At 48.1% G+C, this 131,621-nt stretch overlaps 2 protein-coding genes across 6 annotated transcripts in view; both read right to left on the reverse strand.

Annotated features, from left to right (window-relative positions):
- The window catches only part of FERMT2 (FERM domain containing kindlin 2), a 36,440-nt gene extending 13,942 nt beyond the window's left edge, over window positions 1-22,498 (reverse strand). For 3 of the 4 annotated variants that reach the window (XM_042890343.1, XM_042890255.1, XM_042890171.1), the window contains exons 1-3: window positions 22,304-22,472; window positions 12,234-12,467; window positions 1,250-1,384 (exon numbers count right to left, since the gene is read on the reverse strand). In XM_042890343.1, coding sequence (XP_042746277.1) covers window positions 1,250-1,384; window positions 12,234-12,467; window positions 22,304-22,460 — 526 coding nt within the window. In that variant the 5' untranslated portion in view covers window positions 22,461-22,472. Of the gene's footprint in view, window positions 1-1,249; window positions 1,385-12,233; window positions 12,468-22,303 lie in introns of all 4 variants that reach the window. The other variant, XM_042890421.1, reaches the window with a different exon arrangement.
- Window positions 22,499-36,021: 13,523 nt separating this feature from the next.
- DDHD1 (DDHD domain containing 1) lies at window positions 36,022-98,528 on the reverse strand. 2 transcript variants are annotated; one of them, XM_042863006.1, is made up of 13 exons: window positions 97,877-98,528; window positions 83,072-83,245; window positions 76,160-76,261; window positions 70,403-70,531; window positions 68,465-68,612; window positions 58,608-58,714; window positions 58,361-58,467; window positions 47,940-48,202; window positions 45,883-45,958; window positions 42,257-42,406; window positions 41,288-41,540; window positions 39,796-39,966; window positions 36,022-37,032 (listed from the first exon to the last, which is right to left on the reverse strand). In XM_042863006.1, exons 1-13 carry the CDS (start codon window positions 98,526-98,528, stop codon window positions 36,851-36,853), a joined length of 2,514 nt encoding a protein of 837 aa, XP_042718940.1. In that variant the 3' UTR covers window positions 36,022-36,850. The 2 variants fall into 2 exon arrangements, with proteins under 2 accessions (XP_042718940.1, XP_042718950.1); XM_042863016.1 differs by lacking the exon at window positions 76,160-76,261.
- Between the last annotated feature and the right edge of the window lie 33,093 nt (window positions 98,529-131,621).

The following is a 131,621-nucleotide window of genomic DNA, read 5'->3' on the forward strand; positions in this document are numbered from 1 at the left end:
TCTGCATACGTTTCCCACAAGTAGGGCCAAGGGCTTGGAATTAATCTAACAGAGATGCTCCCTGCAAACACTGCCTGTCGGAAAGGCTGCTGAGTGCCTCTACTGATGGAAGTGCCAAATGACAACGAGCATTGGCTGGAGCCTTGAAAGACACAGGGAGATCTCCTCCAGATGGGAGAGGAAACGTCCAGAAGGATTGTTCAGTGATTTAGAAAAGAATGAGTGACAAAGGAGGGGAAAAAAAAGGAGTATTTCTCCTTGGATACAAAGCCAGTCCATGCTGCCTGTCCCCAGGTGGAGATGCCAATCCTGCTTGCAGAGGTGAGCACTGCCAGCATTGACCACGCTGCTGCGACCTTCGCTCTCACCTCGCTTAATTCAAAGGCAATTAATACCAATCGACTGAACCCCGAGGCACTGGGTTCTCACAGCCTGCTGCCCTGCATCCCTCTCGTATAGGACTTCAAACCCACAGCGCTGGCTGCCAGCCACGTCTCGCCTGCCTGCAGGCATGCAGCACCACGGCTGCCTCTGTGAATCCACCAGGGTTAAGTGCTCCCACTTGCAGCCTCCCTCATCCCAGCCCCGTGGAGCAGAGCCAGAACAACCCTCTGCTGGCAAACACCCCGTATCCATGTGCTGCTTGTGGCAAGCGGTGCTGCTCCGTTAGCGGTGCTGCTTTGTTAGCGATGCTCTGTGAGACAGGCTGGCAAAATCCCACAGCAGCAAGAACCCCCCCCGCCACGAGAGCTTTGTACCATCCCAATCCATAACTACACCCTTTGCAGGAGGGAGCTCTAATGCAATTAATAACAAGGCTGCTTCTGCTGGGCCATAAATAAGGTTTAGAGCAGTGGCACTGCCTGAAACACACCTGGAATGTGAAATTAGGAATGATTTTCCATTTAGCTTCTTTTTTACTAGGGTAAGAAAACATCTCAGTAACACAATCTGTGTGTTGATGTGGTCACACTTGGTTGCTTTTTTATTTTATAAAGCCTGGCCTTGTTCTGCCTCCCTACACACCTCTGCCCCAGGCACTGATCTGTGCCAGCGTGACCGCTCACCAGTGTAGGGAGCTCATGGAAATCATGTGGGGCCCATTTCTTGCACAGACCGTAAGGACTTAGGTCAGATCAATGCCACTACACATTTTTCCCTCTATATGCTCCCATTTCATTGTCTAGCTGCCTCTTCGTCCCTGCTCCCCATACGTGCAGCCCTGCAAAGTGCGCACGCTCAGGCTCACCCGACCCTGGTGTGATCAGTGGGCCCTCCAGCTCGAAGGCTTCGTCGTCACATTGATCATCCAGTTTCTTCTTTTTTTTCTTCGATGGATCTCTGGGTTTCCTCAGAAGAGAGAGCTCCTCTGGATGCCTGATGTCTGGGGAGAAATTTGTACAATCATTAAGGCTGGAAAAGACCTCCGAGATCCCCAAGCCCAACCCCAGCCCATCCCACTGTGCCCAGTGCTCACATCCCTCAGTGCCACATCTCCACTGAACACCTCCAGGGATGGTGGCCCACCACTGCTGGGCAATAATGGACCATTTTAACAAAGGCAAGATGAAAAAAAAATGGGGAAAAAAGAGAAAATCCTTCCTTAAGGAACCACATCCAGTAACTCGAAATACCTGGGCTGATTCTCCTGTTTTGCAGCGGCTAAAAATGAAGTCGAGATCAAGCCTGTCTGGAACAAACACCTTTCTTATGGTTGGAGAGCTCACACAGCACTGGGGCCAAACACTGCACTTCCCATGCACAATGCAAACAGGAGGGGACTGCTGATGAGTGGTGTCCCCTGGGGGGTTTCATACTGGGACCAGTATTAATGACACGGATAGTGGGACCAGGTGCACCCACAGCGGATGACACCAAGCTGAGTGGTGCAGCTGACATGACAGAAGGAAGGGATGCCATCCAGAGGGACGTGGACAGGACTGGGAAGTTCAACAAGGCTTAGAGCAATGCTTGGGGCCATCCCAAGCACAAATACAGGCTGGGCAATGAGCAGACAGAGAGCAGCCCTGAGGACAAAGACCTGGGAACATTTAAAAACTAAAATGTAGGTTCAGATTGGATCTAAGGAAGACGTTCTTCATGATTAGAGTGGCGAGGCCCTGGCACTGCTGTCATGCAGTCTGCCCCAGCCCCTGTGTGGTTGCTATGTCCACATTTGCCAGGGGATGGCTGCCATCATAAACAGCACGTTCCAAAAATGACTTTATTTTGTAGCCTTATTACAGCATGGCTTGTCTGGCAGGCTGTGTCCTGCTCTGAGACTTTGCTGCCCTGCTTGCAGACATGGTGAGCGCTGTGGGGCCACAATGCTATCTGTACAACCTCTGCTTCCACCCACACCCGGGCTGTGGTTGTCCTTGGTGACATCCAGACCCAGCACCCCTTAACCCAGCACCTCCACGTTACCCATAGAATCATAGAACGGTTGGGTTGGAAGGGACCTCGAAGATCATCCAGTTCCAACCCCAATGCCACAGGCTGCTTGCTGACAAGCTCCATTCAATCTGGCCTTTGAGCACCTCCAGGGATGGGCATCCACAACTTCTCTGAGCAGAATCTTCCATACTATGGCCAGAATCTCCCGCTCTATGGGTGTCCCACCCCCAAACCATCCACTGACACAGCTCTAATTAATTAAAGTGCACCCTGATTCATTATTACGACACAAACACCACCCATGGCACTGAGCTCCCTCCCTGCACCCACTCAGGTTTCACCATCACTCAGTGCTTCAACCATTCCTCCCAGCAAACGCCCGATGCGGGAATACAGACAGCTCTTCCGATTCGCTCCTCTCGCCTCCAGCTTATCTCATTAAGAAAAAATCTGCTGGGATAACTGGGGTCACGAGCACAGGATGACTTGCAGCAGTGCCTAAAATGAGGAGTTCCCCTGGTATTTTGCTAGCAAGGTTTATACTCGGCTGTTTATTTATGGTGCATTAGCAACTGATGCTGCCGCTCAGCTGAAACCATTCAAAGAGGCCAAGAGAAGGGCTGCAGGCCAAGCTCTGCTCCTGAAAGCAATCTGCTGGAGACGGCCCAACGCTTGACCATCTGATTTCAAAGCGACTTTTTATAGTTCCTCAGTTGTTCGTGACGCTCTCTTCGGATTACAAAGGATGCTGTGAGTTTTCAGCAGCTGCTTCAAAGCCGCGCAGCGCCACGAGGCACAGCGGAGCATCCTTGGCATGCAAGAGCCCCTTTGTGGCTGGGCACGTTTTCCAGAGATAAATCCCAAATTTCACCCCAACAGCCAGCTGCTGGACACGCCGTCATCACAACCCTCCCAAAGCCAACTGCAGGCATTTGGGCTGCAATGGGGAGAGCAAAAGTGAAGCTTGCTGTAAGTGTGCAGCATGCAGGCAGTGAGCGAGCACCGCCGTCCGCTTCTCCGACCCCAAAGCCAAATGAAAAGCAAAAAAACAAAAGCAACTTTGAGCACTTTGCTGGTTGTGCTTCTCAATCTTTCAGTAAACTACTGGCAGAAAAAAACGCTTGACACTGCCTGTGATTAATAAGTTTACAAAGGCTCCTCAAGCGTGTTTTGAATAGAGACAGGCTTGGCAAATGCGGTGTTTAGTTACTGTAGCTAAAGCCGAGACTGTCCAGGGTATAAGGGCTTGCAGATGGTGGTGCTCCAGTTAGTTGGAAAGCAGGACAGGGAGCTGCTGAGGGCGCCAGCCCATTTTCTGGCCATAAAGGCAAGAGATACGTCTTTAAAGCGGTGTGAAAAGCTGGAAATCCAATGGCAGGTCTGTGCTGTTGGATAGGTCACGCCGTGCCTGCAGAAAGCCATCCGCTGGAGATGTTCCTCTGGGGCAAAACATCTCCCCAGATGGGGACTGCAGCCTCAAAGCCAAGCAAACCCCATCCGCATCTCCCCCCATTTCAGCTCCTCCTGAGTGCAGGTCCTGCAGAGCTGCAGTGCTGACCTCGGAGCGGTGCAATGTTTGCTCTCCAATTTCTGCTTTTGTTACCATCTGCGGGGACTGTGTTTGCTTAAAGAGAGACTCCTTGTCTGTACACACAAGACAGATGGTGGTGGCGAAGTCTGCTTGAAATTACTGTAAATGATCACGATCCATTTAGCATTTCAATTTCTGCATGTTGTGCAAGCGTGTGAAATCTCAGCTATTCCCTCAGCAGCGCGGCTGGAAGCGGCCCATCCTGCTGGGTGCTGCCTATGGAGATCCCATCCGTGGCTGTGCTGTGCTGATGCAGACAAACTCTTGGCCTTTCATTCCCCTGGAATCTCTCCTTTCTGCTCCAGCCCAAACACAGCCCACCCGGCCCAGCTGTGCCCATTTATTTCCTGCCCAGAGATGAGCAGCAGAGCTGGGATGAAAAATCCTCCTTCTCTGCAGAACAGTGCACTGACTGCTCCTGGGAAACTGGCTTTGAAGGAAAACAGCCACTTTGATGGCGGTGAAATTCCAAATTCACACCATTTTTTGACCAAATCCATCAAGCAAACCACGCAGCCGCTGCATCCTTAACACCAAGGTGCATTGCAGCTGTGGGAAAGCAGAGGCAGGAACAAAACCCACGGGTTTTGGCATGGAAGAAGGATTTTACTCCTTTGTGTCCATCCAAGCTGGCATCACCCAATGGAAGCACTGTCTCAGGATACATCAGCTTTCCCCAAATCTAAAATTATGGGAAATCACATTACTTAGAATCACAGAATCATTAGGGTTGGAAAAGACCTCTGCTATCATCTAGTCCAGCCATCCACCAACCACCAGTGCTGTCCACTGCAACACATCCAGTATCCAGTTTTGACATGCCAAGAAATCAAACCCTCCAAAGAAGTTACTGTTCCCTTTTCCACCCCAATTCTGGCTGCCTAAAATCCATACAGCTTAAGGTTAACCTTACTCTTGAAACACTGGAAACTCCATCATTTTCCTTGCAGCACACACAACATTTAGGGGAAATCCTCGCTTTAACGCTCATCCAGTTGCCCTCAGCTAGGACATGTGTTTTGAAGTGGGATATTTCTGCACTGGATAACCAATGCCTCGAACCAATGACTCATAAAAATTACAGCCTTTGCACTCCGACACGACGATTCCTAGAGAAACGAGACCTCAAAACCCACTTCCCTCCCATTTCAGATTTCAAGCTACATTTTTTGGGAGGGAATCAGCAAATTCTGTCTGCCGCCGTGAGTCGACAGAACCAGGTATTATCCTTATCTTTAACTCATTCAAGATAAAGCTCTGCAAAACAAACCCAAGGCAATAAAAAAATAAAAAGCAGCGCATAGCATTGGGAACGCCTGCAGATAAGAGTGTGGCTGTGCTGTGGTGCTGCAGCATCTGACCATGGAGCAGCTCCTCACCCACAGCACATTCAGAACATTTTATTATGGGTTCTTCAGCTGCCTGGCTGTTTAAATATTTATCTGGGCCAAAGCCAAGCTCTGTGTTACAGTCATGGGCCAGCAGGTCGGTCAGGACATCCCGTGAGCCGCCTGATGTGCTGCAGAGCAAAACCAGGGCTCACCCTGGCATGGGCTCTGCCTTCCAAAATTCCACATGGAAAACCTGAGAGCTGGATGAACGATGCGCTGCTGGAGCAGAGAAGTGCAAAACCACCTAAAAATGGTGTGTCTGGGAGACCTGATCATGGGATCATAGAATCACTGACGCTGGAAAAGATCCCCCAAGCCCAACCCCAGCCCACCATGCCCGCTGCCCACATCCCTCAGTGCTGCACCTCCACGGCTCTGAAGCCCCTCCAGGGATGGGGACTCCAATACCCAAGTGCAGGACTCAGCTCTTTGTCTCATTGAACCTCATCCATTGGCCTCAGCACACTGACAGCCCTTCCAGATCCCTCTGTAGGGCCTTCCCACCCTCAGCCACATTGACACCTCCTAACAGCTTGCTGTCATCTGCCAAACTATTGACGCTGAGTGGTGCCCAGAGTCAAAACCAGGTTGCACTGGACTGGAGGTGCCCCTAAGGGAGAGGTGGAAGAGGAAGGAGACAGCACTGATGGAACCCAGCGTTAGTGTAAGGCGAATAAAAAAGGAGAGACAGGAGGAGCCAAACGCTGTATGTTTGGATGATTTTTCCATGAGTGGGATGAAATCCCCAGCCTCCCGTTATCCGGATGCCTTTTGGAGCCCAGACAGCACTTAGAGCCTTTCCCTGAAGTTGCTGAAGTCAAATTAAACTCATTCGATTAAGCGCCACAAACAAGAGAATAAATCCACTTAGAGCCTCTGCATCGGGCCATAAAGAGAGAACAGGCGTGGAGCTGGGCTGCCAGCAGCTCCTCATGGCTTTGGGATGGACGTCTATTTAAAGGGGCTCTGTCAACAGAAGAGTAAGGATGAAAAAATCCACTGACTCACACGGTGACATACAGCCTGACGCTGCTCCACAGCAGGATGGGGACAGGGATGGGGAGGAGAAAGGGGCGGGGGGGGAGAAGAGTTTGTTCCATTTTGGTCACTTTGGGACTACGTGTCGTTATTTTGGTCCTGGGGTGCATTCAGACTCTACGTGAACACAGCAGACGCATACAGGAGAGCAATAAAAAGAGTGAAAAAATGAAGAAGTTGGCAGCGGCACACTCGGCCTTTGCGATTTAAAAAGCTGAGTCCACTGCAATTTGGCAGGCTCTCTAAATGGTAAGATTTCCTTCCACACCCATCCCCTAGACATATTTAGAAATAGCTGTGCTACTGCCAAACCTCTGCTGGCGGTAGCAGAAGGCAGCAGCAAACCCTGCCCAGGGGCTGGGATGGGAGCGATGGCTCCGAGCATCCCCGCAGTGCTGCCCAGCATCCCAGCACTGTGCTGGGGGAGGGCTGCTTCCCCCAGCTGCTCGCGTGCAAAACCCTGAATTGGTCTCAATATTTTAGCAGAAATGCTGCTTTGTTTTCGAGCTGGGCATAAAGGAAGAAAAAATAGTTTAAATCCTAAAATCACGGCATGGGTTGGGTTGGAAGGGGATTCCACGATCATCCAGTCCACATGGGTGCCCCCCAGCTCATCCACCCCATCCGTGGCCTCAGGCACCTCAGTGCACCCCCAGCTATGGGCAGAGGGGTGGCTGTCCCACGTCCCCAGCTCTGCCCCGTGGCTTTCCCAAGGCAGCCAGCAGCACTCTATGTGCTAATGGGGCTGGGCAGAGCCCCGGGAGAACCAACAGGCTTCACTTTTGCAGAAATAGCAGCTTTTTATAGAAGTTTTTTTGGCATCCGAGGGCGTGGAAATATTACAAATACTTCAGAAGGCAGAGGACATTCTGTACTGGGGGAGAGACCAGTTTATAAAGAGAAGCAAAATAAATAAATAAATAAATAAGGTAGGGTCACATTCAGTGTCTAGACAGCCCAGGGTGACACCTCGCCCAGCTCACACCGTGCTGCTCCCAAATGCCACCAGCAGCACGGCTCGGGTTGCAGGCGAAGGCTGGGACAAGCAGGGCACATCAGCTGTCACTCATCACAGAATGGCCTGGGTTGCAAAGGAGCACAGTGCTCATCCAGCTCCAACCTTCTGCTGTGTGCAGGTTGCCAACCAGCAGCCCAGGCTGCTCAGAGCCACATCCAGCCTGGGATGATCTGATCATGATCTCCGTCTGGACACCAAGCCATTGACCACCACTCTCCGACGTACGAACTCACAACCAGTGAAGAATACGAGGAAGAACCTTATAAGGACAGCAGCTTTTACCCACCACAACAACTCTCCATTTCTGGGACACCCGCAGCGCTGCTGGGGCAGGAAATGCAGAGGCATGGGAAAAAAGCCTTCCTGCTTGCAGCTCTGTTTGCTTTTCCTCTCCCACGTGCCCAGCAGCAGCAGTGCATCCTGCCTGCAGCCCAGGATACAGGGAGAGAACCTACAGAACAGCACGAGGCACCCACAGGGAAACAGCTTAAGAAAAAAGCAGATGGAAAGCATCATCTCTAATCACACAGTGATGGCGTGATGGCAAAGAGCTTCTGTCTGTCTGCAGTTACATGGGATGATTGCTCAGCAGCGGCTGATTGGAGAAGACCTCCAAGATACCCAACCCCAACAAGCCCACCCTGCCCACTGCCCACATCCCTCAGTGCCACATCTGGAACACCTCCAGGGACGGTGACCCCACCACTGCTGGGCAGCTGTGCCACTGCAGCACTGCTTTTTCAGAGAAGGAATGCTTCCTAATATCCAACCTGACCCTCCCCTGGTACAATGTGAGGCCATCACCTCTCATCCTATCGCTGCCAAATGCGAGAAGAGGCCGATCCCCACCTCGCTACCACCTCCCTTCAGGCAGTTGTAGAGAGTTGTAGAACATTTCCATCACTGAGCTCTTGTTGCTCTGGAGGCTTGGGGATTCCTATCCAGGCAATGGTATTTTGGGGTGTCACAGGAACGAGAAGCCCAGGGGGACCATCACTGGACTGGAGAATGCTCTGCAGTCCCTTCTCCATGGGAGAAGCAGGGAATTCATCTGCTCTGAGCTCCATGTGATTGGTGGGTCAGAACTGGCCTGGGAAGCCGCTCAAGTGGGGGCAAAGCCATTTCACCGCAGTGATGGGAGCCTGCAAACAGATCTGGGAGCTCCAAGTACAGCTCAAAGCTGTACTTTGATTCTGGGTCATAGCTGAGCCTGGAAGGAAGAGCTTCAAAGCTGTCCCTGCTCAAGTCCCTCTCCTAACATCCAGCCTGAACCTTCCCTTGCAGTTTGCCCCATACCAACCAGCTGCTGATATGCAGCATGCTGAATTGCATTCACATACCTTCTAGGTTGTCTGCTGGGCAGGGAAAACCTCCCCAAGCAGGGCAGCGATGGGACAGGAACACATAGGGCACTCATAAGCAGCACCACATCCCCATCCCTCAGCAATTCCTGAACCGAAAAAGGGAACTTTTACTTTCTCTTTCTGTGGTTTCTGACTGCAGACCAAAGCCTGCCCTCACGGCAGGCACACAGCCAGGCCCAGCACCGGGCTGCTCTCTCCACCCTCCTCCCATCCCAGTGCCCTCCCCACCGGCTGCAGGAGGAACACAGGGGCTGTTCCACTGGGAATGAGATTGCATTTTCCGGCTTCACACGACCTCCACGGACACTGGGGGATGTGTGAGCAACTCTAGAATCCTCCCACATCCACCCCCAGGATCCCCAGAGGTGAGCTTTGCTCTCTGTGACCGTTTCCATCTGCAGATTAGGGGCTCTGAAAAGAAATCCCACTGGTGACATGCTGTATTCCAGGAGACAGCAGCAATAATGCTCTCATTTTAATTAAGAGAGATGCAGAACAGAAGCAACCTCACTGGCCAGTCCCAATGGGCCAGCTCTGCAATGGAGGCTGCTCTGCCTTGCCACGTCCCCTCCAAACCATTTCACATAGCTCAGACAGCATTCATCATCTGCTGTAACACCAATTCCCCTTTTGCAGCCTGTGACGGAAATGCAAATCTCAGGCACCATCCTGGAGCAAAGCCATTGCAAGGACCGAAGGACAGTGGCAGAAACACTCCGCAGATGTCAGCCTCCTTCCTTCCTTCCCCATCGCTCTCTGATTTGAGACCAATTGCAGAACAAAATCTAGGGCAGCATCCTTGCCCTGTGCTGTGGCACTGCATGGAATCACCAAGAACCACAGACTCATTTTCAGCCAGAGGGTGGTGAGGCACTGGCACAGGTTGCCCAAGGAGGCTGTGGATGCCCCATCCCTGCAGGCATTCAAGGCCAGGCTGGATGTGGCTCTGGGCAGCCTGGGCTGCTGGTTGGCGACCTGCACACAGCAGGGGGTTGGAGCTGGATGAGCACTGTGCTCCTTTGCAACCCAGGCTATTCTATCATGCTACGATTAAGGCTGGAAAAGACCACTAAGATCTTTGAGTCCAACTGTAAATACACCACATGTGCCACAGCTCTACAGCACAAACATCCCTCCTGCATCCTCCTTCCCAGGCTTTCTCTGCACAGCAGCAGCCTGTATCTGATGTCTGTTGTGAGCAGCCTCCATGGGCTGCCAAACACAGCACAGCAAACACGACTGCACAATTCGAGGAATTCCCAATCTTTTGGGTTGGATTCTCAATCTTTTGGGTCGTTAACTCTAAATCTTGGCATATCCTGTAATTTAGAGGCAAAATAAGCAAAAGCACAACCTAAATAACATATGCAAGCGTGATCCTGCTTGCTTATGGAGCATTGCAGAGATGCAACCAGCTAGAGTGCTGGCGACACGAGGAATTACTTCCAATTACTCCTTAATCATGCCATATGTTAAAATTAGTGAAGTATGTAATTGGATGCTCTGGGGGCAAAGACAGCAAACAGATCCAAGCTATGAGTGACTCACAAACACAATTTTCTCCGCTGAGCATTGGTTCAGGCAGGCCACAGCAGACGGTAATTTAAGAAATGAAGGGATTTTCAGAGAAAAGAGCTATGTTAGAGCAGGGATTACCTCCTTCCCTTTCTACCTTGAAATATGTGCTTGGTTTTCCTGAGGGAGGCAATTAGGAAACACTTCTCCTCTGAAAGAGTGGTGCTGCAGTGGCACAGCTGCCCATGGAGGGTCATTGTGCATGGAGGTGATCCAGAGCCATGGGGATGTGGCACTGAGGGATGCTGGCAGTGGGCATGGTGGGGTGGGCTGGAAATCTTGGAAGTCTTCTCCAAGCTATGATTCTACACATATACATATTAATCCTATAGATATCTATAATATATATATATATCTGTACATATAACCAGATAGAAAAGCATCCATAGATCTCCATGAAGAACCTCCAGTCCCATCTTCCCATTCCCAACACTGAGCACCGCTGAACATCTGGCTTCCAGTACACACCAGCAGAAGGGCTAAATAAGATGCAACCCCCACATTCAGCCTCACAGCTCCCATCTGCCATCAAACAGCTTGGGTTTAAGCCAAACTCTTCTTTTGTTCCTTCCCCACCATCAGGTACCCCAGCACCTGGCAGAAACACCCACGACAGATGTCAAAGCGCTTCCTGTGCTGCTCACTGCAGCTCTCTGAGCAGATTTGCCCTCTTTGCACATCTTTAAATATTAGTGTTATCCTTCTGCTTTACTCATAAATACACAGGGAGGCCTGGAGTTAAATCAAGAGCTGCTTCAGGCCCATGTAAGGTTCTGGCTGCTCTGTGCTCTCATTACATGATTAACTCCAGCAGAATTTCCCAACATGACTCACTGCTAGAATCAGCAGCAGCAAAGCAGACACTCATGGCCTCACTGTCTAGCAAGGTATTGGAAATGGCAATAGGAGATGCAATGGGAGATGGGGGTGGGATGCTAAATCTGCTTGGAAATAACGCTGCCTAAGCTTTTCCTGTTTTAAGGAGAATTTTCCCAATATTTATCAAAATGAAACTCAAAAAAAGACAATCCAAAACAGCCCCAAAACTCAACCAAACCCAAAACAGGAAAGAAACAGCACAGAGCCCTCTCAAGACTCACCACCAGCTATATATACACCGGCACAGCGGGTGTCGCAACAGCTCCCTTCCAGCTTCCTGCTCACACAACTGGGTCAGCCAAGAGTAACCAGAGCTGCTCTAGAAGAGCAGAAATAGATTTACTACAGCAGCGTGGGCATTGCTTGGTCCCTCTGAGCTGAGTGACCATGGCCCATGTTGGGGGGGTGGAATAAGAAACATGGGAAGATCAGTAAAAAGCAGTGCAAACATTGCACATCTGGTATAGCAAATGATCCACCCCTCCTGGGGCTTCTTACTGAAGGGAATCAGGGAGGAAGGAGGGAGAATCAGCTGCTTCCTTCCACCAGACAGTTTTATAGCAGAGCATCATCACTTAATCCCTAATACCATTTGCTCCTAGAAGAAGACCCAGGGATCTGGCAGATTTCCTATTGCAGGGTTTGTTCTTCATCTAGCGCCTATGTTTGCAAAAATACAGATAGAAATCACAACCCAGCACCAATAACTCTACCAGGGAGCAGGGTGCTGCTGCCCTGCCCAGTGCAGCACTGCGAGCAGCTCTGTTCTGAAAGCAGCACTCAGCATGGAAACCTCATCCCTCTGTGGGTTACATCTGCAGTGCTCTGCAGGTATCAACACACAGAACTGAAAGGCAAAACGAGCAGGCATTTGGGCTGCCTGATCCCCAGGTTGGCTGCTGAGTGCTCGAAGGTGGAAGTCAGCAGTGATTTAATGAGTTCTACTGCACAAGAGCACAAATGGAAGACAAGGTACTCACTGAAGGTTTTGCAGATGTCGGAAACCGCCTTGAAGACTCTGTCGGAGAAGTTGACCTTCACCTTCACGTACTTCATGTTGGGCAGCTGCAGGCGGAGCAGCTTGTGCTGCGGTGTGAACTGCAGCTTGGCGTCAGCCTGGATCCCATACTTGTCCAACGTCCAGTGTGTTTTGAGGAGCCACGTCTTCTTCTTTTCCCACCAGAGCGCGTGGTCTGACCAGTCCTTCTTGACATCTGCAACAAACACAGCATTCACCCATTAAAACCAAGACCAGAATTAACCTTCAAAAGTCAGAAATAATTGCTTGCACTCCATACTCGGAGGTGAGCTTTTTGCTCGGAGATGAGCTGTTTGCTATGGGATGTACCAACGGGTCTGAAGGATATCACTGCCTCCTCATCACAGAACCACAGAACAGCCCAGGTTGGAAGGGACCTCAAGGATCACGAAGCTCCAACCCCCCTGTGCCATGCAGGGCCACCAACCTCCACATTTCACAGCAGCCCAGGCTGCACAGGGCCCCATCCAACCTGGCCTTCAACACCTCCAGGGATGGACGGGGCATCACAGCCTCTCTGGGCAGCTGTTCCAGCACCTCACCACTCTCACAGCACACAACTTCCCCCTGACATCCAACCTCCATCTGCCCTCCCTCAACTTCAAACCATTTCCCCTTGTCCTGCTGCCATCTCCCCTTTCCAAGAGCTGACTCCCCTCCTGTCTGCAGGCTCCCTTTAGGTACTGCAGGCTGCAATGAGGTCACCCCACAGCCTTCTTTTCTCCATGCTGAACAAGCCCAGCTCCTTCACCCTATATTCATAGGCTGCCCTCTGCTCATCTTTGTGGCTCCTCTGGACCCTCTCCAACAGCTCCCCTCGGCTGTCATTTCCACCAATGCCAAAAAAAAAGGCTGTTCTCTGCACATCATGCAGCATTCAGGACATTCCAACCTTCCAACCCACACCATCCTACATTTCTACCACTGGCCCAGAAATGGGCTAGGCAGGAGGAAAAGCAGTGAGGAGAGTCACACTGGGTCCCTGTGGTCCCAGCTGAGGGGACACCAAGGGGCTCATGGCCAACTCCTCGCGTTCCCAGGAGGGATTTTCACTTTACTGTTTGGTATCAGCTGTTGGCTTGCCCTGTCTCCACAGCCATGCTACCCAAAGGTGAGCCCAGCCATGTCCACGTGCGCAGAAAATGGAATTAAACAAAATTAAGTGGAATTAAACAAGCTTCCTGCCAAGTCCTGCAGTCCCTGCAAATGAAATTGGAAAACTCCCAGATGTTACTCAAAGGAAAGAAGCGGACTCGATGATCCTCGTGGGTCCCTTCCAACTTGGGATATTCATGATCCAAAGTTGGAGCTGCATTTTGCAAAGCTCTCCTTGGGCTCAGAACCTCTGAAACCACCGGGGTGCATCAACAGCCATATGGGGAATTAAAGCCCTCCTCCCAGAGGGAAACCCAAACATTGCTGCAGGACATCACGTGGGGAGGTGGAGGAGAACCCCAAGAGGATGCAGGACACCACGGACACGCTTCTACCCTTGGAATGGGGTTAGCAGGAAGTTTTGAGCTTATGGATTTTGTAGGATTACTTTAATTTCCACAGTAAAAAAAGAGGTTTAAAGCCAAGGTACTTTCTGGGTCAAACCCTGGCATGGCACTAAGCTTTCTGCCCCAGACCCTCCTGTGACCTTGGACTCCCACATAGGAGCCACCAGCTGTCACCCACTGCCATTGCCACTCTGTGACCACCAGCCCACACCCAAAGCCCTGCAGCGTGGGACGACAAACGGGGTTTTTGATCCCTGTCTGTTTTTCCTTTTAATCTGTGACAAAACGGCATCATCACACAGCCAGAAAGTAGAAATGCTAAGCTGGACATTTCAGCAGCTTTGTACAATCAAATTAAACAAAACCAAATATAGAAAAGCATGCAAACTTGCACAAGCCTTGGCTACTCTCAGAAAAATCTGAGAAATCATTACAATGGACTTTGGTAAGGAGGTCCAACTTGTGCCCAGCTGGAAGCTCAACAGGTTGGCACTGAAGTTTAGGGGGTGGGGGAAGCAAAAAAAGGCATCTTGAATCAGTAACACTTATGTGTAACAGAGCACAGGAGGGGATTTGGGTTCTTGCTGCAGATTAACCTCTCAGGCATGGCAAGCGCAGCCTGAGAGCAATTAACACTTTGGGTTAATGGTGAGATGGCCGGGGAGCAGCTGCACATAAAGAAGCCTTGGAAATGGTTAGCAGCAAGCTGAGGGCTGAGCACTGAGCTGTGATTTCCTTGGGGCTGGGCTCAAAGGGGGGTTGGAACCAGATGAGCCTTAAGGTCCCCTTCCAACCCAAGCCGTTCTGCTATCCCAATGGGTGCCTTCCAATGCCACTGACACGTTTCCATTGCCAACAGCTCCCATCTGGGATTCACACAGCAGAAAATAACAAGGGATACTCCAAGCTCACCAGCACCTGCTTAAGGGAGGCCAGAACAGCCCGTGGGGATCTCCAGCCCTGCAGCAGCTCCTTGGCACTTGCACACCAGACTCTGGTGTCACATCAACACTGCCTGTGCCTCCTTGTTTTGGGGATATCCCCTGTCCTCAATGGGCCCTCCTGCTGCAGGACCAACAGCCAACAGCCAACAGCCAACCACACAGGGCTGAGATGTGGGTTGGGAACGATTGGGAGCTCCTGCACAAGCTCCAGGAATATGTTAGGCACTACATCTATCTACACATATGGTAGAGCTATCTGTACGTATAAGGACCCACACACATACATATGGACCCATATGCAGATAAGAATACAAAGATATAGCTTGGTATGTATGCAAGATATATAATATAGATATAAAATATATAAATACATACAAATATATCAATATTCCATATATAAAGTAATCATGTATCTAAAATACACATTATATATCATGCACACACACATCTATATGTATCATCTACATAGGACTATCTTCAAACACTGACCATTTCCACATATATCTCCACATGGGAAAGCACAGTGTGTGTGCATATGTACATATCTTCATGTTCACCCATACACAAACACACACATTTACCCACATAGTGGGCATGGTGGTGATGGGCTGATGGTTGGACTGGATGATCTTAGTGGCCTTCTCCAGTGCTAATGACTCTGATTCTCCATATACACACGCATATATATGTGTCTGTGCTCAAGTGGAAGGGCACAGGCTGTGATAGGGTTTCAGTCCTTTATGTCTGCACAGTTTATATATATATAACTGTGTGTATATGTGATATATATACCACACACCTGGATGTATTTATCACATGCATGCTATAGATACACACATACAGTGTATCTCCCTACACGTATGTTCATTCTCTCTTGGTAAATGCACACACATGTGTACAGCCCTGCATATACACACACGACCATGCACACATACACACGTCCATCTATTGATCCCGTTGGGCTGGGACCTGCCAGCACCACCTCCTGCTCCTGCTGACCTCCGTACACCCAGATTCCTTTGAACATGCCAAAGCCACTCCTTCTTGGACAATCATGGAAAAAAAATGCAGAAAATGAGCTGTTTTCATTTATCTGGGGTCAGGCTGAAGTTCCATTTATCTGGGGTCGGGTGGGTTCGGCTGGGTGATGGGGTCAGGAACGATCTGTTTGTTGGTGTGGTTTGGGGCACTTAGGAGCGTACATTGGGACTTTAAATGGAAAAGGATCAAAGATAAAATCCTTCTGCCCTTTGGTAATGAGACCTGAAAAATTATACTTTGCAGCACACAGAGACAAACAGCCTCTAAGAACCATTACCAGGCTGCTGCAGTGCGCTGCGATCAGCAACGTGATGCTCTCAGTACTCCTAAGATTTAATAAGGGGTTTTAATCTTGTGCCTGTATGAGGCCAGCTATGAGAAACCCATTGAACTGCTTGATCTTACAGGTCTTTTCCAACCTTCGTGGTTCTATGAATGGTTCTGTGAGTGGTTCATAGAACCTCAAAGGTCGGAAAAAACCTCTAAGATCATCAAGTCCAAGAGCTGACCCATCACCACCACATGCACTAACCGTGCTCCTAAATGCGATGTAGGATGTGACCCATCACCACCATCTGCACTGGCTATGCCCCTAAATGCAATGCAGGATGCAATGCGGGGCACAGCTGCCTGACACATCCTTGCTCAGGATGATCACTGACTGATGGTCACTCTGCAGAACCCAGGCAGCACCCCCAGCAAGGACAAAGCCTTGCAGGCATGCAAGTGGCTCCTGCTCTGCAGCAAGCTCTAGGAAGGAAGCTCTTTTCAGTATTAATAGGATTACTCAGCTAGCACTTGGCAATCTGATTCATTACGGTGCCACTTGCACTCTTGCACATATATCCCTCCTGCTCCAGCTGCAACCACTTCCCCAGTCCTGGCCCTATAAATGTTGTTGTGACCCCAACACCCCTATTTTCCTAAGGGAGAGAATGAAGGAAAGCAAAAGGTGGGGTTCTCTTTTTAACGAGGTTTTTGAGCAGGGTTCATGCCCTGCTGTAGCAGGGTGCTCCTTCCACACCCTCCATCCAGCAGCATAGCAGCAGAGCTGCGGCGGATGGGACCAGGAGCAATGCAAGGAAACTTGATTACGGAGGGGCTGGTGTGATTAAAGCACTGCCCAGATACACAGCAGAAGGATGGAAGGAAGGAAGGAAGGAAAAGCACTTCTGCAGGGAGCCTCCAGCTGCCATGACTGTGCATCCCTCCGTCCCCATGCACTGCAGCATTGGGTCACAGTGATGAGACAACAGGGAATGGCTTTAAACTAAAAGAAGGGAGATTAAGGTGAAGTGGAGGGGGAATTTTTTTGACAGTGAGTGTGGGGAGGAGATGGCACAGCTACCTGCAGAGCTGTGGGTGCTCCATCCCTAGAGGTGCAACCCTGGCTCATGCCCAGCGCCTGTGCAAGCTGTGCCAGGAGGCGCTGCAGATGATAGCAGCAGGAGGACGTTGTGCAGGATGCATGCAGCACGCAGATAACACGCAGCCCGCACCCCAGCACCTCATTCTGCTCAGCACCCATCCCTCTGGTAACAGCTGCACCCCTGCAAAGCCAGCTCTGCAACTGCTGCAGCATCCGGGCAGCCTTTCTATAAAACCCCACCACCCAATAACCCCCCCCAGTGCCCAAACTGTGGGCTCACAGCAGCTTTGCAATCGGTGATGTTGCAATGAGCCAAGCATGCAGTGCAAACACTCCCTGTGCTCTTTCCCAACTCAGCAAACACTCCCTGCATCAAGAACTCTACAGCAGTGCCACACACCCTTTGTCCCCCCACCCCAACCCCACCACAGAAACAGAAGAGTGAAGGTGAAAGCCCAACACCATCACAGGTTGCACCAGGAACTGCCCAAGGAGGCTGTGGATGCCCCATCCCTGCAGGCATTCAAGGCCAGGCTGGATGTGGCTCTGGGCAGCGTGGGCTGCTGGTTGGAGACCTGCACACAGCAGGGGGTTGGAACTGGATGAGCACTGTGCTCCTGTGCAACCCAGGCCATGCTGTGGTTCTATGAATCCCTACGTGCACGCTGGGAAGCTGATGGCCCAGCACTGCCTTAAGGCCATTCTGGAGCACAGATCCCTTCCCCAAAACCTGACCCACTCCCCACCTCAGCACCATCCCTCCATGCAGTAACCACGTCCTTCTGGCCCTGCTCGGCTTCTTCTTGCAATAAAGTTCCCCCATTCAGCAAACTGGGAGATTCCTGGTTTGCTTTTTGCAATGTTTCAGAGAGGGATCCCTCTGGAAATTCCCACCCGGAGGCAGTCAGCTCCTCATCCATCCCTTTAAATATTAAGGAGCAACTCACACACAGCCGACATCACATCAAACACAGTCAGACTCAATGCAGAACGCCGCGTTCAGAGCCCGATGGAGGAGGGTGGGGAAAAGGAAAGGCCGGCCGCCGCCAGGAACAAACACAGCACATGAAACCAAGGGAAGGGTGTGAGCCGTGCTCCCCCAGCCCCATCCCACACTTTGTGCCACAGCCGACCGCGCGCCCAGAGGAAGCCGCCGATCTCGGCTGGTCTGAGCAGCAAACCCAACAATTTCCTGTCTGTGGTCACCGACAATTCGGGCATTGCAAACCCCCCGGCATCCCCAGCCTGGGTCGGAAGGGAAACGCTCCCAGCACCGCCGCAGATGGGTTCTGCCTCCAGGTGTGGGACGGCCGCTTCCCCACCGCCTTCACGTGCCGCTGCACGGACAAAGAACAACCAGCCGACAGAGAGGAAGTTACGGCAGAAACAGATTGCTTCATTTCGATTTTAATTCTTTGGGGAGGCTTCCAAAGACTCATTGCTGCTTGGGATGGGAGCACGCATCACCGGGACCTGCCAGCATACGTACAGCACCCAGCTCCCCCCGCCCCCAGGTCCTGCTTGCTGGCTGCACTGACGCCAACAAAGAGGACTTTATGTCAGCTGCAGCCCCGCGATCCGCTGCGTGCCTATGCAGGAGCTTCCTGGAGCCAGGGGCTGATGTACAGCACGCAGCCTGCATGCGTCCTCCGATTACCGGCGACGTGCGTGTTCCACTTCAGTGCTGTTACAAATGCGTTGTTCCAGGGACAAGGACTCGGTGTGGAGATATCAACCACGTGCTGATAGCAAAACACGGAGCAACACGAAACCCCACTGAGAGCTGGGATGCTGCTGGCTACCCTAGGAGATGCTCCTGCCCCAGCACAGCCCAGCACTGCCTGCTGCACCGGCACCAGCACTGTGCCCACATCCCAGCTCAGCTGCTAACAAGCCTGGCGTGACATTCCCCAGGAAGATGTGGGTCACCGGGTGCTGAGAATCACAGCATGTCCTGGGTTGCAAAGGGCCACAGTTCCAACTCCCTGCTGTGTGCAGGTCGCCAACCAGCAGCCCAGGCTGCCCAGAGCCACATCCAGCCTGGCCTTGAATGCCTGCAGGGATGGGGCATCCACAGCCTCCTTGGGCAACCTGTGCCAGTGCCTCACCACCCTCTGGCTCAAAAACTTCCTCCTCACATCCAACCCAAACCTCCCCTGTCTCACTTTAAAACCATTCCCCCAGCACATCTGCAGGCTGAAACCACCAGAAGAAAGAGCTCTCCATGCGCTATGTCAACCAAAAACCCCAAATTTGTGTGGATCAGCCCTTGTGCCCAAGTGACATCCTGCCCTCCCACAGGGGACACACCATGAGGACACAACAGAAGAGCTGAGAGAGGATGGCAGACCTGGAATCTGCTGCCCAAATCCTTCCAAGAGCCCTGACTGACCACGACATGGGGCCTTTGAGCAGTTGGGGTCCCACCACGCCATTGGATGGCACCAGCGCCCTTCGGTCCCCCAGCCCCATTGGCACGCACAGCCAACACCCTGTCCCCGAGCTTCCTACCTCCCCAGGAACGTCCCACCAGCTCCTCCCAGGCACATTTCAAACAAATGAATAAATAAATGGAAGCAACATTTTGGTCGCATATGTTTAAAACAGCCTCGAGCCGACAACAACAATAACCTCTGCTCACTTCCTTCCTTCCTCCTCTCGCACTGACTTTGTAAGTCAGGCAATAGTGGCGGAATTCCTACAAGGCAGCAGCCCTGCTCGGGATTTTGGGCAAAGCCAAGCAGCTGCTGCCTACTTCCAATGCAATCAGCTGCCTTCTGCAAATGGGCCAAGCCTGGAGTGCAGCCCCCTGTTAACAAATTACATATAAATACACAGAGAGAGAAGAATTCATCCCAACTTGATGGGTGCCACACAGTACAACAGCACGGGTAGGATTCATTGCACAGCTCCTATGCTGTGACCAGGATTTTGCCCTGGACCTTTATAGGTTACTAAATAAATAGTGCTGCTCTTCCAACCTCAGCACTTTTTGCCCATTTTTCTGCCGACCACATGGCACAGCTCAATTAACACAGTGTCTTAATCTGCAGGGGTGATGAATAACAGGGGAGCACGCAGGTCGCTGCAATTCACTCAGTAACCAGAATCCCCGCTTGGGGGTTTTTCCAATCGCAATAGGTTTTAATTGCAAGCTGCCGGAGCTGCAGGGAGGGAATGCAGAGGGTTTATGTTCAAAGCCATCAACTGTTTTCACCAATGCGAGGGGTCCACCAAGAGGCAGCAGGGTCAGCCCGGCCCCAAATCCCCTGGGTTCAACCCGGCCCCACATTCCATGGAAGCTCCCCAATGGAGAGCCAATGGAAGAGCCCATGGAAGAGCCAAGCCTGGCCCACAGCAGCAGCCCCATCCATCAGCATCCCAGCCATCCACCACCAGGCATCCCAGCACTGCCAGAAACGTCAGCTTTGGGAAGTTTCCTTAAAACCCACAGCAAAAACAGAGAGAGAGAGAGAGGGAGATCCTTCAGGAAACAATCACACTGCTTGCTTTTTTAAACACAGATTGACGTTAAGAAAGCAAACCAGCCTCGAGATGGGGGAAAGCAGTGGGAATTGGACTCATGGAACCGAGCAGCCGTGGGCTGTGCCGACAGCTGAGCACAGAGCAGCAGAATCCCATTCCGTGCTGCTGGCATTCCTTCCCCTCAATACAATGCCTAATTTAACCAGCACGGCGCGGGGACGTCTGACGTCAGCCTCTAATTCGGGTCCCCTCGGCAGCCCCGAGCAGAGCCCTCCATCACCCAGGGGTCAGTTTTTACCATTTCTAGAAAGCCATTGAGGTGGGTTGTTGTTGTTTTTCTTCCCTATTATTTTGTTTTGGTGGGGGGTTTTTTGGTTTTTTTTTTTTTGCTTCCCCAAGCACTCGGCCTGGCTTCAGGCTGAGCTTTCTGCAGCTCCAGCAGAAAAATAACAGACACAAATGGGGTTTTGGAGCCAGGGCTGCCTCCAGCAGAAGACCCTGTGATCGAATGATTGCTTTAAGTCCATCTCCTCCTTCCTTGAACCCCAGACAATTCACAAATGACAACCAAAGCAGGACGCTGCTCTTACAGCCATGCAAACACGTTGCATTCAATCTATGATTCTATGATTTAAGCAGGACCCACGGGCACGGCTGACAGCTCTGCTACTCCCACAGCCCCAGGCATGCGCCTGCAGTGCAACATTCATGTTTTATCCCAGCAATGACAGCAGCCACCCCAGCACTACTGCTGGGTAAGCACACACAGACCATAGCCAGAGGCACGAAGAGCCACCTCCCCTAATGCTGACCATGTTCAGCAATGCTCTGAGCAAACTCTGCCAATTAGATCTTTTTGTTAATCACAGAACTTGCACCAAACAGCCCGAAGCAATGATATTTCTGAGCTCCGTGCAAACTGCAGCCAGCAGGACCCGGGGTGATGGGAGTGGGTGAAGGGTGGGTGCTGCTGGGGGTCTGGGTGGAGCTCAGAAGGGTGCAGGGGCACCCTGGGGCATGCAGAGAGATGCAATGGGGCACTGGGGCAGGATGCAGGGGGACAGGCAAGGAGCAGATGCTGGATATGGGCAGGGTGCTGGTCGAGGTGTATCACAGAATACCCTGAGCTGGATGGAACCCATAAGGATCATCGAGTCCAACTCCTGATGCCAGATGTGAGGTGCTGGGTGCTGCATACAGGCAGGGTGCTGGGTGCCAAAGCACAGCGCCGGGGCAGAGCTCTGGGGCTTCATGTCAACAGCTGAAGCACAGTATTGAGCAGAGCCCTGGCTGCGGGGTGCAGGCAAGGCGCTGGCTGCCAGGTGCTGGGTGCTAAAGCACAGAATTGGGGCAGTGCCCCGAGCGCAGGCTGGATGCTAAAGCAAAATCCTGCCGCGGGGTGTTGAGTGCTACAGCAAAGTATTGCAGCGGGGTGCTGGGTATTAAGGCACGGCATTAAGGCAGAGCTTCAGGGCCGGGTGCCGAGGCGGTGCAGGCAGGGCTTTGGGTCGTAAAGCAAAGCACTGGGGCAGGGTGCTGGGACTCAAAGCCGGCTGCCGGAGCAGGGCGTCGGACGTCGGGGCAGCGTCCCGCCGCTGGCCGCTAACGCAAAGCATCGGGGCAGAGCCCCGCGGCAGGATGCTGGGGCAGGACGGCCGCCGGCACTCACCGAGCTTCTCGACGAGGCGCAGCATGACTCCCCCGATGTGGATCTCCCCGGTGACTCTCAGGGTGACGTCGCGGCCCAGGTCGGTGACATGGACGCTCAGCTCCCACGTCCCGTCGGCGTAGCAGCCGTCCGGCATGCGGATCCCGTCCAGCGCCATGGCCCCGGCCTCCTGCGCGCAGAGAGCAGCGCTCAGCGCCGGCACGGCACGGCTCGGAGCGGGGCAGGCAGGCAGGCAGGGAGGGACGGACGGAGCCCGGGGGGTGCGGGGGGGGGACAGCGCGGCCGCCCCCGAACCGCTGCCTGCGGGGCCGCCGTTTGGGGGGCGGGGGGGAGAGAAGGGGCGGGCAGGGATGGGATGGGAGGAGGAGGAGGAGGAGGGACGAAGGAGGAGGAGGGGGATAATTAAAGGAAAAACGACCGCCGGGCCCCTGGCCTTTTATGGAAAAGAAGGACTGAGCGCCGCCGGGGCTGCTCCAACATCCGGGACTCGGAGCCGCACGGAACGGCTCGGAGCGGTTCCCGTCGGCGGCGCGGCCCCGTGCGGTGCCCTGGAGGCCCCGGAGAGCGGCTCCGCTGGGGCCGGTGGAGCTCGTGGGGCTTTTCTGAGCCGGCCCGCGCTTGCGGCCTGGCTGCTGGTGGCTTTGGGATGTGTTCGTCTTGTCCCGTTGGTAGAACGCAAAGACAAAAGCCTCACCTTGGCGTCGTGGTTCGTGGAGCCGAGGCCGGGCGATGCGCTGCCGCCCTCCATCCCGACCTCCCGAGAGCTTAGGAAATGGGAACTGGTTGAACCGAGAGCCTGAGCCGGCACAAATACTGAAAAAAAAACCCTATTATCCGCTTCCTGCAGCTCTCCACCCAATGATACATGCGTCCCGCCGAGGCAACCAGGCTTCCTGACCATCCGTCATGTGTGGAGGGAGCAGGACGGAGGGCAGGATGTGGCTGGCAGTGGCACCGTGTCCCATGAAAGCCATTCCATTGCCTTGGGGATGGCACTGTCCTCAGCTTCCTGCGTGCCCATCCTATATGGCTCCGGAGATGAATAATTGATAGGACAACAAAAACGTCATGGTGAGGATGATGGGGTCCCACCACTTCTTCCCTTTTGCTGTTATGATGGGATCCCCTCTCCTATAAGAGTTAAGGTTTAGCACACAAAGAGCGTGGAGAACTCACGCTAGCATGGCAGATGGTTGGACCGGGTGATCTCAGAGATCTTTTCCAACATTAATCCAACTCAATTCTTCCCTGGGCATCACTCCTGGCCAGCAGAACCCCATTTCTGCTTCCAAACCTGGGAGCTGGAGCCCAGCTTGCAGGGTGCCAGCAGGGGAACACCAGCCCTTAACAGCAGAGCTCTCAGATCCTATCTCAGTGCTGTTCCAGTGCCAAACAATAGGGCCATACACTGAAAGGGTTACTCTGTGCTCCAGCCTTTTGGCTGAGCTTCCCAGCTGATGCAATGCATCGCAGCCCTGCTGCGGCCGCCTTGTTTCACTACAGCTGACTGCTGCTGGTTTCTCCTGCCCTGAGCACCTCTTGCTGCTCCTTTTCCCTGCTCTCAGGCTGTCGGTGGCCGGCAGACGCCGTCCCCAGGGTCCCCATGCCATGCTGTGGGCGTGCGCGGAGGCGGGTGGCCACATCACCAATGTGCTGCCGAGATTTGGGGCAAGGTCAGAAAGGCACGGCGTGGGCTCATGCGTCAGAAGCAGCCAAGCATCCCCGGCTCTTCCCACTGTTTGCCAGAGCTCCGTGCTCCCTCCATGCAGCCATAGCCAAATAAGGTGCCGGAGCGCACGGCCACTTCCATCGGGACGGAGGTGATGCCCAGCAGCCCGCTGCTGATCTTCTGCCTTTCCCAAGAAACAAGTCAATGGATATCGGGATGAAGTTGCCTTTGTTAAACCCATTTTGCCTTTTTTTTTTTTTAGAATGTATTTTTCATTTTATTTCATTTTTAATGTTTAACTCTGTGCAGTCAGCTCGCTTTCCCACATCGCTGCAGCGGAGCCGGTCAGACTGGCTCCCTCCAGGATGACCGAAATCTAAACTCTGAGCTCCACCGGGTGATGGGAGCAGGAGGAGGAGAAAAGGAGAAGCATTTACTGGCGTTTCCTCCTTGCCCACCTGGGCAGTCTCCCCGTGCATCCCCATCTCCTTCAGCCTTTTGGATGTAGCCAAGGTTCTTTCCCACACGTGGCCATTTCCGAGCAGAGACAAGGTCACACTCCTGGCAAGGGAAGTGCGTTGGGTAGCTCTGCTTCCTGGTTTATTCCCAGCCACATTCATTCTTTCCTGGCTTTGCCATTTTGGAAATGTCCACGTGAAGCAGCTTTTTCATTTTTATGAATGTATATCGTAGTGATGGAGCTGTGTCACAGCTACATGTTGTACATAAGGAACCAACATGTGGTGTAGGCACTGAGTTTGTCAGCATCTCAGTGATAAAAGCGTGGAACATTTCTGCGTTGGAGAGAATGGATGAAACACTGGAGAAGTGGAAGCTCAGTCTTTTTAGAGTGAATCCTAGACTCATACAATGTGTTGGGTTGGAAGGAACCTCAAAGACCATCTGGTTCCACCCCTGCTGTGGGCTGGGTGCCCCCAGCTCAGGCTGCCCATGGCCCATCCATGGCCTCGAGCACCTCCTGGGATCGGGCACACGTCTGGGCAATGAGAGAATCGCTGTAGCAATTCCCTCTTGTGACCTTGCCAAGATGAATCAGCATCTCCATACCTCTCCTGCAGTCATACAACTTTATTTCCTTGAGGAGACAGCTCCATCCAGGTGGGACTTGTAGGTCTGCAGACTCATGTCCTCGTGTCTTCAGGATGGGCCATTCGTCCTTCCGAGGGAAATGTGTGATCCTGGTGCCAAGGCTTGTTTAGTAGAGGGCTGTTAGAGTTAGGGTAGGATGGTTGGGTTGTGGTTGGACTCGATGATCTTTAAGGTCTTTTCCAACCTGAGCAATTCTATGATTCTAAGTGATTATAAGATTATATTCTTGCTGAAACCAGGTGCTGGAAGAGCCTCCTGTCTTAGTGGGGACACATGGCCAGATCTGCCCTCCTGATGGCTGAAGATGCTGAGACAGTCATAGCCATCGGTGTGGTCCTTTGTGCCCAAATGCTACAAAACTCATCCCTGAGGCTAGAAATAGCTTGCATGAAATAGCTGCTCCCACAGAAGAGGCAGAGCGAGCACCTCCCTCAAGCCAAGCCAAGGGTTCATCACCCCAAACTGCTGAGCATCACCCGGCGCCCTGCTGCACCCCTGCTCAAACCACAACCTCGCTGCAGGGCTCTTCCTTCTCTCTTCCTTTCCAGGAGCTGCAGGCACTTCAGTTCCCAAAATCCCGGGTGGGGAGTTTTACTTCCCAGCCTCAATCCTCCGCACTCAGCAGTTTGCAGCAGTAACCCCGCTCTCTCCTTCCCGACCTGTGTCAGGCATGAGTTTCCTGTTGACATTAATCCCTCGACCGCCGTTTATCTTCTGAGCTTTTTCGATCCCGCTGTCACATCCTTCTGATGTTCCAGCTGCTCCTGCTGCCTGTCGCTTCCCTGGGCCCAGAAAGGAGGGAGTTTGCCCCGAATCGTCATCCAGATGACCCCAATGGTCATTATATGTAGATGTTCCTGGAGCAGGCTCTGACCTAAAGGTCAGATGAGCTGGAGGGGGCTGTTAGCAGAAAGCTTGGGTGCTTGGGATGGAAAATTGGGTGAAAGCTGGTAAATTCTGCCCTAATTAATTCACCCTATGGCTGAAAATGCCCCTTCCCTGCTGCCACAGAGTGCACCATGAAGGTCAGTGCAACTCATTTTGGCAAATGCTGTTTCCAGAAGGAGATCCCAGAATCCAAGCAGTTTGTAGAGCTTCTTGGCTAGAGGTGACTTTGCAAAGTGCTTTCCTGCTTTGCACTTGCCCAAGAGAAAGGGAGTAACTCCAGCCCAGATGTTCTCCCCTAATCCACATCCAACCACTTTCTATTGTCCCTCTGATTTTTGGAGCTTTTGTCACTCCCCTTCTGGCTTCTCTCCACCTCCAGAAGGCTCCCATTCATTTGGCACAAAGCATTGCCCTGAGGCTGAGTTCCTGCCGTGGGGCAGAGGCCCTGCTGGGCTCTGTTTGGGTTGGAGAACCCAAATGTGCCACAAATGCTCCATCAGCAGCCCCAGAGCTGGCGGCTGTGGGGTGCCATAAGGAACACCTGGCATTCAAGAAGAACAAATGAGGATCACAAATAATTCATCTGATGACCCCGTTATCTACAGAGCTGGCCAGAGAGTGCAGAGCATCCATTTGCATGGCTTTTGGATGCAGCAAGGGGGGAGGGACGGGGAATATTCCCTGAATCACACCATGAATGATTCTTAGCTGCTGTTTGGGCCCTTCCAGGGTGGTTATTAGGATGAGAAGTTGAGCTGCGGGAAAACCCACCCCGTACATCTCCATCTGTGTGCTTTCAAGCTGCAGCCCCATGCCCTGCCCTGCATTTCCCGTTATCTCTGCAGCCCCAGCTCTCCCCTCCCCAACGGCCCTATGAAACTGGCTTTGTGCCCACGGGTTTTTCCTCTGGGGTTGCAGGGAGCAGCCAGGCTGAGCTCACCCTGTGTGCTGTGTTTGGGGATCCACAGCTGGAGCATCCCTGCTCTGTGTCTGTATGGAGTGGTTGGGAATCGACTGGAGCAAATCAGCAGCAAAACCCAGGAGGAACAACGCCATGTCCTGCTCCATCTAATGTTTCACACAAGCAGATTGATAAAATCCCCTCATCTTGGAGGGTGAGTTTCCCAGGGCACCGCTTGACCCCACAGTGTTGCAAAAATCCCCAAAATCCAACCAGGATTGGAAACATAGCTGCGGGAACTGGCTGGATGATGGGGATGGGGGATCACTGAGATGGTTTTCGCATTGCAGAAATGCAGTCTGGGTATTGGAGTGCTCCACACTGGGCTGCAGCCCCAAAAAGATGTTCTGGAAATGGAGTTTTGCTTCACCTCCCATGGTCCCAGCTACAATAGCAGCAGCTCAGGGAAATCCATCCCCCTGAGGATGCTGAGAGCAAACATCCGTTGCTCAAAGAGGAATAAAGGACCTGGAGCCAGGCATGCCACAGCAGCACAGTGAGCAGGGAGTTGCTGAAAACCCCTACAGGTCAGGCAAGTAAAGCAGTAGGCCTGTAATTCCAGCTGGCCCTATAAATCACACCTTGCCCATAAATCCCATCCCCACCTGGGAAGCTCTGCGAAGCTGGCAAATGTGGGAGGGAGAGGAGGAAGAGGAGGAGGATGAAGGCACTGAGGATGGAGCTGATGGGGTTTGGCTGCCCTTGTTCACATGCTGCTGGAGAAGAAACAGCCTCGAGTGAGTGCTCTTATCACAGCACGTCGTCACAGAGCTGCAAAATCAGAGCTGATAACAGGCATGGGAGCGAAGATGCCAACACCACGTGGGCACCGAGGCACTCGTGCCACCCTGATGGAGCCCCGATGGTGCTGCTTCACCCTGCAGGAGTCACCCCAGTTTGCCCCTGAGTCCATGCTGTGGGTGCAGGGGGAGCAACCGGCATGTGAGAGCTCCAGCTGGGCATCCCTAAGTGTCCCCATGGCATCTGCATTGCTGCAGTGAGCAGCGGCCAAGCTCCGGAGGTGGATAATGCCAATGCTGGTGGTTCTGTGCTGGCTGGCATCAGTCCTCACTGGAGAGGTGAGCGCTGAGCAGGCAGTATTGCAGCTCATGCTGGAGAAACAGAGGCAGAGCTGATCTGGGTGGTGTAATGAGGCGGGTGTGATTGAATCAGATGGACTCTGCAGAGCAGCAGGAGGGCTGGAGCGTGTGGGGAGCTCAGTGGGAATGGGCACATGGGGACATCTGAGAGTTGTAGAGTCATAGGATGGAGTGGGTAGGAAGGGACATCACAGCCCCCCCAGTCCTATCTCTGCTGTGGGCTGCGTGCCCCCCAGCTCAGGCTGCCCAGGGCCCATCCATGGTCATGGGCACCTCCAGGGATGGGGCACCTGCAGCTTCTTTGGACGACCTGTGCCAGGGCCACACTGCCCCTGTAAAGTAAAAAATTTCCTCCCCAGAACATCCCCCAAAGCTCACCAAAACACAGAATTGGGAGCTCCTAGGAGGTATGTAATCCATGAGGGAGGCTTGGAGGAATTTGGGCTGTTTGCCCTAGAGAAAAAGAGCAGTGATAACATCTGCAGGCAGATAATAGAGGGTTTGCCCAAAGCAGGAGGGATAAAGGGGTGGAAAATGCTCAGTTCCACAACAGAGAAGCAAAAAGCGATGGGGAGATCTGCTAGAGAGGGATTCAGGTGAGCCCTCAGGGGAGGCTGGAGAAGGAATAACCCAACCAGCAGATCATTTGCTCTCCACACAGCTGTGGTGCCCCATCCTTGCAGGTGCCTGAGGCCATGGATGGGCCCTGGGCAGCCTGAGCTGGGGGGCACCCAGGCCATGGCAGAGATGGGGCTGGGGGAGCAGCGGGAGGCGAGCAGCTCTGCAGCGTGCCAGGATGCACAGCACAGAACGATCTTCCCAGGACCTCGCTTATTTTCCCATCCACACGGAAACATGGAAATGGAGAGGAGCTGAGACCTATTTTGGCTGCCCAATGTGCTTTTTCCTCCCTGGGGGTTTGTAAGCGAGATCCTGTGAAGCCATTGCTGTTTATCCTGGGCTTGCAGCCTCTAGCTCTTTATTTTGCTTGCTTTTAAATAACACCAACATCGGGCTCCATTGGGTTCTCTGAGAGATTCTTTTTCAAGGCAGAGCCCAGAAGATCTGGCTGTCACAGTGTTTTATCCAAGCACAAATGCCCCATCCCTCCTATTGGGACCACAGTGTTGCCATCATTCCCTTTGCTTCAGGCAGTGGAGCTGCTGCCAGATGAGCACATGGGTTACAGCAATATGTTCCTTGCAGGGAAAGCCTTTGCCTCCCCAGCGATGGCAGCATCCAGCCAGGAAAAATAGCAATAGGAAAGAACAAGGAAAAGAAAAATGACAGCAAGAAACCAAAGTTCATCAAATCCTATGGAAAGGAGATGGAAGAGTCACTGCCGGGTGTCCAAGGAGAGCTCACTGGTACCATGTGGAAAACCAAGAAGGGTTGGTCATTGGCAATGTGCCCTTCCCATAAGGGGTCTGGTATGGACATGGCATCCAAGAGCAAATGCCTTCCTTTCATAGAATCATTAAGGAGAAAGAAAAAGAAAAGCAAAAAGCAAAATTCTTCTTTGCAGAATAGCCGCTCCACAGAACGTGGGTGACATTTCCAGCAGGGCAAGGCATGCTCCACGGTCATGTCCCAGCTAATACAAGAGAGAGATGGGCTTGTTTCCAAGCACTCTGGCCTGGGGCCAGCTGCTTAACTCTTGGCATCTCAGTTCCTCAGCTGGAAGCAGGACGGCTGTTCTGCATGGCCTCTCCTGGGCTGTTCAGGCGTGGGGAGGTGAGGATGGGACACACTGCAGCTCCAGCACTGCAGGATGGTTGGAGTAGGGATCACAGGACGGGGCTGCAATGCAAGCAATGTGCAAAAACCCCCACAGGATGGCTGTCAGAACCCAGCTCCTGTGCTCATAGCTTGTTTTTCTGCAAGGTTGGGCTTATTGTTGGGTGGATACATGGTCTGCTTCATGGGGAACTGCTCCATCCTGGCACTCGGAGTTGCCCACTGCCCCCATCCTACTCCATGAATCTGTAGAATTCCATAGATTCCTGCTTATTCTGATTCCACGATCCTTTGATTCCACCATGCTATGACATGCAGCCCATGGGCAGCTCCAGCTCTGCTCCCCAGGACCCATCCGGGGGATTTTGGAGCTGGTGGAGACGATTCACAGAGAGCATCGCAAACTGCAAAACCGTATGTCAGGAAGGAGGCAGCAAGCATCCTAACCAGAAACATATTTGGGGAGTGAGTCAGTGGGGGGGGGAGCGGGGGAAGCAAAAAGAAAGTTGCGCCCTTTTGCTTGATGAAAAAAGCACATGGCAACAGCCAGCGATGTGAGCAACATTCCCCGCTCCGACAGCAGTGCCAGAAAGCAAAATCATGACTCAACCTTTGCGTTTCATCCAAATCTAAAGAGAAATCTCGCTCAGGAGGGGGCAGCCAGCGATGTAGTGTGTTAATTAACTAAATGGTTCAGGAGGACGAAGTCATTTTGCAGAAGTTCGTAGGCTCGTTTGGAAGCTCTGCTTCAAAACACTGCTTCGAGTGTGGAGAAACAAGTGGGATACACAAATCTGTGCACGCATGCTTTTCACAGAGCCCACAGACCAGACCTGCAAGGACCTCAATGCTTCGTGCAGCAACATCTTGCGTCCAGAAGTGCTTCACTCAGACCACGAACACATCAGTGTAACTCACGAATCCGACAGGGCTGAGAATGCCATTGTGATGATGAAATACAGCCGGCGATTGGCAAGGTGTTCACTGCAGCATCCCTGCACCCTGGACAGTGGCAAGCACCCAGCACTGATGTCCTGGGAGCTGTGACTGCAGATGTCAGAAATGCAATGTTGGGTCAGCGACCACGGGAAGCAAGCAGTAATTCCCCTGGTGAACAGATGTGGGCTGCAGCACGCAGGTTGCTTTCGTGACAGCACAGCACGCAGCTTTGGGAGGAATGGCTCTGCCCTCTTCCTTTTTTTTTCTGCAGCCTTCCCCACCCTCCCTTCCCCTGCTGATTTTTAATAATTCTGTTTATAGGAAAATGTTATAAAATAAGGCTTGCATGCAAGGGGCAGTCTGGTAAGCATACAGGAGAAACCCCAAGGAGTGCATCAAGAGGCAGAGCCGTCCCATCCCACTGCGACACGCTTTGTTAACAGAAAACATTTGGCTGTTGTTTCAGCATGAGCCCTTCTTGCAAAGTACAAACACACACCTGAACATGAGTGCTGTGAAGCAGCAACGAGACACGGCGCCGGTACCCCTTGGTGGGAGCAGCTGGAGCTGAGCAGTGCAGGTTTGGGGCTGAGCCATCCTCCTTAGCAAGGAAGTCTCACCATGTCTGTACTGAGAGAATCGTATCGTGGAATCACAGCGTGGTTGGGTTGAGTTGGGTCCCCCCAAACACCCCTGCTGTGGGCTGGGTGCCCCCACCAGGCTGCCCAAGGCTCCATCCATGGTCCTGGGCCACCCACAGCTGTTGGGAAGCATCCTGCCCAGCCTGGCTCCCAGCAATGAAGCCCTGCAAATCCCCATGTTGCACTGCAGCCCCATGGGCATCGCCGCCCTGTGCCCACTTCCACCAGCCCACCCAACCCATCCTCTTCAATCATTCACAGTTCTCTTTTCCACTGTGGAAATTCACTTCCGGAAGCACAAACGTGGAGAACGCATTGTGAAACATGTGGTCCATTGGCTTCATTGCCAAGAGTGTCAGAGGCTGCCCAGAGAGCTGTGGGTGCTCTCTAAGACCTCCAAGATCAGCCCTAACCCAGCCCCACCATGCCCACTGACCATATCCTCAGACCCACATCTCCACGGTTCTGGAACACTCCAGGGACGGTGACTCCACCACTCCCTGTGCTGTGCTGGCAAATCAGAGGGCAAAAGTCTGGATTCATAAGGAACTGGACAAGATGAAGTCATTTCTACTTCAAACAGCTATTACTAATTCAAAACCTATGCTGAAAGAGACTTCTTACAAACTACAGAAAGTAGTTAAAACCCCCAAACTAGATACTTTAGTGCAAACAAACTTGACATTTTGTTTTAAACTGGAGGCCAAGAATCTTCTTTATCAAACAGCACAGTGAAATGTCAAGACCCTTCAAGAGGCTGCTCTTCAACTGCAAAGTATGGCATTGCCCTGGGATGTGATACAGACTTTGAGAGAAACTGAAAGAGCCGTGAAAGCAAGAAGAACAAAGCAGGTGTGGGGTCTGCAGAGCTTGGGGCAGGGAGGTTTGGACATCACCTCTCCCACCTCCACACTTGGGATCAACGAGGCATGGAGAACCATGGCACCATGTTTGCTGTGCACTCAGCGACTTCTCACACCCAAAGAGAAAGGACGCAGCTGAGGGCTGCTGCAGGGAGATGGGGCATCTTCAGTGGAAGGGCTGAGAGTGGAATTTGTTTTCTAATGGGACCAGAGAGCACTGACCTCTAGGGTGATCTAGAAGCTCAACAGCCAGGCATATTGGGGCTTTTCCTATTCCTTGGAGACACTGAACGTGCACACTCAAATTGTCCATGTTGGATGGAGCTCTGGGCCTGATCTGGTGGGGGGCAGCCAGCCCATGGCAGAGGTGGGACTGGGGGGCTGGGAGGTCCCTTCCAACCCAACCCATTCCATAACTCCGTGGCAGGAGCTTGAAAATAGGCGGGCTTTGAGGTCCCTTCCAACCCAACCATTCTAGGATTTTATCATCCTGGAGGATGAATGCATCCATGTGGGCTGAGCTGACACTGAGCTCTAGGAGAAGTCTCCTGGATCACGACAGCAAAACGTCTCTTGGATTTCAAATGGGTTGCAGGGCTTCAACTTGTACGTCTGGAGAATGCACAGACTGTGCTGCAACAAGCAAGCTTCAATGCCAGCAAACTGAATTCAAAGCAGAAATTAGATCAGAAATCTTCAGAAGAGGTTTGAGATAATGGGCAGTAGGGAAGTGGTACTGAAACGTACCTGGGGAAGAGGGAGGGAAAAATAAACCTGGACAAAGTTTGCCTTTTTGGAAAATGCTTATTAAGTGCAGGCAAAATGCAGAGTTTAATACAAATGTCAGGCTGATAAACCAGAAAATGGGACTGTTGCATGGATGGCAATCTGGGGGACAGACTTTCTAGTGGGGTCTGTTGTGACAGGACAAGGAGAAATAGTTTCAAACTAAAGTAGGGGAGAGTTAGGTTGGATATAAGGAAGAAGTTTTTTATGCTACAGATGGTGAGCACAGCACAGGTTGACCAGAGAGGTGGTGATGCCCCATCTCTGGAGAAACCCAGGGTCAGGGGCTGGGCTGTGAGCACTGATGGAGCTGTAGGTGTCCCTGTGCACTGCAGGGAGTGGAGCCAGAGGGCTTTGAAGGGCCCCTTCCAACTCCAATCACTCTGTGATTCGATGAAAATCAGCGAAGACATCAGAGAGGGACTCTGAGGCAGAAACCTCAACTCCAAGCCAACAACAGAAAAATAGGAAAGGGAATGACATTTGAAATAAAGTCGTGGGGCAGAGGGCACACAAATGTACATTAACTATCTAACCGCAAACAGTTGACATAGTGATGAATGAAGTAAAAGAAATCAATTCCCAACCATTCAACTCGAGGCACAGGCAGCTCTGCATGAGTGGTGTGGGAAAGGAGCAGCAGGACAAACAGAATCGTGCAGGCAACCAGGTGGAATACAGACATGAGAATGGACACTTCTTTCTGATCAGCCTCAGACTGATAAGGAGCTGAAATAATTGCACGTGGCCAGCTGGGCTGTCACTGCAAAATCAAGCAGCAGCAGAATGCAAGCATGGAATCACAGAATCATTAGGGCTGGAAAAGACCTCCAAGATCCCCAAGGCCAACCCCAGCCCACCCCACCATCCCACTGCCCACGTCCCTCAGTGCCACATCTCCACTGAACACCTCCAGGGATGGTGACCCCACCACTGCTGGGCAGCTGTGCCACAGCACAGAAGAGGCTGTTCCTAATATCCAACCTGAACTTCACCTGGCACAACTTGAGGCCATCACCTCTCGCCCTGTTGCTGGTCACTCAGCAGCTATGACGGAAGAATTAGGAGCAAAGGGATGAAATTCAGTAAAATAATTTAAAAAATTGAAGGAGGTTATTTGCAAAACGACCTCGTATTAAAAAAGACAGCCAAGCAGTGAGCATCAAATTTGGACAAGGAAGGACGAGTGCAGGAAAACAGCTGAGGATCAGTCAGGAGATGACAGCAAGGCGGTTCATTGCCCTTATCTTGGGTTCTCAAGAAAAACCACCCGCCAACACAGCTTGTAAGGCTAAACATCACTCTGCGAATGAAAACAAGTCGGTCATTGGAAGCCAGCACATTCCAGCTCTATATTCTGCAGCAGGCCATCTGACCAGAAAGTTTTAAGCGTGAAATTTAGAATCCAGCGTGCAGTGATGGGGCTCTGCTCGAGGCTGTGCTGTGCTGCAGACATGGGGCAGCCCTTTTTTTGTCAAATGGCTTTAAATCAAAGAGCAAATCATCTTTGCAAGAGGGGGAGAGGTTTTTTGAGAATCAGAAAGATGAAAATCAGCCTATAACACGCATCATACGCTTGTACGCGCTTTAGAATAAACCTCAATTTAAACCTTTTAATTCCTCAGGCGCGTTGTCTTTGTCACAATGTTAGGAATGCTTCTCAAGTGCTGGACCAGAATCCGCTCCATGAGAGCAGGATGAAGGCAAGGCGATGCTCAGCTCCTGCCCCTCTCCCTGCTTGCCCCAGAGGTACACAGGAGGTACACCAGGATCCCAGCCCTTATATGGAGCGCGCTCCGCAGGCTCCAGCACGTCCCGGTGCGGGGAGAAGAGCCATCCCATAAATCTGAAACATGTTCTGGACAACGGCAGAGTTTACGCAGACCACAAGAATTGTAGGAATTAACCCCCTCTGCTCGCAGCGCTGAAAACAAGATCTCGTGGAGATGCAGAGCTGGAAGGGGACGGCGCAGCTGTGACACCATCCAACCCCGAGCACAAACAGGGCGCATTCGGAAATGTTCTGCATGTTCCAAATATAAAAGGGGATTCTCCTTTTATGTTCAAGTTCTCCTAATTAAGAAGGGTTGACTGAACAAGGAAAGCAGCCGCAAAAACAAAAGCCTGTTTTCTGGAGGTGTCAAACTGCCCTCTGCTTAAAGGGCAGACCTGAATTTTTAATGATTACTCATCAACCAAGGTGAACTTGCCAGGCATGTTACATTCACTGAGGCCAAAAGGATTTAATAGCCAGAGTTCCACAGACCCAATGTCTTGCTGCATTTATAGCAGCACCGTTCCCATCATCTTCTGCCCTTCCCCCCCACCCTCCCATTCCTCCCTTTACCCCCTCTGCACTGTTTATCCCTTTGTAATTGCTGCTAAATCCCTAACCACAACACACAGCCTCACACCCCGTTCCTCCCCCATTGCACCACAGCTCAGGCACAAACAAGAGCCCAAGCAGCAGCGCTGCTGCCCTCCCCCTCCCAAACTCCATGAGGGAAGGATGCTGGTTGGGGCTGCTGGTTCCACATCTGTTTACATTGAGAACGCGGTCCTTTGCAAAGGAAAGCTGAGATTCTGCAGCTTCTAAACATGCCATACAGACCACAGATACCCCAGCCAGAGGCAGTGCAGAGGCTGTGGATCTGGCACTTCTGCTCTAGAGCTGTGCATGGCTTCAGATCCCAGCAGTGACCCTGTAGTGTTTCATTGGGAGACATTTCCTTTCATCACAACACATCCCTGTTGGAGGCTCCTGAATTAGTTTCAGATGCAAATCCAACCTAAGTTCTGGTATCCTCAGGTCTCACCAAGTTTATATACTGCTGCTCTCCTTCCTCTTGACGGCTCCTTGCATGTCTATATACACAGACAAATATATGTTTCCATACATATATTCACTCTACTCATGGCAAAGGCACCCTCTACACACTGAGGTCAAAGCCTTCATACGTTTCAGAGACACGTGGGACCTGGCCAAGCAGTGACTCACCTTTGAGAAGAAGGTGATTAACATCATTTGTGTGAAACCACAAATATTTATTTTAATGAAAAAATACTTAAAGTGTGCCACAGTGTCCATATATTCATCTGAATAGTAGTACAAAGATATGCATTTCTGAGAAAAAGTCTTAACGCTGTAGAAAATAAACGTGGTTCTTAAATTATGTCAAAAGAAACCAGTAAAAAAGTAATGATTTATACACTGGGATAAAATGAAACGGAGATAATAAATTATAATTACAGTATTTCAGATCCTCGTGGTGCTTTTCAGCGTTGGTTTCTCCACGTGCCACGCAGAACACGGCCCAGCAGCCAGCCCTCAGAATGGTACTGTGGGTAACAGGATGTGGAGCTGAACAGATCCTAGAGAAACGACACCACCGTTCGTTACTGACTGACACACACGACATTGGAACATGGCAGTTTTAGGTCTGTAAGTAACACATACTTCGTTAATGGAAATTAATTTCGCTTTTTTTTTTTTTTTAATCAACTCCTCGTTTTATACTTCAATGAACTGAACAGCAATTATGGTCATCAACAAGAATGTCACCCGAGCACAATGCACGATGGTGCCTAAGTGGTGCTGCACGTTGCGTTGTCTTTTTATGCAAAGTCAACAGGAATTTGGAACAACCTCAGGTCTGATTAAGCACTGCAAAACGTTTGAAACTATAAAGTGCTTTTCCATACAAATCGTTTTTGCTCCTTAGAAACAGGAAAAAACCCAAACATGCACTTAAACCTGAAACCTCCATGCCATACATACTGCGGTTTAACATCTGTTTTGTGCCATTGGTTTTCAGATTTCCTTTCCCATCCCTCCCAACCCCCAGTCAAAAATTCAGATAGCGTCCAAATTGGATTTGTCAGTATCGTCCTGGTCGTGTTTGTACATGAAGGTGAGGAGGAAAAGAGCAATATCCAGAGATGACCAATAGGCAGTGTGCGACGTGACTGCAGACCAGTATCTGCTCTCCACCAGACCTTCCCTGAGCTCGAAATCAATCCTGTGCTCCAGTTCCACTAGAAATTGGAGAAGAAGGAGAAATGCTGTTAGAACTGTGTGTCAGTGGAAGGAAAAGAAATCCTTGCTTATTTGTCTGCCACCTTTACGTTCTGATTCTGCAGAAACCAAACCTAAAGCTTGAAAAGAGCTGGTGTATATATATATTTAGGTAACTGTATATAATCTTTGTATGCTGATTATAGAAATAAATCTATGCTCCTAACTGCACAGAAATACCCAGGAGATGCTGAGATCCCGTCAGCAAACTCTGTCAGGAGGGGGATGCTCAGAGCCTGCAGCAATGAAGGGATCTGTTGTACCTCTGGCAGCCGAATCCCCATTCAGACTACATGCAGCACGACGTGCTTTCAGAAAACCATAGCTCTTTTTGATTTCCAGATTATTCCAAATATGTTTCAGCAGTTATCTTTCCATTGTAATGGCTGCTTTGATTAATACCACATTCAGAGCAATTCTTACTGCGCGTTTCACTGGGATGGTTGACCTATTGCGAAGGCACTTCAGCGGTTAGAAAACCTCTGCAAGGAGCAACAGAATGAAAAGGACAAAACTAAAAGCCTGCTTAGCTACAAAAGCCAAAACCCCATATTGAGTAAAAAATGCAGCCATTTATCATAGGCAATTTCAAGGAATTTTAATTCTTGGCTGGGAGAGAGCATAAATGGAGCATCACAACAAGCGCTGCCTCCGCGGTCATGGCACAGCAGCACGGGGGAGTGACAGCCCTTCGTCTCTCACAGCGGCGTTTCGCTGCTTTCCAAACACAGCAAGGAAAGGGAGTCGGAGCCTCTGCATACCAGGAGACAACCACAGTCATTTCCACTGAGATGCATGCATTCAGAACCAGTCGCTCTGCAGCAAAAACACCCCGACCAACCCCGTCTCTGTTACAGAAGCTTGGGAGGAAGCCAAACCCCACTGCAAGCCGTGCGGCCACTCTCTCGGAAGCAGACACTCGGGCCATGGATTGCATCACTCTGCCTACAGATCCGTGGCCTCTGCTCCAAGTTCTCCTCCTATAGACGGGATTTCACAGAATCACAGAACGGCCCGGGTTGGAAGGGACCTCAAGGACCACGAAGCTCCAACCCCCCTGTGCCATGCAGGGCCACCAACCTCCCCATTTCACAGCAGCCCAGGCTGCCCAGGGCCCCATCCAACCTGGCCTTCAACACCTCCAGGGATGGACGGGGCATCACAGCCTCTCTGGGCAGCTGTTCCAGCACCTCACCACTCTCACAGCACACAACTTCCCCCTGACATCCAACCTCCATCTGCCCTCCCTCAACTTCCAGCCATTTCCCCATGTCCTGCTGTTATCTTCCCTTTCCAATAGTTGATTCCCGTCATCTGTAGGCTCCCTTTAGGTACTGCAGGCTGCCATGAGGTCACTGCAGCCTTCTTTTCTCCATGCTGAACAAGCCCAGCTCCCTCACCCTATCTTCATGGGGAGATGCTGCAGCCTCCTGCTCATCTTTGTGGCTCCTCTGGACCCTCTCCAACAGCTCTCTGTCTTTTTTGTACTGGGGGCTTCAGACCTGGACACAGCACTGCAGATGGGATTTCAGCAAAGAGGGATGTGGGAATTGCGCAGAGACCTCAACGTGCCACCATGCAAAGGGACCTCATCAAGAGCTCCACAGTGCTGGCTGTCACACCACTCCATTTCCCTGAAGTTTAAAACCAACTCTCTGTCCGCAGCAGTGACTCAGGCAGGTTATCTGCTGGAAGTGGCAGCAATCAACAGACTGCAATGCATCATGTGAATGCAATCACAAGATACAACAGTGCTAATGCTTGTGACTGCTTAGATTGCAAAAGCCCTGCCTTGAGATGAGAAGTTTAAAAATAAAGTATGAATGTCTGTAAAGGAAGTATATGTACTTTTAAGAAAATAACCCAGCTGCTAAAATTGCACTCTGTGCTCTGGGGGGTTTAGAGCAGGACAAGGACAGCCTCTGTTTCCAGCCATACCTGCATTTAAATAGGGATTGCTTCAGAACTGCAAATGCATGGGCAAATTTACATAAATCCATTTCATTACAGAGGCTGAAATTCTTGAAGCAATCATTTTGCTTTCCCTAGAGATAGTCTAGGAACTACTGATGGACAGGTCTCGTTAGCTAAAACTCACACACACATAGATGTGTGCGAGCATACGTGACAGGCACAAATACACAGATAAATGTTTTTTAAGAGGACAAAAAAAAAAAATAAATAACAGGGAGAACAAAGTCAGTAATTGTACAGCCTTCAAAGAATCACAGAATGGCTGAGGCTGGAAGGGACCTCTAGAGCTGACGTGGTCCACTGCCCTGCTCAAGCAGGGATAGCCAGAGCTGGAGCCCAGCACTGTGCATGGGTGGTTTTTGGAGGCCTCCACAGAGAGACCCTACAGCCTCTCTGGGCAGCTTGTTCAGTGCTCTGCCACCCGCACAGCACAGTGATGGCCAGAGGGAATGTCCGTGTTCCAGTTTGTGCCCACTGCCTCTCGTCCTGGCACTGGGCACCACTGCACAGAGCCTGGCTCTGTCCTCCCCACACCTCCCTTCAGGTATTAACGGACACTGATGGGATCTCTGAGTATCCTCAGCTCCAGGCTGAGCAGCCCCAGCTCTCGGCCCTCCTCACAGCAGAGCTGTTTCAGGCCCTGCAGCACCTCACTAGCCTTACGCTAGGCTCTCTCCACTCACTCCCACAAGACACACACGCAGGAGATGCTGCTCCCACAAGGGACGTAAGGTGTGCTAGTCACTAACACGTGGGTTCGAGGAAGCCCGAGCTGCTCTGTGAGAAAGGCGGCGTTCCCACAGCGCTCTTCTTGTCGTCCCCTTCCGCTCCATCTTTTCCTGGCTCTGCAGTCTGCGTACTTGAGCGACCGAATCTCGAAAACAGCATCCCTCCGAGGCCCTTCCCAATGCTCGCAGCTCCTGAGCTCAGCAAAAACAAACAAACAAAAGGAAAACAAGCACGAGGTCAGCCAATTCAAACTGCAAATTAAAGCCGCCGCTGCACCCGTCAATTAGAGCGGGGTGATGGAAAACACTATTCATGCTTTTCTAGGGTGGGAACAGCTTATCTGACTGAAGTGTACACTGTTCATCGCGATGCTAATCTAGTGGACAGGCAAAGGCTGTAATTTGGAACCTGTAGTTACGGGGAACAAAAAAATAGATGGGAATGCTTTTGCAGAAAGGAATCTGGAATTTTTAAGTCTGCGTTGTAATTCCTCCTTTATAGAAAGTTTAAGACAAATGTTTCATAACCGTGATGCTGCCTTCTGAACCTAAGAATCCCATGGGAATATTGAAGAGACTTCTTTTGTTTGTGGTCCTCAGGATGAAATAACCCCTACAGAGCTTTAGAAATGCTCTATTGTCCTTCAGTCCGACTCCTTCGGTTGCTCAGGAAGGTGTAAAAGCTACGAACAGATCTGAGATGTTTTCTCCTGACTTTGCTGCCACCGTATGGACGAGACACTGAAGTTGCTGTAGTAAAACAGCAAAAAGCAGTGTACTGTGAGAGAACGCTGCTTTGAAGTGCTGCACGCTTTCACTTAAGGACTGAACTGCTTTTATACACTCTATTTGCTGGGTTGGCAGGATTTCTTGCACTAGGTCACACTAACCTTCTTCCAGATCCCACACAGAGAGCTAAAGAAAGTCCTTGAGTCAACAAAAACTGCATGTGCATGCTCAAATATAAGCTCCAGTGAAAGTGATTTTAAGCTCTACTAAATCAGGGCTTACTCTGATTCGGAAAGTTGATTCAGAAAGGCAGAAAGGGACAGACTTCACAGTGAACTAGCCCGAATCTCCCTTGGTAAAATTATACAGTATTGGGTTCCATTTAACCTATACGGAGTGATTTTTTTCCTTCTATTTGTCAATACCACAGAATGCAAACACAAAACAAGCTTCAAAGTATTTCAAAACATGAAGTACAGTGGAAATTATATGAAGCCCCCAGGATGTTACCATAAGAAGGCAGACAATAAAGTGGCAATAGCATAAACTCTCTGACCCACATCCTCTCCCTGCAACGCATCCTTTCCTTGACTTCAGTGTATTATGTAAACTGCCTTTTCTTCAAAGCAAATGTTAGTTTGGATTAGAACAAGCAATGCACCCCACGCAAAACAAGCACTGAAAACAGGCAGGAATGACTTGCTGACAGTTGCACCTTAAACACCACATAGCAGTGATGCTGTGTGAGAAGACCCCTGCAGAAAAAGGGACAAGGAGCAATTACCCAGTATACTGGCTTTGCCTATGTTGGTTATGGACTCCCCATAGTGGCGCCGAACCATGACTGGTGAAGTAGTTGGGCTTGGTACAGTTGAAGCACTTTCGCCATCCGTAACTGAGGTAGGTTCTTTTGTTGGGTTGAGAAAACTTGGCTTCATATGCTCGTAAGGTAGAGGGTTTGCGGTGTTGTACCAGTGGATCTGGACTGGTGAAATGTTGCTGTAGTGCTTCAGGATTAAAGGTTCTAATCTATAGGCCTGCAAGAGGAATTCAGGAAAGAAAACAGAGCGACAAGACTGAAATCTATATACCTTATACCAGACTATACTACAATACTGTATACCAGAGTCTGGATGGGAAAGCATGAAACTCCCCAGGCAGACTCCTGTTCAAAGAGGCTGCCAAGGCCGTACGGATCAGAGGCCCAACATCCTGCCTTTGATGACAGCTAACACTGGCTGCCTATGGAGGAGCACAAGGACAGCACAAAGCTATACCAATACTTCCTTCCCAAGGCCTATCCCACCCTCTAACAATCTGTTACTCCCTTAGGGAAAACGACGGCGTCTTTGTTTTTCTACAGTATTTTGTGAACTGCTTGTGAAGCCTTTTTATGATGGCAGTAGTAGATTTGGATCTATGACATTCAATGGAAGCCAGTAAGCTAAAGCCAAGTTGGAACTTGACTGAAGGGTTATTTCACGTCTTTGCAAAAAGGCAAGTTGAGCACACTCAAATTGGACCCTTATTAATTAGAAAAGAGAAGCAAAGTGCACGATACTGAAGGCAACCATTTGCAGCAAATGCTTCTCAACTGTTACAAAACCCGAGGTACTGCACAGCAATCATGAACAGCCAGTGCAGTGCAGGAACACACGTGTGTCGACTCACACACTTTGAAGAACTCATTATCACACAGCCAACACTTAGAAACAAAAAAAGGTAAAAGCTTGCAACTGCAATTACAACTCACCACTGGATCTGTTGGATGAAAGATATTCAGTAAGCGGTTACAAATTGTTCTGGGCAGAATATGATCTTGACTCCCGCTGTTTCCTGGACGGATGCCACGCAATGCCAAGAACACTGCTAGTGGAGATCCCATACAGAAGAAATTCTCAACCTAAGGAGAGATTTCATCTGCCTGAATGAGGGTGGAAATAATGCTTTCTAACACGGCTGGATTTGATTTCTCTCTGTTTCAACCAAGGGACTTGTATAGTATTGGTAAATTAAAACAGGGAAGAGCACTGTAATATACACAGTGTAACATAAGTTAAGTTTCCTGATTTTTTTTGCTGTGAGAAGAGAGCTACATGTTGTGATGCTGCAATGTTTGAAAATTGGAAACTATGTTGGGTATTTGAACTGAAAGAAGTCTACCAACACTGGAAGGAATAATACAAGAACTTAGAAGACACTAAGACACTTAGAAGAAGGAAAGAAATGTGACGTGTTTCACATCATTAAAGTCTGCTTCTCATGCAACTTTTCAAAGTTCACCACAGCTCCATAACCTTATCCTCAGCTAGTACTCCTTGACTCATTTTGCTACAGAAGCCATCTGTACAACTACACTGAGCACTGGAGATGACCTACAGAAAACCCTCCTGGTAGTCACACACACATACAAGCTGGTGATATGTACAACCTCTTGCAAATATCCGGTGTTAAGTGAACAGAATGGTGCTCATCAGAAGTGTCACACATCACAGACAGAAGCACTGCCTGAGCACAGCACACTGAGCTACCTTGCAGTTCACGCTCATGCTGTGCAAAGCTGCTGCAACCTGCTCTGCAAGGATTGCCCTCAGCACTGCCAGGCAGGCAGAGCAACCCTGCACTGCAGCCATGAACCCATCTGACATACATCACTGAGCACTCATCAGTGGTAATGACTTCTGATCACTGCCAACGTAGGCCAGGATTCAGCAGTGACCAAGAGGTGAATGCCTTTGTATCCCATTACCAATCCTCAGATATTGTCTCCAAGGAACAGAAGGCACTGCAACCAAGGCACTGTCAGCGTGCTGCTACTCAACTGGTGAGAGGAGTTTATTCTTGCTGGGTGCACGAGGAGAACACCTGGATTCCCACACGCCTTTGCTGTATGTCAGCACACGGAGCGAAGGCGTGGAAATAATGGCCCGTTTCATCCACCAGATTCCAGCATTGAACAAAACATTCCTCCTCCTCTGACTTGGCGCTGGTACTCCACCTCTTCCTTCCAAAAGAATGTCCAAGCTCCAATTCAATGGAAAAAAGCCCTAGGTCTTCAGCAGAGCTATTCAGTGTCATATGCTGCAAAGCACAGATCACTGTCATCTGTAGTGTTACTCCAGTTACTCTGGAGTTCAAAGCAGCTCTTCTTTCAATTAATCTTCACAGATACCCTCACATTTCTGCAGTTTGGACAAAAAGCCTTCTCATCTTCAAATACGATAGAAACAGATATTCACTGTGTTACCCTTTGAAGTGAGTACATCACTTCCAACCCTGTCCATCTGACTTGCCCATATACAGCATTTAGAGTACACAGTTATGGTCTTTGTGCTTCAGAAAGAAATCAGAAAGCGACTGCCAGCTGACATTTGCTGGCAGATACTTCCCAGAATTCTCCTCATGCAAAGATCCTTAAAAAGGTACATAATTTAAATGGTCACGAGGTGCAGGTTTCTATCAATAAACATTAACAGTGTCCATAGACAGATTTTTCTTGGAGCACAGCATTCTTTGCTGTATTATTTTCTTCCACACATGAGTTTTCACCATGATCTTCCATCTCTGGTAAAGTTCACAAAGACAAAGTGCCAACTGCAGGGTACCTCGAAGGGTGGCAATAAATCAATACCAATGCTAAAAATCAAAAGCAAGCCTTCCAAAAATAAAGCCCTTTAAATTGCAGCCATTAGACGCTTAGCACTGTAGCAAAGTGGCATCTATCAATTTTGGTGTTCCTGCATGAGGCAGGACTGAGGCACTCCACATACACTCCTGTAAATGTTTAACAGAGAAGCAATTTTTAAGAACACCACTTTTCAGGATAGCACTTTTCTCCTGGTTATGATTCACGAACAGAAGACCTAATGGATTCATTTTAACGTTAATCAGAAGCAGGTATTACACCATTCCCCACATGTTCATATTCTGGCTAGTCCTTTCCATCACAACTGCATGTAGCCACTCGGTTGTGTATAACAGCCTAAGAGATCAGGGATCAAAGACTCCAGCCTCCTGCACCGCACAGCTCAAAGCAATTTGTGGATCAAGCACTTGCAGTGAATAACAACTCAAGACCCTATGAGAGCTCTGTCTGCCAAGAGCCATGGCGCTTGGTAGTCAGTGCCTACAAAGCAGTTACTTCTCTTTCAACAAGCTAGTCACCCTCAGGAAGCTTGCTGATGAGCAATCATCTCTCAATGACATCCTGCAGAAATGCAAGGAGCACCTTGCTATCATATTCATGGAAAGCCTTTCTCTTCCCCTTGAGGTCTCCTTTCTTCCCCTTGAGGTCTGTCCCATGCACAGTACTCAAGCAGGAGGCGTCATTAGCTTTGCTCTACGCTAGGAGTACTAACATAAAAAAAACGTCTTTTTGTTTTTTTCAATAAGGGTAAGAAAAAGGATGCACATCAATGGGAAATTACCTAAGAGTAATTTGGATATAGTTCTCTCTTCTCTCTGCCTTCTTTTCCCCTCTCCTCCTGCTCTCTCTAAAAAGCATCTGTTCAAAGAAACCTTCAGTTTAAACACAGCTGAGTGAAGAATAATCTTTGCACACAGCAAGAGCAGTATGTCTGACTCCAGCTTCTTTGATGGTAGAGATAATAGCACAACATGCGTTTTTAAGCTGTGATAAAAGAAGGAGGCTATGACAAATTGAATTACAGTTAGTTTCCTCTTTTTCACGGCTCAAGATTGACCTTGGCTTCTGGGAGTGCTTCTGAATTCAGAAGGAAAGACAAACGGCAAGTTAAGAACAATAATCTATTTTCTTCTTATCTACCATGTCACATTTTTATTGTTTCATATTTTAGGATACAGCAGAGCAACCAGAAAGCGTTGCACATCCCACCACAAAGCTAGAAATGTCCTTTTCCAGTGCCATGAAATTCTAGCAATTGACAGAGCCAATTAGCAAGCAGTCTTTTTCAGGAGTCTAGAATTAACCTGCCCTACCTGTCAGGCCAGAGCAATTCTGAAGGAAAATCCACTGCTGGAGGAAATTCACTCCGATTGACTCAGAGGTGTGATGTGTTAGAAGCAGTCCCCAGGGCAGATGGTTCAATTGACAAAGTAGAAGTACAGTTGTTCAAGGTATGTGATTGGTGCAATTTGTCAAATGGTTTTTACCTTCCCACAAGTGTGTGTAGTGTGATAGCTATTCAAACTCTGGGTTATGTATTCACACAGGAACATATATACTTGTAACAAATAGTAGCACATGAATGTAGTGGTGTGTTTATGTACATCCACACACATTCATGCCATTTTACCAATGTCTAGTGACATGGGAAAAAAAAGAAAGTAGAATAACTCTAACTGCAAGTGTGCTCTTAGTGTGATTAGGACATTCAGTGAAAATCTAGATATACATACCTTAAATTTTAAGACAGGTGTTTTTGCTATGGTGGATGCCTTTAAGCCTTGTAACCTCTCTTCTATCTCTTTCAACCTGGAAAATAAGGAGATCTTTCTGAGACAGAACAATGCAGACGTATTAAGGGACCTGATCCAAAACAGGCATTGATGGAAGGTCCAACAGTTTGCCTGTTAGGCAGAGAGAGTGACTGTGTTGTTTCTTCCTCTGAGGCAGCCCAGTTGATTAAGAATCAATGCATGTGAAATCCTGTTCCTCTGACCACCGGAGGAATCAATCAAGACATTCATCACCCCAAGCATCTGCCCATCCTCCCTGCTCAGGAGCAGGTGATTCACCTCCTGCTTCCTTGGTTTCTGCAGCCACATCGCCTGATTTTAGTTTGTTTTGTTCAGCCACAGCCACAGGAGAATCCATGGCCCGTTACAGAGTTCTGTACTGCAGTGGAATATCTGAAGCACAGGGTCTCGCATTTTCAGCTATCTCTAAAAAGGGTCCTTCATCTTTCACCAGTCTGTGGGATGAACAACATCTAACCCAGCACTAGAGCATTATGCCCTCGTCAAAGCAGCAAAAAGCACCTCTTCAAGTTCTCCTAAAGCATTCTGCAAGCAAAAATATGAAGGTTAACCTCTGTCGCCCTGATTAGAAAGATACTAGTCTGGAGCTAAAGCTTTTTAAAGAGTATTCCTCTCAACCAGTTAGTATGCTTCAGTGAACGTGATTTGGTCTTAAAAAAGGAGGCATGCAGAATTCTTGACTCTTGTAAGCTGCTCTTGAAGGGTTCCAATAAATAAAATGTATATGCTCACGTTCTACAATGCAGTATATTTATGCACGCTGTCACACACCTCACTCAGGCATAAGTATTTTCAGAAATCCACTACATGTTTGACAGCCCTGCAACACCAGAAATCCAGGAGATAGAAACATCCTTTACCATTCCAGACTGAATGACACTACGATGGCCTGTGAACAGGGGAGCCACTATCACACAAGTGCCTGTGTCAAATGGTACTCGGATTACTGGGGATGAAAAGTGAAATGCATCTGCATACCTAAGGAGCTGGAGCACGGCTATAAAAACTGTGATTTTCCATCAGTAATATGCCTGTAGGGTCACCTTACCCCTGGGCACGATTTTTGGGTCTCTTACTTCTCTACTTTCTGAAAGACCACACTTTATCCAGCCCTGCAGCTGTTAGAGATGTCCTGTACCCATCCCTAATTACACACATACTGATCTCAGGCACAGCGGATCTGATGCAATACGTTCCCAAAGCACCACTGGAAAGACTGAAATTCATGCTCCCGTGTTCATCATTAGATTCTCTGTCTATAGAGTCTCACAGTACCCTGAAAGCCAGGTTAGAACAGAGAAAGCACCGTAACAGTGTGGGGGCAGAGTGATTATCTACATGGTCACCTCATCCTGAGAATCCCTACCAACACTTGCAAGGCAATGAAACCAAGATCCAATCTGTCACAATGGGCAGTGCTGCTCTGCACTAAGAACTGCATTAACATTTCTAAATGGCAGCAGGCAGAAACTGGTAAATGATCTGCAGCACAGCAGTAATCCCCTAAGCCCAATCACAGCAACCACAGCATCTGCACCCAGCTGGTGGAGCTCCATTTCCAAGCTCAGTCTCAGAGAACACTTCTTGTTTTTCTCTAGAGACTCTGGCATTTCGCTGCTCAGGTTCTGTGTGTTTCAGCTCACTGCACACCTGTGAGCTACCTCAAATATCTGTGGGGCTCATGGCCTGACCCTGTCCTTTCTTCTTGGCTAGGAGCTCCCAGCGCACCTGAGCACTGAGTAGCAGCTACTTGTTTGAGTTTGGTATAGTCTGTAGGATACGGATTCAGAGCTCTCATTAGCACTGCCAGCTCCCTGCCTGCTTAGTTCTGTGGTTAGCATTTACCAGCGCCGTTCAGCATCGTCAGAGGAACATCAGCTGCAAAACATAAGAGCTATGGTGGGTTCTGGAAACACCCAAAGGGCGTCACGTAGGGCTGTGGTTTTATCCTTTCATAACCAAAGTGGATGCATTACCGTTGTTTGGTTATGTAAAGTTCTTCGAGCAAACGCCGCTCCTCGTAACTCATCCAAGTGTCTTCAAGCTCCTCCTCCTCTTTCCGCAGCAACTGTTCATACAGGCTGACCGGGTTCCAGCCAGTCATGATGTCGTAGGTGATGACACAGCCCAGAGAGTGGGACACAATGGAGACTTTCCCTCCTTTCTCCTCAAACTCTGGGTTCCGAGAGCAGAACAGTGTGTACAGGCGGTTCAGCTCCTGCTGCAGCCCCTTGACAAGCTGAAGGTGGTAAGGGAAGAAGGTTTAATAACAACGTATCTTACTGCTCCTGTTCACACAGCGCATACATCAGCCTCCTGAGCATGCATGTAGGACAAGCATCGTGTTCGCTTTGTGTAACTGGGAAAATATCCCAAATTGCTTTTGGATCTTTGTAAGGCATACTTGAATTCATTCTGCCCATTGCTCATGTATGGAGGAACCAGAGCTTCCTATTCCACTTCCTCTCCTCCATGCTGCACCTATGTAATGTTTCCCCAGAATGAAATGATGCTAGTACAGGAAAAAAGCAGTCTCATGTCAAGCAAAAGGAAGATACAGGAGGAGAAAAAGAACACATGAGAAAAGCAGAGCCAGAATTTGAACATTTGACATAAGCGATGCTAACAAAATGTTTTTCTGGCTATAGATTACTGGGAGGTATGAGGGAAAAACAATAATGCAACACAGTTCTCAATCATCACAAGCTAACCCTATGATGCTACCATAATAAATACATATCCCTATTTTGGTCCTAATTGAATCTCCCGGAGGTTTATCTGCTTCAAGTCCTATAGTAGTGTACATGTATATAAGAACAGGAGGATTCACTGAAATATTTTTTTAGAGAGAACTGTTAACAGACACAAGATTTGGAAAACAGACAACACAAAAAGAAACCAGCTTTGCTTGCGACACTCAACACAGAAACTGAGCAATGCTTCCAGGCTGCGTAGAGGAGGACAAACATGAAATTGCAAATCATTCCCTTGTTAACAACAGGAAATTGAAGCTATAGAACATGTAATTTGGACATGATTTTTCAAGTGCCTGAATCATTACTGAATATAAATATGAATGACGCTAGCACTGTCAGTGTTTGATACACACTTTGCTGAGATAGAAACCACACGAGCCCTATGCCTCAAAGCACTGTGAAATGATTAACAAAGCTTTGCAGGAGCTCAGAGAAATAAGCATCAACATTCCCATTTTCAAGTCTTTCTGTTGTGATGCTGCCCACTGCGCTTGGCGCTGTGCAGACGTTGGGAGATACGTTCACACATGAACAAACAGGCAGAGCTTTTTAGCAAGGGCTGCAAATAGCAATCAGGGCTAGCTTCGGCTGGTTGGCACTTTCTCCATTAAAAAAAAAAAGGTTTTGATTACAATCCAGAACAAAATAACGGAGATCTGTTGAAATCAAAGTGTTCCAGGCCTATCGCCAAGCACTCAGGGAAAAAAGGGAACGCTGCTCTCCTGCAGTTTCCAGGCTGGCTTCCAGGTACCCCCAAGGAGACAGCACTATGTCCTGCCTGCAGGGCCCTCAGCAGGGAGCCCACAACCCCAGACACACAGTGGATGCTCCGGATGGAGCACTGGCTCCTGGTTTCAGTGCAGGCAGCACAGAATCATAGAATCATTCAGGTTGGATCCCCTGAACCCAACTCCAACCCATCCCCACCATGCTCACTGCCCATGTCCTCAGTGCCACAGCTCCACGGCTCTGGAATACCTCCAGAGACTCTACCATTCCATGGGCAGCTGTGCCAGTGCATCATTCGGGTTGGACTCGATGATCTCTGGAGGTCCCTTCCAACCCCTACAATTCTGTGATTCTGTGATCACCAAACTTTCTGAGAAGGATTTTTTCCTCGTATCCAATCTGACCCTCCCCTGCCATGACTTGAGGCCATCACCTCTTGTCCTATCATTGTGATCTGGAAGAAGAGGCTGAGCCCCACCTCACCACCACCTCCTGCTGGGGAGCTGTAGAGAGTGTTGAGGTCTTCCCTGGGTCTCCTTTTCACCACTGACCCACCCCTGCTGTCTCAGTTGCTCCCCATAAGAGCCATGTTCCAGCGCCAGACTCACCGTGGCTCCCAGGTACTCAATCTATACAAGGGGGAAAAGAATAATGCCATCTTGTTTTAAAAATCCTAAACAAGCTAGTTCTGAAACCCTTAAATAATATATCTCAGCATTAGCAACTTTTTTTTTCTTTTTCCTGATGGAAAGTTAAAAATAAGGTGCACAACAACTCAGCAACGTCCTTCAGTGCTCCCAGAGCACTGCCCAATTTACTCAACAGTCCTGTACCCTACTTTCCTATTTCCCTGGAAAAGCAGATTCCTTTCAGGAACAACATTGCATCAGTCTGCCCACAGCCCATAGGCACAGAGTGGGCAAGTAACCTTCTGGCATTGTCATGTTTCGTTATAGGATTATGTTCTCTTGCTGCTTTGGGGAGTAAGACAACTCAGGTTGGAAATTATGTCCAGTCTCCTTTACAAGTGTCCAAATCCTTAGAAACTTGTTGTTATTAAAGAGTTAGACAAAAACAAGGTCGAGGAAACTGTCTGTGGGTTTCCAAATAGCTCTACATTTGCCAACCAGAGTACAAGTACTTAACTTGACTAGATATCTGACACACAGGGTTTGTGAATCACTGGTTCACAGAATGAATCACAGAATCACAGCATGGCCTGGGTTGCAAAGGAGCACAGTGCTCATCCAGCTCCAACCCCCTGCTGTGTGCAGGTCACCAACCAGCAGCCCAGGCTGCCCAGAGCCACATCCAGCCTGGCCTTGAATGCCTGCAGGGATGGGGCATCCACACAAATAGTGGTATGCAAGCATGAACAGAAACCTTTCTCTGCTCCCCCCTCCTCTCCTGCCTCCTTCCTCCCAGTTTCCACCTTAATCATTGACAAAGAGCCATTTCTCAGTGCCATTCTTTGGCAGCTGCTCCCCAGTGCTTTGGGTAGCACTTAACCCACAAAAAGGTTTGAGTTTCCTTGAATGCTTGCCCAACGCGTTATCATCATCTCCTGAAAGTTTCTCACAGACTAAACAAGCTCAAATCCCCCCACAAAAGGCAGTACTGAGTCAGTATTTTCCTGCAGCTGCTCCCACAAACCTTGTTTGCTGCTCTGATGGCTAATCCACTGCCTGCTCTGCTCAGCTCTTCCAGGAGGGACCAGTGAAAAGCAGGCAGCCTATAGAACAGACAGAACCACTGCAGCAAAAGGAACACTTGCTAACCTTTCAGCAACAGCCACATCAAATCCCTGCACCCCAGCTGGCCCTTCGACTGCATCAGACCGAGGATGCAGCAACCTCTGAAAGAAAGGCACCGAAAATCTTCCAACATTTCTGTCTTGCTTCCTAGGAAAGCCCTTTCTCCCTGTTGTGATTTTGGGAGAAATAAATCCTGAGCACAGCAAGCAGATCAATTATTTCAGTGCAAAAGTTTGGTGTAGGATTAAAATGCTATGAAGCATGCAGATGTGCCACTAACACTCATGCATAAAATACAAATAAAAGCAAGCTTTACAATGCCTGGAGCCCTTAATGCAGTCAAATTTCAAAGACTTTATAGCAAGTCATAACCAGGCACACTAAGCAGCCCACGATCCTCAGACTGAATAGAGAGCCAATATGCATTACTGCATTTTCAGAGGTGCAAAAGTAAAGACACCTGAGACACAGCCTTTACCAGTTTGACAGAGCTGTGTCCAAGTCATGGATGCATTTCCTACATGTTTTATTCTGGTCCCAGACGGCAAGCAAGAGCCTTGATTGCCAGCAGTCAAAGGTTTCAGCAAAGCAGAGCAAAGGAAGAAAAATGCCATGGGGACCAAGCAGATGCAGCACACTGCTACCCACTGCGCAGCTCTTTGGGGAGCAATTCTCTTTTTGCTCCATGAGAAGTCAATCCAGTTGCTTGGAGCTTCCTTTATCAGCTGAACTTTTGCCAGCGCATCTCCCATGTAGGAAACCAAAGCCCACAGGATCAAGTTGCTCAGATGTCACTGTTTTTGATTCTGACAAACTGAGGTTAAATGCTCTATGACCTTCACAAGCCTAAATAAAAGCCCAGCAAGGAATTTTCCTGCACACACGTAGAGAGCCAGAGTGACACTCCTGCAGTCTGAGGGGAAGGCAAACCAAGACTGACAGTCAAGGTATAGGAATGGATCACTGGGCCTGCTCTGATCCGACCATAAATCCCATCTGCCTTTCAATTACATGCCTGTCTGCCACATGGCTTCCAATGTGTAGAAAAATGGCAGTCCATCCAACCACTGAGGAGTCCAGGTGGCAAGGGTACATGCTTTATGAACAAGGCACAGAGGCTCTGCCAGAGGAGATGCACTGCTCTCATCTCCAAAATAACAACTTCAGGATGAGAGGTTCTGGCCTCAAGTTGCTCCAGGGAAGGTCTGGCTTGGATATTAGGAAAAATTTCTTCTCAGAAAGAGCAGTGTTGCAGTGGCACAGCTGCCCAGCAGTGGTGGGGTCACCATCCCTGCAGGTGTTCCAGAGGATGTGGCACTGAGGGATGTGGGCAGTGGGATGGTGGGGTGGGCTCGGGGATCTCAGAGGTCTTTTCCAGCCTTAATGATTCTGTGAAGATGCTGACTACACAAGCAGAAGGATCATGTCTCTAATTAGCTCTTGGGTACCTGGGTAAGCCTGGACTGTTGAAAGATGAAGGGGATAAGTAACCGTGGAAGCAGGGAAATACCCGGAGCTGCTGCCTGTCTCAGCTGAAGCTCCTATGTGAAGGTTTTAACTGCATCCTGTGTGAAGCTGGAAAATAATAAGCCTCTAAATCACAGCCACCGACATCTGAAACAGCTGTTCATCCTCTTCGGATGGAAAGAAGCCCTGTGAGACTCAAGCATAGATGAGCACTCCTGTTTTCTGCAATGCAGAAGAATGCGCACAAGGCAGACAAACACCTCCTGGTCCACACCAAGGAGCTCCAGGCAGGATCCTGCACATCCCAGCAGGCTGGTTGCTGGGGCAAAAGCTGGCTTTTCAGGATAGTAAATAACACTTTCCCTCAATATAGAGGAAATGAGTTCTTCCAAGAGAACAAGGAGTACAAAACCCCGCTGGCACCCCGAGCACAGAAGTGACACAGACATTGCACGGCTGCTACTCAAACCTTCAGTGACTTGTTTGCAGCTGAAAATTACATGCAGCTCTCTGGTCTCAAGCTCTTTGATCTGTCAAAGACAACAAAAAAAGCTGCTCTTGTCTTAGGCTCTGCTGATGGTCCTTTTTTGGCAGCAGTCAGCTCCAACAACCTCCGCTTGTAACTTTCCAGGGCCTTTCTCTGGCCTCTCCATAGGAGCTCACCACTGGACAGTCTTCTCACATGAACAGCTTGAAGTCCAAGAGGAAAAAACTCAAAGCACAGCTACATATCAAAAGGGAGTGCAGGAAACCCGACCTTTGCACCCCTCCAGCTTGAACAGCAGGAATGTTTTTGTAGGATTCATGGGAAAAGAATCTGAAAGCAATCTGTGGAACAGAATTTTGCCAGCAGCTCACTCCAAGTGCCGGGAGAACTTCAGAAGTATAAACCTGTTCAACAAGCAGGCAATAAGAAAGTGCTTGGGCCTACTGGAAGTACAATAAGGTCCTTACCAGCCAACAAAAACCTGCGGCTCAAGGATAGATTGATAAATCTCTGGGCAGCCTGGGCTGCTGGTTGGCGACCTGCACACAGCAGGGGGTTGGAGCTGGATGAGCGCTGTGCTCCTTTGCAACCCAGGCCATCCTGTGGTTCTATGATAAAAGCACTGAGAAGGAGTTTGCTTCACATGAACCAGGAGAACATGGCAGCACACAGTGGTGGGAGGCTGCTGACCCTCCCGAATACAAAGCTGTCATATATCCTGATGGATGGGGGCCAGTAGTGTGTCCCAACAACAGATGAGAGGCCAGAATGAGACTTCATGGGGTGAACAGGCAGGAAAGGCTTCATCTATTAGTTATTTTACATTAAAAGGAAGCACACAGCCCAATGCCTCCCTCAGTACCCCTTTTTGGTTGAGAAGCTGAGCCTAAGCCATTCGTATCCAAGTCGCAGCATTCAAGACTGCACAGAAAGCAGATCCAGTAACCACTTTATAAAGTTGACAATCCAATGAATTAATTAAGCCATGAAAGCGCTGGCAGGCAGTTCCCTATTAGGTTCAACAGAATAAGCAAAGACAGTGCTCAAGCAGTCTCAGCTAAAGATTTCCTGCTTCAAACCCTTCTCCTTTTGAAAGACATAGAAACAACTTCCGTTTATTGCTGAAAGCAGCACATTTCTTTGCCAGACCTCGTATCAGAGGGATGAAACCTGTTGTAAGAACGAACACAAGTTCCAAGGTTCACAGACGTGAATCCCTTGATTTTAATACACGTGTAACAGCAGACTACCAGGCCACTTCAGAGTGGAGCCATGCTAGGTCAGCTGCATGACACAGCCTGCCAGGCTCCACCAACACCAAGCCTGCAGCCACTGTGTCCCAGAGCCTTCGTTCCCTCTGCCCTCAGCTGGTGAGGAATGAAGGACCCTCTGCCCTCCCTGCACTTCAGCTGTGGCGGAAGCATCCCATAAACATCAATTGATCTCCGAGACTGTTGCACTGCCTGAATGAATCTTTAAAGGTCTTTCTAAGATGGGTGGAAATAATATTCAGCCTGCACAAAAGGCACTTTCTGCCACGAGGCGTATCAATAATGTATAGAATTACAATTAGGCTGGAAGTAAGCACACCGAAGACCAGTAAAATAAGCACTTAACAATATAACAAAGGTGACAACGCTGAATTCGCAGTGTGTCAATCAGGCTTTCCAATCTCTGCCAGAAGCATTTATTATTAAAGAAATACGAAGCTACAGTGACATGGGTGTGAAGCGAAGTCTTGCACGAGCAAGACCAGGATCAGTGTAAAGTTGTTCGTTTCAAGGTGGGCATGCATGCCTCAAAAGATAAAGAAAAGCACTAAGTTGGCATCTGTGCAATATTTGAACAGTTTTGATCCTGTTTTACTCAGGGACCTCAGTGCAGATGAGGAGCTGCACAGCACCACGCTCAGCTCACACAAATGCCACAGCTGAATGTGTGGGCTGCAAACATCCTCCATCCTGAGCTCTGAGCCCAGGCTGCCCGAGATGCTTGCTGAATTATTGATATCTGGCTGGTATCACGTTGCACATCACAAGTAAGAGGCACCTTTGGGATATTCTACCGTGTTGCAGGAGAAAATTATACCTGCAATCAGAGAGGGGGTTACCTGCCAGGATCCCATAACGCTTCGCTGAACAATCCAGCTGCATCTGGAGCAGCTCACTGCTATCTAAGGTGAAAGCCAGTACAACAAAGCTTCTCCTTTTCTTTCTTCAACACATACCCACTTGAACATCCCTTACTAAGATGTTAAAAGAGTGATCAGAAGCTTTAAAGCAATGGCTACATTCCAGATGTGGAGAAAGGCCTTTGAATTAGAAAAGAATTAATAGCAAAGTATTTTTAAGCGCTCTCAGGTGGATAACAGCTTTTACTCTTCTCTAGGGCAAACTCACTGTACTGTTCAATTTATTTCATGGGGCACAGCAAAGTTTCATTCATTCCTTTCAAGATTCAGCCAGAGGGTGGTGAGGCACTGGCACAGGTTGCCCAAGGAGGCTGTGGATGCCCCATCCCTGCAGGCATTCAAGGCCAGGCTGGATGTGGCTCTGGGCAGCCTGGGCTGCTGGTTGGCGACCTGCACACAGCAGGGGGTTGGAGCTGGATGAGCACTGTGCTCCTGTGCAACCCAGGCCATTCTAGGATTCTAAGATTTCTGGATGGAAAGCTTCAGGAGTGCCAACAGTACACAAAGAAGCGGGTTGGTATTGTGAAGTGGTGAGCATACTAATTCTGAGCTGCATGTGACCATGTGAATGCTTGAAGACAAGGCTCTCTTCTCAGCTGGAACGAGTACTTGGAACAAAGTGAACACTGAACACTGAGGAAAAAGAAAAAAAAAACCTGCTGATTTTCCAGAGGAGTGCTCAGTTAGTTGGTAATACACTGTTCAGTCTGTGCACAGGAAATGAAATGGGACGAGGAGCAGGATCTAAAAAAATACAAGCCTCCTTTCTGTAGCTAAAGGCAAAATAAAAGGTGAAAAGATGAACAGAACCGTGCATTGAGTGGAAGCTTACACAGCTCCATGTGAAATAGTGGCATCCGTCCAGAAGCCGCATCCCTGGTACCTCAGGGTCAGAACAGGAACAGCTGAGTGAAGCAGCAAACCTGCATCCCAGGCATTCATTTCAGGAACCTGTTCTTCAAGGTTTTAACATTACACCTGTAAGATTGCTTTCTTGTTTCTTGCTTGCTATTCAAACTGTCCAACTTTGCTTTGAGAAAGGTGTAAGACGTATTGGTGCAGCCTGAATAAAGCAGGGTAATGGCAATCTCGCGTGTATTGTTGCAGACGTTTCAGGAAAATTCACTTGATTAAGTGAAGAAAACAACTTGTGTAATCAGATCTAAGCACAGCCACAGTACACTCATTGTATTTGTCAATTCTCATACCTCAGGGATGCGATATACCTGTAAAACTACAGCTCTACTGAGCAACAAATTGAATTCTTCATGCACCGGTGGCCTGCATACCTAACCTTTGCTAGCTAATTCACTGCCCAAAAGACATGTCGAGCCTCTAATGCACTTTAAAAATCTATTTTTGAGCTGCCAGAGAAGTTTTCTTCACTTGCTACAGCAGCTCAGGCTGCTCTCAGTTCCACAACAAAGAAACCTGATACACAGCTGAGAACCCAGAAGCCCTGAACAATAAACTTTGCATTACTGAGCAACAAGAGCACAGCTTTCAGTACGCTTATTTCTAGCACTGGAAGCTGAAAAGGCTCACAGCAGTTTCACAGCCATGGCTGCTACAAGCAAAATCAGTATTACTAGGAGTTTTAGGTTTGGCAATTATGTCAACAGTCTGAAATACTTAAACATATCAAAGTTTAATGAAAGGTAGCACCAAAGCCTCAAGTAAGCTTTGAAAGTATTTGTCCACCTCTCACCTCCAGTCAAACCATGCAGGTTGGGCATGAAAGCTGCAAAAAGATTAGAATTACTTCATTTATAACACAAGCAACGTAGGAAAAGCTAGAATTCCTATAGAAACTAATCATAAAACAACCCCATGGGGCTTTTCCAGAATGTGTGACAAAGGATGCTCTTGGGGTTCTTAATCTTTGGGGTACTTTCTTTTCCTTTTTTTCTTTTTTAACCTTTGAGGCTTTTCCATTGAACGAGGCCACACTGCATCTGAACAGACTAAAGCATGTGTGCCTATACAGGAAGACAAGACAGCAACCTCCAGGATACAACCAACAGCACATATTTGTTGGAGGTAAGAAGGATCCCACCTTAAAGGAGTTCCTTAGCTCAGCATACACAGATGCATGAAAAAGCTGTGAAAAACCCTTCTGTTTCTAATCTGACCGAGACCCATTTTAGACAATCATTTCTGCTCTAAAACCACACTGATTATAGTTGTTGTTTTCCTACTTTTCTCCCATTAGAACTCTGTATTTTGATTACTTGAAGCGCAAACATCGGCTTTTCATTTAATTTCTCTAAAATACATACCAAACTTAGAGTCCCTAAACAGCAGGGATGAGGATCCTCATGCTGGATGTTTTCCAGACCCTTTACACATCCACTGACAGGGAGAACCCAGAATCCCTGTTCTTTCAGAAGCAAAACGTCTTTCAGGACATTTTAAAGCTGATTAATTCTCAGTGATATCACTGAGTTGTCATTTGTCTAGATGACTTCTCAGTCATCTATTATATGCTTGCACACATAATATTGCTTATTTTCCACCGCAGAATACCAAAAGACACACTTCTATTGCCCATCTGGCATAGAAGCCTGGCTGTTCCTCTTTCAACTCCCAGGATGAATGCTGTCAAATCCAGGTGATAGACATGTAACCACAACTTGACAATGGGAATCCCTGACCCTGTCATGCTGCATGCAGTCACTGATACAAGAGGTGAGGACTGGCAGGACGTGACAAAAGCAATGCCACTTGCTGTGGCACTGACACCTTACTTTGTTCAATCTAAATACAATGCATTTAAGCTCCTGCTCCCTTCACAGAATCACAGAATTGCAAGGTTGGAAACGACCTGCAAGATCATCTAGTCCAACCACCCTCCCGTTCCTATTAGTACCACAAGCTACTAAACCATACCTCAAAGACCTTTGCAGGTCTTTGCTCAGTTCAGGGTCTCAGAAGGAAACTTTAATGACACTAAATCCAGTTTATTTCAGCCTCTCTGCCCTGCTCTAGTAAAATTCATATAAAATCCACTTACTTCATCTCTATAAAGAGGACTTGTGTAGTACATGATATCCATGGCACTGCTGTTCAGCATGTCCCTCAGACCCCGCACTTTGTCTGGGGTAATGGAGTCCACAGTGTCTGAAAGAAAAGAGGCTTAAGTTACATGCAGGAGAAGGATAAAATCTAAACAAGGCACAGGCAAAGAATACAGGACGAAACTTCTGGGGACAGTTTTGCAGACTGCAGCTACTGAACAACCAAAGAGCCAAAGAATGTACCTCCATCGAGGGTGAGTTTTGACCTCCATTCAACTGGAAGAAATTCAACATGTGTTGCAAGGTTGGAAAAATACTTTTCTTCTATTTTTCTTGCAGTATCTCGCATCCTTGAAAAAAAAACACAGACAGAATATGTTCCTGTTAAGGCTGCTAATGGTGCTCTTAGCAGGCAATTCAGTGCATCCAGGTGCAATGCGTTTCTCACTGCTTTCAAGGTATGTCAATGTATGCTTACCAACACTGCTAATTACTTCACCTCTCAATTTTGTTAAAAAGTGCTAAAATCCTCATAGAGTGGAAAATTGTGTGCATTGCATTCTCCAAAGAGCTTCAGAGCTCTTTGTGATTTCACTTTGAGCCTGATCCAAACCATTCAAGTTCAACTGACAAACATCTGTTAACTCTGGTTGGTTTGAGCAGCATATGATCTGAAAACTAACAGTTTTACTGTCTCGGAATCCTGAACACACTGAAATCAACCATTTAGACCACTAAGGAAGACAGTTCAGTGCTTTTAAACACAAAGAAAACTAATAAAAACAGTGCTTGATAAGTCAGAATGTGAACTTCACATATCAGAATGGAAGGCTTAAGAGTTCTCAGTGAGAGACACAGGGTGATTTATTAGCATTTCAACTTGCAGCTTCCAGCAGCTGCTTCCCAGTTACAGCCATCAGAGTTTTGCTTTGAAGCCTTGTGGGTTTTTTTTTTTTCCTATTTTCAAAGCCAACCTCCCTCTCATGACTGCTATGACCAAATGCAAGGTGACATTAATCTCCCATCAGCACTTCTACCAATCCAGACGTGCTTTGGGAAGTTTAACCCCCCCCAGCTGAGATACTTTTCCTTGAGTATGAGTGCTCTTGTTCTGCTTGACAGAAATGCAACCATTCAGCCTGGATCACCTGAGACAGTAATCACTGAAGCTCCTCTGTTTGATGAGCAAAACTGTGTGCACCAGAGCAATGTCAGCACTTGGTGGCATCCCATACAGACAACTCTGTCAAACTCCTGCCTTGAGATCAAGTCCATCTTTACCCCTTCAAAACAAAGCCAGCAGTAGGCAGCAGGGAGCTGCCACACCAGGACAGGGGCTGCTCAAAGCTCTTTCATGAGACTGCCGCAGGAGGTGACAGCACAGATGAAAAGGAGGAAGTGTGGACGAAATTCATCCTTCATTTCCCAGTGTAGCTGCTGCCCTGTGCAGACCCAACTCCCTAACAGGATTTATGCTGTGCAGGAAGGCTGAAGGCAGATGTGTGCAGAGGAACAAATGCAGAGCTGAATTTCAGCTCCTACTGGCAGCTCATATGGTACTAAGTCGTTCTGCGATGCACCAAAATATTAATGGAAGTGGGCTGTCAAAATATTTTCCATTACTGATGCTTTTCTGGGGAGGAAGGGAAGGGAAAGAAAATGAAAGAAAGGGAAAGAAAGGGAAAGGAGAGAACATCCTTTGGCACACAGTGTTTCAAAATAGTTACCAGTGGCATGACCAAGCAGCCAAGAGATGCAGCTAATCAACATCTCTATTTTTAAAGCCTGGTTTGATTGCACTTCTAATCTCCTAGTCTGTAGTCCAAAGGTTTACATACAGCACAGCATTCTTCCCATTTGAGGTGGGGGAAAGGCAAGAGGATCTGCTTCAGTTAAGGCTGACAAACCTTTCCTCTGCTTAGTGCTGCATGTGCTTTTTGAATATATCTTGCACACCAAAGACAAGGAGGAGCTAAAGTGGAACTCCCAGCCAGGAAACCAAATCACAACACTTTGTTAAACACAAAGCACAGTTCCAACTTTTACCCACATCTGGGGGTTGCCCCCACATCAGCTGTGGCTGCCCAGAAGCATTCTGCCCTTTGGCAACAGAGTTCCAGGCTTCTGCTGAAAAGGCCAAATGCCCAGATGCACCTGGGCGTGTTGGAAAAATCAATGCATCCTCCTGGTGCCTTGCAAAACACACTCCAGCAAAGTACACACAAGTTTTGTTTCAACAGATTTTGTTAACTGCCACTTCATTGACCAAGTGTGCAGCAAATGCATTTCTCAGTGTACGTCCAAGCGTGCTCCTCTGCTCGCCATCCCACACTGCCACCTTAACCTTACAGAACACATGACTGACATTTTGCAGATTGCAAACTATGCAGTTACAAAAAAATGTATTATTTTTTTGCCTAAAACTGAACTCGCTTAGAGATAATCCAGCTCTATCACTGGCCAAAAGCAATCAGAAAGATCCCCCACTATGTTACAGCAGCAATGTCACACTGATCTCCTGATACCAACCGAGAGTCACAATGGCATCAAAACACATCAGAAGGCCAATTTCCAGAGCAGCACATCTCATTCCCAGCGAATGGCACTATGTGGCATCTCCCACTGGTTTTCATCAACAGTTTTGGATGACAAATGTTGATCAAAGCTGCGATGTAATTGCTAAGCAGTGTGCCTATGCTCATACACAAAACACCTGCTACATCAATGCACTCTGCTTTGCTATTTTTTTTTTCTTTCTTTTAATTAAATGCCTTCTGGCTTAAAGAAAAATCATGTTTTTAGCTATTTTATTAGCTGGCAAGGCTCTCCAGCCACTTGTGAAATTAACACTAACCGAAGTGATAAATCCTCATCTAAACAGGCAGAGTTATTCCCCTTTCCAATACAAACGGAAGCTGAAATATTGACCCCAGAGCAACAATTACTTAAATCTATACACCCCAGCACACTGTAACAACTAGAATTTATGATTTTTCTAAGTGAAAATGCACTTGAGCCCAGATGCAATGCATGCCTTGGAAAGCACTGTGACATATTGCTACGCTGCAAACAAGGAGCAATGGCCTGAAAATAAATACTTCTGAGACTCACCATAAATAAAACACACTGGGCTGCCTCTCTCTGGTTAATGCAATGAAATAACACCACTGTATTTACATAGGTAGGTATCCTTGCATAAGAAAGTCTATTCCAAAGATGTTTTAACATATTGACAAGTATTACTTTTAATTTTTTTTTTTTAATCATTACACTACTCGTTTTACTTCTGTGAAGCATACACAACTTGTACAAAAGAAACCAGCCACAGTAAGATCAATCTACTACACAGATCTTATAAAATCATCTTGATAGTTGGTAACACTGCAAAACACCTGAAGGGCAGAACATTTTATTCTGCTTGCTCCCAAACCATCTTTACAGATGCTCTTCAGCCAGACAATCCACAGCCAAGCATGAGGAATGGTCTCAGATTTAGGAGCCATTACATCAGCTTCTGCCTCTGAGCTCATGATTGAACTGAGACAGGGAGGTTTAGGTTGGATATGAGGAGGAAGTTTTTCAGCCAGAGGGTGGTGAGGCACTGGCACAGGTTGCCCCAGGAGGCTGTGGATGCCCCATCCCTGCAGGCATTCAAGGCCAGGCTGGATGTGGCTCTGGGCAGCCTGGGCTGCTGGTTGGCGACCTGCACACAGCAGGGGGTTGGAGCTGGATGAGCACTGTGCTCCTGTGCAACCCAGGCCATGCTGTGATTCTAAGATTTAGGATAGAGAGCAGTAGGGTGAGTGGCTGGGAACAGGACGACCTTCAACAGCTTTCCTTCCTCTCCTTGTGCTCTAAATGCATGCACTCATTTGTACAGTGGGAATAATACACCTGTTATAAGGTGGGAATACACCTATTTGGGGGTTGGAACTAGATGCTCCTTAAGGTCCATTCCAACCCAAGCGATTCTGTGATTCTATGACACCACTCATAAAGTGGAAATAATAACACCATGTTGATTGCTGAACACGTGGCACACTTAATAAAAGAATCAACTTCTCCTATTCCACAATTTTCATTTCATCACAAAAGCAGGAACGAACCCCAGTAAAAAGGTGGGGGAAAAAATAAATAAATCAGGTAGCATTGCTGCTTGCTTGAACACTTCATCAACCAAAATACCTTTACTCTCACAACATTACACTCTACCCTGGATGAACAAGAAATGCAGAGATTCACTCAGAGCAGCTCTCTATTCTTTCTGTTGTTAACCCAGGAACAAAACAAACTAACGCCTTGTTTGGGTCACACACCTGTACACAGAGCCATAGAACGGCCTGGGTTGCACAGGAGCACAGTGCTCATCCAGCTCCAACCCCCTGCTGTGTGCAGGTCGCCAACCAGCAGCCCAGGCTGCCCAGAGCCACATCCAGCCTGGCCTTGAATGCCTGCAGGGATGGGGCATCCACAGTCTCCTTGGGCAACCTGTGCCAGTGCCTCACCACCCTCTGGCTGAAAAACTTCCTCCTCATATCCAACCCAAACCTCCCCTGTCTCACTTTAAAACCATTCCCCTTGTCCCATCACCACCCACCCTCACACACAGCCGTTCCCCTCCTGTTTATCTGCTCCCTTCAAGCACTGAAGGCCACCATGAGGTCTCCCTGCAGCCTTCTCTTCTCCAAGCTAAACAAGCCCAGCTCCTTCAACCTTTCTTCACAGTAGAGACATTATGCTTCAAAAGCATTCCTGCATTGGTTTCACCACTCTGGAGCTCTGTAAATTGAGCTCAGCACTCCCAGCCTCCTTGAGAATACCACAAGCTATTGGGAAAACAAGGGGCTGGCTTAGTCAAGTAAGAGCAGTGGGCATGAGCACTAAATACTGAGTTCTGCTGAAGCCAGGGGAAATGAAAGGGACACCACGTTCAAAAGCTCAGCTGCGTTTCAGAAATGCAGTTTTTTTCAAGGCAGACTTCAAAGAGCACCTGTGAGACACGTGTTGTCCTCTGCCACTGCTCTTCAGGGATTCCTCTGCTCTCAGGCCTTAAGATACTCAGAGTGCTGCTCTAGGACATATGGAGACTCATTTTACTTCAGAAGAAAGATGAAAATTCTAGGAGACCATCAAAGTGAACATAACCGTGATTCATACTTCATCCTTTTCAAGATTAATGGGACTCTGCATGATCAAAAGAACCCAAAATTCTAGGTTACGACAACAGGATCTCCGAGAGAAGGCTCCAGAGGTTCAGTTCAGGTACTCCAAACCAAGTGCCTCCCTACCTGGCACAGCTTACAAACAGCAGCAAGGCTGCTCTTTGGTTGATGCTGGTTTTGGCAGCAAAGCAGACGAGACATTCCCTGCTCCTGCTGCTCTACCCTGCCTCCTCACTGCTCTCTCCCTTATTCTGGATGGGGCTCTCGCTCTTTGGTAACTGCAGTGATCTGGATTACAACAGGAGCACAGAGTCAGCAGTAGCGTAAGTGCAATTTTGGGCAGAGGAGAGGACTGGGGAGAAGAAGGGAAGAAGGACAGATGTGAGTAGAGATGCACGTAATGACTGTTGTAGCTTTGGTCCAACATGCAGCCACGTGTTAGATAACTAATTAATGCACACAGAACAAGCTCCTACAGGAGTACTAATACCCTAACCATCACCCTTTACCTCTTGGGCTGAACTTCTCATCTGCCTTCCAAAGAAAGCTCGAGTTGAGACTGGTACAACAACCACTATTATTTGCATACTTAATTTCAGAAGAACACGCAATTATTACCAGCACCAGAGAATGGAAAACAAACATGTAATGTGCATGCAGTGCAATGTAAGCTTTTAAATGGAAAATAAACAGAACAACCAAACATCTGAAAAGCTTACAAAAAGAAGCATGTAGGAAATCTTGATTTAAGATCCAAGCATTTAAAGGCACTGGAAGGCCTCTGAGAGGCTCTGTGTTCTGCAAGGGCTTGCATATCATTGGAAATTTACCAAAATTGCTATTCTGAAGTAATTATTATAATGACAATCCACAATTAAAAAGCTTACTAATGGGACGTGCAATAAAAACGTAATTGGTGACTGTGCAGTACCAAGATGATGCGATTGCACAGACAGCAATTTTTGTGCTGTGAGCAGCAGCAAAGGCAAATAGGAATCTGAATCAAAACAAGAGATTCAAAGAGAGGCAGACAGACACCAGGCCTGGAGAAAAAGCAATCGAGAAGCATCGTAACATCACAGCTGTTGTGGAAATAGGCAGAGAGGTTACTTCATTCAATTTTTAAGCACAGGAATTTAGAAGAGGGTAGGATCAATCTGCAGTAAGACAACGGGATTGCTTCAAATTATTCCTATTTCTTAATGTTAGCATTGCTTCGTACCACAAGTCATGTAACACCAGAATAATGCACCTGATGGGAAATAAAAAATGCCAGCAGAGTACACCAAGCCATCCTATCTTGGTTTATGTTACATAGAAATTCAGAATACGGCATCTTCTTCCATTAAAAGAAACCATCCCCTTTTCTGCTGGAACAACTCACAGCTCATTATTCTGCTCACAGTAGGTCAGCTGAATCATTGTTCCAGCCTGGAGGAGGTACTGTCTCTTCTCAGACGAGTCTTGCTGTTAATATCAGCACTGACAGGAGCAGCTTGTTGTACCAGCTGCCATGCTACATTTAGACAATAAATGTGTTTAACTGCACCGTGCAGAAACAAAATCATGTCACATCTCCCAAAGACACATTCACTCAAACATTGATAGAATGCATCTTTTCCATTTACCTACTTACAGGACACCCTGCAACCCTAGCATCGAACCACATTAATGAGCAGACTGAACTCCATTTCTTAATGAAATTAGTGCATACAATTTTAAATTACCCTGGAAACAGAGTTCTGTTTTCAGCTCTGTGATGAACAATATCTGCCTAATGATGCAGCTACATCAGGAGATGCACCAGTTTCTTCTTGAGGCAGTAATCCGAGGACAGCATATCAAATGAGCTCTGGTCGTGCCTCTCAGCCCACTGGGTTACAGGCAGAGAACTCCAAATCTGAGTTATAAGCTGCATTTTTGCACTTAGTTTTCTTTTTCTTTTAAGGCCACTTGCTCAAGTGGGGCTATGGTTTTGTGCTCTGAATAGAAGTGCTGCTCTCATACAGGCTGAAAAAAATACAAAGGTTTTATAGCAGGGTAGATTGAATCCGAAAGATGCCATAATGTGTGCATGTGGCAAAGACACAGTGCAGAAGAGAGGTTTGGGAAAAGGGAGATCTCCTTCTGGAGACCCTACAAGCACCATACCAAACCAATGAAAGGCACCATGAAGTGTGCTGCTTCGTTCTACCCACCTGAACACTGGGATAACAGCTTACAGCAGGCTCTACACTTACTTGCATATCAAAGACATGGACACCACCTGCTCATGCCTGAAGCAGCATCCTATAATGTGTAATCAACTAAGTAGTGTGACACTAAACTAGCATCCTGGGCACTTCCTAAAGGCCTAGGAGAAGAGACACCACGAGAAGCCATCTGCAATAGGCCTGGTGGTTGACCTACATGTTCCTTCTAACCTGCCTTGTCTCTGTTCTCTCCCAGTCTGTATCCCAAATTCCCACACTGGAACATCAATATCCCATGTGACATACAAACCTACCAAAGCTGCACACAGCCCAAGACAACGATGAGCTCTGAGGGCTGCTAATGTGTTGCAGCTGCTGGTAGTACCAATATTTGGTGAGGGAAGAAAGGAGGAATGGTGACAACAATGGCAATGACTTATGTTATACAGTTAGCATGGCTGCAACTACAGGTTTCCTACAAAACCACGTCCATTTTAAAGGGAATAATACTGAAATATTTTCTCCTTAGATCATACAAGTCTGAAAAGTCAAAAAATACATCCCCCTACCCTTATCCATTCTCAGAAGGCAGCATTTGACTTTTTGTGTCCCTGGTGCAAAAGAATGTTTAAAAAGAAGAAGAAAAAATAATACACAGTCATATCACAGATGAAAGTGCTAACAGAAAGTGTTAGTATGGCTTGTGAGAACTGCCACTGCATTGGCCTGGAAGACATTTCTTCTAAAATGCCTTCCTAGAACATATGGGATCTTCCCCACTGATAAGTTCTTAAAAAAACCAACAAATTTCCATCTAACATGATGCTTTCCTTTGTAGGTTTTGTACAGACTACACAATTTATGCCAATAACTAGCATTTTACAGCTTTATGCAATGCCATCTGATTGCCTGATATTTCTTGAGGGGATGTGAGACCAGAGGGAAATTACCTGAAGCACAAAAACTCTTGTTTGAATGGTTCTAAAGTGAGACAGGGGAGGTTTGGGTTGGATCTGAGGAGGAAGTTTTTCAGCCAGAGGGTGGTGAGGCACTGGCACAGGTTGCCCAAGGAGGCTGTGGATGCCCCATCCCTGCAGGCATTCAAGGCCAGGCTGGATGTGGCTCTGGGCAGCCTGGGCTGCTGGTTGGTGACCTGCAGACAGCAGGGGGTTGGAGCTGGATGAGCACTGTGCTCCTGTGCAACCCAGGCCATCCTGTGGTTCTATGATTCCATGTAATGTGCTGCCATCTGTAGTGAGACTTCTCATGGAATGGACACCTGTGCACTCTGTGCTGAGCTGAAATTAATCCACACACACAAATCCCATCTGCATTTTCAGTGAAGAACAGAGTAGAAGGAAAAAGTAGAAAATCTTAATGACTTAACGATTGCTGGTGGCTGCTAAACCAGCAACTCATATTTAGGACCTTTGCACTACCAGTGCAATTGGCTCCTAAAAAAATAAAGGGTTTTACATATATTTTGGTGACCAGCTTCAGGTTTTTATCAAGGGCTGTGAATTTCTCTCTCAGTGTTTTTGCCTGCTTGCTCCTAAAACACCCAGATAAGAGCAGTGAAGTGCTAGAATGAGGAGAGCAGGAAAGAGCAGCTTGTTGCTTCGAGATGACAACTGACAGCAGTGAAATCAAGAGGCCTGCTCCACCACAGCCGAGGACAACAGAGCAGAATAGTCAGCTGCAGGAGCTCAGGAGCCTGGTGACATGATGGCACACAGCAGGGCAATGGCACCTCAGATACTCACATAAGCACTGACCTCCAGTGCTGCTCTGGATTTAAAGGCAGTGTCTCAAGACCCTTACCATGACATCAGCTCCACGTGGCACTTTCTCTAGAGGCAGCAGGCACACTGCTACTGCTGTTGACTTTGATGGAAGGTGGAACTGTTTGGGATGCACGTATTAAACCATCTGCACGACACAGATCTGCAGTTCACACATTTTAGCCTCTTCTTTCAGCTAACCAAGCATTCCTTAGCACCAGCTTGTCTCCTCAGTTCTGTCATCAGGAGTTCACAACTCCTAATATTCAACAGAACTATTTTCATGGATAGCATTCTCAGTAACTCAGGACTTTGCCCTCCTATTCACCAGCACTGTAAGTGGCCTCCTGAGTTAGCTCGGATGTCAGATCAAAACCCATTTGCAAACCAAGCTTCACAAAAGACTTTTAATGAAAAGACCCCATAAGCATTTAATTACGTTTTGCTTTTCATCAGGCTTCCATGAACTCAACGAGCAGATTCTCAGCAACAGCTTCCCACCATATTAAGTAACTCGGCACCGTTACAAACGCCAGCATTCATTCTAGCTCCTCACTTTCACTCTTACCAGCACACACTTCACTTGCTCACTGCTCTGACAACCTGCAGGAGCAATGGAGATTCCCCTTGATTTTGGTCAAATGAAAATCTTCCCTCACTTGACCAAGTCACTGAGCACTGGTGCTGGAAATGCACCAGACAGTCCCCTACAAGTCAGAAGCATTGGTCATGAAAACAAAATACATCCTTGCTCTTCCTGATTGCAGCTGCTTTCCCTTAGGCTCATACAGTTGAGCTAACATAGAAAGTAATGCACTCCCAGTACAAAGAGTAATGACTCAGGGGCAGAGAGGGAGAAGGAAATTGGAAGAGATGCAGCTTAAACTGAAGGATCTGCTGTCCTTTACAATGTCAGCATTTTATTCAGGTTAGAGTTGCTACTGCAAACACAATGAAGGACTCACATAGCTGTATTTTTGATGATCCTTCCTTGGTCCATTTTCTGCCCAATACCATGCACAACAAACACAATGTGACTAGTTTGTGGTGGCTTGTCTTCTAAGGTAGCTTCTTCTACATAGCCTCTATGTAGCCTTGTCCCACTACTTGAAGCTGCAGAAAAAACATGATCCTAGATCAGTTACATTTCATGAAATGCAATGGTCTTACACATTGACAGAAGCTTAATTTGTCTGAGACCAATACATTAAAAAGTATTCTGAAAATACAATTACACAGAAAGGATTAGTATGCAATTTAACAATCTGCAGTTTTCAACTCCTGAGAGATCCGAGCAACAAGGTGACATTCATTCTCTCAGTCAATGTATTAGAAAGCCATTTCCAATGCAAAAAGAACCAATTTCAGAGCTGGTTTGAAAAACAACTTTTTCAGAGAACAGTTGTGTGATTGCCCATTAACTTTTATTACATAATGCTCTTCTTCAACACACCTCAGCCATTAAAATTCCTTGTATCTCCACCTTACTTCCCCAGCAGGTGATCACTGAAACGATCTTGCCATAAAACAGGCACTCACTGTCATTGGATCTCTGATGGCATTAGAGGAGCTGCTTGAAAGGCTTTAGATTTCTCCTACAAAGTGACAAACTGTACATGTTTTTCCAGCCAATTAAACCCCATGTTTCCCCAGGCATTCTCCAGTTCAGTGCCCAAAGCAAAAATCAATTCTGCAGGTATGGGTATCCTCTGATTGCCCTGCGGGTGGCTGCTGAAACCCAGGGCACAGCGTGGCTTCATCCCCCTCTAGTGACAGAGCCATACAGAAGGCAACAGCCTCCTATGAGAGCTGGCTGTGCAACACTAGAAAAGCTGGCATTCAGCAAAGCCCTTCGGATGCAACACAGAGCAAGGCAGCACCATCCCTCGTGGGGAAAAAACAGCAAGAAGCAACTCGTTTTGTTTCAGAGGAGGAGGAAAACACAACAGAAATAGTGAGAGCAGTTCTTATACGTGACAGGTTTATCATGGGAGCTTCTATTCGCTATTTGTCTTCCCAAAGCATTTAGGACAGAATGTCTACATTACCTATTTCACGCTGTCCAAAATCACACTGTGGATACAGAATACTTCATCTCTTCTGGAAACTTGGGCAACGAGAGCCTTAAATTATACTAATTCTTGGCAAACATTAATTAAGTATCCACCCAAGAGCCCTGTGGGTTAAGAGGGCAGTAATTACAGAACAGAGGCATCAGATTAAAGCCAGACCTGTTACCTGGCCTCTTCAGAAACCAAGGAAAAAAATAAAAGCAACCTGTGCCTCTTCTTGTTTTTGTAGTTACCCAGTAATGCACAGGAGCAGCACAGCAGGGAGGACACGTCCCAGTATTCCAGATGGACAACAGTCTGCCTCTATTTGAGGAGGAACATCCTCTCTCATAACTGTCTCAGCTTCGCTGGTTATAAAACTGGTAATTTTGAGCTTAAATGAGCCTGGATTCCTACAGAAAATGCTTTCCATTTAGATCTAAGTGCTTCACCCCTCCTCTCAGTTCATAGGTCTGTCCAATGAACTGAAAAAAGCACAAGCTGGCAAGAGGGGGAGGCACAACCGTGTTTTTAAGGAGAGCATCACAGTCTGTAAGGACACAGAAAGAAAGCTAAGGTTGCAAAGGCAACTGTAATTCTTACACTGTGGCTGTCAGACACTGCCACTGTAGTAGCAGCATTATGCAGCAAGGACATGAGAACTGCTGCTTCCAAAGTAACAAGGAACAAACGTAACAAAAACACTCCATGTCCAGTTACAATTATGCAACCTCAGGAACCTATTACACCCCCCTGCAAAACCCCGCCAGCAATAAGGGGCCAGTCACATATTAAAACTTCAGATACAGATATTTGCATTATGTTTTTTTTACAAACTCTGAGAAATATTACCTTTGGAAAACCCCAACTTTTGTGTAACAGTTCTTGCAATTTTAGATGTTGTTGCATCACTGTACAGATACACTTCATCCACACTGTGCCAGTCCACATGGTTGCGACTCAACTTTAGACTATGAATAGCTGCAGCAAAAAGGAACAACATTGAATTTAGATGGGTAAGGGGAAAAACAAAAGCCTCTTGAAACAGAGAGAAGGGTAATTCACACATACACATTTATATCTAGTGCTCCATTATACCTAAATCCATACTGCTTCTTACCTTGGAAAGCTTTTACATTGAGGATTAATCTGACCAGAACAAAGAGCAGTTTGGAGAGGACATTGCACATCATCCTCCTGCACCCTGGTAGGCTTCTATAGCATATCCTTAACTGAAAGCAAAAAACGAGGGGGGAAGGGAGATGCACCCCCACAATACTGCTGACCAATGCACTTCTGCTAGGAAAGTGCACTCCTACCTTCTCTCCTTTGCAGCCATACAGTGGGATCCCTGCTTTCGACCAAGGCTACGGGGCATCAGAGTAACACAGAGGCTTTCAAGGCTCCATTATGAGAAGGCTCTATTGCTTCTGCTATTCTTTCAGAAACGTCCAGGAGCTGAAAATGTGGTTCAGTGAGAAAGCCTCTGAATGAGTAATTTCTGGCACAGGACAGAATTTTGCTCTTTCAAAAGCTCCTAAAGAGCTCTAGTGCTTTTTTTTTTTGTGCAGTGATTGTGCTTTCCAGATTTGGAACGGATTGAACTCAGGAACCAACCTCATGACACACTGCCTGACTGTTGGGGTTAAGCACAGCAGGCACGCAATAATGCAAGCCAGAATCTCCCAGCTGAGCTTCTGTGTACAAAGCAGCACCACAGCTGCTGCATCACCAGCAACACGGATATCACCTGTGCTTGGAAATCTGCTGCTTAGCTCTCGTCCAGTGTGCAACATTCAGCACTTGGAGACCTGACAACTAACAGCAATAGCCCTATGAAAAGAAAATGTTGTTAAACCACATCATGGGTCTTGCAAAAAAGGCTGTGAAGCCATGGAAAACACTCACAGGGGTTTTATGCTACTTTTTCATAACAAGCTCGGCTCTAATCTGTCCTCTACTTGAAGCTACTCTGATTTTTTGTAGTCACAAAACATTCTGAGAAAGTATGAGCCGTCATGGTTTCATATTTTAACTTTCTTCCAGCACAAATTAATTAAATGTTGTGTGACCTTTGCCCTGAAGCATTTCTTCTTTCTTTTCCAAGGCAGATAGACCCAAAATAGCCTGAGGAAAACCAAATTAAGTCTCTGAGAAACAAGGAGATTAGAGAAGGATTACCCCTTTCCCCCATAGTTAACAGCTGATCCGCAAAAAGTAGAACTACACTGCTGTTTTACAGTGGCATAGAAGAAGAAGGGAAGCCAGCCTGGCTTAGATGTGTCAGCTTGGGCTGATGAGTGGCCAGAGCAAGAAGTAATATAGCGAGAACCCAAAGAACAACAAAGTGATTTTTCCTTGCAGGTGAAGAGAGAAGCCCATATCCAGAGATCTCAGTTTAGAATCAGAGAAGAAAGGAAATTCCTAGCAAGACTTCTTTCAGACGTGGAGCCAATGCAACAGGCTGTGATGTGCTGAGAGATGAGCAGTCCATGGGCAAAGGCTTCCTTCTGCATGGCTGCTGACTCCTCTACCCATGAATCCACGACCACTGTAGACTTTTCATGCATCCACTCAGCAGGTCTTTAACAGCAGAGGTTTATTCCATGTGAGCTCTGTGAAATCCTTCTCTCAGTACGTTTCTGGGGAAGCTGACAGAGCAGGACTGAAGCACGATGCCTTCGGAGAACGCCATGCTCAAGCCTCTAAGCATGCACAGGAAGAAGTAGAGAAGTCTGTGGCTCAACTGCTTGCTACCATTGGAAGAACAGCAGTGTGAAGAGCAGCAATTCTCAAATGCCTTCTGAAATCAAGGCCAGCCTCTCCATTGGGAAGGAAATACAGGAAGTGGTAGATTTTCTTGATTTTGCATTAATTATTCTCACATTGAAAGAATAAAGTCTAACTTCCACTTCTATACTCTTCAAAAATGTCTGCTGAAGGACACATGGAAATAAACTAAAACCTATGCATGCGTGCACTAAGGAACTGCAAATGAACATCCAACACTATGGATATTTAGCAGTGCATTCAAAAGGGAACCCGAAAAATTGGGTCTGCTTCTAACAAGAGCACCACGTGAAACTATCAGTAATACTCAGGACTGTGCTTCCCTGCCTCTTGGGAACAGAATAGCTTACCTCTCTGAGACACGTTGTCAAGGCAGACACACACTGCATTCAAGGTCAGATACAAATACATATCAATATATCTTTTTCAGCACTTGGATTATACATCCTTCCTTTCCCCCATCACACTCAAGTGTTTTAAAAAGTGGTTCTTGTTTCTCAGTTTTCCTTCTTGGGACGCTTAAACAGTCTGACTGAGGATCAACCTGTTCCAAACACTATCCCATATTCTTTCTGAGATAGGGTGAGATTCTCTGTTTCCCAGTTCCAACTCTTAGAAATACTCCAACCCTGGCTGCCTTGTCCATCACAAGAATATAAATCTCCTAAAATGAGAAAATTCAATGCACTGGCACAGGTTGCCCAAGGAGGCTGTGGATGCCCCATCCCTGCAGGCATTCAAGGCCAGGCTGGATGTGGCTCTGGGCAGCCTGGGCTGCTGGTTGGTGACCTGCACACAGCAGGGGGTTGGAGCTGGATGAGCACTGTGCTCCTTTGCAACCCAGGCTGTTCTAGGATTCTATGATTCTCATGGTAATCAAGAGCCCAATGAAAGGGGCTTTCACTGCTGACATTTGCAGAGTTTGTTAACGGCAAGGCAGGAAGCAAACACGTCTTTGGAGAAGATTTGATAGCAGTTTGAAAATAATCATTTAAAAAGAAAATAAAAGCAAACAAGTGTAAACACGTTTTCCAGGTATGGGATAACAAATGCTGCCAATGCTATTTTGAACCCAAAGAAGAAAGAATGATATATTCCTGAAGATGAGATGATAACAATTTATATTTTCTTTCCAGACCCAAAGGCTGTGATGTGAACCACCCAAACGGTGCAGAGGTGGTCAAAGTGACATCTCTGGAGCTGTTCATACCATCAGGTGTCACTGAGTGTCACGAAGTCACCAAGGCATGCCGTGGTTTCACTGAAGAAGCACCGCGATCAAGTTGCAGAATTCAGGTCAGGCAGCAGGTAGGGCACAGGGGAATGCCCTTCATGTTCATAGCTCTGCCTTGTGGTCCTCCAGGAGCACGCTGTACGTGTGGATTGCACAGAAGACGAAGGCATCTCCTGACAAAGCCATGGGACAGGAACATCCCTCTGGATCAGGCTTCTTGCAGCTTTGTTTTCACATGGGCACCTTCTCTGACATTAAGAACACGTGCAGCTTTCTTAGCAGGAGTCACTGCATATGCCCCTTCCCCTGTTGCAAAACCCCTCAGTATTCTGCACGCTGCTCAGTTTTCCAGTTTGGCATTAAAACCCAAAGCCTTTGAAAATGAGATCAAGTTTTGGTTTCTTCTGTATCTGGGAAAGAGAAATTAATCTTCCTTTTTTTTTTTCCCCTCAGGAATACCAAGCAAACAGACACCTAGAGTACAAACAAATGGAAGCCCCAGCCCAGCTGCAGATGGAAGACAGCAGAGAGAAGCACAGTAATGGCCTTAAATTGCAGCAGAGGAGGTTCAGGTTGGATTTCTCCTCTGAAAGGAGTGGCACAGCTGCACCAGAGCAATGGGGTCACCGGAGGTGGTCCAAAGGCATGGAGATGTGGCACTGAAGGATGTGGCCAGTGGGCATGGAGGGCTGGGGTTGGTGATCTTAGAGGTCTTTTCCAACCTGAACGATTCTGTAATTCTATAGGTGAAGTGTGAGGGAAAGGAAAGGAATTGCCATCACACAAATCTCCAATCTCACCAAGACAGATGAACACAGAGGAAAACGTCCCTCTATAAAGTTTAAATATTAAGAACGAAGAGGTAAAGAAAATCTAAAGTACCTATTCCTCCAGTCTTGAAGAACCTGATCTCAGACAGCAGAAACTCAACTTAAGCCACAACAGCTGGAGAATAGCTGAGGAGCAGCATCATAGCACAGAAGCTGGGGTGTGCAGACTGCAGGTGTGCTGCCAGCACAAACAGCATGCTGGCTCCAGTGCTTCAGGAGCCAAACGCTTCCAGCAGAAGGCACCTGCAGACAGGCACCTGAAGCTGGCATCTCACAGGGCCAGCAGTTTAAAATTAAATACCCTTTAAGGTAAGCACCTGGTTTTAACTTGGCTCTTTCATCTACCAGCCAAGACCGAAGCGTGGGGTGATTCTTTCCCACCAGAGTGCCAATGCAAGTCAAAATCAATAAGGAAAAGCATCTTTGAAGTGTTAAGAGCTGCTCTCCATCTACTCCACAAAGACACTGGCATCCTTGTTAGGGCTAAAAGACCAGAGAACAGATTTATACTGCTTGAAATCCATGCTTGTCTTCTTTTTCTTCTTTTTTTCCCCAGGAATTTTCACCTTCTAACTCAAGAACGTCACTAATTGCCCAATAAGCAATCTTAATTCAAATCCATTTGACACTACAAACGAACATGATTTGGAGAAAAAATAATGTGTAAAATAATTTCAAAATTATGATGACAAGTTTTCTCACTTTTTACGATCGTATTTTTTACGATGCTTTTCACCTTTTACAGATTTGAGTTCCAGGTGTGAGAAGAGGCAGGAAATGATTTCCTATGCATCTCTACGCTTTCAGACATTTGCATTTTAGACTCAACTACAGCAAAATATTATGGTAGGAATTCCAAGGCAAACACTTATGCATGCCAAAGTAGATCCTCACCCTTCAGAATACTCCTAGGAACTACAGAAATATACGGTATGACAGGAATAACTCTAAACCTACCAGATGTGTTGACATTTTAAATCAAAGGTGCCTTTTGCAGCAGGCTGGTTCCAATGTCACTGTGGTCAGTACGAGTTTAATCACTGCCAGCTCTAACAATGCCAAAGATGTGGGGCAAAGTGCTTTGGAACCTTCTGCAATCCTTAATGGCTCCTGTAAGAACCACTTCCACCTTCTGAAGCAAATTGGCACAACATCAGCTGTTCCACAGCTCCAAGTTCCTCCTGTGTTACAGCAGCCTTGATGGTGCATTCTCTACAGCCTCCCTGTTTCATATCCTATGTCTGGTGACTTCATTCCAATATTGATACAAAAGCTGCAGTAAAAATAACTTTTGACACAAAACTAGAGATGCATCCATCATCCCAAGGTTGGTCAGCCAAATTCTGCCTACTACAAAACTCTTTATTCAGTTCCTTCCCCAGTACAGTCTCCCTTACGCTGGGCCTACAGAGGTTCTAAAAGTGTTGCTTCTGTTTTACTGAGAAAGTCAAACCACAAAGTGAGTGTGTAAGAAGCAAAAGTTTACAGTCATTAATCACAGCCACAAACAATCATAATAAAACTAGAGCACAGTATTGCTAGCATCTACTTTTCTCTACGACTCGCAGCACTGCTGTTTTTCTCCTAAGATTCAGTGCTTTTTCCTTCCCATGTGGGGGAAATGGCAAGAACACGGTGCAAGAAAGTGAAGCATGTAATTCTAGCACATTTAACTGACACGAGCAAACTAGAATGCAAAGCTTCCTATGCCAGGAGTACTACAAGAAAAAAAATAATAATCTACAATTACTGTACCTTGGGAACGCTTTCGTTTAAGACATGCAGCATCTGAATTCTCCTTATATCCTCTCCATTTGAACAAAGAAGGGAGGGAGAAGGGAGGGAGGTAGTAGAGAACTAAAAGTAAAAACACTGAGCTTCAAAGTAAAATTTTTAAAAGGAGCATCATTTTTTTCATTAGCATTACCATCACAAAAGAAAAAGAGTCGATACATTTGTTGAAAAAGCACACACACTTAAACTGGTTCTGTAGCATGAGCGTCAGGTCACGTTAGGCACATTCAGTCTCTTTGCTCTTCATAAACAGTTATGACATCACAACAGAGCTCAGGGCGTTAGGAAAGGAAAGCTGTGACAGTGCATGCAGTTTCACTGAGTGCCTTTGCATCGAGGCGTACCAAAGCATTAACACACAAGTTGGCACAGGGCAGAACAAAGGCACTTTTAAGCAGACTCTAAACATTTGGAAAAATAAACAACTCATCTTCAAGCACAGCTCTATTATTTTCCCCAAAGACTGCAAGAAACGACATCCCACTGTTAACCTGTGCTGTGAGTCCTTCAGCAGAGAAACCCAGCAGCACACACCGTGCCTCTGACAGCCCTCCCATTGTGAGCAGGAGCTTCCCTTGGATGGCAAGGCAAGCCCACAGGTCCTATTAGACGTTCACTCGTCTTACTTCACCCCTGAAACACCACATAGCTGTGCCAAAGATTCTTTTTCTCGGACTTACCTTCACATCAGTGCTGTGCAATTTACGGAAGGAGTGCTTGAAGGAAAGGGGAAACTGCTGCCAAGCAGATTGAGTTATGCAGTCATGTGGCTGCTTCTCTTGGCACTTACACAGCAAGGCTGAGGGTGAGCTCCTACCAACCCACCTTCTGCACTCGTACAAATAGCCTTGGATTGTAAGCAAACAACAGGAGCCTCAAAAACCTTATGTAGTCAAGAATGTGCGTGCTTAAAGCCAGTGAGAAATCAGAGTCTCCAGTTGGGCTTCTGAATCCATAAAGTTGCTGAGGCTGCAATGGCTGGAAATCAGTTTGCCTGCTGGGGAATGGGAAAATGTAACTGACATCACCCTCCCTTACAGGCATTAGAAGTAATTAATGCTCTACAGCCCAGTAACTTACAAGTGATATTCCATGCTTCTGTCAAGGGCATCTCACACCTCCTCATGCTCTCAGCTCAAAGCTCTGTCAGCAGATGCCTTCATACAGATGCTGTACATTACTGTTGCACATCAGTTTTCTACAGGGAGGGAAACTAGGCTCATCATTCCTGCACTGGGACTCGATGGAACAATTCAGCCTACAGAGTACTGTGCTGGCTGTGGCAATACAGGAACAGACTGCCCACGGAGATGCTGTGGAGTCTCCTCTGCTGGAGATAATCAAAACCCCATGGAAACATCCTGAGCAACCTGCCCTCATTGGCTCTGCTGCTTTCTCAATCTCCACAGATCCCTTCTGATCCTGGCAATTCTGTGACTGCGTGAATGAGACTTTCCTTACTAAAGGTTAGCATAGTCAGCTGCAACAAAAATGTATTGTTAATGGTTTTTTCTGTTTTAATCAACAGAGAAAACTGTATTTGAAGCCTAAGGCAAAACAGCAAAAACTCCAAACACAATTTCTATACTTTTCATGGTGTGTAATGACACACTGAAGCCCATAGCAAAACCCAAGAAACTCACACAGTTTCAAAATCAATGCATTATAAAATCTGTTCTGATTCTGACTCATGGGGATTTCTACATTTCTTACAGTCTCTCACAGAATCACAGAGCTGATTTCCATTGAAGGAACTTGCTGGGGGGTTATCTGCTCCAGTTTCCCACAGACAGGATCAGCTTTTCAGTTGAATGTAATATCACGTTTGGATCAGGTTGCTCTGGCAATTTCTAGCTGAAATCTGAGCATTCTTAAGGACGGATGCTCCACCACCTCTCTGCAAATACAATCAGCTACAGAATGACAGAATGGCCCGGGTTGGAAGGGACCTCAAGGATCACGAAGCTCCAACCCCCCTGTGCCATGCAGGGCCACCAACCTCCCCATTTCACAGCAGCCCAGGCTGCCCAGGGCCCCATCCAACCTGGCCTTCAACACCTCCAGGGATGGACGGGGCATCACAGCCTCTCTGGGCAGCTGTTCCAGCACCTCACTGCTCTCACAGCACACAACTTCCCCTGACATCCAACCTCCATCTGCCCTCTCTAAACATCTGTCCCTATTTTACCATCATGTGTATTAAACTTCCAGCATCACTTCTCCCCAGTTAAATGAATATTCTTGAAAAGCTAACAGAAGAACAAAAGACAGGTACCTAACTATACCTGACTCTAAGAGCTAACCTGCAGCTCAATGGCAGGCTGCTCTGTATTGCAGACACTGCTCCTCCCTCTCTGCAGCTGGAGCTGTGCTGCCTGCTAACAGCTCCTCTGTGCTGCAGGAGCACACAGCAGGGGACGTGTGGGCTTCGATCACACAGCAAAGGAGAAAAAGCAACACTTCAGATGCAGAACATTCCTGCCTTTACTGTGGTTAAATGATGTTAGCAAAGCATCTAGCCTAAGATCCTTTCAGAACTTGCTATTATCCAAGTTCATGGCTTTGTTTTTGTCTTACAGTGGCCTTGACCTCACCGAGGTTGCTAGAGAATGCTGCTCTTCAGATGAGCAAGTCCTAAACTCACTGTCTGAGCATGTATGAAAATAAGTTTCTAAATCTTACTTATTCTATACCTTTTAATCTTACTGTTTGCTAACAAGGTTTTACAATACCCTTTTGGTATTCCTTTCAAAATGTTTTCACCTTAAACGCTGCTTCACAGAACAAGTGTTACAATAAAGGTCTCAAATATTTATAGAGTTATTTAACAACAATATATTCAAGCATAATACATGGGCAGAAGCACAGTACAAGAAAGGTCAGTAGTGCTGCAGGAAGGCAGTGACAGCCATCTCAGTGTGACCAAACAAACTCCTTAGTTTCATATTTCAATGGTCAATATCTATATTTAAAATTTTGAACCTAAGAACAAAAATGTCACCTTGCACCTCATGCTGATATTAACCTATGCATGTTCAGCTTGAACAATGAACCTTCCCTAAGAAAGACGAGCAAAACCCTTGTTCTTATCAAAAAAGCCTGGATGAAAAAAAAACCCAATCAACGCATGGGCAAATGAACATGAGGCTCAAAAAGCCCCCAACATCATCCTATTTTACCTATCAGCACGGTGGCAGAACTAAAAATCGGAGCTGGCAGTCGGTGGGAGCCCACAGATACAGCTTCAGCAGTGCAGCATCTCACTGAGTGGTTGAAGGTGTCAGACAGGACTGCTGTAGGAAAGACTTGAGCAGCAAACACCGAGCTCCCAGTACAACCACCACAGGACAACACCAGCACTACTCTTGCTCAAAAAATTGATTTCTAAGCTACACAAGTGAGGGCAAGCTAGAAGATACTGTCCTGAATCTGCCAATATCACATTTGTGATTTGCACAGGCTGTAGATCGTCTCTTCCACAACAAAGCAGTCAGAGAAATGAGGCCAAATCTCTGCTCCTCATCCTCAATGTGGATTCCTCCTGTAGCTCTAAAGGTTATCCCTTCTTCATAGGCAATATTGCAACGTTTCTTCGCCTATCAACAATCAGACTAACACTTAGAGCTGAAGAACGTATTCAGAATCTGGCCAGGATCAAAGCAAACTCTGAGGGCAGTCAGGCTAAGGAGGTGAGAGGTGATTTCTTTGCAGCTTCTGCTTGCACTGGTGTTCTGGTAGCATTCCTCCTGCCTGGTTTGGGGCAGGAAGGAGAACATCCTGCATAGCCACACACACACACACTGCCTGCTGTGTGGTGGCCTGAGAGATCAGCTGTCACTTGCCAACATCTCATATACATGATGCTGCACTTCAGAAACCTCTGGTGAGGGTAAGTGGCCTCCTGCAAGCATGGCAGGTGCTCACCACCCCTCCAGGAATATCAGGAATCTGTCTAATTTCTACAAGCAGCAGACACAGCTCTGGAACTCAGTCGTCTGGGACCCAAATCTCAAATCCAAATATCAGTTGGATATTGAAAAACCAAAGCTCACGTTAATCTGCTTTGACGATGCCAAGAAATAAGCAAAGTGCTCCATTTTGGAGTTCTGACCTGACGAATGATTCACCCAAGGAAGTCATGTCACTGCTGAGATCACCACTCAGAGACCACTGCAGAGGATCAGAGGCCAGGAGGAAATAAATACATCAGGCAGCAAAAGTGCACTTCATTTTGCAATGCATGAAATTAAATACTTGGTCTCCATGAGCACTGAAGAGTAGGATGAGCATTATTATCATCCCTGCAGGCCAGATTGGGGACCACTGTTCTGAAACGTTGTGCACTTTCAAAGGAAGGCATTCTTGGACTGGCAGTTTAATAATGGGGTAATAATTATTCATTGGCAGTCTGTCGTCAACAAAAGTTCTGGATAAAGCTTATCCATGTTTTCTTAAGATGCTTCAATCTGGGAGCAGAATTAAGAAAGCAAATAACTGAAATCTACTCTTAACTTTTCAACCTGCTGCCACTGCTTTAAAGCACAGCTGGCCTAAGATCAGGGCCCAACAAGACTGTCAGCTGAATATCAGCAAGAGCCTCACTGTTATTCATTATTTCTGAGGCAAGGAGGCACGATCAAATAATAAAGCAATTATGCCTAGGTAATAACAGGCATTGTAACAGCAAATCAGCAGAGACTGCCTTCCCTCTTGCTGACGGGTCAGATAAGACTGCTAGGTTTTCAGCATTTACAAGGTTGTATCGTAGTGTTGTGAAGAGGCATTTTGCCTCCCAGTGATATCTACAGGTCCATCCTAGCTTTCATCAGTCTTAAGTAACAGTCACCTGTAAACCTTGATGGGGCCGAGATGTATTTAATACAGGATGCAATGACAAGTTGCAGCAACAAAGCAATTAAGCAATTTAAGCTGAACTCAGCACTTCTCCAACTAATGATGTTTACCTCACCAGTGATAATGCAAGTTGTAAAGCTTCTCCCCATGCCACCTGCAGATGGAAATCGCAGATTTCAGCCAATCAGAAATGTTTTGAGAGGCTAATTAAGATGAAAAATCCACTTTTCACACTTACTGTTGATCGTTTTTTCTGCATCTTCCCGAATTTCTAGGAGAAAGCCTTCAGAGAGTTGGGACTTATGCTCCCTTTTGATGTGACTGCATACCTCACTGTTATTGTTCTAGTTCAGCTCTAGAAAAGGCCCTGGGGGCTGGAGGCTCTCTGATCTCTTACATTTCTGTAAATAACAAGGACTGTATCTTTCCCATTCCTTTCCTCGATTCAAATCTGAATTTTTCTGTTCCACAACCCAGACATTTGCTGGAAGAAAAGCCCACCTGAGCCCCATTCCTTACACGATGAGGTGAACCCAAGTGCAGCTGAAGGCATTTTCTCTTCCTTCCTACAGACATTATGCTACTAAAGGCTGGAAGCACTCAGCAGCCATAAGGATGTGCTTTCCAAGCAAATTCATGCTGACCAACCAGAAATGACACTGTGCTCTCAGCAGGGCTACAGCTGCGATAACAATGCTGGCATTTGTATCAGTGCACTGAAATGATAAATTAATACAGGCCAACCAAACCCAGGTTAAAGCACCCTTCAGAAGCTGTGGGCACTGTGCTGGGGGGTCAGAGGTCACCCGACTTTAGGCACCCACCTGACAGAGCTGTTAAAGCAGAAGGCTTCTGCAGGGTTGGTCAGGGGAAAAATGGTTTGGTCTGGTGGTTGGCAACCCTGCACACAGCAGGGGGGGTTGAAACTAGATGATCGCTGTGGTCCTTTTCAACCCAAGCCATTCTATGCAAAATAAAAACCAGGACAGTTCAGTGTCCTCACTGGCTATGAAGGGAGCTAGGACTTTGCTGCTTTCTGTATTCCTAACAATTCCCCTGAAGTAAAAAAAATGTGATTCTGGTTTTCCTATTACAGAAGAACCCCGAATGCTATCTGGCTTCTAAATTATTCACAAGCTTTTATGCACGTGATGGCACAGCTCCCACGTGAGGACTGCGTGTCTACACCAAAGCGCAGCCATTTCTACCTCTGTAACCGTTTTGTTCCAAGTTTTGTTTAAGCTCCTTTAAACCACGAAGTTGCTTTGTAAAGGATAACCCCAAAATGCTACTAAAACGTATTGCCAGGGCTCTGCGCTTGCAGCTCCTCCTTTGAGAAAGTTGCACAAGGGACAACCGACACACAAACGCAAAGCGTGAAAGCCAAAAATAATAAACTTCTGCTGTGCTACATTTACCCAGAGCAATCAGTTCAACTGCACAGTAAGTTCAGAAGACTATTCTTAACAAAGTTAAATGCGTTTGACTGAGATTGCCAAGAATCCTAACTGAATGCCCTCAGCCTGGTGATTAAAACGTAAGGACTTCCATAACTGAATGAATGCCCGAGACTTCAGACTGGCTGAAAACTTCTCTAATAAAGTCACAGATTGAGCTAGAATGGAAAATGAAATGTGATCTGTAAAATGGATGCTCCCTTTAGGGCAGAAATTAGGAACGCCAGCCAGAGAACTAATAGCCAGTTTGCCTTCAGACACTGACACACTTCTTAGCCCATAAAGGGATTACAGTTTGAAATGAGATTTCAAACACAATTAAAAGATATGAAACATTAAGCAAAATGGGAACAAGAGGTCCATCTGTGAATATAATTCCACAGTGCTCACCTAATGTGCTAGAGCAGGAAATCCTACCAGAAGATACAGTGGAGAAGGGGACAGCAAACTGCACCCTGTAAACTTCCCCATTATGCAGAACAGAAAACCATCCCAGATCAAGCTCTTAGTTAAGAAGAAGATTCCAGCTGTCCAGAAGACATGTTATGCAAAGTAATCTTACCTTCCTTCCCATCAACAGGTTTTGATACTTCCATATCAAAGCTCTCTTGCATCTGCTGGCCCCGGAATCGGTTGAGGTGCTCCTGCTCTATCAGGTTACTTTCCTCCTCCTCCAGAGGTTGCCACGTACCATCAATAAACCACTGCCCTCGCATTACGGGAATCTTCTCCGTTTCTGAAAACCAAACAAGAGATTCTTTTATGCGACAGAACCCAAACTGACAGCAGAGAATCACAGAATCACAGAACTGTAGGGGTTGGAAGGGACCTCCAGAGATCATCGAGTCCAACCCCCCTGCCAAAGCAGGTTCCCTACAGCAGGTCGCACAGGTAGGCATCCAGGCAGGTCTTGAACATCTCCAGAGCAGGAGATTCCACCACCTCCCTGGGCAGCCTGTTCCAGTGCTGGGAATCCCAACAAGGAAACCCCAACCACACACTGAGAAACACCTCTTCTTCCCCATGGAGCTGAGCGTGTTTGAGGATGCAAGAAACAGACAGGAAGATGTATATTCTGCAAACCTGAGTGTTGGGTTAAAAATGGGATTTATACTCCTCTCTATGTGGCTGCCCTGTATTTTCAAAAAGAACGAGGAACTTTGTGAGGCTCATGTTCCTTTATACAATTTGACCGATAGGAACTGGGGGTTTAAAGTTGTAAAGAAGATGCAGAACAAGGAGGAGAAAGCAAACCACATACGCTTGCCTTGACAGCACAGAGCTTTGTTTCTTTTGGGAACTGCACTTAAAATAACTCCATCTGTGTATCAATTAACATAAAGGACGATTTTAAAGAGTGAAGTCACTTCTTAATTAAAACCAGTCTGCAGTGGGGGTTGTTTTCAGTCACTGTCACTCTAGTTTCACTTCCGGCGCTCCGAACGAGGAAGCTGGGTGCTGAGCATGTGTTGTCCATGTGATACAACAGAATTCTCCCCCAAAATGAGTGCTGGCATCTATGGTTCTTCAACAAACCACGACTGATGCCCAGATTCAGTACTGTGACTGCAGGGAGTGAGAACTCTCTTCTTGCACAGATACCCTCAAGCACGATGAGACAACACTATCCATTTTAGCTCAGGACTTCATAGAACCATGCAGGCTGGAGAAGACCTCCAAGATCCCCCAGCCCACCCCACCGTGCCCACTGCCCACATCCTTCAGTGCCACATCTCCAGGGCTCTGCAACACCTCTGGGACGGTGACCCCCCAGCCCTGGGCAGCTGTGCCACTGCTGAATTACTCCTTCTGCAAAGAAATGTTTCCTCACAGCCAACCTGAACCTCTCCTGGCACCACTTCAGGCCGTTCTCTCACATCCTATCATGGTTGCCTTGGAGCAGAGGCCAACCCCCACCTCGCTACCACCACCCTTCACAGAGCTATAGATAAGATCTCCCTGAGCCTCCTCTTCTCCAGACTGACCCATTTTCCATCTCTGGAAAATCAAGGAGAGCAGTGTGTGGGTTCCAGAGCCTTTGGGGCTGTGGCCATGGGACTGGCTGAGACCCAAGACCAAGAAAGCAATCCCACCACTGACTTCCAGTACAAGCTGGAAGAGACTCAATCAAATGCAAACATTGTACACGTGTACATACACACCACACAAACTCAGCTCTCCAAGGAAGCGAAGCACTCAGCCACAAAAGGAGAGACTTAAAAAAGGAGATGAGGGAAAAAAAGCACCAAGGCTTTGCTACTCAAAGAACTGCTCCTACACAGATGGTGTGAAAGCAGCTGATAAGGGCAGCTGGGAAAAGCAACAATAGATGCAAAAACAAACAAAAACAGTAAAGGAAAACTAGATACATAAATGCAAAGTAAAAAAACAACCAAACAGAAAAACCAACAGAGAGCACAAAGAGTTCCCAAGCACAGGAACAGAAAGCAGATGCCCAGCCTGTCAGATGTGAAGTACTTTCATACCAGGTGCTCACAGGGGAGAACAAAAAGCAGCAGAGATCTGCAAACACCTCCCTTATTTATTCTGAATTCATCATCTCTTAGACCAACACAGCTACAAGCTAGGAAGACTAAAGGGAAATCTCCTTGCAGGGATCTCCCCTCCAGGCAGGAACACTCCATGTTCCAAAGCCTGTTTCAAAACCTTCACCATAGAAGATTTACAGTCCACCAGTGTTTCTACAATACCAGAAATGCCGATCATCCCCTAACAGCCCTGGCCTTGCAGCTGGAGCAGGGCAGGCTCTGTGTGATGGCACTGCTGGGCAGCTCCTGCAGCACAGCGAGGTGAGCAGCAGGGAAAGCAGCAGCTGCTGTGGGCAGATAACCAGAGAGAGCGGCCCACATCACGGCTGGGTGCTGGTGTGGGTGCTCTGCTGATTACCCAAGTGTACTCACGACTGGAAACCCACAGGCAGCCCCGTAAGCAGGCACGCAGCGTGATGCAGGGAGCAAATCCCCTGAAACAAAGGCTCTGATCACCCCCAGCCTCTGTCATCCCGGCCTCCTGCACATCCCAATCCCCTCTTGTTCCTCCCTTCCAAGATCCTCAAAGCCTGTTTTAATGCTCTGACCACTGCTGCAGCACCAGACCGCACCAATCTGGCTGGCCTGACCAAAATGCCAACAGACACCTTTGGCACAGTGGTCGGAACCTGATGATCCTTGGGCTCCCTTCCAACCTATTCTATGATTCCGTGGCGCAGCACAGGACCCACTTCTGCCATTCAGTTGCTAAAACAGCTCTTCCAGACAGCACCGAATTGTTCCACCCTGGATTTCTGATGTTTTGGGTATCGTTGATCCGACCAGATGAATGAAAAGGCTGGGCTGTTGGAAAGGCACGGTTACTTAATGAAAAGGGATCCGAACAATCAGAAGAACTCAAGGCGCTTTGAACTGCAGGAATTAATCGTCATGAAAAAGGACACAAACTGCAGTTGTCTGTGAAAACTAAACTCACTTTAGAGTCGACAACCCACGAACAGAGTGCCAACCATCAGGTTTTGGAATGAACTTTCTCAAACTCAACCCGTTAAACACCACAATTGTGAATCATTATTGATCACTGCCGCACGGAGAACAAGAAGCAAACTCCAGCAGTAGCTGCTCATCGTGTGCTGGTCTTCACCTCGGCTGTGTCCCCTATGTTTTACACCTGTCACACAGCCACGCTGCTCTGCAGGGCTCATGCACACACATCCAGCTCTGCTGCTCTCACAGCACAGCTCTGCCTGCAGGAAGAAACGAAGCACACAAGGCATGGCAGTGAGCATAAAGGATCCCATTGTTGCCAAAGCAAAGGCACAACTGTGTCAGATGTTGATCCTCGCTGGGAAAAATCTGCAAGCAGCTCCTTAATTTTCTTCACCAAGCGTTCTGATGAGGCTCCATTCACTGAATCCATAAAAAGATTTAAAAAAAAATAAAAAAAAAAATAAATGATGTGAATACTATTTTGTACTCCAAACCAAATGAAGACAACACACCTCTTCTTCATTTCTGAAGGGTTCCGAGGTTTTCACATGGGAATTTCCACCTACAGATTGCTAAAATTCGAAGCATTAGCAATTAAAATAAACGTTTTCAGGCTCTTTCTGATGGAAAAAAAACTTTCCCACTGAGTTTCTTTAAAGTAGAACACAGCAGTCAAACAGCAAATCTCAAATAATAGATGGGCAACAGGCTCTCCCAGAGAAGCTGGGCCAGGAAAAACGGAACGACTGAAATAAGAAAACATTTATTGTAAAATCTTTACAGCCTAATTTGGTTTAGAGATAAAATAATATATCTGGCTCTAGGGCTGGAAAGGGCATTTATCTGGAAAACACTTCATCTGTAAATCACTTTCGGATCCAGAGATAGATTATTACAGGGCTTCGTTTTCAAAGCAGGGCTTCATAAGGGAGCCAGGTTTTCCAAAGCTCAGTGGGATTTTAGGGAGATCCAGGAGTTGGTCCCCACCAACACTTTAACAACTGGGGATTGGGTGAGCTGATCTCCAGAGGTCCCTTCCAAGCCCGACCACTCTGCATCTTTTAGTGCCTGCAGCCACAGCATCTCAGCTCGCTGTATTTCATCCTGGGTGCGTAGCAGGCTTGATCACTGTTACACTGCTGGGAAACCCCAGCAAAAAGACCATCCAGTACAGAGGGAATGCCCCTTCCTGCCATCAGGAGCACGGTTTGGTCTTCATAAAAGTGAACGCAGTCTTTCAGAGACATCAGATTTGTTGCAGATGACAGTGAACAAGCACTGCTTGTTAGTGAGGCTTGGCAAAGTGGGGAAAAAAACAGCTTCCTGATGGTTGTGAAAACCAAGCAACGACAGGACAAGGGGAATGGTTTTACACTGAGACAGGAGGTTTAGGTTGGACATGAGGAGGAAGTTTTTGAGCCAGAGGGTGGTGAGGCACTGGCACAGGTTGCCCAAGGAGGCTGTGGATGCCCCATCCCTGCAGGCATTCAAGGCCAGGCTGGATGTGGCTCTGGGCAGCCTGGGCTGCTGGTTGGCGACCTGCACACAGCAGGGGGTTGGAGCTGGATGAGCACTGTGCTCCTGTGCAACCCAGGCCATGCTGTGATTCTCTGATGGCTGCATTACCAGTGCGCAGTGCTGGGCTGCACTCAGGTCACACTCCAGGCAGGGCAACAGCAACCTCCTGATCCTCAAGGCCACCAGCTGCCATCGTGGCACTGGGTGGTGAAGGAAGGGCGGTGTGTTGAGGCAATGGCTGTGGGCATGAGGCTGGGTGGGGAGCCCAGGGACTTACAACACAGCAGCAGGTCCTTCCGTATCACCTGGCTGAGCGAAACCTCAAAGCTGCGCTGCGGTAAACAACCCCGCTAATCTCAGACAGGTGCACCAAGATTACACCAAGATTACCCTGTGATTCATCCAGCACGATACAAGCTATTACAGTAATTGCCATGAAACAGCAGTGTACCAAACCTGCTATTTTAAGGCCCAATTGCATTCCTATCCACTCGTTCATTCACGTCTTGAATATTCACCGGTGATTTCAGGAAGCGTAAGGCAAGCTCCCCCTGCATCCTTTCCTTCTACAAAAGGAATGAAATATTTACATCCAACTAGAATTTGATTTCTCTCTCCTCCGATACAGAACTCAAACTCTGTAGGAGGTAATGTTAAGAGTTTATCTTTGTCATTCCAACCTTGATCCCCAGGAAAGGATTTGCCTTGATTTCTTTACTGCCTTAAGCCTTACACCACGTAATCTGCAGCTGGCCGTGCTTCAAAGTGAGGGCCCACGTGTTTGGCCAGTACACACTTGGTGCTGTACATACACAAGGATTCCTAAGTTGGAATGGCAGAGATTAGGAGCTAATGAAAGGCACTTTATTTTAATTAGTCATACTTATTTCACCACTTTTAAAGAAAAATAGTTCCAGCAATGGCAACAAAGGATTTATAAATTTTTAAACAAAAAGTCCTTGTTTTTTTTTTTTTTTTTCCCTGAAAAGTTCTAAGAACACAAAAGCTGTAATTAATGATGTGAAGAAACAGGAACTTGTGCAATTTACACCATCGTAGCCTCCCTAAATCTTCTCAAAGGGAAGAACTGGGAAAACAGAAGCTGCATCAGGCTGGATGGGGCTCTGAGCACTGATGGAGCCCTGGGTGTCCCTGTGCACTGCAGGGGGTTGGGCCAGATGGCCTTCACAAGTCCCTTCCAACTCCAACAATCCATGATTCAGCACACCCATGCTGTAATTTATACACATACATACCCCAACCACTTCATTTCATTGCCCAGTGTTTGTGAGATCCTCACCCAAACAAAAACTGCATCCAAAACCTATGTAAATGTATCATAACACAGCAGGAAAACAAATTATGGCACTCATTTCGGCTACGTTTTTTCCTTCTTGTACTACTCACTGATCATCATCATTTGTTCCCTGCCAACACATGGCTTGAAATTGCATATACCTAAATTTAATAGCATAAAGCACAAACTGTGCCTCATACTGGCCCCTTCCACCTCACTTGATTCAGAACTAAGAAAGCTTGCAAAAATAAGACCACACAAACTTCTAATTAAAAGCAAAAGAAAATGAAAGGAGGTCTCTCTCAGAAACATTGAACTAGCATGCAACCTGGAAGACATGTAGACAGAATGAAACAGTATGAAAGAAAGATGCAGTGAGCTTTGGATGTGGGGTGACTTCACTGCAGCCTTTCAGTACCTAAAGGGAACAAATAGGAGGGGAGTCAACTCTATGAAAGGGTAGATAACAGTAAGACAAGGGGAAATGGCTTGAAGTTGAGGGAGGGCAGATTGAGGTTGGATGTCAGGGGGAAGTTCTGTGCTGTGAGAGCGGTGAGGTGCTGGAACAGCTGCCCAGAGAGGCTGTGATGCCCCGTCCATCCCTGGAGGTGTTGAAGGCCAGGTTGGATGGGGCCCTGGGCAGCCTGGGCTGCTGTGAAATGGGGAGATTGGTGGCCCTGCATGGCACAGGGGGGTTGGAGCTTCGTGATCCCTGAGGTCCCTTCTACTCGGGCCATTCTGTGATTCTATCCTCATCCAGTGCCATCCACTCATGAAGTTCCGGACAGCCGTAACAATTTACCCAGCAATGAGATCTGAAAGGTTAATATGGCATTTAGGGGCTCAAAAATGTAAATTAAAACTTACGCTCTGCTGAAACCTACAAAGCCAAAGGGTTGGACGTGGAACAAAGGTCCATGAAGTGCTGTTGGCTTGATACCAAGGACTCCTGCTTTCCAGCGCAGTCATTTCTCTTCCTTTAATTTGGCTTCCTTATCACTACAGTTGTGAACGACCTCTAGTGCACGAGGATAACATCTGTGCAAGCTAAAGTATCTGCAAGGCTGTGGTATCTCAACCTTAAAGCTATTTAGGTAATGAAGAGAGAAGCCCACACACTTACTAACAGAGGGGGAAAACCTAGGCAAAAACCATTCTTTGACATTTTATTTTAAGTCCTGCTAAGAAGGCTGAATACTCTGTGCCCTGGAGTGCAGCACTGCCAGTAAGAACCTGGGCACAAGAAGCTGGATGTTAACGTGACACTGAAATGAATGTCTTTTACAGCTGCACCCTCAATGCTACTCTGGACTTTTTCATATCAGCCATTCATTCCAACTTCACCAGTGCTTACAGTGATATTTTAGGTACGTTCACTGCTGCACGACCGATAAGACTTCTCACTTAGGTATGAGGTCCAGAATTACTCACATTGCACCAGAGTGCATCCTCACACCCACCAGCCATCACCAGCACTGCTTATAGAGCCACAGCAACGTGCAGGTTCGATTTGTGCTGATGCAAATGCACAGAGCACAGTTTGCAGGGCAATCTGTTCCTCCTAGCTCCCCTATGGAGTTTGCAGAGCCCCACAAAGGGAGAAGAATGCAAGAGAACAGAAAGCTCGACTAAGAGAAGTGATGGCTGTAACTGCTGATAATGAGATCCTTAAATTTAATGGCAGTGATGTGATCATGCACACAGGGTGGACAAACGGATGTAATGAAATAGACAAAAGCTAAAATTTCATTATTTCCTGACTGCTAGGTAACAGAACAGGCTTTTTGTTGCAGCTCAGTGTTCTGCAGCTTTCCAGCTATTTCCCAGTACGTTATTGCAGTATAAAGCAGGTGACTGATATTTAAATAAATGGCACCACTCCTTTAATCACAGCCAGAATGACTTCCCTTTGTTTAACCACAAACACAGCAACCTGTTCTGCTCTTGCAGAAGTACCAACATCACCTAAAGAGGAATTCATGGGTGAAATCCACCCTCAGAAAACTTCATAGAAACAGCCACTGAATTCACAGACCCAGAATCTTACTGAGCATCCAACATCAAGAGATTTCCTTCGCTGAGTGGTAAAGGATATCATGCTGCTGGTCCACCAAATAATTCTAATTCGCTTTACTGAGCCAATTTCAAGATAACAGGTGGAAGTAACCCCCGAAATACAGCATGCATTATGTTTTTCAGGCAGGATTTTCCTTTTAAGTTGGTAGCTGAAGGAAGATCACTGCAATTACTCTCTACACAGTTCTGAAGCCAACAGTTTAACACGGAATTCCACAGCTCACCTCATCAGCTGCCTCAATGACGTATGGAATGATGCTCATCAAAAAACCCTGGACTGTTAAAACATGAGAAGAGGTTGCGGCCTTAACTTTAGAGCCTTATTTTTATTGAATTCTTATCCATTAATACAGTTTACCCAACATTAATGCCAGTACTCTGAAGTGAAGCACTTGCACCAGCAGCCCTTGTTGGCTGTGGCTGGTAAGTTTTAGCAAATAGTCCCTTATCAGCCCTTTTCTAACACACAGAGCTTGCACTTTTTGCAGCGGCGTTAGGTGAAAGCTAAGCTGAATGACTGTGCCACGTGACAAACAGATGTGAGCACCTCCTGAACTTGAGCACGTGCTCTGATCCCATTGAAAGTCATGGGACTTTTGCACAATCACATCCACAGTGCTGAGGGTTTGTGCTCTCCTGGGAAGCGCTCTCCTGCTAGCAAGCTCTCTCCAGCACCACACAGCAGTGATCAAGTACGTGCAGTTTCAGAAAGCAGGTCCCTCTATAGGAATACCTGGACTTAAAAAAAGCAAGCTTTTTCCTGTGCATACCTAACACCTACACAGAGCACTAACAAACACATTCAGGGCACACCAACTCTTTCTCTCATCTTCCCTCTCCCTTCTCTGCAGAGGGCTGTCCTCCATCCCGCTGCTCACTTACTGAGCTGTTCACCAAGCCCACTGCCTCCTTTCCAGCCTCCTGCCAGGCACATTCTGGTGTGGCTTCACAGCTACTTGCAGCCCACACTCAAACAGAGCATGCCACCCTACTGACCTTCTTTCTGGCCAACACTTAAAGCCATTACATACCTACATCTTTTTCAGCCTTAGAAATAAACTGATAGAATCGCCCATAGCATTCTTAGCATCTCTGCCTTCCTTCTTGTTCATCATAGCCACCAGAAGTGATGGACCACGCCAATGGGCGAGCGCAACTCACTCTAAGCAGGATCACTCAGCTGGAGTTGACAACACTCAGCAGACAGGCTTTCTGACATCACTTAAAGAAAACTGATTAGTTCTCCTTAAACAATGCTTGTAAACAACAACAAAAGCTGAATTTGCAGAAGGAATTATCTTCAAAGGCACGCTCAAGAAAAGTACCAATATCTCCCACCTGCTTTAGAAAAGCATCCTGAAAGTCACAACTCACCCCTACTGAAAGGGAGAAAGGCACCAGAAAGCAGAAGCTATGCACACTGAGTACTGCAGAGCTGAAAACTGCTTCGCCGTCACGTAAGCATTCTGATCAGAAAGGAGATGGCTGGACTGAAACTAGCAAGATGCTTTGGGAAGGAAGAGAGCAATGGAATTAACAGGAGAGGCAGGAAAGTAAAACCCAGGAAAGATCTCAGTTAGCGAAAGTAGTGCTTTACCTTGCCATGGAAACTATCAATATTTTATTTGTAAGTGAAGAATAACATGCCTGGTGAGAAAAACAAGAAAACAGCATTCAGGAGTTCGGTCTTCAATGAAAAACTCCTTTAGGAAATGGTATCGACCAAGTTCAAAGAGTATCTAACACCAAAAGCAATGTTCTAGGCACACTGTGAAGCAACTGAAGAAGTGTTCTGCTGCTGAAGACAGACTAAAAAAAAATGCAAACTATATACTGGTAACTATTAGTTCCAAATCCTCAGTTTTCACCTACCTCATAAATGTGTTTTAATGCTATTTCTGTTTCAGAATAGAAGAAAAAAACCATAAAGCAATCACGCAGGCTCAGCATACCAGACGTCAATTAAAGCAGCCAGGGAAGCGGTGCCATGGGGCCTGTGCCTCTGGATGGGCTCAGGGTGCCAACCTGTCAGAAGCCAACGTGGAAATTTGCACTGCCTGGAGAAGGCACAAGCAGCCAGCACTCCTGCACAGAGCAGGCAGCAGGGGAGCACCTGGCAGCTCCTGCACGCTGATTTTCAGTCTCCACAGCAGAGCTGCAACAACCACCAGGGCTGATGTACAAAAGGGTTTCTATCTCGCTGCTGACCTCCATCTCCGACATCAAAACAAGCACATCAAAACAACCCACTGACAAAACAGCCATTTGTAACATCTGGTGCCAAGCATTAGCCACTATACTCCCAAGATTTTTCAATGATTCTGACTAACTCTAAGTTCAAAGGGCTGATAACACATCCCTGGCACTCGTGTCTCGTTATGCAGGAAGCTCTCCTGGCACAGGCTTCTCACCACGACTTCTCCTTGCCATCTACAAAGTGGCTCACAGACACCTTACAAAAGAACTATGGAGTTCTTGGAAATTTCTTTCACTACAAGCTTAAAGGGATCTCACACAGATTTTAAACCTGTCCAACCTGGCTGAAGTTCAGGGATTTTAGAATCTGTATCTGGGGATCCAATGACTCCCTCTGCATTCACACATGGGCTAAGCAGAATCTCTGCTAGCAAGCAGTGCAGCAGAAATTACCTCCGTATCCTCAGTCAAGGACAGTCCTAATGAAGCATTCTTATTTTTAATACAATATGTAGTATTTTACTTAATAGGTGCCTGCAAGCTATTAGGTACAAAGGCATATATATCAAAAAGAAATCAACAAAACTCTCACTGGGTCTGCTTCTCCCCACATACTGACAGATCTGTATAGAAGTCCTACTTCAATTTTAAGAGGTGTTGCTGCATGACAGACAGCAGTAGAGGCGATGCATCCTCAACAGCCTGAATTTAAACTGGAGAACATGGTCTGGAACTGGAGAACTGGTCTGGTATTAAATGTGGAGGTTGGTGGCCCTGCCTGCAGCACGGGGGTTGGAGTTTCATGATCCTTGGGGTCCCTTCCAAGCCGGGCCATTCTGTGATTCTATGAACATGCTGAGATGAGCACAACTACCTGGAGAGTGCAAGTAGATTAATACGTAAGAAATCAGTAACCTGACAGTGTAATTGCCAAAAAGCAAGGGAAAGGCAGGGCAACAGCTGCATGAGACAAAGGCATGAGTCCCAAGCCAATGAATAGGACGGTCACCCCGAAGTCTGTAGTTTAAACAGATTCACCCAGGGCTTTGAAAACCAGACTAAGTCAATCTACAGAAAAACAGCTGCAAAGCAGCCCTCTTTGAGTAGGAAGGCAGAGAGGACTGGGCACTCCAAGAGGATTCAAAGGGCAGAACTTGCACATCAAATACCACTCATCACCACATCAGCAGAAGAACAAGAAGCCCAGCTCCAAGCTACTCATTTATCTGGAAGCCTCCACTAGTAATTTCAGTTCTCTTGTGCTGTCTTTGCTACTTCCACAATTCTAATTAAATAAATCCCAGAGGTCACAAGGTAAGGATACAATTCTCAGTAATTAATCTCTTCAAACTGTAACTCAGTCTGGTATTTCTGATGTTACAAAGGAATCCTGTGGCAAGCCTAAGATATTTCAGCAGAAGCCGAGCTACAATCAGCATCTTCCTGTCATTGAGATTACAAAACAGCTGAAGAACTGTCAGGGCACCCAACGTTGTCGCTGTGAGATAGCAGCCGTCCCTGAAGAGCAGTACGTATGTGGAACAGAACAACAGGGAAGAACAAAGATAAAAGCTTTTGACCTTTGCTCTGAACTGAAAACATGAATCAGCAAAAACAGCAGTTTATGTACTGTTTAACGTGCAGCTCAGCATATTTTCTTCCAGTTGTACTCGCTGTTTGTCATGCTCGTGCAATCAGAGAGTAAGATCTGTCTCCCTTACCCACACATGTATCTAGCGTGAGATCTGGTATGCCATCAGTAGCTCCCTCCCACAAGACCAAAGTAGCATCTACCCCTCAGATCCAGATTTACACGCACGCCATTAGATGGGAATAACAGCCACACCAAGGTCTTCAGAAGCAGGAGATGAGACAGAATCCTTGGGATCTGACCTTGCAGTCTTCTGTGGCCTGGGCGCAGCAGAGAACCAGGCAGAGAGCACCAGGCAGCAGCGCAGCAGAGCCATGCTGGCCATCTGCCTACAGGGGAACGCACCGCCTCACCTGGGAGGAGAGAATGGGAGAAAGGCAAGAACTCTCACATTTACAGGAAGAGGCAATGAAACGTGCGAGCAAAGGAGGCATTAGGTCAGAAGACACTGACAGATCCCTGGAACACCAGAAGTTTATCTCAGTCTTGCAAATGAGCAGACCAGATAAGAAGAAAAGACTCGAGCACTCTTTAATCAGCTTTCTGAGGACAAAAAATTATCCCCATTTTTAGCGCTGTGAGTTTATTTCTCTGTCTAGCACTGCTTCTGGTGCTAACCTCTGGAAATCTCTCCTTCCAAGCATCAGAAGTTGTCTCTGCGCAGCACACGTTATTATTTGAAACATCTGCTCCTCAGGCTTAAGGAGACTGAATCAGCTTCCAAAATGGACCAGGCAAAGGGTCAAGAAATTAAACCTTTAAGCTGCTGATGAGCACAGCCTCTTGCTCCCATTACCAGGAGCAATCCTGCCTCACCTGGCAGCTCTGCTCACTCTGTCGCCTCTGTCCCCATGGCACAGGCAGCAAGAGGGACAGCAGCAGTTTCCTCATCCCTTGGGTGATCTGTAACCACGTGGCAGATGCAACAATCACCAGCAGTCATTGCTTCAGGGTGGTGACAGAAAAATCCCCACTGTCCAAACATGGAGCTGTGCTAAGACTCTTCTTTAACTCAAATCGTGTGCGAACTGAGAGCTCTCCTTGCTCCTTGGGCTCACTATCTGTCTTTTGGGTTGATGAGCTGAAAAACAGAGGTTTCACACACCTCAATGAACTGTACCACCTGCTATAGTCTTTTACGGATCTCCCTCCAGTAAAGATGACAAGAAAGAAGACAGGAAACAAGCAAGAGCCCTAGTTTTCAGATCTGCTGCTCTGTGACTCCCATCAGCCCCAAATTTCCCAAGTAATTCTAAAAAATTTACAGAGACCAGAGAAAACTGCCTGCTGCCCACGCCAAGACAATGTCTCTTGCTTGACCAGTCTATGTCGCACACTCCATTACAGTTCCTTTGACCTTGAAGGAACACAGTTGGAAAGCAGGTCTTCAGGGACAGAGGGTGAGCAGCAGCATAGCCTGTCTGCTCCAGGAGAGCTGATGCTTGTCCAGCAAGACCCTGGGACACGTTCCCTCCAAAGAAAGGTGCCTACCCTTTCACCTCTGTTCCTCAAGGTTCCCTCTCCTCTAAGGACAGAGACAGATGAATGCAAGAGATATGCCTCTTGAGGAAGGACGAGAAAAGGCGTACATCACCACATCCTTTTGAAGCTGAGGTGGTAAAGCAAACACCCTTCACTTGGAAGGATAAGAAGCAAGGACTGCGCATCTGAGATGCCTGTTGCATCCCCTTGAAGCAGAAAACAGAAGTTCCATTTCATGCCTCTCCCAGTGGAAGGATGATTGGGTTGGGGAGATGAAGTCCATCACTTTCCTAGAAGAGAGGATGACAGTAGCAGAGAAGCCAGGTTTCAGCCCGCTCTTCCATGGTTCCTCACCAAAGAAAAGAGATCAGAAGCATGCACATGGCAGGGAGACAGTGGACAAATAACTGCCTGGTATCCCCCTGCTCTTCCTGAAGTATGCATACTGAGGGGAGTAGGGACATCAAATCTCCAATCCCACTCACCCTTTCCCATCTGGGAAAAGGTCAACTCTTTGAAAGGGGAGATGACAGTAAGACAAGGGGAAATGGTTTGGAGTTGAGGGAGGGCAGATGGAGGTTGGATGTCAGGGGGAAGTTGTGTGCTGTGAGAGTGGTGAGGTGCTGGAACAGCTGCCCAGAGAGGCTGTGATGCCCCGTCCATCCCTGGAGGTGTTGAAGGCCAGGTTGGATGGGGCCCCGGGCAGCCTGGGCTGCTGTGAAATGGGGAGGTTGGTGGCCCTGCATGGCACAGGGGGGTTGGAGCTTCGTGATCCTTGAGGTCCCTTCCAACCCGGGCCGTTCTGTGTGTGATTCTGTGAAATGGGAAGCACAAGCAAGAAGGTTCTCAGCCACCTTCCTCTGTACCTATCAAGGAACAAGAGAATGCCATTCCATCATCTCTGTATGCCAGGGAGTGCATGCTCAGATGCCCCTTTCCTTTAGGTGCAGAGGGAGGAAAAAGAGGGAAAGATACCCAGATCCCCTTTTTGCCAGAAGGACGTGAAGAGATGCGCAGGGTCTCCTCTTCCCATGAGTCCGCATGCAGCGTGGGGGTACCCAGCGCCTCCTATCCTCAGGATGCATTAGGGGGATTCATCGCCCACCCTCTCAAGTCCATGTTGAGTAGCACCCCATTTTCCATGGGCACTGGACAGCCCCTCACCTCCTGGACGCACAGCATTGGCTCGAGGAGGCTGCCCGATGCTCCTGGATGCCAAAAGGGAAGAACGCCCTCCTTGCGTGTCTCTCCTTGCCCCATTTATGTGTGAGACACGATGCCCAGCTGCCCCCATCCCTTACCCCAAATGTCAGCATCAAAAGGGTGCAACAGGGAGCGCTCAGCCCCGCACCCATCCATACCAGGGGGGCAGGAAGGGCCGCCTGCTAAACCTATTTCCCCATAGCAGCTCCCTGTGCGGGCAGGGGACACTCAGTGACTTTTTGGGGAGGGCAGGAGGCAGATGGCATCCCGCCGCCTGAGGCGTGAGGGTCCGGTCCTTCCGGGGGTGGAAAAGCACCCCGTCAGATCCGTGTCCTTCGGTCCCACACAGCCGACGGGGATCCTGTGCGTGAGCTGCCCTCGCTGGCACTGTGAGACCCCTCCCGCACCCCACCGGGGCCCCGGGCCGGCAGCGGCCGCACTCACGGTTCCAGTAGACGGGGTAGCACTCGGCGTTGGCCACGTCCACCTCGTAGAGCCCGCTCCGCACGCACACCGGCTCCACCGCCGTCCGCTCGGGGCCGGGGCCGAGAGCTCGGAAGGCCAGTTCGATCCGCAGCGAGTCGTAACCGATGAAGGGCTTCCAGCTCTTCCGGTCCTCCCGGTAGAACCAGCGCACCTCCTCGGCCCCCAGCTCCCGCACCACCTCATAGCGGGGCCGCCCGCCGCCCGCCGCCGAGCGCTGTCGTTTCCTCTCGGGCAGCGCGGAGCCGCCGCCGCTCTCTCCGCTCGCCAGCCCCGCGCCCTCGCCGCTTTCCCCGGTGCCGGAGGAGTAACGCAGCGAAGCGCCGGACTCGGCCGAATCGAACTCGCCGCCGCCGGTCGAGTCGCTCGGGGTGGCCGCCTCCGGTTCCCCCTCCTCGGAGGAGGAGGTGGAGAGCGCGGCGCGGAGCGGCGGCACGGAGCGCTGCCGGGGGCGGCGGGGCGGGCGGGCCAGGGGATGCTCCGCCGCTTCCTCCTCCTCCTCCTCCTCCTCGCCGCCGGCCGCCCGCTCGTAGCGGCCACCGTAACCGCCGCCGCCGCCTTCCCCGGGCAGCTCCCAGGCGCCCTGCGGCGAGCCGGGCTCGGGGTAATCCATGCCGCGCCGGCGTCGCCTCACCTCGGCCGCCCTCGCGCCGCCCCGCTCACGCCCGGCTCGCGGCTGCCGCAGCCGCCGGCTCCTCCGCCCGGCCGGGGGCGGCGCCGCATCGTCACGTGCACCGCGACGCGGCCGGGGGCGGTGCGGGGGGGAAGGGAGGCCTGGGCTGAGGGCTGAGGGCTTCCTGGAGGCTGCTGCCTGTGCTTGGGCTGCATTACGCAGTTTGCGGGAACTGCCGAGCGTTTACCCCCGCCAACCCCCAGCACGTCCCGGGGTTACGTGGCACCCGCACGTGTGTCACTGAATCTCGGAATGTCTCGGGTTGGAAGGAACCCGCAGGGATCGCCGTACTCCTGGCTCCACGCTGACTACCCGAGCCCTGTGGCTCACTGGAACGGGTTGCCCAAGGAGGCTGTGGATGCCCCATCCCTGCAGGCATTCAAGGCCAGGCTGGATGTGGCTCTGTGCAGCCTGGGCTGCTGGTTGGTGACCTGCACACAGCAGGGGGTTGGAACTGGGTGAGCACTGTGCTCCTTTGCAACCCAGGCCGTTCTATGATTCTATGACTCAAAGCCATGTCCCAGTGTTCCCTGAGCTCTGGCAGCCCAGGGCCATACCCACTGCCTCTGGGGCAGAGCCTTGCCCTGACCAACCTTATCCTCACAGTTCCATGCTGTTTCCCATAGAGCTCAGCACTGCCTTCAGCTTGCTGCAGCAGCTGCAAGGCCTCCCCTCCGCCTGCTCTGCTCTGGGCCCAAGAAACCATGGGGCCTCAGGCATTTTGCACACACCTTGCCTTCCAGACCCTTTCCCATCCCCATAGTGGATGGTGGCTACATGTCCTTCTGATATTGCATTGCTCAACTTGCACTTGGTGCTTGAGGTGAGGCCATACCTGCTGCTTTGGGGATGTCTCAGCCCAGTGTGAGATCCCAATCCTCCGAATGCTTGCTATGAGTACCAAAAAGGGAAGTGTTGGGCCCCAAAATGAGAGGTGCTGGGGCTCACCTGTGCTTGTTGGAGTGTGTGAGCCACAACCAGCCACCTCCCTGCCCTGTGCACACCTGGCACTTGGCAGGAGGGGGTGCTGAGATGCGTATCGGTGCTGGGTGATAAAACACTTTGTTACGTCAGGAGCGAGAATGAGGGATGGTTTTCAGTCCCCAACACACACCCAGAGATGGATCACTGCTGTATGTACGTCCCCCTCGTCTTATCTCGTGGCTGCTGTGGGGGTGGCAGAGGGAGAGCTTCCCAGAAACACACCCTGAAATACTGGGGTGGGGTCACCTGTTTGTACGAAACCCCCCGTATTGCAACACCCCCAGAAACAAGGAGGTGGGGTGAGGGTATGTGAGCGATGCTCCTATCCTGCCTGCACATCAGCTGTGGAAAAAAACAGGATGCAGTGCGCGTGTTCCCCAATTCCCACATCTCCTCCTGGAGCTGGGATTCCACATGCTTAATGCACCATTCCCTTCTGCTTGGCTCTGTCCTGCGAGGGAACTTCTGTGTATTGCATGGCATTGTATCTCCCAAAATAGGTTTGGGACCTACCTGCTAGATCCACTTTCAGCGGGGGAATCCTGTTAATGGACTGCATTAAAACAGAAAGAGGCCAGATGAAGTTCAGGTTGGAAGGATGGGTGAAGCTTTTAAAAAATGTTTGCTGTGGGTGAATGCATCTTGAATGCCTGGCAACACTTTTTGATCCTAAAAACTCCACAAAACTTTGTTAGCATTCACACGCTTTCACCACGGGAGCTTTGTGAGTGCTCCTTCTGCATTCTCAGGTGGGGAAAAAGTAAAAAGATAGGAGACAAAATATAGGCAGCCGTCAGAGGAAGCTGTGCTTGACTTCATATCCACATCAGCCTAGCAACAGGGACATGAGCTATTTGTTTCATTTTGCATTTCTAAATGAACTCAACAAGGTATGCTTTCCGTGAAACCTGCCCCAGATTTTCCTCAACAGGGGAGAAGAAGAGGAGAATGCCACAGAGTCATAGAACCATTAAGGTTGGAAAAGATGACTGAGGTCACCTCGTCCAACTGCCAGCCCACCCCACCATGCCCACTGACCAGGCGTCCCTCGGTGCCACATCTCCACGGGTCTTGAGAACCTCCAGGGACGGAGGCTGTCGATTGCTTTGAAGACACATCCCATGAGATTCTCATTTCCATTTCCATCTCATTTTCTGTCAAAGCCAGTGGGGTTTTCACCATCTTTTGTCATTCAGCAAGTGTTTCACCCCTCTTCATTTATGTCATCCTACTCAGATGCTCCCTCGTTTTCTCCTTGTTTGAGAGAACAAGGAAAGGTTGCCTAAATGACCAAGGGACACATCATGTTCTTTATCTCATGTATGTATTATTTCAGATGACTTGATCTCTGATTCTGTGATTTATTTCTTCTTGTGCATTTCTGGGAGTGTATGTCTGCTGTCCATTTGCAGACACTGCTTTCTTGTTCGCAATGTCCCTGTAGACTATAGGCAAACAGAGATTGTTCATCATCATCAGGCTGAACCACAGCATCAAGAGCTGCAATTTGACTTTTCCTTTTTAGAGCCATTTTGGAGACCTACAAAGACAAGTGGCAGAAAACTGGTTTATTGAATGTGAAGTGAAGGGACCTGCAGAACCTCAAGTTCCTTCCCAGAAATGTCCAATTTCTGTTCACTTTGAATTTCTGGGGGAGATCTTTGCTGGGGTAGACTGGTGTGAATGGAAGTTGGGAGCCCAGACCTCTCTCTCTAGAGCTCAGAAGAGGAACATCTTCCTCTTTATGTGATTGGGAACACAGTTTGTGGGTGTGGAGTAGCACAGAAGTTCCTGGCGTGACACAGGACTCTGCTCCCATCGCTGCTGATTTACATCAAGTAAAAAGTAAGAGTCAGTGTGCAAGGGCAGAAGTTCCCTTACAGAGGAAATATGTAGAAGAACGTGAGTGTCTACGTGGAAGGTTTAAAACCAAATTGCATTAATTTTGAAGTGTTGTTTGTATAGCTCCGTGAATTTCTGTGCAGACTAAGATCAGTCCTGTATGTCATGAAACCCTCACAGAAGGCTTCCACAGACCATAAATCTATACCCAAACATGTTGGCAACTTCCAGGAAAGTGGAACACGGTTCCCCATGAATCTGGGTAGCATGGGTATAACTGAAAGTGTAAAGGGCTTCCCTTAATTAAGCTCATTTTACCTAGTCGCTTGGATTCCTTTTGTGGCTGCTATTCTAATTATCCACATCCCAACAGTTTTGTTTTCAAGAGCAGCTGCTCCTGTTGGTGCTACTTTATACAGTGTGGTCAGTTTTGAAATGATCACAATGCACAACTGATGCCATCATCTTGTGATTTCTTCCAGATCCTAAATCAAATACAGTGAAAAGCACGAGGCCGAGTGCCTGCAGGAGTCCATTAGTAACAGTCTTTACTCATTGATGAATCCTTTCTAACAAAGCCATTTTAAGATCTTTCCATTAGCTATTTTTAAACCATTTCTTATGCACTGGTATTGATTTTGTATATAACTTTTTCTTCAGATCTGGATACTGTGCAGCTCTGAGTCAACATGGTTACTGCTGTCAACTGTACCTGTGATTTTATCAAGGAACAGAATGAAAATGGTTCTTTGACAGGAACGTTTACATTTCCCATGAAAACTGCTGATTGCCATCTCATTACATCCCCTCTCTCCGTCTCCTTATTAATTGGTACATGCCACTTCTCTATAGGTAGGTCAGAAGTGTCAGATGAACCAACGTGAAACGACATGAGCTTACCTCAGTCACACACTTCAAATATTGACACAGCGCTGAGTTTCACCTTAGAAATGGTCCTCTGGCCCAATTCTAGACTCTCACGTTCCCACCTTGTGTGAGAACAGTCATCTGAACAGCGAGCTCTTAAAACCCTGATGTGCAAGTCCTCTAGACCTGCTGCTTTTCAAATGTCAGCTGTGCTGTTTAATGTTCTTCTTTTTTCTAAGTTGTTTGCATGGGAAGCATTTCATCATCATTATATAACGTAGAAACAACATTCAACTTTGTCCCAAATACAGGCGGGAAATATTTATCAAACACTTCTGCTTTTTTCAGTTTCACAGCTATCCAAATATATTTGGGTTCACTGAGAGTGTTAGGAATTGGACTCTGCTAAAACATTGTTCATCAAATTGAGCAGGCTTCCAAAAATCTTTGCTTACATCTTGATATTATCTGCTCAGAAGACATTGACTCCGGGCTCTTTTAGAAAGGATGTTGGTTAACTGAATTAACCCCTCCTCCAAAATAGACCTCGGTTCTGCTTTCAGCCATGGAAAGCTTGTCTGCTTGTTTTCCTTTTACTTGAACACCAGCAGTTTTGGTCCATCTCCTGAGCCAAGGTCAGCTGTGCCTTTCTCTAGAACTGAGATGTTCTTCCAAAGCTACGGCTTCATCTCTCTTTTCCCCTGCTGCCAGCAGACACAGAATATCCTGCTAGCTGTAAAAGACAAGAGCTGGGGGCAAGGAGGGGTCATTTCTTAGATATCACATACCGTCCCTCTCAAGGCAGCATTGTTCGATCGTACAGCTTTTTCCCCCCTCTTTTTCTTTTGCTGTTGTTCCAGGGCAAACAAAAAGAAGAAAGCAAAGTAATGACCCCTGACAGAAGTGTTCACCCTTTCAGATTTTGGTCTGGTAAAGCTTGCATGGACTGAAGATTAGGTGCTTGTCTGTGCATTGATGAGACCCACAGGAAGCCACGCACAGGCAGCCTGCTGGCAAAGAAAAGGCTGAACTAGAGCCATGCCTAGGCTCAGCTGCCCCATCTCCTCCTGTTCTCTCCTTCTGGGGATATATATTTTGCCCTTTGTGCAGGACTGAGTCGGAGCAGGGTGACTGCCCCATCGCTGCAGATCCCCAAGGCTAGGCTGGATGGCCCCTCATCAGTGGGAGCTGTGGCAGGGGTTGCAGTCAGACGGCTTTGAGCTCCCTTCCAACCTAAATCAACCACATCATTCTTCTTCAACAAGATGAAGAGGGGTTGATGGCACTAAAGAAAGAATTTCTGATCATGAGTCCATCTGTTATCACACAAGCTAGCACTGTAATGGATATGTTGCTCTTTCTTTCTCTAAAAAAAATAGCCTGGCTCCGCACTCGTCTCCCTGTGAAAGAAGGAGATGGAGATGTGAAAGATATGAAACTATCAAATGGAGGGATCCATGTCAGTCTTCTAGCCAGAACCCTTCAGCATTCATCTGGTGAGAGCTGTTGTAGAAGAGCTTGTCATAAGTGGGCTCACTTAATTAATGCTGTATTTGTGCTTGTAGACGTGGATAAAAGGCCTCTCCCAGAAATGTGGCTGCAATTCAGATGCATCAGAGAGAGCCCTTCAAATCCAGGCTCTCCTAATGGGTCTTTGGGCCTGATGATCTTGTGGGTCTTTTCCAGCCTAGATGTTTCTATCATTCCTTATAGCACTGACATTGCCCAACTGCGTGTTTGCCAATAGCTACTCCAGATACACACCATCCTGTAGTATTTTCCTTCCTCCTAGGTACTCTTCCAATAATGATTTTTTGTTCCTTTGCTCTGGGATTTGGGCAGTTCCCAGTGTTGGAAGCATTGTTACTGATTTTCTTTCTTCCTTGCTAGGGGTGGTGAGCAAATAAAAAGGATAGAAAAGGTAATTCTTGTGGTGTTTTTTTTTCTCCAGATGTAACAGGATGTAGGAAGTGCCTCAAGTGTGTGCACGTGGAAAGCAAATTAGTTTTGTAGCTCCAAAACCAACAAAGCTGACACAGGCATTTTGGAGGAGAGAAGGGGAATATTGTGTAACCTTCTGCTAGGTGTTGACTGTGGACTTGACCAGATCAAAATGCAAACAAGGGCTCTGCATTCATGTTGTGCCAATGGCTAGGCCAAGAGATAAAGCACAAAGACCCCTGGAGGAAATCATCGACCTGGAAAATAAAGACCTTGTTCTGTTCTGTAGATGCTGAAATGAAGAGTTGGAGGCCACTGTATCTCCTGCACCTTACACCTTGCATTCAGAAAGGATGGAATACACACAGCGCAAGTTAGAAATGCCATCAGGAAGAGGAAAAAGAAACAAAAACATTTTCCAGCACAGAAGTTCAGGCTGGTGAGTGGTTGAAAAGCAAAGGATGAGAGGTGGTTATAAGTTGTCCAGAACTCCTGCTCAAAGGGCTGTAAGGAGCAACAAAGGATTTTGTAGCAGTGTGGGGCTGTGCTGGAGGTCACAGCAAGGATCCCAGGAGCAGGGTCAGATGGGGGCTGGAGATGTTTCAAAGCCCTCTGTGCCAGCTCTGGAGGACTACACACAAATGTTTTGTCTCATGATGCCAGAAAGCGTTGCTGGAGTGCCAGGACCTTGAGAACACTTGGCACTAGAAGTGAGTTTGGAGTCACTGTCAGTGTGGTGGTGTGTGAAATGCAGGCTTTACTGGGACCTGTACTGTATCGCCATTGGTTTCAGCAGGATTCAGATTTCAGCTGCTCTCTGTGCTTCATCCTTTCCCCTCCCAAATGTTCACTGTTAGTCTGTCACAATCCAATCCACTGGATGCATTTCTGGCTCAAATATAAGAAGATTAGGCACGACGAATCATAAGAGATGCAAAATGCATCACCTGGTCCTCACAGTACATGCCGTTCTAGGAAAGCATAGAGCAGTGCTTGTCATTGCATCCTTGATGGAGGTACAAAAGGACGTAGCTTCAGGCAGGAGAGCAGTAATGGAAACACTCCTGTAAAGTCAGATACTGTCTTAAATGTCTTTCTGGAGCAGAGTGTGATTCAGAAGACCTTAAGCCTGCAGGGAGATGCAGACGCTGTGTCTCGGTAAGCTGACACCAAATAGCAGGTGAGCGACCTCAGATCATCTTCGTCATACTGGCCCAGAGGGAATGTCCTCGTGACTTGTGTTTTACTGGGTAATGTGGGATGCTTGCTGTGTGCGGCTGGAAATGTGCAGGAGGGTTGTGGAAAGCTGCTCTGGCAGCATGCAGCCAGAAGGAGCTGATGTCAGTCAGGTGACAGCTAGTGCCTTGGATTCCTGCTATAAATACACCACATTGTGTTCATTTCATGGAAGTGCTTTCACCAGAAGCCTCTAAATACATAAGCCTCTGGACACTCCAGTTTTGCTTTTCGCTGAACATTGCTGTTACTTCATTCAGTCTCTCTTGTCAGATACTTTCACTTCTCTTAGATGCTGTTAAGAGGTCTCCTCTTTCATGTCATGTCTGGCATGAGAGCTCCTTTCTTCTTGTAGTGGAAGTCCTGCTGCAGCCAGTAATGAAGGACCTGGCAAGAAACATTGAAGAGGGGCCTCGGAGAGTGAGCTCCTCTCAGTTCCACTCTTTCAGATCACTGCTGCCTTATGGGCTGAAACGAGACAGCCTGCACTCCTATGGTGCAGGGGGACCAGAATCAGAATCACAGACCAGACTAGGAAGGAACAAGCATCTGATATGGGAAATCTGTAGCAAAACTGGCCGCAGTGGAAATCGTCATGGCTCAGGTTACTTAAAAGGCCTTAAAACAGCCAAGCAGTGTCACCATCCACGTGGCCAGGGACAAGATCCCTCCCACTTCTGACCACTGGACCTGTCCCCGAGTTGGCATAAATGCAGTAATCGAACCCTTGCAGAATATTTTCCCATCCTACCACTTTCCAGAAGCCTGGGCAAAGGCTTATTGGCTTAAATAGTCATAGGGCCCTACAGCCCTCTCACCTCGGGTGAACTTCGTGCATGGTTAGAAGCTTACAGCCAGAGTTTTACATCACATCTGTAAAGCAAGCCGCAATGGGAGGATCTGCAAAACAGTGTTTTCCAATGCAAATGCCTGTTATGATCCCTGCCCTGCTCCCCACACACAGGCACTTGTACTGGAAAACAGGTACCTGCCCTCAAAAATGGATGTGGAGTGAGTCTGGGATTTTGGGTGGGTGAGGGATGAGCAAATGAGTTGTGTCACACTCACTGCATCTGATCCCACACCCCGATTGGAGGGTTAGGTTTTCCTGTGGGACTTCATCACCCGGATATTACATGGGATTTGTACTTCCTAAGGGAGGATGGTGGTGACTGAGGCACACATCCAAACCTGGTGTCAGTATTCCATAGTATCACAAGTAGGACAGGTTTCATGATGTGGACATCTGTACTCAAATGTAATGTCCTGTGCCTTGTTCTCTTTTCACAGTGATTTTAAATCAGGATTTTCTGGTGGGAGGAGTAAAATCAGGGGCACATTCTGTATTGCCATCCCTCCTGGCCTCAGTGGGCAGCCAGGACTGCAGATCATGATTTGAGATGGTAAAGCACAACTGAGCAAAATAGATAAGCTGCAGTTGCCAAAACTCCCAGCACATGGTCCATTTGTTCAATACTTTCTGCTGTAGTCCTTAAAAAAAGGAGGGAAGAAGATTTCCAGAGGTGAAAGCATCTGGAAGGCAGGGAGTTGTCCTCATCCACATCCGTGATGTCCTGGAGCCTATGCAAACGTCAGCATGCTGGCACTGGGCCTTTTATTGCCTTGTGCTGGAGGCAGACCCCACTAAGTGCAGCCTAGAGAAAGCATCTGTCCTTTCTGCTGCTTTTTCTGTGCACTGAAAACTGCTCAAAACGAGAGACACAACTTCCACTGTTGCTACAGTTTTTTGAGGTCTCTGTTTATTCTTCAATAACTGCATATTCTTTCCTTCTTTCCTTTTCTAAGACTTAATGGTGCCAGCCAAGAGTCCATATTTTGCAACTGTTCTAAGTCTGATATCCAAGGAAAGCACCCAAAGCCAGCAAAAAAATGTCAGGTTTGAGGGCTGCTGCTAAGATAGGGGAAGTATCTTTTTCCCCAGCAGCCAAATTGCAAATGAGAGTCAAAGTCAAGCAGTGATCCTATTTTTATTCATCTTTTCTCTCTACTTTACCTTGCATTCTTTTACCTACTTTTAAAAAGAAGCAAGAGCCTATTGCTTGTAGTGCCTGTGGAAAGCCAGAAATCTGAGCTAACAGCAAAGCCAGCAGCCAATGTTGTCCAGAAGCACTTGATGAGGGGATCAGAGATTTAAACTCCCTGCCCTCTGTGGCTCCACAGGCATCACTGAAGGGGGTCTTTTCAAGCTTACCCTTGTAATACTCTGGCTCTGTTTTTGTTTTTTTCCCCCCCATCTCCATACTTTCATTTCCAGATTTATCCACCAGTAGTAGCTATTGTAAACCCATACTTTCATCATTGATGGATGAATGCTGATTTTTCGTGTCAGGTAGCTTCTGTGGAATGCCACCAGGAGATAATACAGGGAGTGATTTAGAAATCCACACAGAACTGTAAGTAGTAAGCAATAATTAGCAATAAGCAGTAAGTCTAATTGCAACAAACCAGCACTTATTAACAGGATGAAGAGTTGCACGTAGAGGACTTAATGAGGTTTCAATGAGGACAAGTGTAGGGTCCATCACCTGGGGATGGACCAGGTGAGGATGTAACCTCATGCACCCGTACAGGTTCAGGCTGAGCTGCTGGAGAGGAGCTCTGAGGAGAAGGACATGAGGGACCTGGTGGCCAACAGGGTGACCATGAGCCAGCAGTGTGCCCTGGTGGCCCATAAGCCAATGGTGTTCTGGGGTGAGTTGCAAAGAGCGTGGCCAGCAGGGCAAGGGAGATACTGCTCCCTGTGCTCTGCCCTGGGGAGGCCATGTCTGCAGTCTGAGGAATTGAAACTGCACACGGCAGTTACCTGACTTTCACTGCAAAAAATTATATCATATGTGATTTCTTGAAGGTCAATGACCGTAAATTGAAATTTTCTTATTAGGCAATGTTAATCAGATTGAGGCTAATCTAGTTGAAGGTGTGAGGAACCGGCTTTGGCTCTGCTTGGCAGCAGGAAGCCTGCCAGTCCAAGTGCCACAGATGCTGAGACATTCCTTCATATGGTATGAGCCAAGTCCTGCACACTGCCAAGAGCTTCCTCTGTAATTCATGGGAACTGTGGCACCCAGCAAGACCAAGCTTGCTGCAAAAGCCCTTTGGAAAGGACAGGGTTTGCATATCAGAACCTTGTGTAGTAAACTGACTATGGTCTTAGCCTTGCTGTTTGCCAGCAAGAACACAGAGGAAGCCGTGGTGTAGGAAGGCTTGTAAACCAGGGTGGGGAGACTGCAGCCTGAGAGGCTACGGATGGGCTGGAATTTCATTCATACAGCCCAGATCATGCGGTTTTACAAAAAAATCTCAGCTAACATGCTAGCAATGCCTATTTTACCCCGAGAAAAGCAAAGATTCCCCACCACTATTGCGGAGAAACATCAGATCCATTGCACAACTCTGCTGGGAAATGTGCAAGGGTGCTCAGTAACGTACACAGCCTGTGCCTAGGCTTGGCATTGACTTCGTGCCCCATGACAGCACCAAACTTAGTTAAACCTTCCCCTCAAATCCAGAAAGGGAATGGAAAAAGGCAGATTTCCCTCCTTTCTTCCCAGGGACTTCTATCTCCAAGTGGAATGGAGTACACAAAATGTGCTTTTGCCTGGTCTGGTGGCAAGCTGAGTGGAGAAGGAACTGATTGGCCAGTGTGAGATGGAACATGCATCCATGCAACAGGTTCTGTGTTATTTCAGTTTTTCCATGATCTCACCTTCTCCAGCCCCATGACCTAGCACTGAGCACTTGACACGTGACAGGGGCTAGCTCTTTGGGGCATTAGAAGTCTCTGTCAGTGATTGCATCCCTGTGCACTGCCCAATTTTAGTGTTACATCCCATTAATTTTGCTGTTCACAGGTTGCAGTTTTTCAGGGGAAGACTTGGATTTTTTTTATTATCACGAAATATGAAGGTTTTGTCCAAAATTAATCCAAATGAGAGATGTATAAAAGTGGCCTTTTTTGGAATTAGGATCTTACACAACACAGCCATGGACATTTTACAGTAACGGCTGGTCCAATGGTCCTACAAGGATGTGATCCTTGGAGATACTCAAAATAGAAGTTTCCTTTATGAGAGTGTTTTGTAGGCTCAGAATGATGCAAGTCTAGAACTTAAATTTGGTGCCAGCCTCAAGGCACCGAATTTTTTTACCATAACAGAATCACACAGAATCACAGAACGGCCCGGGTTGGAAGGGACCTCAAGGATCACGAAGCTCCAACCCCCCTGTGCCATGCAGGGCCACCAACCTCCACATTTCACAGCAGCCCAGGCTGCCCAGGGCCCCATCCAACCTGGCCTTCAACACCTCCAGGGATGGACGGGGCATCACAGCCTCTCTGGGCAGCTGTTGCAGCACCTCACCACTCTCACAGCACACAACTTCCCCCTGACATCCAACCTCCATCTGCCCTCCCTTACCATCTAAATCTCTACTAGAGAAGAGATGATGTGGAACAGCTTGATGCCTCTAGGACTGCTCAAGTACCTGGCACTGGGCACAAACTTTGCCAACACTCTGTCACAGCACTGCTACAGGTGTACAGCCAACAGACCTAAGGTAGATGAGAGATGATCTCTCTTTAACTGTGATGCCACCACAGGCTGTCTCTCAGGAAGCTGTTCCAACTCATGTCATAGGATCATAGAATCATAGAGTCATTCAGGTTGGAGAAGACCTCCAAGATCCCCAACCCCAGCCCACCCCATCCTGCCCACTGCCCACATCCCTCAGTGCCACATCTCCATGGGTCTGGAACACCTTCAGGGATGGTGACCCCACCACTGCTGGGCAGCTGTGCCACTGCAGCTCTGCTCTTTCAGAGAAGAAATTTTTCTTGGTATCCAACCTGAACCTTCTCCAGCTCAACTTGAGGCTATTATTATCTCTCACCTTATCTCTAGTTACATGGGAGAAGAGACTGACCCAACTACACTCATGTACCTCATACTTATTCATTATATGTTTATCAGTGTAGAGTGTATGAAGAAGTCAGTGGTGACTGCACAGATGTCATTAAGTACAAATCGATTGATTTGTACAGGAGTTGGATGGTTTCTGCCAGGATGACATGCAGCAGGACAAGGGTGCAAGGTACAACATGATTGTTTCACACGTCAGTGAATGAATACACCAGAGCAAAGTAGCCCGTGAGGATCTGTAAGTTCCACTGATACTCTGAAAAAAGGAGAGCAATGATAAAATCTTGGTTTGACTGAAGAAAACCTCAAAACTGAAAATAAACCCCAAACTCAAACTCCCTTTAGCTCCTTTGGAGCCAGGACATCATCCTAGGGCTCTACATCATGCAAGTTGTTCTGTGCAGATGGACCTTGGGGTTTGCTCAGGGCTTTGGTGGTTTTCCTGAGGCTGCAGATGGCTCTGAGATCTTCTGCAAGGAGTGGGGCTGGAGTGAGAGCTCAGGGGGAGGAACCAGTGCAGGCAAAGTGTGCCATGCTGCGCCGTGAGGAGTTGTACCGCTCCATGCCAGGCCTTGCCATGCCATGCCATGCCGTGCCGTGCCATGCTTTGCCAAGCTGTGTTGTGCCATGCTGGGTCGCGCTGTGCCAACCCATTTTGTGCCTTGCCATGTCCCACTACCAGCACCTGGGAAAGGCAGCAGCAAGTTCAATCTTGAGCATATTGCTGAGCACTGCTTGAACTTCCCCAAGGGCGACAAGCAGATGGACAAACAACATTAACCCTCACCTACTTGGATTCCACCTTTTCCAAATGTCACTTGGTGGAAAACAAAGCATTCTCTCTCATGTATGGTGAAAAGGTCAAAACCACTGCAGTATGGGAATAGGGGCCTTCCAAGTAGGGCTTTCCTAGGGGAAACATTTCCTGGAATTTTTTGCCATTACCAGTCTTGGAAAAGTACTGCTGGGGCTGCTGTGGCGATCAGAGGGAAGAGGACAATGTCTCACAAGGCCACGAGATGGCAGCCAGAGCCTGAGAAGTGGCTCACTGGCACAGCAGCTCCCACGGAAAACTCCATCATTTGCTTTGAACTGTACAAAAGCCTGCATTTGGGAACGTGCACCTGCACCACTTCACTTTGAATGCTTTGCGTGTGTGCGCTCAGAATTTCCAATCCCCGTTTCATCTCTCAGCTCCTCCGAGCCCTCCTCGATTAGTCAGTATCAAATACACGGTTTAAGCAATGTAATCCCTGCCGATAGGAAAACAGCAGTGCATCTGGTTGTACGCTGTGCTGTGAGGTCAGAAATACTTCATGCAGAGGGCGGTGAGGCCATGGCACTGCCTGGAGCTGTGAGTGCCTCATCCCTGGAGGTGCCTGAGGCCGTGGATGGACCGCGGGCATCCTGAGCTGGGGGGCACCCAGCCCACAGCAGGGGTAAGGCTGGATGGTCTTTGAGGTCCCTTCCAACATAATCCATTCTATGATGTGATTCTATGTTTTTGTTTGGTTATTTTCCCTGATTTTTTGTCTGTGCTGATACCTCTCAGCCTTGTTCCGGTCCTCACAGAAGTTGGGGAAACACAAATGGGGAAACAGAGGTTTAGGGTGGAAGTGAATGCTCTGGCTGGAAAAACAAAAAAGAACATTTACATGGATGGATTTTAAGATCATAGAATCACAGACTTGTAGAAAGGCTTGGGTTGGAAGAGATGTTAGAGCCCACCTGGAACCAGTGGCCAAGATCTCCAAGAGTCCACATAGAGGTCAAGGCATCGATCTGGATGTGCCTTTGGCTGCTTCTGCCACAAGTGACAGCATGACACTCCTTATGCCAGTGTCTCTCAATTGCTGAGCGTATGGCAGTGTGACACAGGAGTCCTATTATTTGCATAATGGAAGATATGTTAATGTTTCCATGCTTCAGCCCACATAAGCTCTCCATATGCGGTGCTGCTCGTGCTGCCCATCTTTGGCCCGTTGCAGCTCTGCATTCCCTCATTGAGCAGTGATAATCACGTTGCATATTGCAGGAGCAGTAATCAGTAACAGATTAGCACCTACTGCTTCAGAAAGACCTGAAGATAGTAAAGAAATAAAGGCATTCAGTTTACAATTCATTTCATGGCTGAATGGTTTGCACAAGTGGAGCTAGAGGAAGGAGGCACCAACCCATGCCCCTCTGACATTGCCCCCTATAGCCCAGGGCATCTCCAAAGTACCTGCTTCTCCTCCTTGCTCCATCCTGCTTGTATGTGCCAGAAAGAGCAGTCACACTTCTTACCACAGCAAGAGGGATTTCTTGGCAGTCGAGAGCAGTAGGAAATGGCCATAGTGGGAATGCCAAGCAGAACAAGGAGGAAATTGTTATCAGCCATGGCAAAAAGGTGAGGAATCATTGCAGCAATTTCTGCACTTCCTGAACGCTTGGGTTTGTGAAATGGGAACTCCTCTGCTCAATGTTTTGTTCAGTGAGCATCCCTCTTTCTTAACAGTGTGAGCTTATTCTGTAGGACAGGGGAGCACAGCCAGATAGGAGCTTCTTTTCTCCTGACCTACGGTGACTTATTTACAAAGGTTTTAGACTTTAGAGTTAAAGCAAAGCTGAAGCCTGAGCCTGCCGGTTAATATCTTGCAGCTGCTCTTCTGATGCCCAATCTGAAGACCATTAACATTGCTAGGGACTTTCCCTCTGACATCAGGGGGCATTAGGATGGGGTTTATGCCATGATTTTATTCCTCCTATACAAATAAATAAAATAATTCACTTAAGCCCTTGGAGGGAGCAGGTGAGAACCTGGTGCAGAACTGAGATATGCAGAACATGACCCTACTCCTCCCCCTGAAAACCAAAACAACAGGCTGTGACTTTATTAACTGAGCATGGATTTAGCAAAACAGCAGGTGAAAGACTGGATGACCTTCTTCTTTTAAGACCTGGGAGCAGCTCAGGGGTCTTTTAAACCAAAAAAAGGGAGCTCTTTCATGCAACTCCCTTGAAGCTCTTGGAGCAGCCAGGTGCTTTCCAGGCTCACGCTGCAGCCTTTGGTTAGGACTGTCACTTCTGCAGCCAGGCCAAGGGAAGCAATGCACAACTGTCAGCTCATCCTTTGTCCTGGTGCTCAGAACCAGAGCGCACAGATGTGCCCCAGTTGTGTGGAGGCTTCAGGATTGTAAACAGAGCTGAAAACTGGGACATCCCTGAGGCTTTGTTTCCACAGCCTTCCCCAGCCATAAACGCCAGGGCTGTGATTTCTAAATCATAGCCTCCAGATTTCTTCCTGGCGGGTGTCCGGGTCCCTCTCTCCTCGCACACTCACAGTTCCTCAGTGCCCAGCACAGCACAGGACGAGCACATCGAGCAGTCTGCTCTGAGCAGGGTTGCACTGCCCAAACAGGGGCTGAAAGCAAGGGGAGCAAATGGAGCCATTCCCACCTCCCTGGGAAGCTGGCATCAGTCACTTCACTTCGTGAAGATGTGCCCTTTGGTGCTGCTCCTCCATCTCTTTCAAGTAGGGATAAATAGAAAGATAAAGTGCTTTCTCAGTATTGCCTGCAGCTGGAGCAAAGCTTCTGGTTGGGAACTGGTGGCTCTGGGGTCATCACTGTGCTGCGGTCCCTTTGGCCACCGGAGGAGAGTGCGCTCCTGCCATCTCATGGACATCTCCGAGAACAAGACAGAATTTCTCAACAGGAAGAGAGGGTTGTGATGAATTTTTCGTCGAATCTATTTCAACAGTTGAGAATTCAGCTAAGTATTAAACAGATTAATTTTTTTTTTTTTCCTTTTGCCTTTGTGCAGGCTTTTGATTATGCAGTTGTCGTAATGAACTCAATGTGGTTGTTTCCGATTTGGCCCCGTAGCATCTGGCAGGGAGCCGCCGTCTGAACGCGAGCCTTGCTGCATCCAGATTTGATTCCTTTTCCTTGGCACAGCTTTCCCTCCTGCTGATGGAAGCTTTAAAGAAAAAAAATACCATGACATCTGAAATACTGCCAAAAAACATCAACATGCTTTCTAGCTGCCATCTATTGTGCAACACGAACCTCTTGAGATTTCATATTTCTAAAACTGCGGTGCACCTGCTTGCAAGAAAAAGTACCTTGTCACATGGTGACATGTTTTGTTAAATCACTTTTTGTATTTATTAGCTTCAGAATGTGGGTCTCTTCCCATTCTCCCCTTTCTTCCTCCTCCACCCCAAGATTTCCCCATGAAAAAACACTTCCTTCTAGAATTGTGATCTGTGATTCTATGACACGCTTTCAACCCTCTGTTTTTGGTGGATGTTTGCCCTCAGTCTATGGTGAGAACTTTGGTGATGGGGTGTTTAGTTGTGTCCCAGTGGTGCCATCACCATGAAAGCCCACTGAGGCCCAACTGGTTCACCCAGCTCTTCACTACCCACTGTTGTGCTGAAGAGGGCTCTGCTGCCCGGCCGAAGCTCAGCTCCTGGGCTGCAAAGAGAAAAACATTATTTTCCTATTTGTTTGATTTTTATTTTTTTTTTTTGCTTGTTTTTTCAAGGTAGGTTTGAGCTCTACAGGTGCTTCACTGGGGTGGGAATCTGAGACAGAGCTGTGTGCTGATGATGGGCTCAGGTGGGCAGGAAGGGCTCAGCAGGGAGAAATCTCCTGAGAAGGACACAGGATGCCTTCCCTGCTCCCACCTGGTAGATCAAAGAAGTGCTCTGCCAGCCCTACCAGGAGGTCACCTTCCAGGTGTCACAGCCATACACACCTCACTCGGGTTACAGCACCCACTGCTGGCACTTGCTTTCCCTAGAGCATCCTCCACAGACCCCTCCTTTCTTCAAGAACCTCAGGAAGTGACATGAATAACAGCAACAACAACAAAAAACCAACCCTCAAATCCCAACACAGAAGGCTGTGCCGCTTAGCTACAAGGCCATGAGGAGCTCACACTACTCCATCCTCATTACAGGACCTTGTGGTACTTAATTGGGAGGGGAGGATGTGGGCACTCTCTCCATTGCCCTTGTCTGTGAGCTGCCATGGGGGGGATGGCAGCTTGTGGTGACAGACATGCACCCAGCCATCACACCACAGGGTGCTTCCAGCAGCTGCCGAATAAGCAGAGCCCCTTGGAAAGTTTGTCAATATTTATCCTCGCTGCATATAGCAGATGAGTGCTAGCAAATTACAGGCTGTACCACTGCAGACAGGCAGGCTCTGGTTGTGTGGATTTGGGCTTGCCAAGTGTCCTTATTGATGCCGCCTTCGTCAGCTGTGCTTGCTGTAAATCAGCCACTTCAGCATGCTGCTTTCTGCTGCAGAGGGCCCAGGAATAGTCTCAAATCTTGGCAGGAATTCTCGTGCAATCCAGAATGGTGTGGCCATGTGGGGTCACGATAGATGCAGGTTAGCTTACTTTGTAATGGTCTGGAAAGCACAACTGGGCCTCTGGAGGAATGCAGCCTATCCTTGGCCATGGGACCATCTCTTTGAATTGGCTAAATTCTTTTCTGGAGGCTGAGGGTGAAACGTTTTGCCCCATACCAGCCCTCCCTGTCCTCTCCTCTATAAACTGGGAAAGCTCTGCCTAGCTCCATGCTCAAAGCAAGACTCCTTGATGTATCTAAGGGGTCTGGAGATAACAGGGGCCCAGATATGATTACAATGCACACTTTCCCTATGACCAACTTTACATGTGCCTGGATAAGACTGCAGAACCCACTTTCCCCACAGCCAACTTTCACATGCCCAGATATGACCACAGTACCCACTTTCCCCATGACCAACTTTGTTCCCCCCAAAAGACCTCCAATATTCTCCCTCCCCCACAGTTGTAGAGAGCATCTTTGATTCTGTGATTCTACGATCTTCTGAAGCTGGTGGTAGGGCAGACTGGTGCCCTCTTCTTTTGCCATCCCATGGACATGGACCCAAGTCCACTCGGTGGGTTCATCGGTCCAGGATCAATGTATCCAAATGAAAGCGAGCAGAGGGAAGATCTCCCCTCCCTCCTTTTCCATTCTGCAGTTGAACAGACACAACATTTCTCTTCATTTGCCACAGAACAGTACAGGTCCCAGTTCCCATATTGTGAAGCCCTCTGCCATAAATCAGGCTGATAGGTTTATTCTCTACGTAATGGGAAATTATGACAAATGCAGCTGTATAATCTAGTTAGTAACTCACCATAATGACTACTTCTGGGGTGATTTATGGGTTTTGTCATATGTAAGCTTTCAGAACACTAGAGATTACATTTTTCACACTTTTTGTTGGAATCTCAGTTTATTAGACTTTACTGCAGCATTAATCACTTGCAGTACAACCCCGGACTTCACCAGTGTATCAGATCAGCATGGAAAAGGCAGAGAAAACAAGAGCTGTTGTGAATTAATGATCCGGATAGCGTGTCTCCTAACCAGCAAGGAACAACCTGTGTTCTTCTTCAAGTCACAGCAGAAAGCCCTGAAGCCCACAAGTCTTTGATGTGATGCGAGCAAGGGGCAAAGAAGTGAAACACCACAGCCAGGCTGGAGGATCTGCAAGGCTGAGTCTATTCTAATTAATGGTGAAATGATGTGTGAATCTGTCCTAAGTGTTCAAATAAAGAAGATTGATTCCCAGTTATAATATGTCTTATAAGTAAAACACTGGGATTATATAGGAGAGATGTATGTGTTGTGAAACAACCGATAAATCAGACAGACAGTTCCAAGGTCTACTGTGAAGGTCTGGGAAACTTTCAAAGTTGCCATTTATGGAGTTTGGGGTGGGATAAACTGGACCAAAAGGCCATCGTTACCCAAATTGCTTTGGTTTATGGTGTTTTTTGCGAGAGGCCCGTTCAGATAACACTTATAACATTCCAGGAAATACGTTGAAAAAGCCCCTACAATCCATCAGCAACAAGAAGAGGGGAGGCTGGGGTGATGTGACTCATTCCCCACGAGGGAGGGACGTTGGGATCTATTGCAGTGCTGGGAGGGCACATGGGGTGCAGGCCTCTTTTGGGGCAAGTCGACGTGGTTAAGGGACGTGCAGCTCCAACCTTTGCATGCAGAAGCCTGGATGTGTGCTGGAGGTCCTCAGCACCTGGCTGTGCTGCCTGGGTTTTTGGTCCCTGGGTAAGATGATCTGCAGGTGGGGAGCAGTATCTCTGCTCACCAAGCACCTGGAGAGCTGCAGACACCGATCACTGATAAGGGACAGGCCAGGCAGGTGACATGGGGGACTGCTCCTGGTGTCCTCTTTCTGCTGCTGCTTACTGCTAAAGATAACAGCCTGTTACCAAGCTCTTTTTGTTCAGGCAGTAAGTGGACGGTGAGATTCGCCGCTGCACGTCTCTGCTTTTGTCTGCACTTCTGTGCTGCCTGTACCACCAGCAGCTGGGCTGTGCTTGCTTCAGAACAGGCCCAGTGTGAGTCTTCACTGTTGGGAGCAGCAGGCCGTCCATCACTAAACCAGAGCCTGATTTTGTTTTCCTCTTTTGAGGAACACAAAGGGCCATTCTTCTTTATTTCATTCACAATTCCCATTTTTCTTGTTTGGGTAGTGCAAGATGCCTGTTGCATGAGAAGCATGAAACGTTACATCTCACCAGTGTGTGGCATCTGCAAGTGGATGTGAATGCTGCTAAATATCCTTCTGGATGCTTGGAGACATGGCTGCTGGGGGCACTTTGATGGCCTTGGTGATCTTAGAGGTCGTTTCCAACCTTAATGAATCTATGATTCTGGGACATATGGAAGGAAGATGCAGGATGTGAACACAGCAGAAAGCCCAAGATAGCAACATCAGAGCCTTTGGGTATAAGCAGCATAGCAGGAACTAAATCCAGCTCAGATCTTCTCAGCCTGCGCCCATCAGTCATTGGAAGTCATCATTGCTGGGATGAGAATGAGGAGTGGGAGAAGATTTTAGTGTACTTCTCCAGCTGCCATGTACACACCTCTAGCTCTCCACTGGGATCTGGACCATGTGCAGGGGGGCATGGAATGCCTTGTTTGCCAGGTCTGGTTGCATCTGAGCCCCAGTGCAGCCTGGAGGAGAGAAATCCAGAGGCATTCCTGTAGCTGGAGAGGGGAGCTGAGCCATCGTGCAGCACTATACGTCATGTCCTGATGAAAGATGCTGGCTTCAGCAAAGAGGCCAGCAACCAAAAGTATTCCCTACCTGCCCACATGAAATAAATGGATGGAAAGGTGTCCATGCACCCAGATCTCCATGTCTTCTGCACATAGCTGGGATGGGTGACACTGGGGTAGATGCAGAGTGGTCAATGCAGCAGGGCAGAATGGCCTCAGCCTCCATCTCCTCACCCACATTGGGCTGGGCAGCTCCTGGCCTGCAGGACTATGTGCACCTCTCCTCCCTCACCACCCGCAGCCCCTGTCCCCACCATCAGATGGCCCGTTCTCCTGGAGGGTGCTGTTAATGGCATCAGAATCATAGAATCACAGAATCATTCAGGTTGGAAAAGGCCTCCAAGATCTCCAAGCCCAATCCCAGCCCACCTGCCCCATGCCTACTGCCCACGTCCTTCAGTGCCACATCTCCATACGGTCCTTGAAGATCTCCAGGGAGACCCCTCCACTTTCCTGGGCAACTGTGCCAGTAAGTCCCATGTAATATTTTAGCTCTATTTTCTATGCAGCGCAGTGCTGAATTTAAGGGGATGAATCTCCAGTAGGCTTGCTGGCATCTTGCTGCTGCTCTACAAGAAGCTCATTCCCCCCACCCTTCTTCTCCTTGTTTTTTTTTAGGGGAAAAGTCTTTTATCTCCAGCTAGGGAAAATGGAAACAGATCCTCACCCCCAGCCCTGAACACCAGGAGTTAGGCACGATGCTGCTAGATGTGGCTTCTCCTCACGCCCTTCTCCCCACTGCTGTGGCTCCATATCTTCAGGAGTGCTGGGGTCCATGCAAAAACAGTGGAAAATTGGGGACAAACTGGAGAAAAAGCTGCCTTGCTTCTCAAGCGGCCACATCTGCTCCGAGGTCAGGGAGATGCTGCTTTTGCCAGCAGAAAGAGCCCAGATGTTTCTCTGCACAGGCAGGCTCGAAGGCAGGTCAGCAACACCAAGCTGCAGGCTTGCAATGCTGAAGACCCCCTCTTTGCAAAGTCCCCGGCATGAAATACGCTGCAAAACGGGAGGTCGGGGTGCTGGAGGGGTTGAAGAGCCTTTGCCCCGACTCGAGGGTCTGAAGGGGTCTTTGCATTGGTTGGGTTTCTGGGTTCTCATATCAATGAGAGAATTAAATCATTATATTAAAACATCAAAACACTAATGCTTTGTTTTCATTGGCACGGAGCAAAATGATCTAACTCCAAAGCCATGAAATATCAGCCTTCTTTTTTTCTTTCTTTTTTTTTTTTTTTTGCTGATGAATAATAAGATCTCTGGCCGCTCGTGATAGTAAATTTAATAATGTCAGCGATTTGAAAGGTTTGAATCCTAAACGTGAAGAAATGTGCTTCACCCCCTCTGCCTGCTGCTTTCTTCTCCACCCCCCCCCAGTAATGTCAGGGAGTTGCATGGCACAGAAGCCAAAACGCATCGCTCAGAGCCCATTGGTCCCATGTACCAGGTGAGTGCCAAACTGCGTACCAGCGCTCCATCTCCCAGGTGGTCTGCATTTGCTTATAGCTGGGTCCTGTAAGCAGATTTAATATTTCATAAGCACTGCTCCATCTCATGCCTATATTATTGACACCACATGGAAGTCAGGAAATTGGTTCTTTCTGGGAACGGTTTGCAGAAATATGCAGCCTGTCAGCTCCTTTCTCATGGGGTGCATTAACAGAGGGGCTCGCAATTACAAGTAATGAACCTTCTCCAGATGTCTGCAGTGACTCAGCTCCAACTTTATCTTCGACGTACGAGATGGACTTGACAAGATGGATTATTTGTGGATATAATATAACAACTCTGCAAAACGTGGAATTCCCAATTATTGCAATTCGGTAGGAGAGGAACGCCGGGGTTTATCCACTGGATAAACAACAACAACCCGAAAGGAAATAAGCTGTGCCATTTCCCCTCCCTCCTGAAACTACAAGTGTTCCCATGCTGTTTTAATTCCTCCTCTTTACGATACCGTTTATGTTACACACATTAAAGTTTAGTCATGTCTTTAATAAGATGGAAACTGGAAGTGAGATTTTGAAGGGAAAGGAGCTCGGCGTCCTAAATTTACTCTGCACTTGGAGAGCACAGAAGAACAACAGAAAGGATGGGATGGACCAAAGAAAGCAATTTTAATTGTCATCTTCCATGGAAAATTGAATCCAGTCGCTCCCCACCGCTGTGAGTGCCAACGTAGTGCGCTATATATGGCTGGGTGCTTATTTTAGCCATTCAGCTGCACAGAGAATAGCGCAGCCCAAGTGAAATTTCTTGGGTGAAGCTCTAGCTGCAAAATGGCACACAGGGCTTCTGGGGTTGTAAATTTTAAGCTGGGTGTTTCAAAGCCTGCGTTGAATAGTTGGGACAATCTCTTTTATCGCTAAGAGCGATAATTTCATGCTAACGCCCACCGAAGGCACTCTTGTCAGGTGTGGATAAAGGGATGCTGAATTATCTTTCTTTTAAATCACAAGTCTCCCGGTATCCAGGGTGTAAGAGCGAGCTCTCCTTGGGGAAGTATTTGTATATCTTCTTGGGCTGAGCTGCAAGTTTGTTTGATGTGGATCTTCAAGATAAAATTACTGCGCTCCAGATGTTACAGTTTAAATGTTTGTACATAGGGATTTCCTTGGTTGTTGAAGAGAGGAGACTCAAAACAGACTCGATCATTCATGCAACTGTTTCTAGCACATGCTTTGCTCTGTTTGAGGAGGCGAATGTCAGGAGGAGCTTTTATAAACAGGCCTTTCTTCCTCGGAGCGGTTTGTTTACTGGCTAACGTGCAGAGCAGGCTTCTTCAGCACTAGCAGCAAACTGTTGATTTGAACTATTACGCCTCTCTCGGCAGCTCCAAAAATCTTCCTTTCTGGTCTGGAAGAGAAAATAAAGGGGGGAATTCTGCCTTGTACTCAGTGCCTGCCGTAGGGGAGACTGTAGAGTCACAGAATGGGTTGGGTTGGAAGGGGACCTCAAAGACCATCCATTTCCAACACCTGCTGTGGGATGGGTGCCCCCCAGCTCAGGCTGCCCATCCACAGCCTCAGGCACCTCCAGGGATGGGGCACCCACAACTCTGGGCAGTGCCAGGACCTCACTGCCCTCTGAGTAAAGGTTTCTATATAAAAAGAGCTCACGCAATGGCATACCTGCAGGAAATGAGCCTTTGGCACTTGGTGGGAAGCAGGAATCTGTCTGGGAAGGAGCAGAGGCCTTCCCCGTGCAGTTTTCTGCCAGGGAACAGTCAGTGGGGCCACTTCCCTGCCATGACTCTTCATGGGTGTCCTCAGCAGTTTGGGATAAAACGTGGCTCAAAGCGGCAGCAAACATGTGTGGAGATGCAAAGCGACTTCAAAGGGAGCAAAAACACATCAGTGTGACCGATAAATATCAAAAGGAAAAAGTCAAAAGGAAATGTCAGCCTTCTGTAAATATAGAGGAAGAAAATAAAAACAAAACAAACAAAAAATACAGCCGCTGTGGGACCGGGTATTACCTGTTGGCTGCTCTGTTGGCACGACATGCAGGAATAAGGGGGCAGGGCTGAGGCCCCTTTCCTCACCGTTTCTCCTGGGCCTCTGAGGAGTCCAAACAAAGGGGTCTGGGGGAGCCTGGATGAAGCTCAGCAATCACCGTCCTCCTCTGGTCATTTGGGGTGGCCTTGATGTCCCAGGTGATGGCTTTGTTGGCACGGAGAATCAGAGAGGGGCAATCTTCTTCACTTCCATATAGCTACAAACCCTATTTTTGGCAATAGCTCAGCAATTTGCAGAAGAACCCAATTAAACAGTGGGGAAGAGATAGACAGGGGCAGAGCTATGAGGGAAAGGTGATGGAGACCTTCTCTGCAGTGAGTGTCAATGGCCTGTGCCCCCCAGCAAGGAGGGGAAGGGTCTCCCATTTGGGGTGAAAGCACAAAACCACCACACCCACTCTGCTTCCTAGGAAAGAGGGAAGCCACCTATGCAGAGCTGCAAAACACATCCCTCATCATAGAATCATTAAGGTTGGAAAAGGCCTCCAAGAGAATTAAGCCCAACCGTTGACCCATCACCACCGTCCCCATTCCTTCTGCTCCACGCATGTGATGACTGCAGCCAAGGTGAGTTTGGAGCTCACACCACACTGACTTCTCCCTGGGACACCTGGTCTCAGGCTGCTGCTCCCAAGCACTCAGCCATGGTGGTGGTCTGGGATCTGTTGCTGAGCCCCAGGGTGCGAGCAGGCAGCCCTGTTGGATGTTTCCTGAGCAGCTCTCAGTGTTTGTAGTGAGAAAGGAATGTTCTTCCTGTCCCTCCCCATCCTCATTTAAAGCCCTGCATTTCCCAGTCAGCCATATGAGTCCCTTCCCAACACAGTCTTCCCTTCAGCATTATCTTGCTTTCTTAGGGGTTTTGTTAGCCTGTTGTAATATGGAAAGGCTTTATGCTGTGCTCAGGAGAAACATCTTCCTGCAGAACTCCAAGAGAGGAGCTCACCTTGCTCAGGCACCTTGCTGTGGCTCATGCAGGCATGTCCACAGCTTTCTCAAAATGGCCCTCAGTTTGGGCAGCTCCACAAACCAGCTGAGGCTTGGGATTCTGCGCTACCATTTCCATTGGAGAGAGAATGGAGACTGGTTGTGTGTGTTGGTACTGTTGCAGAACCATAGAATCATTCAGGCTGGAAAAGACCTCCAAGATCCCCAACCCCAGCCCAGCCCACCCCACCGTGCCCACTGCCCACATCCCTCAGTGCCACATCTCCGTGGCTCTGGAACACCTCCAGGGATGGTGACCCCATCACTGCTGGGCAGCTGTGCCAGTGTCCAACCACTCTTTCAGAAGACAAAGAGGGTAAGGAACAGACTCAATTTGCTGTCCCAGCTGCTTGCAAGGCAGCTTAGCTACAGATCTCCTTGATGGTCCCAGCATTCATCTTGTACCATGTTCTTCTAGTGATTTGGCTGAGGGCAGTGAGCTCCTTGCTGTCTGACAGGAAGGCCAAAGAAACCATGGAAGCTCGTGTATGCAGACAAAAGTAATCCACACATGAAAATCCTACTCATTTTTGGATGGGAAGCCTTCCTCCCACAGCCTGAGACCCGAATGCTGGCCCTGGACCCGAATGTTGCAGGTGAGTGCTTTGAAGAAAGTGGGCTCTGCAGTGCTTTTGATACCTCCCAAAGCACTTACAGAGAGCTACCCTGGGTATATGCCCTCCTGGCTCCACCTGTACCAACTGCTCAATCTCACCAGACATTGCTCTGTGGTGCTCTGCAGCATGTAGGTCCCCAAAAGAAAGGTAAATTTCTCCATGGCTGTATTTTGTCTCCTGAGTGCTTTGTTTTGGTGCAAACAGACATACATGCAAAACAAACAGCAAAGAGGCAAAATAGTTTTTGGGATAGAATAGGAATGACGGGGAGGAAAAGAGGCAAACAGGGAAAGAGCAGCCTGGTGGTGTAAGTGTTGTCCTAAGGGATAAGAACCAGCGTGGCTCAAGCAGGTACAATTTTCCCGTGATAAAAGAAGCCTGGCCACTTCACATAGGGTCGCTGTCCCCAGTGGTCCCCTTTGTTCCCCAGCATGTGGCAGTGGCAGAGCAGGGCTCGGTGCAGCCGTGCAGCCGGAGCAGCAGGAGCACAGGACTCCCACCGTCCTGTCCCAGAACACTTTGTCCTTGGATGCTGCTCGCGGTGCGGCTGCGAGGACAAAGACCTACGAGCCAACATAAATCATCGTTTGAAGTCTGCAATGACAACATGGAGAAACATTAATGGGATCGTTTAATAAAATCCACATTGTTTCCATCGGGAAGCTGTATAAACAGCGCTATCGGCGCTGCCTAAGCCAGCCCTTGAAGGCCACAAGAGTGTGTGCTGCTCAGCTGATGCTCCCCGCATGCGGAGGGAGGCAGGGAGCTGGATTGAACGATTGATTAATCAAGCAATAGCTGGGCTCACTGGGGAGTGGGGATGCTGTTTGAACACACCCTTCCCTTCCGCAGCAAGCTGGCCACCTCCTCCTCCAGCCCAGCTGTAGGTGAGGGATGCTCAGAGGAATGCATGACGCTCTCACTCGCGTTTACCCGCTCAGCCAGCTGGCATCCATGGGTCTCTCTGTGGCTGTCCTGGCTGAGAGATCCTCGCTGTTTGTCCTGGGAAAATCAGCTTGTCGATGCCAAACTCACCCTTTTCTGCTTACTGTCCCAAGGTGTCATCTTTGGAGCAAGGCTGGGTAAAGGTGTGTGCATGTGTTTTGGCCTTCGGCCATCACCCAGATCCATTTTAGCTAAATTAATCTGACCACAGTGTGCGTAACAATCCAGGGGGTCAGGGATGTCTCAGACCTCATCCAGGACAATGGTTCTGCTTCTCTGCCAAAACCCCGTGAGGTTGCCCAGATTGATGTGGGTGCCCCATCCCTGGAGGTGCCCAAGGCCATGGATAGGGCCCTGGGCAGCCTGAGCCAGTGGGAGGCGTCCCTGCCCATGGCAGCGGTGGGAACTGGATGGGCTTTAAGGTCCCTTCCAACTCAAACCATTCTATAAGTCTATGATTTTGTCAGCAAAAAATGAACACGTTGGCCCAATGTCCTTGGATTTGCTGTTGTCAGTGTGCTGAGTGTTGCCTTGGCAGAGGGTTTTCCTGCAGGAGAGCAAAGGCTGGAGGAAGTGTGAGCTGCACTGTCCATGTTTTGAAGAGGGATGAAGCATTTTCCTGCACTGGCTTGGGACACTTGGGCAGTGCTTGGATTTTTCTGTATTTTTAGGAACTGCGGATCTGAAACTGATTGCTCTGAGTAAAGCTTAAAGACAGACAGAGCTGCCAATTTGTGGGATTTTATTGCAAGCTCTGTGGTATTTCTGAAGTCTTGGTTCATGGAGTCATGTGACTAAATGAGAATTTCAGTATTTGTTTAAAAACTTTTCTCAAGCAAGGTGTGAAACCTGAGATTACCTCCAAAACCCTTACAGTAGAAAGAACAAAGAATATGTTTTAAAAACATACTGGTTTTTTTGATTGAGTGTTTCAGGGAGCCGGACTTGGTTTTAAAGAAAGTTGATAGCGCTGAAAAAACGTGGTTTGGGTAGCGAGGTAACATCTGTAGGGAGAGGGCAGAGCAGAGCATGGTGCAGCCAGAACATCGCTCTATGAAGAGATGCTCAGCTGAGATTTTCCTGCCCTGAAGCTGTGCCTTATCTTCCAACGCCTCCAATGAGGAATGCCCCTGGGGAGGGCAATATCACAGAAAGGTTTGAGTTGGAAGGGACCCTTCAAGGCCCTCTGGTCCCACTCCCTGCAGTGCACAGGGACACCCACAGCTCCATCCGTGCTCAGAGCCCATCCCCTCACCTTGGCTGTCTGAGGGATGGGGCAGCATCACCATTCTGGGCATCCTGTGCAGTGCCTCACCATCAGCTCCTGTATAACCTGGAGAGTTCACAGCCCCCACACAGCCAACCCTTTGCTTCTTCTGAGGACATCTCTCTTTCCTGTTCCTCCCTTCCCACTCTAAAGCAGACATTTAGGGAGTGAGAGCCCATGATGCTACTGCTGTCACCACTCCTGTGAATTCCAAAATGAGCAAGGCTCATTTTGCTCTCATTTGCACTACTTGGTGGACTCTATTCTTTAATATTCAACTGAACTTTTAGCAAATCTTGAAGTTCTTTCCTTGAGTCCTCAAGCAGAAACTTGTGGCTGTTGCACCTTTAAGATGTAAGTAAGTTAAGTAAGATCAAGAATCTGGAGTTACGTAGCTCCAACTTGCTTCTGCCTCCTGCAATTTGTTCATCTCATGTTGCCAGCCACCATCCATGCTGCATTATATACCTAGCAGGGATGGTTACTGTTCTGATGCTCAGCACATAAAGCAGCCCTCCAGCTCTTCAGAGCCTACTGGCTTTGGTTAGCATTTGCCTTCCCACTTTCTGCTGAGCACTTTGTTAGAGAGATAGAATTGTTAAGGTTGGAAAGACCAATAAGATCAAGTCCAACCACCAACGCATGCCTATGACTGTTCTGAATCATGTTCCTGCATGTGACATCTACCCTTTTCTTGAACACCTCTAGGGACAGTGACTCCACCACCTCCCTGGGCAGCTGTGCCAATGAGTCACCGCTCTTTGGTCCAACAGGACTGGGATCTCCAGCCCTATCCTCTCTTGGGCTTGTGCACAAAAAAAAAATGGATTATAGCATAATGTAGCACTATGAAAAAATCCACAAGCAATCCACCAGAACTCCAGCACTGTAGCTGCAATTTTCCCAGGCTCACCATTAGCCCAGGTACAGTCCCAGAGGGCTGGGCAATGCCAACAGCAAACCAAAGTCTGCTCTCCCCCATGTGCATCTCTGGTCTGCTGGGAGTAAAATGAGGCGATCGTTCTGAGAATTTGCTGGTTTATTAACTGTTTGGCAGCCTTCATCCTCCCAAAATGACACCGCAAATTTAAAGAGAATAAAGGAAAACAGAAAAAAAAAGAAAGAAAAATCTTTGCTGAATCGAATTAGTTGAATCAAGGGCTACAGACATAACCATGCTTGAATTATAACTGCGTCATTACTTCTTGACTGTAGGGCAGAGTGAAAGAAAGAATATCCTGAATGAACACACCCTGGACTGGTTTGGATTTCTTTCCCATCTCAATTTAATTTTGTTTTTTCTGACCCCAGCTCCTGGGGCTTGGGATGCATCCAACATCTCTGTAATGGTGTTACTCCACCTGCAGCCTATGCTTCAGCCCGCGTTCCTGCTTGAGATTGCATATTTTTTGCAATTGGAGCAATATCTGAAGATCCCCTCCAGGACCAGGCCCCACTGTGCAAGAATTTGTACCAACACGTGCCAACGAGGAAGTTTCAGCTCAAAAAACATTTAGCTACTTCTGAGGGGGAGGCTCCAGGCATGAGCCGAGGTTCACCTGCTGTCTCCAGGGTTCTTTTCTTGCTTCCTTCTGCTGCTGACACTGTGATTTGGATCCTATAGCACCGTGTGCACTCCATTTGCCACAAAGTCCATGTTGGTCCCATGCTCTGGACAAAGTGGGCAGCATTTCTTGACCCTTCAGCCAATAAAGCTGCAACAAAAAGTCAACCGAGCAGTAACCAGGATTGGTTTAAATCTATGTCTAGACCTTAGGATAGAGACAAATGTACAGAGAAGAAATATCAAGTGTAACCTCTGTGTATAATTTCTGTATATAAGGACAAACTTTTTCACAATGATAGCAGTCAACAGCTGGTCATTGGAGCTGGTGGCCCAGGGAGGTTGCACAGTTCTAAGCCTGGTATTTGCTCAAACATTGGATGAGGTCTCCTTTCCAGCCTGAGTTACCCTGGTTGTGTTTATCAGGTCATTTTCTAGGTGATCTGCAGCTCAGTCCCTAAATGAAGCTCACTCTCCTGGCCCCAGTCATTTGCTAGGATCTTTCCTTGTCAGAACCTCAGCATCAGGGCATCCATACACACATTGGTAGCCATCTCATCACTTTTCCTTTCTCTCTTCTTCTGTCCTTCATAGACTCATAGAATCACAGAATCATTAAGGATGGAAAAGATAACTAAGATCCCCAAGTCTGTTGCCAACCCACCCCCACCATGCCCACTGACCACATCCCTCAGTAACACATCTACTTGTTTCTTTTTCTGCGGTCCAAGGCAGAGGCAGGCCTTCAAGGAAGGGCAAGGCAAGGTTTGAGTGTTCACATCAGAGGGCAGAAGGAAGCTCTTCAGATGGCTCAGCATGGGAAGGAAAATGGGCTGACCTGAAAAATCAGCTCAGCAGAGCACCCATAGCATCCTTCTGGGTTCAGGGAAACAAGCCCTGGGAAACTTCCCACCTGACTGGGATAGATCCTTGGGCCCTGATGCAAAGAGAGGGGGTGAGAGCAAAATGTTTAATGAGAGTAAGCTGTCGTCCTTCCTACTGCAGGAACCTGGTCCTGGGGGTACCCAGATCTCAAGGGGTTGCTTCTGCTATGCTAAACTTGCCAAAATTCAGCATGAACAGCAGAAAGAGCTGAAAGCAAAGCCAAATAACCTTCAGTCAGAGAAGACTCTCCTGATAAGGGGAGACCTTGTCTGAGGCTCTGGTGCACTGGGAAGGAAATAGTATATCACAGACTGGAGAGGAGTAGGCAGTGCTCTGCTTTTTGCAGGCAAAGCAGCCATCAGGCTAGCAGTGCTATGCCAAAGACATGCAAAGCAATCCATCTGCTCCACGCAGCCCCAGGAAGACCTCGGCTGGATATTGAATCCAGCTTTTGGCACTGCACTTGAGAAAAGATGCGGACTCCTTGGAGAGGGTCCAGAGGAGAAGAACAAAGGGGAACAGAGCTCTAGAAACCATGACCTGCATGGAGACGCTGAAAAAAAATGGAGTTGTTTTGTCTAGAGAGGAAAAAAACCGAGGGAAAACATGATAACAGCCTTCCAGTATTTTGACTTTCCCCACTGGATAGGAGATAGGAAGCAGTCCTCAGCGTCTGCTGGGGATAGCATATAAAGTGATCAGGTTAAGGGCAAGGGTGACTGAGGTCAGACTTTAGGAAACATTTTCTGAGGGTGAGAACTGTGATTCCTTGTGTGGGAAGTGGTGGAAACTCCATCACTGGAGGGTTTCAAGGAGAAATTGCTTAGCTATGTGTCAGGGCAGACTAGGTGGATGAGAAGACCTGTAGGGACTAGAAGACCCTCTGAAGGTCTATCTGGTTATATCTGTCTGATGCAAATTCACTTTGACTACTTCAGCTTAGTCAAGGTGGACTATTAAGGATTCTTATTAAAAGACGTTGGCTGGAAATCGCATCCACCACTTCTTCCACTTCTCAGATAAGCGCTGAGCAGCTCCAAAGCAGGACGAGGACAAGGCTTCCCAAAGCGCTGAGCCCTGGGCCGCAGCTGACAGCTCCATGTGGGGATGCCAAGGCATGCGGGGAAGCTGGATGTGCTGCTGCAGAGCTGGGTGTCGGAGGAAAACAGCCGTGTCAGAGGCGGGAGGTACTGTGGGTGGTTTCATTGTAGTTGTTTTCGTGATTTATGGCTGGTGAGCCTGGAGTCCGGGAGGAGTGTTCCTTCTTATGCTCTTTTGTATAAATCCAAATAAATAAATTCAGAGAGAATCTCTTAGGCAACCAAGGCCTGGCCAGCATATAGCTGTTAAGATTAATATCTGCCTCTTGAGCTGCGCCAGAAGACCAGAGAGGGAGCTGGCAGTGATCTCAAAGCACTTCGTAGGTTCCGAATGTGTTGGAAAGTCTGGCGAGCTGTACGGTGGTCCAGTGGGAACTGCAGTGTTGGGCAAAGGCAGTCTCAGTGGAGGGTGAACTATGGAACGCTCCCAAAGCGATCACTTTGAACACTTTTGTTGAGCTGCAAGCATTTCTTGAAGGAGGGGACATCCCAAAGCCCAGGGCTTTGCTCAGCCCTGAAAATGTCACCAGCACATGGGTTGGGGACCATCGCTTCTCTTCGTCCTCTGGGATGGGCTGGGAAGGGGGATGGGAGCAAAGCCCCAGGAAATGAGCCAGGCTCACTGCATCCCCAACACCGTTTTAACGGATGGAAGAGGACACCAACGCAGCACTGCTTTGGTTTAGTAGCCGAGCAGCCAGAAGGCCAACTTCACTGGGAGGAGAAGGGGTGCGCCAGTAAAATGTCACCGCCCAGTTGAAGGAGTGACAGAATAATGGATAGGGGTGAGCCCCGAGGAAGTTTTGGATCCTGAGCGCTCTCAGATGCCGCATTCAATAATTTTATGACACGGGCGTTCAGGGGAGTTTCTCCCGGAAACATTTGTTTTATAAATGGCTCATTTTCTAATTACGTTCTGCAGGGCTGAGCAGCAACAAGAAAAAGGAAGGGAAAAACAAGTAAAGAAAAAAAAGGGAGGGCCACAAGACTTGCCAAAGCTGACACGACACACGCTTGCTGCAGTTTCCACTTTGATGTGAATCAGAAACACCCACTGGATGCAAATGATAGCACCGGAGGGAGCTGTGTGAGAGGGGCAGTGGATCTCCTGCATGGGGAACCTGTGGGAACAGAGTGGTGGGATGGCTCAGATGGCTCTGAGTGCCCCCAGAAGGGAACCTCTATGGTGAGTGGTCATCGTTGTGCTCCATGGGATTCCACTCCCACCTGCCTTTCCTCCCACAGCAGCAAACTCTGTGGTGTCCCTTGCTCTTGACTGTAGAGCACGTTTGCTAATATGTCCCACTGAAGGGTGGTGAAGGAAGAGTTAACCACTTCCTTCCAACAAACCAAAAGGCCCCCGCTTCCTGATGGGACGAGTGCTGGGGGCTCACGGGGCGACCCTTCAAAGAGGGTGGGGATTGTTTGGAGTATCCCTGGCCAGAGAGAGGGCCCCAAGCTCTTTTCTGGGCACGTGCCCTCTTTACAGGATTCTCTTGGCTCAGTGCAACAAGGCCAGGCGTCCCATGAAGCAACTTTAAAGCATCGCTGGGAAGAAGAGAAAGAGGGGAGTTAGAGGATGCGGCCCATATTCATTCTGTAAAGGAATCTGGTGGCCACATGTATCCCCATCCTCCGGCTTGATGATGATGATGAAAGATGTCATGCTAGGAAGCTCTGGAGATCAGAGACACGCGGACCACATACCGGCATTTCAACACAAGAACACAGCTCCCAGCGCCTGCCCAACCTCGGAATTTGCACCTTGTAACACTAGAAATGGACATCTGTAGACAAAAGAAAAACCCTTGTGTACACAGGGATTTATGAAGCCGATGGAGGCTCTTTCATCCCTCCAGCACTGCAAGGGCAGTCCTGCTGCCAACAGTTCCCTGTTGGATGTGAACTGTGAGTTCAACCACACTGGTGTGTGTGCCTGCCTACGTGCGTGGGTGCACACGTGTTGTTCAGGGATTAGAAATCTCTTCCAGGCTCAGCAACAAAGGGTGGCACATGGCAGTGATTGTCCTCGCTCAGCCAGGGTGAAGTCGGGGGAGGTCACAGCTGTCCTGACCATATTTAGCTCTCAGAACAGGATTAATTTAGTTTAGATTTTTTTCTTTTCTTTTCTTTCTTTCTTTCTTTCTTTCTTTCTTTCTTTCTTTCTTTCTTTCTTTCTTTCTTTCTTTCTTTCTTTCTTTCTTTCTTTCTTTCTTTCTTTCTTT

Source organism: Lagopus leucura, unplaced genomic scaffold (assembly GCF_019238085.1).
Source record: "Lagopus leucura isolate 7727_CA_CO unplaced genomic scaffold, USGS_WTPT01 Super-Scaffold_1, whole genome shotgun sequence".
NCBI classification, from domain to species: domain Eukaryota; kingdom Metazoa; phylum Chordata; class Aves; order Galliformes; family Phasianidae; genus Lagopus; species Lagopus leucura.

Coding starts and splice junctions, on each gene's coding strand:
- DDHD1 (XM_042863006.1), bottom strand. CDS start 98,528: ATGGATTACCCCGAGCCCGGCTCGCCGCAGGGCGCCTGGGAGCTGCCC. Junction 83,246..97,876: donor CTACCCCGTCTACTGGAACC/GTGAGTGCGGCC, acceptor TTTGGTTTTCAG/AAACGGAGAAGATTCCCGTA. Junction 48,203..58,360: donor GTCCTCTTTATAGAGATGAA/GTAAGTGGATTT, acceptor TACCACCTTCAG/CTTGTCAAGGGGCTGCAGCA.